The sequence below is a fragment of the Euleptes europaea genome, chromosome 18, assembly GCF_029931775.1.
Source record: "Euleptes europaea isolate rEulEur1 chromosome 18, rEulEur1.hap1, whole genome shotgun sequence".
Taxonomy (NCBI): Eukaryota; Metazoa; Chordata; class Lepidosauria; order Squamata; family Sphaerodactylidae; genus Euleptes; species Euleptes europaea.
This window is the reverse complement of record NC_079329.1, coordinates 26,559,710-26,703,043: the sequence shown is the minus strand read 5'-3', so window position 1 is coordinate 26,703,043 and position 143,334 is coordinate 26,559,710. Positions and strand designations below refer to the sequence as shown.

The 143,334-nt window shown below is 47.4% G+C and overlaps 2 protein-coding genes across 2 annotated transcripts; one reads left to right on the top strand and one right to left on the bottom strand.

Moving 5' to 3' along the window:
* Window positions 1-52,477: 52,477 nt before the first annotated feature.
* Window positions 52,478-101,214, top strand: TBX21 (T-box transcription factor 21). The gene is made up of 6 exons (XM_056863551.1): window positions 52,478-53,079; window positions 93,001-93,155; window positions 97,059-97,180; window positions 97,330-97,488; window positions 99,455-99,516; window positions 100,546-101,214. The coding sequence occupies exons 1-6, from the start codon at window positions 52,478-52,480 to the stop codon at window positions 101,210-101,212; spliced, it is 1,767 nt and encodes a 588-aa protein (XP_056719529.1). The 3' UTR covers window positions 101,213-101,214.
* Window positions 101,215-111,685: 10,471 nt separating this feature from the next.
* Window positions 111,686-142,599, bottom strand: OSBPL7 (oxysterol binding protein like 7). The gene is made up of 22 exons (XM_056863304.1): window positions 142,456-142,599; window positions 141,874-141,996; window positions 140,636-140,689; window positions 139,855-139,968; window positions 139,002-139,133; window positions 137,557-137,683; window positions 136,232-136,335; window positions 135,130-135,222; window positions 134,784-134,913; window positions 132,000-132,148; window positions 130,235-130,372; window positions 128,276-128,413; window positions 125,756-125,849; window positions 123,366-123,679; window positions 122,070-122,207; window positions 119,609-119,672; window positions 119,046-119,124; window positions 118,802-118,946; window positions 117,698-117,842; window positions 115,739-115,865; window positions 114,330-114,452; window positions 111,686-111,927 (listed from the first exon to the last, which is right to left on the bottom strand). The coding sequence occupies exons 1-22, from the start codon at window positions 142,552-142,554 to the stop codon at window positions 111,819-111,821; spliced, it is 2,739 nt and encodes a 912-aa protein (XP_056719282.1). The 5' UTR covers window positions 142,555-142,599; the 3' UTR covers window positions 111,686-111,818.
* Window positions 142,600-143,334: the final 735 nt, after the last annotated feature.

The window sequence follows — 143,334 nt, the reverse complement described above, 5'->3', positions numbered from 1 at the left end:
GCTGAATCCACCAGGTACAGAGTTGCAAGGGGAAGTCCCAAGAACCCTTTCGGAGAGGGTGACTTACCAGTATCTAAACTTGGAAATGGTGGCTCAGATCTTTCAAGTGAAGCATCTGAACTGGCCCAGTCATCCAAAACTCGTCATCCTCAGGGGGCAGGGAGTGTTCCCACTGGATCAGACAGCAGGTATTACTTGAAACCATTCAACAGTGTGGAAGGACAGGGCTTCCTTAAGGCCTGAAAGTAGAGTTGCCAACCTCCAGGTAATAGCTGGTAATCTCCTGCTATTCCAACTGATCTCCAGCTGATAGAGATCAGTTCACCTGGAGAAAATGGCCGCTTTGGCCATTGGACTCTATGGCATTGAAGTCCCTCCCTTAACCAAACCATGCCCTCCTCAGGCTCCGCCCCCAAAACCTCCACGAGGGACCTGGCAACCCTACCTGAAAGGCATCTGCCACCTCTGAGTTCCCCTGTATTGTCAGTGGACGTCCTTTGCAAACTAGGTTCGTCAAAGGGCTGGAGAGTGTTGTAAAGGCCTGGAACTATAGGTAGTTACCTATAGTAACTGGCCAGTCTCAGGAACAGTTGCAGACACTCTGGGAAGACACTCTGGGAATAAGTTTTTGTGGACTAGAGCATGCAGCAGGCCCTAATCTAGGGTTGCCAACCTCCAGGGAGTAGCTGGAGATCTCCTGCTGTTACAACTGATCTTGAGCCGATAGAGATCAGTTCACCTGGAGAAAATGGCTGCTTTGGCAACTGGACTCTATGGCATTGAGGTCCCTCCCCTCCCCAAACTGGGGCGGTAACATGGCTACTTTGCCAACGCGGAAGCTTAACAATTAACAGCAAGCGTGTAAGTAATTCATTGTATTTACTGCATTCTTTTTAAAAATGTATTCTGTCCTTGATTACTCTTTTATGCCGTTGTACTTATCTTTTCTTATGTTATAAATATAGTGGCCCCTGAGGAAGGCTGTGGTTAAGCCGAATTCTGTAGACAAATGAATTTTGCATCACCTTACCTCTTGAATGGTCGTCTAACCTCCGTGGGAGAAGGATGTTTTCCTAGTCATTGTTCTAGGATTGCATACGCTGTACTTACTGATTATTTGTATGATTTTGGACACGGTCCATGTTTGCAGTAGATACTGGGTGTATCTTTGCGTTGTTTTATGCTTTATCACCAGTTTGTGACTGTTGCAGTTTGTGACTGTTTTTCGTTTGCTAACCTCCAGGGAGTAGCTGGAGATCTCCTGCTGTTACAACTGATCTCCAGCCGATAGAGATCAGTTCACCTGGAGAAAATGGCTGCTTTGGCAACTGGACTCTATGGCATTGAGGTCCCTCCCCAAACCCTGCCCTCCTCAGGCTCCGCCCCAAAAACCTCCTGCCGGTGGCAAAGAGGGACCTGGCAACCCTACCCTAATCCATATAAGCATATGAATTCGATTTCAGACTACCACAAAGCTCTCGTGTATTTCTGTTGCCATATGGCTACCCCTCTGGAACCTAGCGGCACTTTTCAAAAGCAGCAGGCATTTGGCAGCGTTATCCTACATAGGGTTACTGTATACCCAATGATTTCAATGGGCTTGGAATGGAATCTCTCTGCTTTAGGTTGTCCTGTTAATAACCAAAATATAACAGAAGCGTTTATCTAAGTATCCTATTTTTATTGTGTCTATTTGGTAGATTTTTTTAAAAATAGATTACCAGCCACTTTGAGTTTGTTAACAAAAAGTAGTATGCAGCTTTAAATAAATAAAATTGTCAATATGTGGGTTCCCCCCCCCTTCTAAATATAGTCCATGGCTGGCAGGTTGCAGCAGCCAGATGTGTCGATATAAGCTGTTGCTGCCTCTGCTGGGCTGAACTTCGGGTGACCCTTCAGAGGCTAGAAAGGTTGCTGCTTATCACAATGAGCACAACCACAAGGGCTAGTTCTCGGCATTTAATACAGGAATTTTTTTTGAAAGCCCAGCATAACAACTTGAGACAATCTTACCAGATGTTTGTGTAATTGGAAATATATTACAAGCCTGGTCTGTTTTATATTGTCTGTATATGTATATATATCTGTAAATGTGTGCATGTTTTACATGGGTTTCAAACTGACCATTGAGGAAGGCCATATAGGCTGAAATGCGTTTGGTATGTGGTTATAGATATCAACCTTAGGAAATGCCATAGTGCTGTTTTAAAGTTTTTAAACATTTTTAATCTTGACATAGCGCTTCTAATAAATTATATTTTCATTATTTATATATATATTATTATCTCACCCAACCTTGGGTACCCGGCCTTTGTTTTCTAGGTGGGGTTTTATTCCCCTCTTTTTTCTTCTACTATCACATGAGCACAACCACAAGGTCTACCGTAGATCTCGGCGTTTAATAAAGGATTTTTTTAAAGCCAAACCCGACTCACAGATCCTATCATACATCTAAAATGCGGGCCAGGACTACATTTGGGTGCTGGAGGGAGAAAATCCAAATGGAATTCCCTCCCCCCTGAAAATAAAACCCTCATTAACATGGTTCATACAACCTACTGGGAAGTTCTTCTGCAAATGCCTCATGGAAATGAACAGGGGTTAAGCTTCTATTCAGAGGTGCCAAGCTTTTACTCGGAAGTCAGATCTGTCTGTCTTGACCCCCACAGTCCCTAATGGCACCCAACATTCTTGTCTCTTGATGAAGTGATTCATTTTATATGGGCAAATCCACATAGTTTAGGAGCCCCATGGCACATAGTGGTCAGCAGCAGTACTGCAGTCAGAAGCTCTGCTCACGACTTGAGTTCAATCCCAACAGAAGTCGGTTTCAGGTAGGCGGCTCAAGGCTGACTCACCCTTCCATCCTTCTGAGGCCAGTAAAATGAGTACCCAGCTTGCTGGGGGTAAAGCGTAGACGACTGGGGAAGGCAATGGCAAATTACCCCATAAATATAGTCTGCCTAGTAATCGTCATGATGTGACGTCACCCCATGGGGTGGGAATGACCTGGTGCTTGCACAGGGAACTACCTTTACCTTTCTACATAGCTTAGCTAAGGGCTAGGGTTGCCAGGTCCCCCTGGCTACTGGTGGTGAATGGGGGGTAGGGTTGCCAGATCCTGGTTGGGAAACTCCTGGAGATTTGACGATGGAGCCTGGGGAGGACAGGGACCTCAGTGGGGTACAATGCCATACAGTTCACCTTCCAAAGCATCCATTTTCTCATGGGGACCTGATCTCTGTAGTCTGGAGATGAGCTGTAATTCTGGGGGATCTCCAGGTCCCCACTCCTCCACATGGAGCCTGCTGGGTGACTTTGGGCCAGTCACGGTTCTCTCAGAACTCTCTCAACCCACACAGAGGCAGGCAATGGCAAACCACCTCGTAAGTCTTTTGCCTTGAAAGCCCTATAGGGTCACCATAAGTCAGCTGTGACTTGACAGCACTTTCCATCCCATTTCATCTCCTGCTAGAAAGCTTAGTCAGTCTTTGGGATCTTGCAGATGCTCAAGGATTTTCCTAACTAGGAAAGGGAAGGACAGAAACTAGCCATAGGCAGGGGAGAAAATGCAGAAGGAGGAGGAGGAGGAGGAATTGGTTTTTATATACCGACTTTCTCTACCACCTTCCCTTCCCCTCCCCACAACAGACACTCTGTGAGGTAGATGGGGCTGAGAGAGCTCTAAGAGAGCTAGACTTGCCCAAGGTCACCCAGCTAGCTTCACGTGGAGGAGCGGGGAAACAAATCCAGTTCACCAGATTAGCGTCTGCCGCTCATGTAGAGGAAAGGGGAATCAAACCCAGTTCTCCAGATCAGAGTCCACCGCTCCAAACCACCGCTCTTAACCACCACACCACGCTGAAATTAAAACCCCTTCCTTCTGACCTATTTCTAACATCTGACTGGATGAGGTTCCCTGCTCCCAACATTAGTCAGCCCCTCCCTCCCCCTTTCCCTCCCCTCCCCCTTCTCCCGAGTTGTAGTGTCAGCCCCGTGTCACTTCAGTTAAAGCACCCGGGCTGTCATTTGTCACATTGGATTTTGAGAAGCCCTTTTCTCACACGAAACAACAAAACGCTTACCCATTTTGCTCCCTTCCCCTCTTTCCCCACCAGCCGCATGGGGCTGAGGTTCTATTTCATTATGCAGGACGTGCCTGTATCAATTAATTGTATTTATTTATTAAGGGCTGCAGTATTTCCCTCCCACCCATTGCCTGGGGTCTGGTCTCTGCCCTGCATGCAAAACACAGCAGGAGGGAAGCAATTTAATTTCCCTGCCCCCTAATGAGAGATCAGCAATTGCAATGGGTGAAAAGAATGTTGGATTTGCATAAATCAGTATAAGAAGTTGTTCTGTCATGGGTCCCTTGAAGCCGCACACGTGCTCTGGCTAGATTCTTAGGAGAGAGTATTTCAACTTTTTTTAAAAAATGGCATCGGGTAAGGGAGGTGTATGTATGGGTGTGAAAGCTGGACAGTGAAGAAAGCTGATAGGAAGAAAATAGACTCCTTTGAAAGGTGGTGTTGGAGGAGAGGGTTACGGATACCGTAGACTGCCAAAAAAAAAATCAGTGGGTTATAGATCAAATCAAACCTGAACTGACCCTAGAAGCTAAAATGACTAAACTGAGGCTATCGTATTTTGGTCACATCATGAGACGACAAGAGTCACTGGAAAAGACAGTCATGGTAGGAAAAGCTGAGGGCAGCAGGAAAAGAGGAAGGCCCAACAAGAGATGGACTGACTCAATAAAGGAAGCCACAGCCCTCAGTTTGCAAGATCTGAGCCAGGATGCCAAATATAGGACATTTTGGAGGACTTTCATTCATAGGGTCGCCATGAGTCGGAAGCGTCTTGACGGCACTTAACACACACAACAAGGGAGGTGAAAAGAAAGAGTGTTTAAAAAATATAAAATGAGAGGGGAGTAGGCATATTCCAACTCCTTTTCGGAATATCAGAATCTGGGGCCACCTGGTAAAGTTCATTTGCACTATGTTCCAGGCATATTAGCAATGTAATCCTAAACTGAGTTACACCTGGGTGTAACTGCACTGTAAATTAAGTTCTTCTGTATATAACACATGGTTATCTTATCGAAGTCTAAGATCACAAGATTTAATTATGGCCACTCCCTCCCTTCTATTTTTATTCTTCACAACAATCCTGCAAGGCAGGTTAGGCCAAGAGTGACCAGCCCAAGGTCACCCTGGGAGCTTTTGTGGCAGAGTGGGGATTCAATGCCGGATCTTCCAGATCTTAATTCAGCAGCCTAACCACTACACCACACTAGATTCCTCCAAGTATGTTCTAAAGCTTAAAAGATCTTCCTCGGACATCCTCTGACATAGAGACTGTGACATCAGAGCAGCTGAACCAATGGAAGCTCAGGAGACTGGAGGCTCCAGTCTTCAAGTTAGGACCACTGTGACGTAAGCATTCAGATCTGGGAAGTAACCTTTGCAGTTAAGATCCTTTCCCTTGACAGAGAATAAGAGCAGAGATCATGATCACATGGGGTTATCAGCATGTAGGATTAATCCCATCATTCCAAAAGGCTCCCATTTCTTTTCCTTTTGAATTCAAGAAGCATTTAACTTCAGCAGACAATTTCTCTGTGAGCACAGAATGTTTTGTCATCCAAATTCAACTCTGTTGGCCTCGTAATTTCCTGCAGCTGGAGAAAAGGGCTTATGAGCTGAAACATTTATTCCTCCTTTGCACAAAGTAAGATTTAAGCCTGCCGTTTTTCATCTCCGCTTTCCTTTTGGTGGTATTTGGTAAGAAACTGCATTATGATTGCATTTTCAACTGTTGTCAAGTAGCCAACTAAGGACATACTTAGTATGGTTAGTATGGTTTGGTACTGCACTGACTTTGGCTTCTTCCTAGTCTATAGTGCATTTTGGTTTTCAATGCTGAGAATATTTATAGATAGAATTGTCTGTGGTTTTGCAAGGCCCATATGGCAGGGTAACTTGAGTGAGGTTATAGGGGTATATGGACAAGGATGAACAAGTGAACAAAAATAATATAACATGATGTCAGTTTTAAAAAATGTTTTGTTTTTTTTTGCATGATGGAAAATGTTCTTGTTAGTATGGAATAATTAAATCTGTTTCCATGATGGTGACTGAAAAGCCAGATATCAGATTGTGGAGAGGTTTAGTAAAGGTAACAATCCATGTAAAGTGGTAGCATTACAGTACTGTTTCAGACCTATCCTTAAAACATAGCCATTTAATATAGCTAGTATGGGAGAGCAATATTAGAAATGAGTGACACCAGACAGTGCCAGCTAGCAGGTTTTTCTGAGCAATAGTTTCTAACCAGGAGCAGTCTATCTGAGCAGTAAGAATTAGGAATTTCAGCAGTGGTATACACAAAGTGACCAAGTGCCAGTTCCTGGATCACTAGGGGTGCAAAACTGGATTCCTGACCTAGGGATTGAAATGTATGCATTCATTTATTTATTTGATACATTTATGCATCACTTTTTTGGCATTACAGTTAAGCCAGTTTACAATTCAAAATAACATACACAGCACTGAAAGAACAGGGGGCAGAAAGGGAAGGAGGAAACTAGCAGCCTTCCAAGAAGAAGAAGAAAAAGAGGAAGAGTTGGTTTTATATGCTGATTTTCTCTACCTTTTAAGGAGTCTCAAAGTGGCTTACAATCGCCTTCCCTTCCCCTCCCCACAACAGGCACTTTGTGAGGTAGGTGGGGCTGAGAGAGTTCTGAGAGAACTGTGACTAGCCCAAGGTCACCCAGCAGGCTTCATGCGTAGGAGTGGGGAAACTAACTCGTTTCACCAGATTAGAGTCCTCCGCTCATGTGGAGAAGTTGGGAATCAAACCTGGTTCTCCAGATTAGAGTCCACCACTCCTAACCACTATACCATCCTGGTTCTAGGAGAAAGGCATGGTACAAATGTTTTCAATAAGTAAATAAGCTCTTGGATAATTTATAAAAATGTTCTATAATGACCAGGCGGAATGGCTGTTGCAGGAGAACATTCTGGAAAGGAAAGGGCCAGGTGCCTTATGGTCCCAGGCAGGCCAAGGCTGAGGATGGGGGACGGGGCTTGCCCTCTGACACAGCTAGGCGGAATGGCTAGCTAGCATCATATCTGAATGGATTTACTTTGTGTTGGTTGGTTTCATTTGGGCTACACGCATTCACTCAAGGCTTCTTCCTCTGGCTGGTCCGAGTCTAGAGCTCATCGTGACGGAATTAGCGACGGAATAGCGACTGAACAAAAGAAGAATGGTTGCCTAACTGAAAGCGAAGCTCTGGTTGCTTTGATCAGGCAAGGCCAAAGTGTGCTTTTCATTGTGAATCATCCTTATTATTATTATTTTTTAATCTGCAGATGCAAGAAGATCCAATGGCGGCTCATCTGCTCACATGGAAAAGGTCTTCCTCCCAGATTTGGCTGAGCAATTATGTCTCAGGATTGATCCACCAGATTTCTAGATGATGTGCAATTCCCCACCACCACTGAGGAACATGCTGATTTGGGAACACAGTCCATCAGGTCAGCTGGAAACTGCTCAGCAGAGCATGTTAGGGGATGCATCTTGCAGTCACAAGCAGCAGGAATGGTGAAACCAACCACCCCTTTATCTAAGCAGTAATTCCTTCCCCTGGCCGCATTTGATGACTGTTTCTTTATTTGGTTTCTCACTCATTCCAACACTCATAGTGCATTCCTAAGGAGAGTTACTTCAGTCTAAGCCCATTCATTTCAATGGGCGTAGACTGGAGTAATTAATGCACTGTCAGAGTGGCTCATAGTTATATATTTTTAACATTCCCAAATGCTCGTAAAATTCATGATGGGTTGCCGTGTTAGTTTGTCAACAGCAGTAGAAAAGAACTAGTAGCACCTTAAAGAATAACAAAATTTCTGGCAGGGTATGAGCAGCAGGAAAAGAGGAAGACCCAACAAGAGATGGATTGACTCTATAAAAGAAGCCAAAGCCCTCAATTTGCAAGACCCCAGCAAGGCTGTTAAAGATAGGACATTTTGGAGGACGTTGAGCCATAGGGTCGCCATGAGTCGGAAGCGACTTGATGGCACTTAACACACACACATGAGCTTTCATGATACTTAAGCTGTGGCTCACGAAAGCTCATACCCTGCCAGAAATTTTGTTAGTCTTTAAGGTGATACTGGACTCTTACTCTTTTCTACTGCTTGTAAAACTGAAACTTAGCATTTCTAACTGTTAGAGCATTTCTATTTGAGATCCCCAGGGCTCTATGTTGAAGACCTTGATGTGGGAGTCCACCATCCGCACTGGCACATCCTTCCTATTATAGTTTTCAATTTGCTCCTGGCAGCTATACTCAGTAGCAAAAAACCCCCAGCACAATGGCCAAACTATATATAACCCAAATTCAAACAATTATTGTATATCAATATTTTAGAAATTTATATAACAATTGTCCACAATAGGCACCTAAGGTAAGTACAATATAAACAAGATGATGTCCAAATATTGTCCATAGAACAGTCCTAATGTGATTGATATGAATTCTTCTTCTTCTGTGTATATACTGGTGTATCAATGGCTCAAATATCACCTTCAAGGCTGATGAGTATAAAGTTGTGACGCCAAATACAGACCAACAAGGCTACAAAAAGTGTGAGTCAGGCATTCTAGATAGCTTTCCCATTTCGCCTTGCAGAACAAGGCTTAGAATCATGGAATCATAGAGTTGGAAGGGACCACCAGGGTCATCTAGTCCAACCCCCTGCACAATGCAGGAAATTCACAACTACTCACCACACCCCCCAGTGACCCCTACTCCATGCCCAGAAGATGCCCATGATGCCCTCCCTCTCATGAAATGCCTACGTTATTAAGCTTCCTCAATCCGATCCACATGTCCTCATTTGTTATCCATTACAACGTCGTAAAAATTCTTTCCAAGTAATTACTAGCCAAGTATTGTGGACAATTGTTATATAAATTTCTAAAATATTGATATACTATAATTGTTTAGATTTTGTGTTATACATAGGTTGGCCATTGTGCTGGTTTTTTTTTGTTTGTTTTTTTTGCTACTAATTTCTGTATTCAGCTATACTCCTCAATCAGAACATACCTTGGGGATGATGAGGAATTGCACAACAGCTGGAAAACTTGGTAATTTAACCCTGAGGCCATACACTGCTCAACCCAGTCTGGAAGAAATATTGTTTCCGTAGGAACGGATGGCCCGTCATTGCATTGCCTGGTGTCCATGGAATAAAAAGGGCAAACCTTCTTCGGCCTCACTTCGTCAAGACAGTTTCGGCTTCTCCATCACTACTCCTACCATCTCAAAAATTATAATAGCACAGAAATTTCCCTCTTTATCTATGAACATATGAACACATGAAGCTGCCTTATACTGAATCAGACCCTTGGTCCATCAAAGTCACTGTTGTCTACTCATACTGGCAGTGGCTCTTCAGGGTCTCAAGCTGAGGTCTTTCACATCACCTACTTGCCTAGTCCCTTCAACTGGAGATGCCGGGGATTGAACCTGGGACCTTCTGCATGCCAAGCAGATGCTCTACCACTGAGCCACAGCCCTTCCTCATCGGGAAACTGTGCCATAGCCTACAAATTTATTTAAAATAAAAATAAGATGGTGACTGTTTTGGTAGGGAGAAGGATTCTAGAGTAGCCTTTTCCCTAACATACTAGCTTTCTAAATGAAAGGGAATGGTTTAGTAGAGAGGAACGCATAGGCAGGTGAATTGGCCCCACAACCTTCATTGGCATTGCCCATTCTCAGTTTTATTACCTCAGTGAGACTTCCTGTGGGCATGTTCCTGTTTATCACAATTTTATCCTGCCTGTTTTATTAGGAATTGGAATGCTGCATATGGTATTGATTCCATTTCCTGCTGTGAACCATTCAGTGAGGTTGGTTAGTCTAAGTGGGAGGGATTGGTCTGAGACAGGTCAGGGATTTGAACCCACACCCATCAATCTATTCACTACAACATGCTGCATACTGGCATATTTTTTTACTTTCTTCTACTTTTTTGCTCACGTACTTTGCATTTTTTCAGAAACTCCTTTCTATGGCCCTTACTAGCGAACACAAACAATGCCAATTTTAAAGCATTTTGGGTGAGTGTCTTTCCAACCAATTATTTCCATTCAGATTCCTTGCGAGGACCACATGACTTGCGTCCATTTTGCTGCCTGAGCACCGACCAAAACTGAACACCAGATACATGCAGATCGCTACACAGGAAACGATAGCAGAAGGACTTGTGAGAAACGGTCACTTTCCCCCCTTGATGTATTGAACGGGAACTCTCCAAGGTGCTGACTTCTTTGCCCATGGAACCAGAGCCTTTCAGAGCACAGAAGTGCTTATGAACTGGGAATAGCCTGGATATGGGAATCCATGATATTGTTGGGATTCCCATCACCTGGGTTTTCGTTCATCTTCCATGCCTGTCTTGAGAGGGGGAGCTCTCTTTTGTGATTTAGGCTCTGAACGCGTGCTAACCGTAGCAGGCAACCTTTGTCTTCATATAATGGAAGGAGGAGGGTTAGTCTTGACCCTTGCATAGAGGAGTGAACTTTATCTCCAACTGTCAGAGGTATGTGAGCCTGTGTGGTGTGTCAATTATTGAGAGTGCTGGATTTGACTGAAGAATCCTGGCTTCCTGTCCTCGTTCACCCATGAAACTCCCTAGATGATCTTGGTCCAGTCACTTTCTCTCAGCCTAACCTTCAGGGTTGTTGTGAGGAAGAAATGGTGGCGGGAAGAGCTGTGTATGCTTCCATGAGCTCCTGGGAAGAAAAGGGGGTTAAATAATAACTACCAAGGAGTTTAACTCTAATGAGTATTTTTAAAGGGAAATACAGGGAGGTGTCAGAGATTCTGAGACTTGAACAAGAAGCCTCATGGTTTGAGGTTGGAATATAGGCGGAATGAGTTACCTCGGGCCTGTGCATGTCAGGCCCCGGTGCTCTGTTGAGGTATGGAGGGCAATAGGAATATGTACACACCAGTGTCTGTAACTGGCAAGTGATATGAAATCTGTGTATTGATCAGATATGGGCTCCGGCCTTCTACCTTTGTCTGCTCTGAAGAGTACTTCATTCAAGTTCCAACTCCTACAACTCACCCAAGGTACTCTGGTTTGGAGATATATCCCAGGCCTGACCCTAACAGGGGAAAGTCTTTTTTTAAATTGAGACAATTTTATGTATGTGTGTTCGGAAGTGACTTGACGGTACTTAACACACACACACACGCACGTATGTATGTATGTATGTATTTTATACCCCACCTTTCTTTCCAATAGTGATCCAAGGTGGCTTACATAATTCTCCTCTCCTCCATTTTATCCTCACAACAACTACCCTGTGATGTAGGTTAGGCTGAGAGTATGTGATTGGGCCAAGGTTACCCAGCAAGCTATCATAGTAGAGTGAAGTTTCAAACCTAATTCTCCCAGATCTTAGTCTGAAACTCTAACCACTACACCATACTGGCTCTCAACTGAGTCATCAGAATTGATGGAATAAAAGTACTGTAATAAAGTAAATAGATTTTAAATGTTTTTTAAAAATCTATTTACAAATGTTTTTGCACCTTACACAAACGTAGGAAAAAACATTCCCCTACAGATGGGTACCATCTCTGAAAAAAATTGGAGGCACAGCATAGCTATTTTATTTGCTAGGGCTTTTAATGGAGCGTATGCAGCAGGCATTGGGGAGTTGGGGGTTCTCTTGTACCTTGTATGTTTTAAATTTGAGGGTTTTAAGTTGTCTTGAGTCAAAAAGGAAAAGTGGGGTATAAATATTTAAGAGAGAAATAAAGAAATACCAGTGGCATTAGTGCAACTGAATCCCACAACATAATGGGACTATATAATACCAATGCATGTGTTTTTGAGCCAGAAAGCATCTATTGACCAAACAGTCTACTGGAGGAGGGAGGGATCAGGTCTAGAAAGGTTTATTTGAGGCTTAAGCACCACCAGAAAAATGGCCTCGGCTGGCGGAACTGACAAGAATGGATCTTGGAAGGCCCTCAAAATGGATTCTCTTAAGCTAAGAGCCAGAGTGTTGTAGTGGTTAAGAGCGCTGGACTCTAATCTGATGAACTGGATTGGTTTCTCCTCTCCTACACATGCAGCCTGCTGGGTGACCTTGGGCTAGTCACAGTTCTTTCCAAACTCTCTCAGCCCCACCTACCGCACAGGGAGAGGAAGGAAAGGCGATTGTAAACTGGGAGGGGCCGTGGCTAAGTGGCAGAGCATCTGCTTGGCATGCAGAAGGTCCTAGGTTCAATCCTTGGCATCTCCAGTTAAAGGGACTAGGCAAGTAGGTAACGCGAAAGACCTCTGCCTGAGACCCTGGAGAGCCGCTGTCGGTCTGAGTAGATGATATTGACTTTGATGGATCAAGGGTCTGATTCAGTATAAGGCAGTTTCATGTGTTCATGTGGTTTGAGTCTCCTTAAAAGGTAGAGAAAATTGGGGTATAAACACCAACTCTTCTTCTTCCTCTTCTTCTATCCTAGTTCCTGTTGGAACAACTTTGCAGTGGCTTACCCGACCACTGCCACTAGAGGGGACCACAGGTCAGTGCTCAATGGGGTGGGGATGATGAGGGGTAATGTGGGTGTGTAAAGTGCCCCTGAGATGGCAGCCCCAGCAAGGGGCTTTCGGGTTGAGAGATTAGGCATAAGTGACTTGCCATTGCCTTCCTCTGCAGAGTCTTCCTTGGAGATTTCAATAAACAGGGGCAAATCACTTTTTTGCTAAAGCCTTCTCAGCTACAGAGCTCGAAAGACCTTAGGCCAGTTTCTATTTTCTAATCATATTTTTCATTTACTGCTCCAATACAGTGTTCCAGCTGTCTGGATAAGTAATTTGCCTTAATTTTTTAAAAACACACAAAACAAGAACTCTGCCTTTCTCAGCCATTCAAGTGGAGTAGCTTCCTTTTCAGAATTGTCTTACAGCCTTTTCTCCACTTGAATAATATAGGCTCAGTGGGGGTGAGGTGAGCTGAGACCCCTAAATCACCGGGGAGGTGGAGGCTGTTAAGATAAAATAGGGGGGAGAGGAGAGCTATGTACTTCCTCAGAGGAATAGAGGGACAAAAAGGTAATAGATTAACACAATTTAACTTTTCTTCCCTTCCTCCAAAGGTTGCGGCTCCTTTCATTGACTGGTCTTGAAAGGCTTCATTCACTTCTCCAATGCAACATTGCATCTGCTCAAGTAACGGATTTTTTTTTTTTAAATATGAACCCTTCAAGAGGGGTAACTTTCTGTTTAGAGCTGCCCTTCAACACCTTCCCCACTTGAATATGACCCTGGTGAGGGTCAGGGGAGACAGGACCCCTACATCTTACTCTTAGCCCCAGTTCCTGCTTGGCTGGACCTGGGTTATTATTTTTTAAATTTGCATGTTACTTGGTACATTAAGAATATCTTCTACTCTCCCCTTCCTCCATTTGAAACTACTGGCTAGTTCTTTTAAAAAATGTATGATCACATCACAGGAAATGGGTAGAACACCTAAGAAAGCCCCAAACACCCCACCAAGGAACGACAGGTATTTGTCAGAGGCCCTGTATATCGGAAGGACTGTGTGTGTGCTGCTACCATAGTTACTGCTAACGCTTAAATTTTTATCAGCGAACAGGGTGCTATAGAGGACACCGGAGTGGCAGATTCCCTGCCGAGAAAGTTTAAAATAAAATGAGTGGGACAAAGGTGAGGAAAGAGGGCAGGTCTTGGAGGGAGGGATGGTTGAAACGATGGTGTGTAGGTGGAAGTGAATGAGCACACAGAGTGGAAATCTGAGGATCTGGTGGGGGGCAGAAGTTGGGAGTTTCAAATGGAATTTTGCACCAAGTCAGAATCGACGTTTGCAATTTCAGATGTGACGTTTTGAACGCGGAGAACCTTTTCCACTGTTGCTTTTGAAACGCGAGGGATTCTCTTAAACGTCTTAAGCGTTCGACGGATCTTTAGACTAATCCCATTCAACATCTGTTTGTCAAGTCCCATATCTCCACACCTCTCAAATCCCTAAATTCGGCAACATCCACAATGGGGAACATGGAAGAACATTTTCAATCAAGAAAAATTTCTCACTCTTTCTATCCGGAACCCTGCTGCTAAGATCATTCCCCTCTCTCATAATTCAGACAAGGTGACCACTCCACCTCCTTCCCATTCTCTTCTGCACCATAAAAACATAAGAAGAGTCCTGGTGGGTCCCATCAGAGGTCCAACTAGTCCAGCATCCTGTTTTACACAGTGGCCAAACAGCTGTCCTGGATGGCTAAACAAACAGGACATGGAGGCCAAGGCTTTCCCCTGATGTTGGCCTTTTATGCAGGGACGTTTCCTCACAGTCACCCCCGCTGACTGCTTCAGGGCTTCCTTTTGATTATGCATGCCTTTTCCTCCCATCAGAGGTCGCCTCGCTCTTCCCACATGTTTTGCCCATGTTTTCCAGATGCTGTTCTAGCCAGAATCTGGAAAATGTGGGCAAAACACGAGGCGGCCTCTGATCAAAAGGAAGCCCCAAAGCAGTCGGTGGGGGTGGCCATGGGAAAATGTCCCTGCATAAAAGGCCATTGCCTCCTATCAGGGTATTCAGAGGTTTACGGGCTCTGAACGTGGAGGTTCCTTGCCCCTTACCCTTCATGGACTGACATACCCCCCCCATTTCTTCCTGACCTTGTATCCCTGCTTATGACCTTATGATGCTCCAGTTCTAACAGCCTTAGCTGGCCAAAGGTCTCCTGCTTTCTTAACCAAGCATGCCTTTGCTGCCATTTATGCCTCGAATTTCCCTTTGGTGCCCCCAGCTGATGCTGCTCTTCTCTATGTTTCTTCAAATCCTATCTACCTTCCTTACTCCGTCCCGAAAGAAAACCTATAAGGACCTTGGCTCACATTACTTTGTTGTTATCTTACCTTGGTGCCTTGCTTAATAGGCCTTGGTCTGATCCAGCATGGCTTTTCTTATGTTCTTAGGCGCCGCTTCCTAATAACTCTAAACAGCCAGCATTCGGGCTGCACAAACACTGTGGATTATTAATCCACATATCAATTATCAGTGCTGTTACACTGTCTATTTTCAGTTATGTGAATGGGCTCCCTGAAACTGCCTGCTTGTCGATCTTCTCCTCTGAATTTTGATGTAGTTTGACTCAAGAAGGAGGAGTAGGAGTAGGAGTTGGTTTTTATATGCCCACCTTCTCTACCACTTAAGGAAGAATCAAACCGGTTTACAATTGCCTTCCCTTCCCCTCCCCACAACAGACACCCTGTGAGGTAGGTGGGGCTGAGAGAGCTGGGACTAGCCCAAGGTCACCCAGCTGCCCTCATGCAGAGGAGTGGGGAAACAAATCCAGTTCATCAGATTAGCCTCTGCTGCTCATGTGGAAAAGTGGGGAATCAAACCCGGTTCTCCAGATCAGAGTCCACCGCTCCAAACTACCGCTCTTAACCACTACACCATGCTGGCTCTCCTCACCCCTTAGTTATAAAAGTCTGCTGACCCCTGCTGCCCATACCAAAAGGGAGCTTCTGTCTGAAGGAGGATGCTCCGGCCTGCCATCCTGGGCTGCCTCCTCCTCACCCCTCTTGCACGAATTCTGTACACCACAATTTGTCTCAGAGGAAACCAGATTGTGTCTGAAAACAAGCTTTCCCCTTTCGAACCGCTCGTGGGGTAACTCCAATCCCTGTCCACCCGATTTAGCGCATCTCTGAGAAGCAGAGTCTGTGGGGCGGATGGCCAGAGGGAGGGAGGGCGCGCGCCTTTCATCAGAAGGATTAAGAGGCGAGGAAATTATGGGGACTGACTGCTAAGGGAAACGGGTGAACCAAACATGTGTTACGGCTTCTGACCAAAAAAAAAACAAGCAAGGGTCAATGATCTCGCCAGGGACAGATATGTGTCCCTCTCCTTCTCTGGAGTATGGATTTGGGGATTTGGGAGGAGGGGCAGGGAGATGGGAGAGTCAAAAAGATAAGAGATGGAGCGACGACGCGGAGGTGCTGGAGAAGAACAGAGGCCAGGAAGGAGGGCGGAAAGGACGCTGAGCCAAGAATTTTCAAAAGGTGGAGATGATGAAGAGAGAAAGAAAGCCCAGTTTAATTACTGTGATCAGGGTGTACACGCGCTCCGAGTCATGAGGTGCAAAGGTGGAGTTCATTAGTCGCTTCGAACGTTCATGGCTGTTAAACTGCATCTAGGGTTGCTGGCAACCTGAAGAAGAAGCATCCTTCTCTCTGTTTCTTCAAATTGTATCTTTCTTCCTTCGTTCATACTAAAAGAAAACCCATATGTACCTTCTGTAACAATTGTAATATTACTTATGCCATTAAAGGTTTTTCATTCATTCATTCAAGAAAACCCATAATGACCTTGGCTCACATTACTTTGTTGCTACCTTACCTTGGTACCTTACTTGATGGGCCTTGGTCTGATTCAGCATGGCTTTTCTCCTGTTCTTATGCACCATGAAGAAGAAGCATCCTGTCCCTTTAACAGAGGCTTAATGGGGTGTTACTTACCAGATGATGTTTACCTAGGTGCTATGAGAAGTTTCCTTTCCTTTTCCTTTTATCCCTTAGAAGCTCCTTGATCAATTGATCTTGAGCAGCATATATCTAGTGTTGGAGGGATATAAGGACTGAAACATATGAGAAGTTTCAGCTGCCTGTTTCCCCATATTAAGCCTCAGTTAAAGAGGACAGATGTTTTTTTCTCTCTCCTGGTTTTTGGCAACCCTACATAGCGCTTCAGATAGGTCTGCAATTTGGCTGCTGTTGGCAGGCAAATCCTTGCCGATGCTACCGGTCACTCACTCTTGCTTAATGGAGCAGTGGGGGAGGGGAAAGGAACAAAGGTGTTCCCCGCTCTTTATGGTCTGTACTATAGAGATTGGGGAAATTGCTAGAGAGTCACTAGATAATCACTTCTGGGTTGCCCCCCAGAAGTGCTGTTGATGCGTTGCTTTTCACAGGCCCTTCCCCCCAACTCCCACTGTTGCCATTTGCAAGCCTGGCAACCCCAGAGAGACCCAAGTTCAAATCCTCACTCAGCTATGAAGCTTTGGATAGTTGTTCCCTCTCTCTCATCCTAACCTACTTCACAGGATTGTGAGAGTAAAATCAAAGAGGGGAGACCACTGTAGGATGCCCCTGAGCTTCTCGGAGGAAGGGTGGAGTAAAGATGTTCTAAACACACAAAAACGTTTGGTGTTCAAAACACTTCACACATACTATCCTGCAATCCTTGCAATATTTAGGCTTCATACTGCCTGCTAGTGTAGAGTGTTCCTGAGCATTTGCAAAGTGTGGGGCTGTGGCTCAGTGGCAGAGCATCTGCTTGGCATGCAGAAGGTCCCAGGTTCAATCCCTGGTATCTCCAGTGGAAAGAATCAGGTAGCAGGTGACGTAAAAGACCTCTCCCTGGAGAGCTGCTGCCAGTCTGAGCAGACAGTACCGATAGCCTAATTCAGTATAAGGAAGCATCATGTGTTCATTTGGGGGAAAGGCTGTGGCTCAGTTTGTAGAGCATCTGCTTGGCATGCAGAAGGTCCCAGGTTCAATGCCCGGCATCTCCAGTTAAAGGGACTAGGCAAGTAGGTGATGTGAAAGACCTCTACCTGAGACCCTGGAGAGCCGCTGCCAGTAGACAATGCTGACTTTGATGGACCAAGGGTCTGATTCAGTATAAGACAGCTTCATGTGTTCATGTGTGCAACCCTATTAGCTGGGCACATGCACCAGAAGTGCATGCCAGCTTAATAGAATCACCTGACAGCTAACTTTAACAATAGGCCCAGAGGAATCTGAGGTTACACTCGGCTCCCCTTCAGTTTCCAGCCATGTGACTTAAATATCTTCTAAGGAACTGTTATGCAATTCTAAGCAACAGTAATCTATATTGCAGTCAAGGACAAAACACAGCCAGGCCACAGAGTGGGATCAGGAAGCAGGTGGATTTCTTGGAAGGCTTAAAGTTGAGCACCTTCTTGTTTTGTTTTTTCAAGAAACTCTCCACTGATGCTTAGAAGCCAACGTGGTTTGCAAGGTTTACCTCAGTAACCCTGAAGTAGGCCAGTATTACCCTACCTATTTTAGAGATGGGGAAGTGAGATTGATGGATTGTGACGTACTCAGAGCAAACCAAGTGAGTACAGGCCTGAAGTGGGATTGGAATTCTGTTCCAACCTCAGCAGTCGCTAACTCTACACTACCACAATTGTTTTTATGCTTTTGCGTGCATATTTTAGCTTCGGATTTAATGAGGGGTTTTTTATGGGTTTATGGTTTTTTTTATTATGTATGTTTTTAGTTTGTTAGCCATCTTGTTGGCCCTAATGAGGGCAGAAAGATGGGGTATAAATCTTGTAAAATAAATAGTATCCTTGTCCATTGTCAAAGTAACCGAATACATGCACAAATGCACTGGGGTCCACTGGGACCTTAAAAACAAGCAACATTTTATTGTAGCAGATACGTACAAATACATGCAAAGTAATCTAACAAAGGGCCTCTAGACCATGCAAGCCGATACTGGAATAAAACTGTGTTTGTAGTTTTTTTCTTTTTTTGATGCAACAGCCCAATCCTAATGGGGGGGGGGTTTCCACGGGGCTTTGCCCGCCTTTTTGCAGGCATAACTTGGCACCTGCAAAAAGGGGCGTTCCTGGGCTGAAAGGGCATAGGGAATGCCCTTTTCGATGCCAGCGCAAGCCCCTGCACTGGGAAAACACTGTTGGCGAGTCTGCACTGATGCCCGAGCATGGCGCTGCCTGCTGCGCGGCTCCCCAAAGCCAGCGTAAGTGCCCCTGTGCCGGTTTTAGGGCCACTTTAGCCGGGGCAAGTGGCAATAACGCCTGTGCAGAGGTCACGTTGTTAATATTGGGTTGCCCCGGTGTAATGTTATAACAGAGTTACTCCAGTGTAAGACCACTCTGTTTAGGAATAGGCAGCTACCCCTCTAGAATTAGTTAGGTGCACAAATTATTTCTCCCACAGGCCTTTGTGGCATCCCTGAAAATCCCACAATACATGTGAGTGTGTGTATGTTAAGTGCCATCAAGTCGCTTCCGACTTATGATGACCCTATGAATGAATGACTTCCAAAATGTTGTATCGTTAGCAGCCTTGCTCAGATCTTGCAAACGGAAGGTTGTGGCTTCCTTGTTTGAGTCCATCCATCTCATGTTGGGTATCCTCTCTTCCTGCTACCTTCAACTTTTCCTAGCATGATTGTCTTTTCCAGGACGGATTCAAAATGAAACTCGATTCACAGCGCTGCTCCCCCAGTGTGGGCCAACATCTGTGGCATTTGGTTTTGCAGAGACCATTCCTTTGGGGGCAGGGGGGTTCTGGTTTGTCCTGCACCTTTTTAAAAAAAAACTCTTTGCGAAACCAGCATGAAAAGCGGTGGGCAGCATGCGTATTTGCCTAAATGTGGAAGATCATGTGGATGCTTGATTTAGAAATCTGAAAAGCAGGGGATAAAAGGAGGAAATTCCCCCCACTCCCCCTTAGCCACCAGACATTTCCCTTTCTCCATTCCCAAAAAACCCCAGAACATTCCAATCTCCCTCCTGAGCAAGAAAGAGTCACTGAATTGGTCACACATATTTCTCATACTGTAACTTGTGAAATTAGATGAGTTCCAAGAATGACATATCCCTCTATATTCCCTGTCCAGTGTTTCAAATCCAGCTGGGGGGTGTCTTTTCTATTTGGGGCCCCCCATCTCCTATCTGCTTTCCACCCCACCTCTCATACACAGCAGAAGCAGAAACTGAGATCTTCAGGCAACATTCTCTCCAAGGCTTGTGTGTGTGTGTGTGTGTGTGTGTGTGAGGAGGAGGGAGAGAAAACTTGTTTCAAAAGACGTATCTTCACTTGGGGACCTCTGAAGTCATAATAAGGAAGAGCGTTCCTCTGAACATCTGCAGAGTGCCAGGTCACTGATTAGCTCCTACTCCCACTCATCAGGGATTAGCAAATCAAGCGTTAAAGACCTGTTTTTCAAACTGTATGCAACTGTTTATGAAAAGGTATCTGCTGATTTGCTGCAACTGATATGTTCCAAAATTATAAAGATTTCTATAAACAAGGCATATTAAGGAAGTGAGGAAAATATTAACCCGGTTAGACAGGATTGTATAACTGAATATTATTTTAATTTCTTAAAACTCTTGTCTCCCATTGCCTGAATTGCAGGACATTCATATGGCGCAGAGTGGTAAGCTGCAGTACTGCAGTCCAAGCCCTGGTCAGGGGCAGGCTGGGAGAGTTGCCAGATCCAGGATGGGAAGTGCTGGGTGATTTGGGGGTGGAGCCTGGGGAGGACAGGGACCTCAGTGGGGTACAGTGCCATACAGTTCACCCTCCAAAGCATCAATTTTCTCCAGGGGAACTGATCTCTGTAGTCAGGAGACGAGCTGTTATTCCAGAAGATCCCCAGGCTTCATCTGGAGGCCGGCATCCCTGGAGCCAAAGGGAATGTGCCTCTGGCTCAGAATCAGATTTATTAGTACAGCATATGCCAGTAAAACATTTGTATCATCTATACATGAGATAAAAGATTACATAGATTTTAAAAAGACAACACCTGGTTAAAATCCTTGACTAATATTTAAGAAACTAAAATTCACTAAATATTAAAAGAAAAATTAAAAATAATAATCTAGTTGCCATGACCCAACTTTAAGCAGCAGACTTTATATGTGACTGCTAATCAGATTTATGAATCCAGCGGAGCCATTAAAATATTCATATCAATTACAAAATAGAATTAAAAGATGCAATATCTAAAACTATGGGATATATAATTCTTAAATAGATAAATAAATGAGCTAAAAACCTCAGATTAAAATAACACTCTCCATTTTAGGTTTGATTGCCAAGCCCCTGCTTTGTCTGGCGGATCTTGTATGTTGCAGCACAGAATTTAGCTACTTGCTTCATCGTCTGGGCTGCTGACCCTTCCTGTGCCTTTGGCTCTGAGGACATGGCTTGTGTCAACATCTTGGGGCCTTATGAGCTGGCCCAGTGGACACAGAATCACGCAGCCCAGGATTTGCGGTAGGGCCCCCCTCCCCCGGGTTTGGTTTATTTAAATTATTTTATTTTCTATGTTGTAAGTTACTTTGAGTCTAGGGTTGCCAGCTCCGGGTTGGGAAATACCTGGAGATTTTGGGGGTGGAGCCTGAGGAGGGCGGGATTTGGGGAGGGGAGGGACTTCAATGCCATAGAGTCCAATTGCCAAAGCGGCCATTTTCTCCAGGGGAACTGATCTCTATTGGCTGGAGATCAGTGGTAACAGCAGGAGATCTCCTCCTGCCGCCTGGAGGTTGGCAACCCTATTGAGACCTCATTGGGGAGAAAAGCGGTGTAAAAAGAAATAAAAGCCCAAAGGAAGTCCACACTGCCTATTTGACTCAGAAAGTACAAGATGTTGGAACCACCGGTGGCTTAGCTGACGTTTAAAATGGATTCAGGCAAATTCATGAAGGTTAGGTGTGTCCACAGCTGTTAGCCAGGATAGCTAAGTGGGTCCTCCCCACGTTCAGAGGCGATGTTCTTCCGAGGCCAGACGTTGGGGAGAAACGCCAAGGGAAAGCCTTCTGCCATTTGAAACTTAAGGCCGAGGTAAGATTTAGCCCATTGCTGCTCCTCATTCAAGTCTAACCCTGGAGACAGCACATGTCTGAGAAGGGATTAACCCTTTGGAATCTCCCCCACCCCTCCTCCATTTCAGGCTGTTTTTGGATGGCATCAGCTAAACTATGCTAATGACTTTCCTTCCTGTTCCTCTCTGTTTACACTGAAAAGTATCAGGTTGTGCTGTAGTAACAGGAGCTCACTTCCTTCCAGAAGATTAAGGATCCCTCGCCTGTAGCCAGCTCTGACCGAAGATGATGACAGGAAGCTAAAACCAGTGATTAATATCCCAGGACAGGTTCTTAGAGCTTTCCTTCTCCTCCAGCCTGGGCCAATATTCGTCCAACTGCCCAACTACTGATAAAACTGTTCCCCTTTGTCAAAATTCAGCTTGTCAATTCCTCTCGGGAGCCTTTGCTTTTGAAGCAGGGAGGCCTCTCTCTCTCTCTCTCTCTGTGTGTGTGTGTGTGTGTGTTAAGTGCCATCAAGTTGCTTCCGACTCATGGCGACCCTATGAATCAAAGTCCTCCAAAATGTCCTATCTTTGAAAGCCTTGCTCAGGTCTTGCAAATTGAGGGCTGTGGCTTCCTTTATTGAGTCAATCCATCTCTTGTTGGGTCTTCCTCTTTTCCTGCTGCCCTCAACCTTTCCTAGCATGACTGTCTTTTCTAGTGACTCTTGCCTTCTCATAATGTGACCAAAATATGATAGCCTAGACTTCTAGGCCTGTCCAAAGTCCCTTTTTTGCAAAGGACTTTCTCTTATCTAAATTCAGCGGAAGATTTAAATGTCACGATTGTTGGGATTTTTACCCCTTAGAAGAGCAGAGTGCTCAAAGGCACATACATGCAGAAAAGCGTCATCCGGTTTGAGTGCTGCTATTAAACCAAGTTACACACGGAGTCTCTTTATCTTTGCAAAACTAATATGCTGCCTTTATTATAAGCAACTCCATTCTAAACAGGATGAGGTAGAGCCAGGTTTCTAATCTAGTCTAAGTAGGATGGATGGAGATACAGGATCCACGACCTGCCCTCATGTGCCAAGATAGAGAAGAGAGGTGTGGAGAGAGAAGGTGTGAAAGGGGAAGGAAGGAAGTTTTCCCTAAAAGCAGCGATCTACACATCAAAGGGAGTGCAAACAAAGCCGTAGAAAGGAGAGGCTGTTCAGCATCCTGACCTGTCTATCTCTCTGACTCTCTTGTAGTCCCCCTCTGAAGTCTGGGGTTCAGAGACAGCGCAAATCCCTTCACTTCTGACAACAATGATCTCTCTGTATCCCTGAAAATTAAAAGGACAGAAGCCTTTCCAGACAAGTCCGTAACTAGGGCAAGTCTGAGGATGCTTTTGCCACTATATCTCAAGGAATACCTCTTCCCATGTAGATTTGCGTAAAAGGTGATATGACCATTGGTCCTCCACTGATTATTTCTGTCTCAAATATGGTGTGTAGTTGTGAGTGAAGGAATCACCTTTGTAGCACTACTGGTTCTGGCACTCTACCGGGTCTGCCTCACCTTGGCTATCTCGGGGAGGGGCCGTGGCTCAGTGGTAGAGCATCTGCTTGGCCTGCAGAAGGTCCCAGGTTCAATCCCTGGTGTCTCCATTTAAAAGGGACTAAGCAAGTAGGTGATGTGAAAGACCTCAGCCTGAGACCGTGGAGAGCCGCTGCCAGTCTGAGTAGACAATACTGACTTTGATGGACCAAGGGTCTGATGCAGTGTAAGGCAGCTTCATGTGTTCATGTGTTCATGTGTGTGTTCTGTGATATGATGAAAAGAGTCCTTTTTCAAAGTGGCTTACTGCATCGTTCTCCCCTCCTCTCCCTTATCCCCACATCAACCGCCCTGTGAGGTAGGTTAGGCTGAGAGATACTGACAGGCTGAAGGTCACCCAATGAGCTTCAGTAACAGAGTGGAGATTCGAACCTCTCCCAGATCCTAATCTGACACTCTAACCACTGCATTATGCTGGCCCTCAGCTTTTGATTCCCCACTCCTCCACATGAGCGGCGGAGGCTGATCTGGGGAATCGGGTTGGTTTCCTCACTCCTTCACATGAAGCCAGCTGGGTGACCTTGGGCTAGTCACAGATCTCTTCGAGCGCTCTCAGCCCCACCTGCCTCACAGGGTGTCTGTTGTGGGGAGGGGAAGGGAAGGTGATTGTAAGCCGGTTTGAGTCTTCCTTAAGTGGTAGAGAAAGTTGGCATATAAAAACCAACTCGTCTTCGTCTTCTTTTTCTTTGTTGGTTATGTTGTTAAACAGCAATGACAGGTGTTTTAAAGCAATAAATATGGGGATGGGCTGTGGCTCAGTGGTAAAGCATCTGCTTGGCACTCAGAACGTCCCAGGTTCAATCCCCAGCAACTCCCATTAAAGGGACTAGGCATGTAGGCGATGTGAAAGACCTCTACCTGAGACCCTGGAAAGCCGCTGCCGGTCTGAGTAGACAATACTGACTTTGATGGACCAAGGGTCTGATTCAGTATAAGGCCGCTTCATGTGTTCACTCCAGTAATTATGTGTGTATATGTCCCTTCTCTATGCACTTTTCAGCCTGTATACAAGTTCAGTGGCATTTTAAAACGTGTTGATTTTCATGGCAAGGAGGGCTGGACTTCATGATATTCTGGACTTCCCCCAGCTGTATGTTTCTGGGATGCTAAAGATTCCATTTTGGAGCTCTGGTGAAAGGGAGCAGTATTTAATTTCCAAACAGCGAGATGCTGGGTGCTCACACCTGTCCGAAAGCTTCAACCTCTCAGCACAGGAAGACTTTTGTGTCTACTAGTAGCCAAAGGATGACAGACGGTTACACAGTGTTAATATACAATATTATGCTCAGAGGTCCTCTGTTTACTCAAAATGCTTTCCTAGAACAAGCCCAGGATTCAATTTTTTAAAAACAACAACCTTGAAAAGTACCAAATTCTCTTACACATCTGGGAAATTGCTTACCTTTTCGTCTCTTGGCTTGGGTTTCCAGCTCAGGTTATAATTACTCTGCAAAGTCTGGTGAACTGGTCGAACAGGTCAAGGGCCCTTTAAGGACAAGAGACGCTTGTAAACAAGAAATGTTGAATGTTAGCACTGGGAACGGTCCCTGATCCAGGCCATACCTAAGACAGTCACTTGGGACCGTGCCTCTTCAGTGAATGGGGCTGCTAGCTGCCTCTCCCAAAAAGGTAACTCAAGGGTGCTTTTGAAACTGGGGGCAGAGCCCATCAGCTGTTTAAAAACTGCATGTCAGAATCCCAGCTGGTATTCACGGGAAAGGCGGTTTTTCAAAAGAAGATAAAAAAGACACTTGGAATGGATGCCATAGCATGGATGCCAATCCATGCCCTAGGATTGCCAACCTCCAGGTGGTGAAGGAGAAAAAAAGACACCTCTGTACTATTATCAGGAGGATGAGAAAACCAGTACAGGAGCAATGCTGATAACAATGCCAATATATTACAGCTACATATACACTTTACAGTATGTGGTAATGAAACCACATACATGTGGTTACACATACATTCAGTACAACAGTGGATGGGCAAAAATTCCACAAAAATTCCACAATGCTGCACGATGAACAGTGAGGACTTGAGTCCTTACCAGGAGTGGAAGGAACTCAGCATGTGAGGACTTGAGTCCTTACCAGGAGTGGCAGGAACTCAGCATCTTACCCCTCTGGGGAAGCATTATGCACTTTATTCTGGAAAAGGTTATTCTTTGAAACCTGGTATCATGGATGATGATATATGATTGCATGCATTGCATCTTTTGAAGGACTGATGAAGAACTGAGCCTTTGTGCTCCGAAACGATCGTATTCTCCTTGACTGTTCATCTTGCAGCATCTGTTTTGAGAAAAGATCAAGATAGTTATTTCAAAGGACTTACTTGATACTTACCTGATAGAATTTATCTTTCAAATTAATTGTGGAATTTTTGCACATCCACTGTTGTACTGAATGTATGTGTGGTTGGTGGTTTCATTACCACATACTGTAAAGTGTATATGTAGCTATAATATATTGGCATTGTTATCAGCATTGCTCCTGTACTGGTTTTCTCAACCTCCAGGTGGTAGCTGGAGATCTCCTGGAATTACAGCTGATCTCCAGGAGACAGAAATCGGTTTGCCTGGGCTTTTTATGCAGGGACGTTTCCCCACCGTCACCCCTGCCGACTGTTTCGGGGCTTCCATCAGAGATCGCCTTGCTCTCCCTCTGCATTTTGCCCGTGTTTTCCAGGTGCTATTTTAGCCAGAATCTGGAAAATGCAAGGTAAACGTGCAGGGAGAGCGAGGCGATCTCTGATGGGCGGGAAAGGCATGCATAATCAAAAGGAAGCCTTGAAGCAGTTGGCAGGGGTGACAGCGGGAAACGTCCCTGCATAAAAGACCCTGGAGAAAATGGCCACTTTGGGAGGTAGGCTCTATGGCAGTGATGGCGAACCTTTTAGAGACCAAGTGCCCAAACTGCAACCCCAAACCCACTTATTTATCGCAAAGTGCCAACACAGCTAGAAGTCCACATGGAGTTGCCAGGTCCCTCTTTGCCACCTGCGGGAGGTTTTTGGGGCGGAGCCTGAGGATGGTGGGGTTTGGCGAGGGACTTCAATGCCATAGAGTCCAATTGCCAAAGCGGCCATTTTCTCCAGGTGAACTGAAATAGCAGATCTCTTGCTACTACCTGGAGGTTGGCAACTCTGCATGGGTGGCCGAGCGGGGGAAGGAAAGCAGCTGGAGCATAGCCCCCACCCCTTCTGTTTGGCTCTTTTTCCAATTGTTCATACGAATTAAAAAAGACTGTTATGCGGGGGGGCTGATGGTGGGGACAGCCCTCTGCACGCGCTCAGAGGCACCTTCGGTTGCATGAACGCGCAGAGTGGAAACCCGAGCTAAGCAAAGGGCTTGGCTCCAGCACAAACGCCAGGCGGGCCCCTGTTCAGCCCTCATCGCCAACCCCCTGCGCTGCAGTCACCAACCAGCCCACCGCAGACGGCTGCCCAGGTATCCCACTCCCGTTCCAGCCCCGTCCCAGCTCCGCCTCTTCCAGTTCTCGGCAGAAGGCTCATTGTTGTCTTCACTTCCAGAGCGCGCAGACGGCGACTGCGGAGAAGGCACTGGGAAGGAGCCCGGTGCTTCCCGGAGGAGCCGGGAAGGCACCACTGGTCCCCAGCCTCCTCAGCCGGGGGAATGAACTCAGGCAAACTCTGTGCTGGGGCGACGGCTTGCGTGCCCACAGAGAAGGTTCTGAGTGCCACCTCTGGCACCCGTGCCATAGGTTCGCCACCACTGCTCTATGGCATTATAGCCCATTCATTTCCCTCCCATCCCCAAACACTGCCCTCCTCAGGCTCCACCCCCAAAATCTTCAGGTATTTCCCAATGCGGAGCTGGCAACCCTACTGTGCCCTCAGTATCAGGTTATCATTCAAACAGTATTTTTCTTGTTTGACCAGTAAAAGTGTGTGTTGATGGTGAGCCCGTGTTGCTGGGTGACCTTGGGCTTGTCACAGCTCTTTCAGCCCCACGTACCTCACAGGGTGTTTGTTGTGGGGAGGGGAAGGGAAGGTGACTGTAAGCCAGTTTGATTCTGCCTTAAGTGGTAGAGAAAGTCGGCATATAAACACCAATTCTTCTTCTTCATCCATGGGGCTTGTGTGTGCGTATGTGTGTGGCCTTGGTAGCCTTTTTGTCCCATAGGAGCCTTATCTTTGAACGTGTTGGGGTGAAATGATATTTGGCAAGTCTTTCCAACAAGCGAGCAGGGAGGCCCTGGAAAAGCCTCCCGCTTTCTCAAGAGTGGTCCTTCCTGATGGGATGTGACAGGCTGCATCGCAGGCAGCAGAACGGCCAATATCTTGGGGGCAAGCATCTCGCAGGAAGGGGCATTCACACACAGACAAAGAGACGCACGGTGAGGCTGAGTCGAGATGGCAGGCCTGGAATGAAACAGTTTGTCATTTCCTTAATCTTCTAATTAATAGGAGAGCCTTCTGTGGGGGGGGGGGTCGTGTGTGTGTGTGTGTGTGTCTTTGCATGTGCGCAGCTGAGGCGGAGAGGGAGGTGTGTGCCCAAGTGTGTTGTGTTAAGTTTGCTTTCAGGAGAACAGCTGCCTTGCTCAGGGATATTTTGCGCTGCATGTACAATGACTCTTTGCAGGCAGAAATGCAAGTCCACGGGGGACCGCAGCACGGAAAGCGACTTGAACATGATACCGCCGAGCAGATGGGAGTGGATTTGGGGGAGGGGAGGAAACAGTTCCTGCTGGTCTCCCGACACGCCGTATTGCATGCATGCACGCACACTGGCAACTCAAGGAAACTCGAGAGCTTCCTCTCTTCGTTCCATGTTTAAAGTGCTCTACAGAGTTGAGAACATAAGAAAGGCCCCGCTGGATCAGACCAAGGCCCATCTAGTCCAGCAGTCTGTTCACACAGTGGCCAACCAGGTGCCTCTAGGAAGCCCACAAACTGCAGCAGCACCATCCTGCCTGTGTTCCACAGCACCTAAGATAATAGACATGCTCTTCTGATACTGGAGAGATTAGGAATGCATCATGACTAGTATCCATTTTGTCTAGTAGCCATGAATAGCCCTCTCCTCCATGAACATGTCCACTCCCCTCTTAAAGCCTTCCAAGTTAGCAGCCATCACCACATCCTGGGGCAGGGAGTTCCTCAGTTTCACTATGGTCATGTTAGTAGAGCACAGTAGCTCCATGTGAAACAAATTCTTGAGCCAAGGCTGGAGAAATCAAAACCAACCAGGTTTAACTACCATTAGACCAACACAACCCTGGTTAGTTCCTTTTCATTTCAATGGGATTGGGAAGAAGAACTTTCCAGTGGTTTGCTCCCTTGACCTCTGAGTCTTCAGGGGAATGGAGTTCAGTAGCTTTATTGCTGCCACTCTGGATGCCTCTTGCTCATAAAAGTGCATGCTATAGTAAATCTATTAGTATTTAAGGTACCACTAGACTGTTTTTCCTCCCTGCCCCCCTGGTCAAGTCATAGTTGACTTATGGTGACCCCGTAGGGTTTTCAAGCTAAGAGACATTGGAGGTGGTTTGCCATTGCCTGCCTCCGCATCATGACCCTCCCATCCAAATACTAGACAGGGTCAGGGCTGAGAGTGCGTGACTGGCCCAAGGTCACCCAGCAAGTTTCCATGGCAAAGTGGGGATTCAAACCTGGATTTCCCAGATCCTAGACTGAGTCCAACACCTTAACCACTACACCATGCTGGCATTCATGTTTCCTAATTAGGACTGAATTTTTCCTTAGGTAGAGTGAAAACAAATTTGAATGACTGGATTATTTCAAATTAAAAACCCAAACTATTTTGCAAAAAAAAAAAAAAAAAAAAAAAAAAGTAGACTTAACAAGTTGGGGACCCACAAAGACTTGTGGGAGATGTCTGATTTTCCTCTTCCCCACTATTTCCTCTTGCCCTTCCCTGAAAGCCCCCATAGCCTCTCTCCTTTTCCTACTTCCTTTACCCCTTCTCACTCAACAGCCAATCTACCTTTATGTTCTCCCTGTCTACCTTTGTGCTGTCCCCTGGAGAGCCAGTATGGTGTAGTGGTTAAGAGTGGTGGTTTGGAGCAGTGGGCTCTGATCTGGAGAACCGGGTTTGATTCCCCACTCCTCCACATGAGTGGCAGATGCTAATCTGCTGGACCGGGTTGGTTTTACCACTCCTACATATGAAGCCAGCTGGGTGACCTTGGGCTAGTCTCAGGTCTCTTAGAGCTCTCTCAGTCCCACCTACCCCACAGGGTGTCAGTTGTGGGGAGGGGAAGATGACTGTAAGCCAGTTTGATTCTTCCTTAAATGGTAGAGAAAGTTGGCATATAAAGCCCAACTCTTCTTCTACCTCTCCTCCTTCCTCCTCTTCAGCTTTCTCTACCAACAAACCTACCTCTTATCTGCCCCTTATCTTCAGCTATATTTATTACTTACTTCTATCATCTATTCCCTGCCTTTTCTCCAATGGGAACCCAGTGCAGCTTATATCATTCTCCTCTCCTCAATTTTACCCTCACCACAATCCTGTGAGGTAGGTTAGGATGAGACTATAATGTGACTGGCCCCAGGTCACCCAGTGAGTCCCATGGTAGAGTAGGGATTTGAACCTGGGTCTCCCATATCATAGTCTGAAATTCAAACCCCTATACCACACTGGCTTTCGTGGTGGTTGCTGCTGGGCTGAGTCTTCTTTCAAAGGATCAAACAGCCCTGGAAAAGGCCCTGCCCCTTCTCCCTGACTTTTACTGACTTTACTGTTGCAGTTGTCTAGCAACAGTGACTGAGAGTATTTGTTTCTTAAAGCTGTAGGCACTACTTCTATTATTTGCGGGGGGCGGTGTCACCCATGTTTCTTTGTTTTTTGAAGATTTCCAATTTTTCTGCAAACCTGGGGTTTGTAGAAAGATCTGAACCGTCTGTTCATGGCTCCAGTCTCCAGATTTAAGCATCCACAGATTTGGCCATGATAAAAATTAGATATATTGCTTATAGGAATTTTTTTTTTGTTATTTTTTCTCATCATGGGTGATATTGGAAGCAAAGCAAAGAGTAAAAACGTTCCTCAACAAGACTTGAATGCTTTCAAAAAGATTCTGTTATGTTTCCACTGGTGCAGTTTTTTTTCAATAGAAAGGTTATTAACAATTTGAGCCATAGTTTTATTAAAAGTTTCCAAAGAGATCTTTCAAAAAGAAGACCTAGATATTTTTAAAAATAAAATATCCAGACTCTGAAATGCGGAATTTGTATGAGATATTTTTTTCCACCTCTGTTCACTGATTGGATGTGGTCTGTCTATCAAAGTGCATTCTAGGCTGGCCTGAGAGATTACGGTGGCGGGGTAGATGGCTGGGGAAAGAATTAACAAGCATATCTCATGTTACTTTTCAGCCATGGGTATCACTATTACTAAAAGTCTACACCCTGTATGAAATCCCAAAGGCAGGGAGCTCAGTCCTAAACCCTGAAGCTCCCTTTTGGCATCGGCAGCAGGGGTCAGGAGACTTTTTTGACTAATGGGTGAGGAGAGCCAGCATGGTGTAGTGGTTAAGAGTGGTGGTTTGAAGCTGTGGACTCTGATCTGGAGAACCAGGTTTGATTCTCCACTCCTCCACATGAGCGGCGGAGGCTAATTTGGTGAACTGGATTGGTTTCCCTGCTCCTACACATGAAGCCAGCTGGGTGACCTTGGGCTGGTCACAGCTGTCTCAGCCCCACCTACCTCACAGGGTGTCTGTTGTGGGGAGGGGAAGGTAAGGTGATTGTAGACCAGTTTGATTCTTCCTTAAGTAATAGAGAAAGTTGGATAAAAACCAACTCTTCTTCTTCTTCAGCTGGAGAGAGAGAGTGCCTGCCTCAGGGTCACTCAGTGATCTGCCATGACAGAGTAGGGATTCGAACTCAAGTTCCAGGTTTTACTCTGACACTCTAACCGCTACATCACGGTGGCTGGGTGAAACATTGGCTGTGTGAGCCTGTTGATGAATTGGCTATATCTAAACAGGTTTGAATTGCAAGCATCATGAGGACTAGAAACTTAGCCTGCTGGATTTTTGCAGGGTAATCTTTACCACCTGCTGATCTTAAACTGACAGTGGTGCGTGCAATTACTCAGCAGCTATTTCGGGATGGGCAGAGCTGGTTTTTTCCCAAGGGGGTTGCCAGCTGTTGCTCTACATGGCTTTTGCCAGTGAGTGATTTCTGTTTTCCTCCCCTGAACGCTTAGAAATGAAAGCAAGGTTAGGTGAAATTTGATGCAAATATACTCCCGTGTGGGTGTTCTTCTCCTTTGCCCTTTCTATCCTTGGACTCAATTTAGTCATCATTTTATTTGATTTTTTTCCAAATATATATATATATATGAAACATGGTGCTTAATTAAGAAAAAGAGAAAAAATACTTCCACATCTTCCCCCACTTTCTCTAGTTCACTTAAGCTTAGTTTCATATCTTTGCAGTCAATACAAAATGAGGTTATACAAATTGTACCAGCTTATTCCTTTTTTGAACAGAATAGCACATACAGAACTTGTCCCCCTTAATCTCATCCTCAGATCTTGCAATTATTGTAAACTTCATCCCTTTCCCAAATCGCTGCTCTTTCTTGAAAAACTCGAGATTTTCTAACAGTAATCATTAGCATTTTTATAGAGTAGGGGCCACCAATAGGGTTGCCAACTCTAGGCTGGGAAATACCTGGAGATTTTGGGGGCAGAGCCTGAGCAGGGCAGGGTTGGGGGAGGGGAGGGACTTCAATGCCATAGAGTCCAATTGCCAAAGCAGCCATTTTCTGCAGGGGAATGGATCTCTGTCGGCTGGAGATCAGTTGTAATAGCAGGCGATCTCCAGCTAGTACCTGGAGGTTTATGCCAAACATTTCTTATTCAATCTCACTTAACATTCCTACAATGTGACACTCTCTACATGAAACTAAACAGCAATTACATGAAACTAAACCATGTGTATGTTCCACCAGTAAGATAGAAAGAAGCTTTAGAAAAATAAGGAGTAGAACTCCGGCTTCAAAATGAAGAGATCCATGTTTCTCTTCTGAGGAAGAGTTTCTTCGAAACAAGAATAACAAACTGGCAGCCTGTAAAGCAGGGGTGGGGAACGCCGGCCAGGGGGGCCGTTTAAGGCCCGCGAAATCATTTGGTCTGGCCCTTCGTGGGTCCTGGCAGATCTCTAGCTCAGAAGGATCTAAGACTGGTGATCCACCCCCTCCCGCCGACAGGAATAGCCTCTATTCAAGGCAGATGTGAGTTTGTTTTGCCGAGAAAAGGAACATTTCCCCCCCTTGCAGAAGAGTTGTTAGCTATGGAGCTGCTAGGACCGCCCAAGAAACTAATTTTTAAGTTGATAATTTATGTATGGCCCGTGAATGATGTTATAAATATCCAAATGGCCCTTGGCGGAAAAAAGGTTCTCTACCCCTGTTGTAAAGAAACAAGAAAAAGAAAAGGTAAATACTATACATGGAATTACTGCAAATAATATACGCTGACTTTGGACACTCATCTTGAGAGAATACATGGACATTACCTACAATATACAGGGGTGCTTCTTCCGATGCATAGTGATCTGTAATGGTTGTATGTGTTGTATGTATACTTTGTATCAGGTTATATAGGTCAGTTTCTTTGTAATGTTGGTTTAGTTTCGTGTAGAGAGTGTCACATTGTAGGAATGTTAAGTGAGATTGAATAAGAAATATTTGGCGTAAGCAATATCGGGTTGTTCATTTTATTTGGTTGCAAGCTCCTTAACAACTGAGGTTCTATTTTTGTAGTACCCGGAGGTTGGCAACCCTAGCCACCAACCTTTTCTTTAATGACAGCTACTTCTGAGTAATGAAAAATATCCCGTTCCTCCCCCCCGCCCCCAAATCTTCCAGCATGTTATCAAGTTATCTTCTTTCGTCGAAACAGAAAATGGACTAGAAGAACACTAGAAATGAAGCTATGCAGCACAGGGGGAAATGCCAGGAAAATCCCCCTACTCCTTAAACGGTGCCCCCTGCAGGGAGGGAGGTGAGCTGTAAAATTGTCTTCTGATTTGCAAACTATTTGAGCAAGGAAGGAAACCATGTTTTGTTGTTGAGCCAGCGTGGTGTAGTGGTTAAGAGAAGTGGTTTGGAGCGGCGTACTCTAACCTGGAGAACCGGGTTTGATTCCCACTCCTCCACATGAGTGGCGGACACTAATCTGGTAAACCAGGTTGGTTTTCCCGCTCCTGCACATGAAGCCAACTGGGTGACCTTGAGCTAGTCGCACTCTCTCAGCCCCACCTACCTCACAGGGTATCTGTTGTGGGGAGGGGAAGGGAAGGTGATGGTAAACGGGGGCAGGAAGAGGGAGCACAGTAGGACATTTTGCCCCAGGGTTCCCCAAAGCTTTGAGCCTGCCCTGGCCACTTCTCCTTGACGGAGGAACAGAACCACCCAGCCCCATTTCCCTTGGTGTGTGTAAACATACACAGAATGGACCACGACACCATGCTCCGGCTGAAGAGGAGTATGTGTCTGTGCGCGCGCAGTTCTGCTACGAAACGAGGCACTGTCAGGTTTCATTTCTTTCTGTCCTGGCAAAGAGGCTCGGTTATGCAAGGTGTTCATTGTATTTATTTTTATTTTACTTTACAGGGGAGATAGGAAAGAAAGAAAGAAAGAAAGAAAGAAAGAAAGAAAGAAAGAAAGAAAGAAAGAAAGAAAGAAAGAAAGAGAGAGAAAGAAAGAGAGAGAAAGAAAGAAAGAAAGAAAGAAAGAAAGAAAGAAAGAAAGAAAGAAAGAAAGAAAGAAAGAAAGAAAAAGAAAGAAAGAAAAGCAGAGAATGAATTAACACTTTTTCCTATCAGGGTTCTTCATGGTATGACACTGCCCCCCCCCCCTTTAATGAGTTCTCGCGAACAAATTCTTCCCGGCTTAGGAGGGAAAACAAGAATGATGGAAGCAACATTCCCTTCTGACATTAGGCAGAAAGCGAGAGAGACACCTTAGCAAACGTTTTGAGTTCCACGGCACCCTTCTGAAGACTTTGGCGCCGAAAAGAGAATGTGCCATGTTTTGTGAGGAAGTCCGAAGAGCCCCAATTCCGTGCTCACGTGGAATTGGGGGAAGCTTGTTGAGGAAGGCTGCTTTGCTTTTCACAGTGATAGGGGTTCCACTCTAAGGGAGTGCGCCTTGGCAGCTCTACTCAGAAGTAATTCGCATTTTATTCACATGAACACGTGAAGCTGCCTTATACTGAATCAGACCCTTGATCCATCCTAGCCAGCATTGTCTACTCAGACCAGCAGCGGCTCTCCAGGGTCTCAGGCAGGGGTCTATCACATCACCTACCTGCCTAGTCCCTTTAACTCAGTGGTTCCCAACCTTTTTTTGACCAGGGACCACTAGGACTTTTTTGTTCGGTGCAGGGACCCCAAGGTTCAAAATAAAAATTCTGAGAATTTGAAAATAAACTTTAATCATAACTGTTAGTTAAACATTAAACTTAGAATAATATTTGAATATATATTTTTATAATAGAGAACTTTTAATTGAAAATATTAATTTATTATGGGTTTATGACTTTGTTTTGCGGACCTTAATTTAGTTCTCGCGGACCCCCGGGGGTCCACGGACCCCTGGTTGGGAACCAGTGCTTTAACTGGAGATGCCAGGGATTGAACCTGGGACTTTCTCCCGGGACAATGTTCCTCAGATTGCAGCCTAGGACACCTGTGCTTTCCAATCATTCCTTTTTTGCAAACCACAATTAAAACTATGGCTCTGCATGGAACTTTGCATCATGTCATGTTTCCCATAAAAAAATCTGGGAATGCTCAACACAGGCCAGTTTGTACTATATATTTACATGGAACTTTAACAGGAAAAGGAGAACCTTTGCTCAAAGTGCCCCTTTTCGTTTTTTGTTCTTCTGGTTTACAGCCGCTCCCATGGTGGTTGTCCTTTCCTGAATCAAGTCTTAATTATCAGTCCTCCTTCCACAGACATGGGATGTAGCTGCTCCTTTATGCTTTTCTTTTGTTGCAGAAATGCTTGTTCGTTAATTCTTTAAGAGCTCATAATTTCATAATTATACAATTACAATAATAATAACGAAGGGGGGAAAATAAAGAACAATCAGAGAGACACTGTCCTTCAGTGTTACTCCTCTGAAGATGCCTGCCACAGCTGCTGGCGAAACGTCAGGAAAGAAAATACCAAGACCACGGTCACACAGCCCGGATAACCTACAAGAACCAAAGAACAATCACTTTGGCAGCAAAGAGAAAACCAGTTATTAAAGCCCACCCCTGCTATCAGGAGTAAGAGATTATCATTAAGAATCAACTGAGGAGAGTTGCAGAAGTAACTAATAAAGCAAAGAAGAAAATGTGACTGTAGAGGCAAAGTTTGAAGGGAGGATAAGAAACCTTTAAAGAGAGGATGGGAAACCTTAGAAGCATTTTACACTCCACAACAGACAGCCTGGCTATGCAGTTGTATTTCAAACTTTTAAAAAAATCACCACAAATCAGGTCTGGAAAAGATGGAAAGAGAATAGGGAAAACATTTGAATGCAATGGCTTTGCAAGGTCTCATCCTCTGGATTCTCCATAAAAACCAAAGGACTGAAACATGTCTGTTGCAGGATAAACAGTAATCCATGCCCAATAGGTGCTTCCGTGGCTACCTTCTATCAGGAATTTACAACAGCTATTGGTGTGAGAGCTGGGGAAAGAATGGCATGAACACATGAAGCTGCCTTCTACTGAATCAGACCCTTGGTCCATCAAAGTCAGTATTGTCTACTCAGACCGGCAGCAGCTCTCCAGGGTCTCAGGCAGAGGGTCTTTCACATCACCTACTTGCCTGGACTCTTTAACTGGAGATGCCGGGGATTGAACCTGGGACCTTCTGCATGCTATTGCTATGCAGATGCTCTACCAGTGAGCCACAGCCCCTCCGTACACAATATTGACCTTTGGAGATGGGGCTGTGCTGTCCCCATAACAAAAGCACTAGGCGCAATCCGGGAAGACTTTCACCTGTACAAGCTGCACCGAAATGAATGGAAGGTGCGCAAGGGTAATGATTTTTACCCACCATCTTGAAATAAGACATCCAGATTCCCTAAAACCAAGAAACAACGACTGTACATTTACGAAAATATAGTTCAGAGAGACTCCCTCCTATGGTTGCCAACCTCCAGGTGATGGTTGGAGACCTCCTGGGATTACAGCTGATCTTCATGCAACAGAGATCAGTTCATCTAGAGAAAATGGCCACTTTGGAAGGTGAACTCCATGGCATTATACCCCACTGAAGTGCCTCCCCTCCCCGAACTCTTCAAGCTCCATCCCCCAAATCTCCAGGTATTTCCCAGCCTGGAGCTGACAGCCGTGCTTCCTCCCATTCTTGCTGTTGGTTTAGTGATGCAGATCAGAGATGTTCCTTTGGTATAGAGAAAGAGAGTTTGTACCTGCAGCTAACTTCTATCAGTTGCTTAAACAAGAGGCCATCTTTTGGGGCACACAGTAATCCTCTGGGCAGGATGGAAAGGCAGCACATACTTAGACATACAAGTCAGAGTCTTGTGGCACCTGAAAGACTAACAAGTTTTTAAAAAATAGCATAAACTTTTGTGGTTTATCAAAAAATGCAAGTTTTCAAACATTTCCTAAATGACTCCAGGCATTGGTTACTTTAAAATGGAGAGGGGGCGGGTTCAACATGGTCTTCTGTTCTAAAATTGGTTGCATTATCCCAGGAATGGCTGCTCTAACTACTCACAAGTGAGACAAAGGCGTTTTTCACATGCTCAGGGGCTTCTTGTTCTTTTACCAGTTAACAATTCCTGACGTATTTTTTTTAAAAAAGGCCTGTATCTAGACAAGAGTAATTTGTGATACCTTAGAGCCAGGGTGGTGTAGTGGTTAGAGTGTTGGTCTAGAATCTTGGGAGAACCACATTCGAATTTGCATTCACAACCTCACAGGGCTGTTGTTAGGATAAAATGGAGGAGGGGAGAAGGATGTTGTAAGCTGCTTTGAGTCCTTAATGGGGAGAAAAGTGGGATTATATAAGAGTTATCTTGCTTGTTTCCAGATTGAGTGATACTGGAGGAACGTACAGGAGTCAGTGATTTAATGCTGGAGACAGACAGGGCATTTATGCACGGAAGGTTTTGCCTTGAACTTGCCTCGCTATAGATGGCACATTTACCCCATCCGAATTCTCAAAACTCTACATGGGGGCTTATTTTTGAGTTTGAAGAATCTGGATGGGGAAAATGTGCATCTAGAGAACAGCAAATCCAAGGCAAAACCTCCCGTGCATAAATGGCCTAAAGCTGAAAGTGGTTTGGAAGAGGCGTGATTGTGTAGTGTCTCTGGCCAAGTGGTTTTGCAGGGTTTTGTAATGCTTTACAGTCCTAGAAAATGTCTTTGACCAGAGATGATGGTGGTGGAGGGAGGGAGGGAGGAAGACAGGCAGGAAGGCAGGAAGGCAGGAAGGCAGAAAGGCAGGAAGGCAGGAAGGCAGGAAGGCAGGAAGGCAGGAAGGCAGGAAGGCAGGAAGAAAGAAAGAAAGAAAGAAAGAAAGAAAGAAAGAAAGAAAGAAAGAAAGAAAGAAAGAAAGAAAGAAAGAAAGAAAGAAAGCCTGAGGAGGAGAGTGATATTTTTTTTTAACCACAGAGACATTTTCATGCCACGTTCTGTTGTCTTAAACAGGACTGCCTGTCTTCAGCTGTTTTTCAGTTCAGGTTTGCTTCCCCCCCTTCTGTCTTCTCCCTCCCCCCTCTCCTGTGTGTGTGTGTTAAGTGCCGTCAAGTCACTTCCGACTCATGAATGAAAGTCCTCCAAAATGTCCTGTCTTTGACAGCCTTGCTCAGATCCTGCAAATTGAAGGCCATGGCTTCCTTTATTGAGTCAATTCATCTCTTGTTGGGTCTTCCTCTTTTCCTGCTGCCCTCAACTTTTCCTAGCATGACTGTCTTTTCCAGTGACTGTTCTCTTCTCATGACCAAAATACGATAGCCTCAGTTTAGTCATTTTAGCTTCTAGGGTCAGTTCAGGCTTGATTTGATCTATAACCCACTGATTTGTTTTTTTGGCAGTCCACGGTATCCGTAACACTCTCCTCCAACACCACATTTCAAAGGAGTCTATTTTCTTCCTATCAGCTTTCTTCACTGTCCAACCCAACATTTGTTTTCTTGGTTTGGGAGATCTCCCCCCCACCCCCTACCCCGTTCGCCCCTTTCCAAAGCCTGAAAGCTTACAGGGCAAAGCAGGGCTTCCAGGAAGCCGGAAAGGAGGATTTTAGCATACAGGAGGGGGAACCGGAGAAGCAACACCTCCGAACAATGAAAGCTGTGAATTGGCTGGAATGGCCCCTAAGCGCCGTCTGACGGGACAATACACAACCCTGCGGAGGAGACCAGCCTACCCCTCGAGTCAGCTGGTGGGGGGCATCCTTCAGCTGGCAGCGGGACCCGGACAGACCCTTCCCAAAGCTGCCCTGGGAGTCCTTTGCAGCACAAGTCAACATGTGCCTCGTGGTGCTCCGAATTCTCTATTGACGCCCTTGGTTCATTTATAGTGCGCTTCGCTTGCTGAGACGCCAGGCTTATAACAAAATTTTAAAACCACGCCTTGCAAGCATCGCGGTCAGGCTAAGGCCATTTATGCATGGGAGGTTTTGCCTCTCTCTAGATGCACATTTCCCCCATCTGAATTCTCAGAACACTGCATGGGGGCTTATTTTTGAGTGTTGAGAATTTGGATGGGGAAAATCTGCATCTAGAGAGTGGCGAATCCAAGACAAAAAACCTCCTGGGCATAAATGGCCTAAGACACAATAAACAATGCGAGAAAACTGGGACGGCAGCATCGGGAAGGAATGCAATGCAAGCAGGAGGATGCATGCAATAAACAATGCAAATCTTTGCACGCAGCAAATAAGGCAGCAGCTAACAAAAATATGACCAGAGATCTGCATATTTAAGAAAGACGGTTTATTTTGTAATAGGAGTGTGCAAGAAACTTCGATTTGCCAGCATTCATGTGGGGCCTAAGGCTAGGCTCTGGGTTGGGAAATAGCTGGAGATTTTGGGGATGGGGCATGAGGGGGGCGGGGCTCGGGGAGGGGAGGCACTTCAATGACATAGAGAAAATGGCCTCTTGGGCAATTGAACTCTGTCTCCTCTGATCTCTGTCTCCTGGAGAACAGTTGTGACAGCAGGAGATCTCCAGCCACCACCTGAAGGTTGGTAACCCTACCTATTAGGGTTGCCAGGTCCCTCTTCGCTACCAGCAGGATGTTTGGGGGGCAGAGCCTGAGGAGGGTGGGGTTTGGGGAGGGGAGGGACTTCAGTACCACAGAGTCCAATTGCCAAAGTGGCCATTTTCTCCAGGTGAATTGATCTCTATCAGCTGGAGATCAGTTGTAATAGCAGGAGATCAGTTGTAATAGCAGCTAGTACCTGAGGTTGGCAACCCTACTACCTAAAGCCTTTTATGCAGTGACGTTTCCCCGCGCTCACCCCCCCCCCCGACTGCTTCAGGGCTTCCTTTTGATTATGCATGCCTTATCCGCCCATCAGAGGTCACCTCCCCCTCCCCGCGCAGTTTGCCCATGTTTTCCAGATGCTGTTCTAGCCAGAATCTGAAAAATGTGGGCAAAATGTGCGGGGAGAGCGAGGCGACCTCTGATGGGTGGAAAAGGCATGCATAATCAAAAGGAAGCCCCGAGGCAGTTGGGGGGGGGGTGACCGCGGGGAAACGTCCCTGTATAAAAGGCTATATTACGATCCCCCTAAATTACAACTGATGTCCAGATGATAGATCCCAGTTCTCAAGGAAGAAATTGCAATTTTGAAGAGCAGACTTTATGGTATGCTGTAAAGTCCAGAAGAAAAAGAAATCTTAGAGTGATGTATAAATGTTCATTGTAACTTTTGTGCAACCACCGAAGTTTACTGGAAAGCAGAACAGAATGAGGTGTGATGCTTCTTGTAGGGAATGGGACAGAATTGGGGTTGCCAACCTCCAAGTGGAAGTAGATAAAGAACAACAGAATAGCCAAACAACAAGTAGTATGCAAGGGTGAGCGTTGTTGTAAATATATCAATAAAGTGCAGCAAGGTGCAAACACATGTAACAAGACAAAGCTTGTATACAAAATACAATTATATACGAAATACAAAAGTACAAAAATACAAAATGTCCAAGAAATATAATCCTTTTAGTTCACAGTGTGAACCTGATGAAGGTGCCTGCAAGGCTATCCACTTTGTTTGCTGTGTAGCATGCATTCTTGGACATAAAGAGCTGCTGTAGAGTTCCCTTGACCTGTATTTCATATATAATTGTATTTTGTATACAAGCTTTGTCTTGTTACATGTGTTTGTACCTTGCTGCACTTTATTGCTATATTTACAACAACGCTCACCCTTGCATACTACTTGTTGTTTGGCTATTCTGTTGTTCTTTATCTACTACCCAACAAGAGATGGATTGACTCAATAAAGGAAGCCATAGCCTTCAATTTGCAAGATCAGAGCAAGGCTGTCAAAGATAGGACATTTTGGAGGACTTTCATTCATAGTGTCGCCATGAGTTGGAAGCGACTTGATGGCACTTAACACACACACACACACACATAACAACAGGCTAACTATATTTTGATTCAACCTCCAAGTGGAGCCTGGAGATCCCCTGGAATTACAACTGATAGCCCGACTACAGAGATTAGTTCCCCTGCAGAAAATGAGTGCTTTGGAAGGTGGACTGTATGGCATTATATCCTGCTGAGGTCTACCACCCCTCCCCAGATCCCACCCTCACTAGGCTCCACCTCCAAATCTCCAGGGATTTCCCAGCCTGGCATTGGTAAACCTAATTAGAAACTGCCCCTTGTGGTGGGAGACCCCCTTTGTTTAGATCCATTTCTGCCACAATCTCATTTCAAGGACTGTGAAAGAACCAGTTTGAGAGCAAAAGGGTTGAGGGTCTGTCCCAGCAAGTAGATCTGAACCCAGCTCATGCCTGCTGCTTTCCTCAGTGGTGCCTCCCCGCTCCCCACCAAACCCAACTCCTCAACTTCCAGTTAAGCTCCAATCGGGTAGTGGAGTTCAGTTAGGGAAAGGAGCACCTGAATGGGACATATTAAGAATATAAGAACATAAGAAAAGCCATGCTGGATCAGACCAAGGCCCATCAAGTCCAGCCGTCTGTTCACACAGTGGCCAACCAGTTGCCTCTAGGAAGCCCACAAACAAGACCACTGCAGCAGCATTACCCTGCCTGTGCTCCACAGCACCTAGTATAATAGGCATGCTCCTCTGATACTGGAGAGAATAGTTATGCATCATTTTGACAATAGCCATAGACAGCCCGATCCTCCATGAACATGTCCACTCCCCTCTTAAAGCCTTATAAGTTGGCAGCCATCACTACATCCTGGGGCAGGGAGTTCCTCAATGTAACTATGTGTTGTGTGAAAAAATACTTCCTTTTGTTTTGAATTTCTCACCAGCTTCAGCAGATGACCCCGCATCCTAGTATTATGGGAGAGGGAGAAGCAGTGAGCAAAACAGAGGGTTCAGTGCTCTACCATTTGCACTGAAAGTTGGACCACCAACGTTCCCCTCCACTGCAGCCCAGTATCCGTATGGAAGGGCTGTCAAGTCGTAGCCGACTTATGGCAGGCAACCCCAGCAAAAGGCTTTCAAGGCAAGTGATTAAGCAGAGGTGGTTTGCCATTGCCTTCTTCTGCAGAGCCTTCCTTGGTGGTCTCCCATCCAAGGAATGACCCTGCTTAGCTTCCGAGATGTGACGACGAGATCAGGCTGCACTTTCCCTCCTGCAGCCCTGTTTGCTTCCCAATATTTTACTGTCGCTTCCCCCCACATACATTTTATATCCTCCAGCATTTCACAGATAAGACATTTATTTAAAAGGTGTTAGTTTAGCAGCTGCAGTGGCCAAAATGGCAGCTGTCCTCCGCATGGCGCCTTCGTGTCCACACACAAGCATTTATGTGAATGTGCGCTAGAGATAAGAGGCATTCACCACCACCGCAACCCCACTCTTCTGGAGACTTTGTGGAGGGAGAGAAACCACAAAGCATAGCTTAGCTGCTCTAAGCCACTTTGTTAGTTCACTCAAACACAGTTTGAATGAGGCGTCTCCGTAAAGCAGGCAGGCATCGTGAAAGAGGGTGCAAACAGGGCCGATCGAAGCGTGTCATACTTGATGCTAAAATGCTGTGGTGTGCAGAAACAAATAATTCCCAGTTTGGAACTGTAGGAACAGATATCTGCAATAGCAATGGGCTAGGATTGTGAGCTCTTTGGAGATGTCTTTGGTAAGCCGATAAATAACGTGTAGAAAAATTTCTATGATAGAACTTCTTGTACATATTGCTATATGTCACATGTTTTTGTGTTGGGTTTAGCACCTGTTGGAGAGGAGTCGAACAGAACTGATGAAATCAAGAGACGAAAAGGAGCATAATTTCTAGAAATCTGTTTTCAGCGTTGAATTCCTCAATTTGGCAGTCTTGTTGGGAGTGCTTGGCAAACAACATTGTGGATGGACGCTTACCTTTTATCTTTGGATATCCGATGTTTATGAACATTTACTTTGTATATTTACTGGCAATTTGTTGTACAATCCTATGGAACTTGGCTGTGTATGTATATAGAACTATATGTCATTATATATTTACATTTACAGCAGAATTTGGCTGCCTATGTTGATTTCATTGCAGAAACAAGTAATGCCCAGCCATTTCACACAAGTGCAGAAGCAGCGTTTCCTAGCTGGGCCTGCAAAGACTTCCATGGATTCTCCAGCACCCTTTATCCTTTCACCTTCCAGCCTCAAAGAATTTCTCTCTTTTCCTGCTTCCTTGGAATCTCTAGAGGGTTGTCGTCTGCTATGTTCATGATGCCATAGTACCACCAGTAAAATTTTGTCCCTTCCCCAGGCAACTTCTGGTATAGTGGATAAAGTGTCGGACTAGGATCTGGGAGACCCAGGTTTGAATCCCTATTTTGCCATGAAGCCTGCTAGGTGACCTCAGGCCAGTTTGATTCCCCATTCCTCCACATGAGTGGCAGACTCTAGTGAACTGGATTTGATTCCCATTCCTCCACATGAAGCCAGCTGGGTGATGCTGGGCTAGTCACAGTTCTCTCCGAACTCTCTCAGCCCCACCTACCTCACAAGGTGTCTGTTGTGGGGAGAAGAAGGGAAGGAGATTGTAAACTGGTTTAATTCTTCCTTAAGTGGTAGAGAAAGTTGGCATATAAAAACCAACTCTTCTCTTCTAAACATAGTAACATTTTGTTTGTTTGTTTGTTTGTTTATTTTTTAATTTATACCCCACTCTATCCCAGCCAAGGCTGGGCTCAGAGCGGCTTACATCATGAAATACAATAAGTATTACATTAACATACAATAATATAATTTGCAATTAAAACCATAATTCCGTGAATCCATAAACTCTAAAATCTGAATGGTGCCCAATTCTTTGACATACAGGTCAGCAGCCAGCCCGGAGGGGAACCGTCGGGATCCCCGAATCAGATCAAACCAGATAAGGTAGTGGTAGGGGAAGGGAGGCCAGCTACAATGGAAGCCGTTGCTGCACTCAACCATAGGCCTGGCTGCTCTAAATATGTACAAAAAAGGTAAAGGTAAAGATCCCCTGTGCAAGCACCGGGTCATTCTTGACCCATGGGGTGACGTCACATCCCAACGTTTACTAGGCAGACTTTGTTTCTGGGGTGGTTTGCCAGTGCCTTCCCCAGTCATCTTCCCTTTACCCCCAGCAAGCTGGGTACTCATTTCACCGACCTCGGAAGGATGGAAGGCTGAGTCAACCTTGAGCCGGCTATCTGAAACCAACTTCCGTTGGGATCGAACTCAGGTTGTGAGCAGAGCTTGGACTGCAGTACTGCAGCTTACCACTCTGCGCCACGGGGCTCTTAAAATATATACAAACCAACATAAAAATAAATACATAACATTGGTATGTTTGTGATCAAGCAAATATAGTTTTTCAAGCTAACTTACTGCTAGAGCCAAATCAAAAAGCAAAGTGAACACTTAATCCCCCCACCCCCCGGACTGGAACGGTACCTGAACCTTATTTAAAAGTTGCAGCTGAGCCTATATTAGAACACAATTGTAAAATGAATTCAGGATATCTGTTCAAAAGGAGGGTTTGCTTTTAAAGGCAACTCATAACCCAGAGTATGCTCCATGGCCCCACACAGAATGAATTATGAGTGAACACAACTCGTGTTTTTTAAAGTGCAGGTTTCTCTTAAGTGATTGGGAAGCATTAGTAAGACACATCTTTCTGTTTTCAGAGTTCAGGATGCAATCCTCGATAATCTGTATCAAGTTGCAACAGTAAAAACTAAAAGTGTGGTACAAACTTGCTGATGGATGTTACTTTTATGTAATGCATACGCCATAGTACGTATGGGTCATTGCTGCAGATGTGGAAAAGACCCATTTCAATTCATTTATATATACATATAAAACCTTTAAATGGCACCTCTTCAGAGGCCTGCAAAGGTGGCTTTCAACACAAAAGACAGAATTGTAAAACATAAAATCCTTAAAATCAACCATCATTAAAAGCCAGCAAATAAAATCCAGAATTGTAAAAGCCGAGAAGAATAAAAGCAACAACAGGTTCCGCTCCTGAACCAGAAATGAACTGATTGCTGCTTATTGTTAACTCACTAGTTAACTGTTTGAACCTGAACAACTTCCATTACAGCTGAAAATGTTCATTGTTTGACTCCCCATCTAGAACTAGAACAAATGTCACATAAATTTAAAAATCTGGCAAGAGTTTCCGATTTCAAATGGATTGAATCTTATACTGCCAGTGCAAAATGACGTTCAGGGATGCTTAATCAAAAGTTTGCTAAGGATGGAGAACAGGTCCTATGAGGAAAGGCTGAGGGAGCTGGGTATGTTTAGCCTGGAGAGGAGACGACTCAGAGGTGCTATGATAACCACCTTCAAGTACTTGAAGGGCTGTCATAGAGAGGATGGTGCAGAGTGTTTTTCTGTTTCCCCAGAGGGTCGGACCAGAACCAACAGGTTGAAATTAAATCAAAAGAGTTTCCTGCTAAACATTAGGAAGAACTTCCTGACAGCGGTTTCTCCGTGGAACAGACTTCCTTGGGAGGTGGTCTCTTCTTCTTTGGAGGTTTTTAAGCAGAGGCTAGAATGCCATCTGTCAGCAATACTGATTCTGTTAACTTAGGCAGATCATGAGAGGGAGAGCAGGAAGGTTTGCATCAGTGTTTGGCTCTCGTGGCCCTTTCTTACATGATGCCCAAGGTAATGCTGATTGCCACTTGGGGGTCAGGTAGCAATTTTCCTCCAGGCCAGAGTGGTCAGGGATCCTGGGGGGTGTTTTTTTTTTTTTTTGCCATCTTCTGGGCATGGAATAGGGTCACTGGGGGTGTGGGGGGGAGGTAGTTGTGAATTTCCTGCATTGTACAGGGGGTTGGACTAGACCACACTGGTGGTCCCTTCCAACTCTATGATTCTATGATGTCTAGGCCTTGCCAAGGTCAAGGCACTCCTGACTGTTGGGGTTCCCCCCTCAAAATATTCCTTAACCCCAGCTTCCATACTTTGTGGCTGCTCGGAAAAGACTCAGATAGATTGAATCTGAATACTTTCAGGCAAATTCAAGTTAGGAGAACTGAGAATCTCGCTTTTCTCTCCTCCCTTCCCCAGCAATTGTTTCAGCCCTATTTCCTGCTTCACTTTGAAAATCCAAGAGCACTAGAGACATATATATCTACCGCCTCACCCATGGGCTGATTTTTTAAAAAAGAAAAATGTATCTCCTTCAAAATAAAGCACTGAACTCTTTAAAAGAGGCCTGTCAAGGAGTTTTAAGCTCAGCGTTTCAAACCTGGGTGGCGGTTACGAAACCTGATTGGAGAAGAGCGTGGTTTCGAGCTGCTCAAAAATATAGGGTCAAGAGTACAGGATAGGAGCGCCCCTCTCCCGAACAGACTTTAATGCTTGATTCTACTTATTATTCAATCTTCTCTTGATCGAGGGTGGTCAACAGAGATGGACCTGGATTTACACATTTTCATTATGATAAAAGCCTTGGATGGGCAAATCTTTGATGAGAGATGGAAGGAAGTTATGCAGACACTTCCTTAAGTAAAGGTAAATGTAGTCCCCTGTGCAAGCACCGGGTCATAGAATCATAAAGGTTGGAAGGGACCATCAGGGTCATCTAGTTCAACACCCTGCACAATGCAGGAAATTCACAACTATCTCACCCCACACCCCCAGTGAACATGCCCAGAAGATGGCCAAGATGCTCTCCCTCTCATGATCTAATTATGGTAATAGAATTAGCATTGCTGACAGATGACCATCTAACCTCTTCTTAAAAACCTCCAGGGAAAGAGAGCTTACAAACTCCTGAGGAAGCCACTGAGGAACCACTCTTTTAGAAAATTCTTCCTAATGTCTAGACGGAAACTCTTTTGATTTAATTTCAACCCATTGGTTCTGGTCCGATCTTCTGGGGCAACAGAAAACAACTCGGCACCATCCTCTATATGACAGCCCTTCAAGTACTTGAAGTAGGTTATCATATCCCCTCTCAGTCTTCTCCTCTTCAGGCTAAACATACCCAGCTCCTTCAACCTTTCCTCATAGGACTTGGTCTCCAGACCCCTCACCATCTTTGTTGCCCTCCTCTGGACATGTTCCAGCTTGTTTACATCTTTCTTAAATTGCGGTGCTCGAAACTGAACACAGTACTCCAGGTGAGGTCATTCCTGACCCAAGGGGTGACGTCACATCCCAAGGTTTACTAGGCAGACTACGTTTATGGGGTGGTTTGCCATGGCCTTACCCAGTCCTTCCTTACATGGATGTTAAATTTCTGTCCTATGCACCTATCACCCTCTGGGTCGCCCATGGAACCTTGTCTATAAAGTTGCACCTGAGTTGTGGGATCTGTGACAGATGATGTTATTCTGCACCACAGACAGCTTGGGCTAGAAACCATTTTTTGGCTCCTTACCTTTTTAAAATTCGTGCCTGATTTAAAATTGAATAAACTGGATAACGCATGAGTGGTCTGATGAAGATCTACTCGAAACGGAGTCTGGCTGGCAATCTGTCTTTGCCATGTGTGTTAACTCCTTTTTGATGTATTATATATTAATACATTGATATCTCTCCAGGATCAGAGGAGCATGCCAAATATATTAGCTGCTGTGGAACACAGGCAGGATGGTGCTGCTGCAGTCGTCTTGTTTGGGGGCTTCCTAGAGGCACCTGGTTGGCCACTGTGTGAACAGACTGCTGGACTTGATGGGCCTTGGTCTGATCCAGCAGGGCTTTTCTTATGTTCTTATGTTCTTATTGCCTAAATTTCTGTGTGTTTACATACTCATTACTGGTATACTGAATATTGTTTACAATTGAATGGTTGTCACATTTTTCCCTATTGTGATTTCAGGTGGTGTTTTCAATGTGTAGTTTATGTATTTATTTATTTGCCATCAAGTCGCAACTGAAATGGTGATACCATAGTGTTTTCAAGGCAAGAGATGTTCAGAAGTACTTTGCCATTGCCTGCGTCTGCATCGTGACCCTAGTATTCCTTGGTGGTCTCCCATCCAAATACAGACCAGGGCTGACCCTGCTTCGCTTCCAAGATCTGATGAGATCAAGCTACCCTGGGCTATCCAGGTCAGTGCATATTTTACAATAAACCCCCATTTTTAATATACCTTCTTCCACTTGTGTACTTTGTTTTTGTGTACCCAACAGGGACCTAAAACAGCTTACAGCATGGTGTAGTGCAGTGGTGGCGAACCTATGGTACACGTGCCAGAGGTGGCACTCAGAGCCCTCTCTGTGGGCAAGTGAGCCGTCGCCCCAGCACAGAGTTTGCCTGAGTTCGTTCCCCCAGCTGAGGAGGCTGGGGTGCAGCGGTGCCTTCCCGGCTCCTCCAGGAAGCGCCGGGCTCCTTCCCAGTGCCTTCTCCGCAGTTGCCGGCTGCGCGCTCCGGAAGTGAAGAGAATGACAAGCCTTCTGCCGAGGACTGGAAGAGGCGGAGCCGGGATGGGGCTGGACCAGGAGTGGGACGCTTGGGCGGCCGTCTGCAGCGGGCTGGTTGGTGACTGCAGCACAGGGGGTTGGCTGTGAGGGCCGAACGGGGGCCCGCCTGGCGTTTGTGCTGGAGCCAAGCCCTTCGCTTAGCTCGGGTTTCCACTCTGCTCGTTCATGCAACCGAAGATGCCTCTGAGCGAGTGCAGAGGGCTGTCCCCACCATCAGCCCCCCCCGCATAACAGTCTTTTAAAATTCGTATGAAGATAACAGTTGGAAAAAGAACCAAACTGAAGAGGTGGGGGCTATGCTCCAGCTGCTTTCCTTCCCCCACTTGGCCGCCCATGCAGGGTTGCCAACCTCCAGGTAGTAGCAGGAGATCTGCTATTTCAGTTCACCTGGAGAAAATGGCAGCATTGGCAATTGGACTCTATGGCATTGAAGTCCCTCCCCAAACCCCACCATCCTCAGGCTCCGCCCCAAAAAAATCCCGCAGGTGGCAAAGAGGGACCTGGCAACCCCTAGCCCCATGTGGACTTCTAGCTGTGTTGGCACTTTGCGATAAATAAGTGGGTTTTGGGTTGCAGTTTGGGCACTCGGTCTCTAAAAGGTTCGCCATCACTGGTGTAGTGGCTAGGAGCAGTAGACTCTAATCTGGAGAACCAGGTTTGATTCCCTACTCCTCCGAATGAGCGGCGAACTCTAATATGGTGAACCAACTTTAATCTGGCCAACCCAAATCACCTAGACTTTCAGCATTTGAGGCCAGGCAGCAGTGCTTCGAAGTGGGACCCTCTTCAAAACTTACACTCTTTTGGGACCCACTTGCAAAGTGACTCCATTATACCTATCCCCCACTTTTTGGCCATCAAGTCACAGCTGACTTATGGCGACCCCATAGGGTTTTCAAGGCAAGAGACATTCAGAGGTGGTTTGCCATTGCCTGCCTCCATGTCATGCCCCTGGTATTCCTTGGAGGTCTCCCATCCAAAAACTTGCCAGGGTCGTGGCTGAGAGTGTGTGACTGGTCCCAGGTCACCCAGCAAGTTTCCATGGCACAAGTGGGGATTTGAGCCTGCGTTTCCCAGATGCTAGTACTACACACCTTAACAACTACATAACACTGGCTCTCTGTACCCCGACTCCAACATAAAACACAAGAATCACACATCAGTGAGTCCTAAATGAGTTTATAGTTTTATTTTTCACCCTTAGTATTTATACATATATCACCTTACTGAGCAACAAGCTTCACTTCAGGGCTATTTCCCACATGAGGCAAAGGCAAACCCACATCTGTCAGAGTCTCCTTCCTTTCCCAGTCCACCTCTTCCTCCTCCTCCTCCCTCCTAGCCTCATGACCCACCTCTATGAGAATCTCAACCCTCTTCTGAGTCCTGATCGACAATCTGAGAACCAAAACACTAGGGCAATACAAGAAGCCTGGGATGCCTACAAAAGCAGGCCCTGCGAAGAAGCATGTGCTTTTGCCATGCAGGCTGGGCCTTCTCGTGTTACTCCAGCAGTGCAGGAAGGAGTAGCACTGGTTCTTACCCTGCCAGCATAATATAAGAATCCAGTCTGGGCCTCTCAGCTGTCTCTGGAAGCAACCCAGATAACATGTTTCAAAGCCCAGGACTTAAAAGTTCATGGTATGGAAACAGGGTGGGATAGAGCTAGCCTGGTGTAGTAGTCAGAACATCGAGGATCTGATAGACCCAGGTTTGAATGCACAGTTTTGCCACAGCAGAACACTGGATGACCTTGGGCTAGTCTCTCACCCTAACCGACATCACAGGGTTGTTGTTGTAAAGATAAAAATGGAGGAGAGGAGAATGAAGAAGAGTTGGTTTTATATCCTGATTTTCTCTACCTTTAAGGAGTCTCAAACTGGCTTTCAATTGCCTTCCTCTCCCCACAACAGACATCTTGTGAGGTAGGTGGGGCTGAGAGAGTTCAGTGACTAGTCCAAGGTCACCCAGCAGGCTTCATGCGTAGGAGTGGGGAAACCAACCCGGTTCATCACCAGATTAGCTTCCGTCGCTCATGTGGAGGAGTGGGGAATCAAACTCGATTCTCCAAATTAGAGTCCACTGCTTCAAACCGCCGCTCTTAACCACTACACCATGCTGGAGGAATGGGAAGTGGGTGGGGTCCTGGACAATCCTTTGTCTGGAGAATCTGGAACTGTGCTATTTGTTCAGCAGAGCCCCCTCTGAAGTGGTAATTTGGGTGGTACCCCTACGGATTGGGGCTCGTGTGATTGGAAAAGGAAGTATTTCTTCACACACTGCATAGATGCATTGTGGAACTCCCTGCCCCAGGATGTGGTGATGGCTGCCAGCTTGGAAGGCTTTAAGAGGGGAGTGGACATGTTTGTGGAGGAGAGGGCTTTTCATGGCTACTAGTCAAAATGAATAGTAGTCATGATGCATACCTATTCTGTCCAGGATCAGAGGAGCAGGCCTATTATATCAGGCACTGTGGAACACAGACAGGATAATGCTGCTGCAGTGGTCTTGTTTGTGGGCTTCCTACAGGCACCTGGTTGGCCACTCAGTGAACAGACTGCTGGACTTGCTGGACCTTGCTCTGATCCAGCATGGCCTTTCTTATGTTCTTATGTTGTTTGGTATGAAAACATTCTTTCTCTGCACATAGAAAACAAGCATGTCAGAAACATGGTTCCAATTTAGTCACGCTGACATGCTAGTTTTCTACACAAAGGTTTTTTTTTAAAGATGCAAGACCCTGCCCTCCATTTGGAGTGGTACAGCTTACTGAGAATCAGTCTTCTATAGTGATAAACTCTGAGGAAGCCTGTTAAGACTTAACAAAAGTGTGGCATATGCTTTTATGGGGTGTTTACACAAGAACACATGAAGCTGCCTTATACTGAATCAGACCCTTGGTCCATCCAAGTCAGTACTGTCCACTCAGACCGGCAGTGGCTCTCCAGGATCTCAGGCAGAGGTCTTTCATATCACCTGCTTGCCTAGTCCCTTTAACTCTGTGGTTCCCAACCAGGGGTCCGGGGACCCCTAGGGGTCCGCGAGAACTAAATTAAGGTCCGCGAAACAAAGTTATAAACCCATAATAAATTAATATTTTCAATTAAAAGTTTTCTATTATAAAAAAACGTATTCAAATATCATTCTAAGTTTAATGTTTAACTAACAGTTATGATTAAAGTTTATTTTCAAATTCTCGGAATTTTTATTTTGAACCTTGGGGTCCCTGCACCGAACAAAAAAGTCCCAGTGGTCCCTGGTCAAAAAAAGGTTGGGAACCACTACTGGAGATGCCGGGGATTGAACCTGGGACCTTCTGCATGCACAGCAGTTGCTCTATCACTGAGCCACGCGTCTCCCATAATAGCTGGAAGGATGATCTCCAAAGTCCCACTGGTATCTATCTCCCTCTTTGGCTTGTTTTAAGCTTTTAATTTAAAAAAAAAATAGTCATTTGGGGGGATGGGGTTTAGTTTTGCAAAACTTTCCTGTCTTAATTCGATTGCAGGGGTGGCTGGGGGGGGGGAGAGAAGGGGGGAAGGCCCCAGCCAAGGAGGCGTGTCTTGCAAACTCTTCCAGCCAGTGGCAGAGAAGCCGACACGGGAGCTGGAGCGCAGTTCTTTTAACTGGCGGCAGGTCGCGAGAGCCGCTGTCGGAGGCGGCGAGGATGGGCCGGTGGGGCTAGTAGCGAAGGAGATGGTGGCGGATGACCCAAAGCCGGCCCATCCTTCTGGCCAGCGCGGCTCTTTCCCCCACCCGGACCCTCCCGCGTCAAGCCCAGCCCCCAAACCTCTGTCCCGGCGTTTGGAGCAGGGGAGGAGGGCGAAAGGGAGGCTGTGAACGCACAGTGAAACTGACCAAGGCCGGAACGGTGAAACTGACTCGGGAGAGTGAAATTGACTAAGGCCGCCGGGGCGAGGGGAGGAAATTGACCAGCCTTTTGCTGGCAGCTGAGCCGGCCGGCCGGCTGGGGGCGGCGTCTCCTCTTCCAGCCCGCATGAGCCTCTGAGGACGGTGCGCGCGTGTCTGCGCGTCCCCACGATCTTTTTCTTTGCTGCCGACTCCCTCCCCTCCCCTCCGGACACCTCGCCTCCCCCCCCCCCGGCCTTCTTCAATGGGCGCTTTGGACTCCCTGGCCGGAGGAGCCGCCAACCCCACCACCGCCCTCACCATGCTGAACGGGGCGGAGAGCCAAAGTTTCGCCAAGGAGCCCCCCGACCTGCCGGGCGCGCCCCCCAAGGACGCCGGCGAGCTGAAGCTGCCCGCCCCCCCGGAGCGCTTCTACTACCCCGAAGCCCACCTGCAGGACGGGCGCTGCGGCCTGGGGCTGGCCTACGGCGGGCAGATCGTCCCGGGCGGCTTCGGGGGGCCCGAGCCGCCGCCGTCGGGCAGGTTCCTGGGGCCGGCCGGGAACAGCTGCTCCTCCTACCGGCCCCAGCCGCCGCCGCCCGGGCCGGCCCCTGCTCCGGCCGACCCCTGCTACCCGCTGTCGGCCGGCGAGATCTACCCCGGCCCGGGGGAGCTGTACCCCGGCGGCGCGCACGGAGGCGAGGGCTGCTTCCCGGCGGCGGTCCAGCACGTGTTCCCGCGGGCCCCCCTCTACCCGGTGCCCGGCTACCAGGTGTCGGGCAAGATCCAGGTGGTCCTCAACAACTACCCCCTCTGGGCCAAGTTTCACAAGCACCAGACGGAGATGATCATCACCAAGCAGGGCAGGTGAGGCGGGCCGGGGGCGCGCGGGGAGGGAAGGGGCTGCGGCGCAGTGGGCAGAGCCTTGGCTTGGCGTGCAGGAGGTCCCAGGTTCAATCCCCGGCATCTCCACTTAAAGGGACCGGGGGATGTGAAAGACCTCCGCCTGAGACCCTGGAGAGCCGCTGCCGGTCGGAGTAGACAATACTGACTTTGATGGGCCGAGGGTCTGGTTCAGTATAAGGCAGCTTCATGTGTTTAAGGGGAGGGGCTGTGGCTCAGTGGTAGAGCATCTGCTTGGCATGCAGGAGGTCCCAGGTTCAATCCCGGCATCTCTCACTCGTTAAAGGGACTAGGCAAGTACGTGATGTGAAAGTCCTCTCTGCCTGAGACCCTGGAGAGCCGCTGCCGGTCTGAGTAGTCAATACTGACTTTGATGGACCGAGGGTCTGGTTCAGTAGAAAGCAGCTTCGTGTGTTCATGGGGTGGCTGCGGGCGAGGACAGGGGACGAAGAACCTGGGGGATCGCAGCCCCCCCGGGGGCGGTCGGGATCCAGGTTAAAAAGGGGGAAGGGGGGGGAACTTGCCCAGGAGCCTTTAGGAGGGAAGTGTCCCCCTTTGGAACAGGACTTTGCGCTCTGGGATGGGAAGAGGGTCTTGGCATTTAAGGAGGGAAGGGCTGGGGTTATTGCCGGGGTGGGGGCTGCCTAAGGCGCGCGGGTGGGGGGGATGTGCTTAAGTGGAGATGACCAAGGAGGTTGTGGACGAGGGAAGAGCCCGTCTCCTGCCGGTGAAAGGACGGGGATTTTGCGATCTTGGCCAGGGCGCACGGTCCAGTGCGCTTTTGGCGAAGGCGGCTTGGCGAAGGCGGGCGCGTCTGGGCTGGTCGGTGGCTGGCAGGATGGGCTCCTTCACCTGCCCCTCGAATCGCACTGGTTCCTTCCCTCTGCCAGGCCTCTGTCACATGGCCTGTTCGCTTTCATAGAATCACAGAGTTGGAAGGGACCACCAGGGCCATCTAGTCCAACTCCCTGCACAATGCAGGAATAGGCCCAGATGAGGGGTGGGGGGGCGGTGAGCAACTCCCTGGAGTGTGCCAAGTGCCCTTGTGCAAATGCTCAGAGGGCCTTATTGGTCCTTTCCCCCCTGGTGGGCTTCTGGAGGGAAGCCTGGGCTCCATGCAAAGTTCCCGTAAACTAAAAAAGGCAACCAGGTTTCATTCAGGCCTACGGCTTCTGGGAACCGCAGGGCACCGTTAGCCTGTCCTGTGGCAGATTCTGTGCAACACTGAAGACATCGATGCTGGCAAGAGAAATCCCTGAGCTTCCGAGGCCTGTTCACACTCTTGAGGCCGCAGTCCTAAGCACACTTACTCAGGAGAAAGTTCCACTGAAGTTGATGGCATTTACTTTGGAGTAGACATGCTTAGGATTGTGCTGCGTGAGGCCTGGGGACACTTAAGAGGCCTCAAGATCGTGACCTGGAAAACTTTTTGTCTCCTCCCCTTTCAGTGTCCAGCCTGATGAAGAGTTCTGTGGAACTTGCAGGCTTGCCCGCTGTGCTGGGTTGTCTGTCATTGATCTTAATAAAAGGTATTGGGTGGCTTGGACTTTTCAGGTGTTGCTCATCCGCGAGTGTGCGAAGAATCGACCACGCTCCAGTCCTAGCTAAGAGCAAAACAAACAAAATGCTCCATCGCCAGTGTTGTTAGAATCTGTGGTCCCTCTGGGTGGGCTTGGCTTGCAGTTGTATACATATTTTGGAGGGGGTGCCCCCCAAGTCACTCACATTGACTTGCTACAACTGAAACTGAATAGGCCCGACAGTACAACTGCAGTATAGAAATCTTGGTAGGGTTTTTTGTTTTTTAATAACTGACCTAAAAGATATCCGAAAGGAAGAGAGCAGGATCTCACCCAATAAGAATGTAGAAAGCGAGTTCAGTTCTGTCCTCCATTACTTCTGTTGTGGTGATAATTCCAGATGGGTGTTAGCTGTGGTAGTCTGTAGCAGCAAAACAAAACGAGAGTCCAGTAACAATTTACAGTGCAATCCTATGTAGAGTTACTCTAGTCTAAGCCCATTTAAATGAATGGGCTTAGACTTGAGTAACCCTCCTTAGGATCGCACTGTTAGAGACTAGTGACATGGATTCCTACCTGAGCTTTCAGGAGCCACAGCACATTTCGTCTGATGTATGCGGGGCAGAACTGCTATGGCTGTGCTCTTTATACATCCGACGAAGTGAGCTCTGGCTCATGCTAGGAGAAATGTTGTTAGACTCGAAGGTGCCATGGGATCCCTCTTTTCTTGGGTGGTAAATATGTCTGTCCCAAGTAGTTGTTGAAGCAGCTTTTCTATACACCTGCCCCAGGCCTGTTGATTGCATACAAAAGCTACTTTGATCAGAATGAGTGGGGTTTTGCTGTTGAACTTTTCTCAAATAACGTGTCTCCTCTGCTTTCCGTCTTTCTAACAGAAGGCTGCTAGTTTTAATGAGTTTAACTAGTAGGTCAATCAACCGATGCTTTAGTTGAACACGTGTGTGTTAAGTGCCCTCAAGTCACTTCCGACTCATAGCGACCCTATGAATCAATGTCCTTCGAAACGTCCTATCTTCAACAGCCTCACTCAGGTCTTGCAAACTGAGGGCCATGGCTGCCTTTATAGAGTCAGTCCATCTCTTGCTGGGTCTTCCTCTTCTCCTGCTGCCCTCAACTTTTCCTAGCATGATTGTCATTTCCAGGGACTCCTGTCTTCTCATAATGGATGCTTTAGTTAGCTGCTGCCAACTGGTTAGGCTTCAGCTGCCCCCCCCTCCTTTTCTGGCCCCAGCCACACCAGAGAAGCTTTGGCTGATTAAAAAAAAAAAACCCTTTCAATTGGTAAAGTTGGTTTTTAATAACTGAGACCAGCTTGTTTATTTTTGGAGGCTGCTTTTGGATTCAGGCATGTTCCTGCTCAGAGAGAATGTATCAGAGAGGGGGGCTGCTTCCAAAAAGGAGCAGATACTTTAAAATGTCCTTCAGTTACAACCGCTTACTTATTGAATCGTCTTGCCCTTATTTAAACTTTATTATTTATCTGGGAAGTTTCTGTGCCGCCTCTCCGGAGTCCTGTTCCTCAGTCTGAAACGGGCATCTTTAGCGTAGTTTTGGTGACACAGAAGTTTATTGATCGCAGGTAAATAAATTGGTGAAGAGGCAGAGGATTGTTCAGCTGAAAGCTTTTCATTGGTTAGCTGCCCAGGCCGAGAGCAGTCACAAGTTGCCCGCTGAAGACTCCAGAGATGCTCTTAGCACCATTTGTGAAAGTGTCCAATACATAAGAAAGGCCCTGCTGGATCAGACTAAGGTCCATCAAGTCCAGCCGTCTGTTCACACAGTGGCCAACCAGGTGCCTCTAGGAAACCACAAACAAGATGACAGCAGCAGCATTGCCCTGCCTGTGTTCGACAGCACCTAAGGCAACAGACATGCTCCTCTGATCCTGGAGAGAATAGGTATGCATCGTGACTAGTAGTATCCATTTTTACTAGCAGCCATGAATAACCCTCTCCTCCATGAATATGTCCACTCCCCTCTTAAACCAGAAATGGCCAGCTTCTGTGTTCTCAAGGCCTGCCCTCTACAGAATGGTCTGGGCACCAGGGTGCTAGAAGGGTTGTTGGCCGCTCAAACTGTTTCTTAGTAACAGAGCCGTCAGGCCCACAGCAGTGCCAGCAAAAATATTTATCTGTTGTGTCCAAAATCTTAAACAATGAAAACAGGATTTTTCTAGAACTGCAAACTTATTTACTGATTTGATTTGCAGGTCACCCTTTCCTGGCTGAGGCTAAGCTCAGAGCGGCTAACATCACTCTAAAAACATATCACTTTACAATTTACATATCACTACATAAGACCATAAAAAGTCCCGGCGCCTTAACATATACTCGTGCTGTACAAAAATATTACATCCTTACACAGACAATATAACAATACAATAACACAACAGCACAAGAAGCTGTTGTTTAATACTACACCTGGATTGAAATGTAGCAAGACAATATGCACCCCTGTGGCACACTGGTTACCCCCTCCCTTTCCTATGCCCTATTGGGACAGGGTAGTGGTTAGAGCACCTGGCTTTGGGAGATCCAGGTTAAAGTCCCCACTATGAAGTTCAGCTTTTCACTATCTTGCAGCTTAACCCCACCTTGCAGGAGTGTTGTGAGGATAAAACGGAGGAGGGTTTCCTTGGAGGAAGGGTGGGATAAACATAGGGGAGCTACTACATACCTGAGCCCACAAAAGACACTCTGTCGACAGTGCCATCCTAAACAGAGGGGAGTGGACAGATTCATGGAGGGAAGGGGTATTCATGGCTACTAGTTAAAATGGATACTAGTCATCATGCATACCCATTCTCTCCAGGATCAGAGGAGCATGCCTATTTTCTTAGGTGCGGTGGAACACAGGCAGGATGGTGCTGCTGCAGTGGTCCTGTTAGTGGGCTTCCTAGAGGCACCTGGTTGGCCACTGTGTGAACAGACTGCTGGACTTGATGGGCCTTGGTCTGATCCAGCAGGGCTTTTCTTATGTTCTTAGCTAAGCCCATTGACTTCAACAGATTTAAAAGGGTGTGACTCCAGTGAGGATAGCTCTGTGCATGTAGGTTAGGACACTTATTTGATGTATCTTTGATTATTTATTTTTTAGTTATTTTTGCATCCTTCCAAGGCTGTTGTTGTGAGAGCCAGCGTGGTGTAGTGGTTAAGAACAGTGGGACTCTAATCTGGAGAACCGGGTTCGGTTTCCCCACTCCTCCCCATGAAGCCTGCTGGGTGACCTAGGGCCAGTCCCAGTTCTCTCCGAGCTCTCTCATCGCACACAGAGGCAGGCTGTGGCAAACCACCTCTGAACGTCACTGGCCTTGAACACCCTACGGGGTTGCCATAGGTTGGCTGGGACCTGAAGGCACTTTCCACCACCAAGGTTGTTGTGGCTTGCAGCCGTTTCAGGAAGAACAGAAAGGGGCACAGAGGGCTGGTTGGGAGTGGGGGGCGCAGTTCGCCCAGGGTCTGCATCAGCCTAATCCCAGTTTGCTGCTCCATTTGCATTTTCACACTTGGTGGTGGTGGTGGTGGGGGAGCAGCAGAGAAACCTCTGCTGCGGTGTGTGTATTGCCTATGGGTGTTGTCAACACAGGACCGAAAGCGGAAGAGAGCCATTTTAAAACCTGAAGGTGTGAGGAGGGTTTGCAGTCCTGTAGACATTTTCTGGGCAAGGAAATGCAAAAGGCCCCTTGAATTTCACCTTTGGGCTTTTCAGAATACGGAATGAGTTATTTTTCAACTAAGAGGAAGAGCTGGTTTTTATATGCTGACTTTCTCTACCACTGAAGGTAGAATCAAACCGGCATACAATCACCTTCCCTTCCCCTCACCACAACAGACACCCTGTGAGGTAGGTGGGGCTGAGAGAGCTCTTAATAGAGCTGTGACTTGCCCAAGATCACCCAGCTGGCTTCGTGTGTGTGTGTGTGTGTAGTGCCGTCAAGTCGCAGTCGACTTATGGCGACCCCTTTTTGGGGTTTTCATGGCAAGAGACTATCAGAGGTGGTTTGCCAGTGCCTTCCTCCGCTCAGCAACCCTGATATTCCTTGGTGGTCTCCCATCTAAATACTAACCAGGGCTGACCCTGCTTAGCTTCTGAGATCTGATGAGATCAGGCTAGCCTGGGCCATCCAGGTCAGGGCGGCTTCATGTGTAGGAGTGGGGAAACAAATCCAGTTCACCAGATTAGCCTCCACTGCTCATGTGGAGGAGTGGGGAATCGAACCTGGTTTTCCAGATCAGAGCCCACCGCTCCAAACCATCGCTCTTAACCACTACACCACACTGGCTAACCTGGTAGGGTGTATGTTTTCAAATGATACGAGTATGAATATGGATTGCTGTTCTCTCTCGTATGCGCATTCGCATGCCCCGCTTTGATTTGTGCCATTTTGCTCCTGGCATATGTTTCCAATATGAAGGCTTCATCTGTGAAATAAGAACAGGTTAAAGAGCCCCTGACTATGCTCTGAGGGTATTTGACTCCCCTCTGAGTAACTGCAGACCGGTCCCCTCTCCCCAACATAACCCTGATGGAGAAGCCCTTCTAAAGTAGAGTGTGACTTTTTCCAAACAGGCATCTCTTTTTCTAAAAATTAAGCATGGTGCACAGATGCACAATTTCTCACCATGCACTTGCCTACCTACTGTTCACATTTGCACAGATCTCCTCCAGGCTGTTCACTGCCAGGTCAGTGTTATCTCCTTTAATAATCGCTACCTCCTCTTCTCTGTTTCTTCCCCCAACTCCTCTTTCATTTCTGCTCAAGTGGCTGTGGAATTGGTAAGATGATGAAGCGTTTTTTTTTTTTTTTTAGCCTAGCTGGAAATCCCCAGGCTCTTCACTCGAGAGTGCTGGGGAAGGGGGAACCTTTCGTCTCAGCCAGCCATAAGAAAACGAGCAGCCCCCTGCCATAATCTTGCCAGGATTTTCAGAAGGGGAGATTTGCAGAGTTCTTCTCCCCCTTCCTCGTTCAAAGTTTTGGAGGTGTTCTTTGCAGTCAGCCACAAAGACGGAAATGAATGGGATAGATGCCAAGGTTCACAGACGGGCGAGGTCCCTGGGTGAAGGACATGGGTCACAACCGCACAGGTTATGGCAGACACCAAATTCCTGACTGCCTCTTCCATCACTGTGAGGAGGAACAGGTCTTTTAAAGTCACGGTTTCAGCAAAGAGACTGTTCCACTTTGGCTGTGGTCACACAGATTATATCTGTCAAAGAGCTCCAGCCAGCCTCTACCAACTGGGCTGCTTTGGTTAGGTATCAGGGTGGTCAAAAGTTTCCCAAAAAGCAAAACATTAAATTCCGGGCTTCCACCCCAAGTTCAATGAGTAGCTGCCACCAACTCTGGACCAAATGTTAAGCCTCCAGGCAAGGGTCCAGAGTAACCCCTGCCAAGCTTCAAATTCAGTGTGACACTTTTCCTGCCAGGCTGAGACCTAGCCAGGACTGTTCACACTTCCCAAAACTGTCTTAGGCTTTTGGGAGGTGGTTTCACACTCACACACACACAAGGCACTTAGATTTAGACTTGGAATCCCAGAGTCACAGCCAATTTAAAAGGCTAATGATTTATTTTATACGATTTATGCAGGTTACAGGAGAGAAAAGTCATGACGTTTTAAGCAAAAAAATAACAAAATGATTTAGCATAGCTAACTCATACAATATTTCAGTTTCTAATATTCAAGAGATTTGGCAAGGCTTCTCAAAAGCAATGTTCCAATAGTTGCCAGTTTCAAGAGTTCTTTCAGCATACAAGAGTTTCAAAAGGTTGTCCAAAGGTTTCTCCAAAAGGTCAGCTTGACCAGAGTTTCCCCCTCAAGGGCCAAAATCAAATGGGTTCTGATGCCGCCAGCACAGCTCTCCTGCTGTACCCCAAAGCGTACAGGATTTGCTCAGGTCTGGTCTGTCCTTATATTCGTTTTCTCAATGGCATGAGCTCATAGAGGCCAGTTGAGAAAACGAAAGTGATTAGCTGTTAATTAATCGCTTGGTCAGAATGCTGACTCACTAATTGAGGCATTCAGGTGGTGAAGCCTGCAGAACTCCCTGCACCTGAATGTCGTCACAAACATTACGATCGTGGCTGACCGATTAGTTACTGTGACAACGCACGGCCTTGCATTCCCAAAAGGGGAGAGGAGGCTTTAACGAGTAGCAGCTGGATGCCTATCTTATTCCTTCCCCAGAAGCAGGTTTCAAAATGGAACTATTTTACTGTTCTAACATCCCAATAGCACAAAACTCATAGGCCTCCAGGCCTGAACCAAGGAAATAATGAAACCCAAGAAATTGAGGGACCTCAACTTCTTGACAATATCCGTTTCTGTCTTCCTCTTCCTTACCCCAAGGAGTTCAGTTGGCATACATAGTTTGTCTGCAGCACAACCCTGTGAGGTAGATTAGGCTGACGGGCCCCAGGTCACTCAATGAGCTTCATGGCAGAGTAGGGATTTGAACCCAGGTCTTCCAGAGCCAGAGCGGTGCAGTGGTTAAGAGCGGTGGTTTGGAGTAGTGGAGTCTGATCTGGAGAACCGGGTTTGATTCCCCACTCCTCCACGTGAGCGGCAGAGGCTAATCTGGTGAACTGGGTTGGTTTCCCCACTCCTACACATGAAGTCAGCTGGGTGGCCTTGGGCTAGTCACAGCTCTTAGAGCTCTCTCAGCCGCACCTACCTCACCATGTGTCTGTTGTAGGGAGGGGAAGGGAAAGGTGATTGTATGCCGGTTTGAGTCTCCCTTGAGTGGCAGAGAAAGTCGGCATATAAAAACCTTCTTCTTCCAGATCCTTGCCTGATATTCGGGCCACTACATCAAACTGCTTCTCATACTTAACTGTATTTTATTTACCACTACATTGAACTGTCTCTCTTATTTTATTTTGTTTACTTTATTTATACCTTGCCTTTTCCCATAAAGCAACTTATGTATGAAGTCTGAGGGGCATGTGTCTGCATCTCATTCATTCCATGTGTGGCTGTGGGTGTGTAAAGTTCCATCAAGTCATAGTTGACTTATGGTGACCTCTGGTGGGGTTTTCAAGGCAAGAGACTAACAGAGGTGGTTTGCCATTGCCTTCCTTAGGGTTATCAGGTCTCTCTTCGCCATCGACGGGAGGTTTTTGGCAGGAGCCTGAGGAGGGCGGGGTTTGGGGAGGGGAAGGACTTCAATGCCATAGAGTCCAATTGCCAAAGTGGCCATTTTCTCCAGGTGAACTGATCTCTATCGGCTGGAGATCAGTTGTAATAGCAGGAGATCTCCAGATAGTACCTGGAGGTTGGCGACCCTAGCCTTCTTCTGCATAACAACCCTGGTATTCCTTGGTGGTCGCCCATCCAAGTACTAGCCAGGACCAACCCTGCTTAGCTTCCAAGATCAGAGGGGATTGGGCTAGCCTGGCCAATCCAGGTCAGGGCTAGGTACTCTCTTTTAAAATACCGAAAAAGGCAGGCAAGAAGCATTTCTGTTGGGTGTTTTAAGACGGAGGCAACAAAGTTTGCATCCTTGACAGGAAATGGCTGGTGTTTCAGCGCCTCCTTGAGTACAAAATCTAAAGATTTTATTCACCATCATAATTGTTTATGAATTGCTGCATTACAACACAGAGATTCTGAAAGTTCAAGGCACTTCACAAACATTACCTTGCTGTACTCTGGAAAACAACCCTGCAAGGCAGGTCAGTATTACAGGTGGGGGGTGGCTGAAGCAGATCAAGCCTGGTTTGCTTAAGACTGCCGAGTGCAGCAGTCCCCAGTGTAGTGCCCTTGGGAGCCTGGGTGCCCGCCAACACCTTTTTTTGGCACCAAGTGTTTCTAGGAAATGGGTGGGGCCATGTACGGCTTTTGCCCAGCAAGGCTTCTTTTTGGCTCCACCTCCTGCGGCCGCCATTTTGTGGCAGCCATTTTGTTGCTGAACCCACCATGCCATGTCAGAATCCAAATGTTCCCACAGGCTCAAAAAGAGTGGGGACCCCTTGCCTAGTGTGTTCCTGATTTGTAACTCGCAGCCCAATCTTAAGCAGTGTTAGACCTTTCTAAGCCCATTGACTTCAAAGCAAAGCACTTAGAAATGTGTACACATCAACACATGAAGCTGCCTTGTACTGAATTAGACCCTCAGTCCATTAAAGTCAGTATTGTCTACTCAAACCGGCAGCGGCTCTCTAGAATCTCAGTCAGAGGTCTTTCACATCACCTACTTGCCTAGTCCTTTTAACTGGAGATGCTGGGGATAGAACCTGGGACCTTCTGCATGCCAAGCAGATGCTCTACTCCTGAGCTTCAGCCCCTAACTTTGCTTAGGATTGCATTCTCTGTCTCTTTGTATACCACACTTTCTGAGCATACATTAGGGTTGCCAGCCTCCAGGTGGTGGCATGAGATCTCCCACTATTACAACTGATCTCCAGGCGACAGAGATCAGCTCCTCTGGGGAAAATGGCTGCTTTGGCAATTGGACTTTATGGCATTGAAGTCCCTCCCCTCTCCAATTCCCGCCTTACTCAGATTCCACCCCCAAAACCTCCAGGTATTTCCCAAGCTGGAGCTGGCAACCCTAACATACATCAATGCATGTGGCACTTTACACTCCCTGCCCAATGTACTTACAATCTTTGGGCCAAACTACATATTACACACTCCTTGTGTCCCCAGTGAGTCTGCTCGTCCTCTCAACCAGGTGTGTGGTGGGAGTTGTATGCCCTGAACTTAATTCCAAGACGCACGTGCCCAAGTTGGATCAGGACCATGTCATGTAGGGAGAGCAGGCTGATTCGCTGACTCCTTCTCTTGCTCCTGAAATCTGACCGTTGGTGACAAAGTCCAGTTGGGGAGAGCTCCGAGCCCTGTATCTTACCAACTGCAATGTGTAGTTCAGGCCTAAGACCCAACACTGTCAAGGCTTTAACCATCAAATCCAGGTTTATCTAAGAGAATGACTATTGAGAATAATTATTGGGGCTTAGTTGATCAGTTGATAAACCTTTTTTGATCAACTATTTAGTTATACCCCAATTTTCTCCTTAACAGGGGCCCAGAGCAGCTTGCACAATAATTGTCTCCTCCATTCCGTCCTCACAACGTCATGAGCGAGTGACCAGCTCACGGCCACCCAGCAAGATTCCCTGGTAGAGTGGGGATTCGAATCTGAGTCTGAAGCCCAGATCCTTGTCCCACCTTACCAAAACACCACGCTGGCTCCCAGTGAATCAGGAAGCCTATTAAATTCCATTCAAATGTTTTAATGCAGAGTCTGTCAGTGGGTGATGTCTTTGAAGAGGCACGCCTCTTTGTCTATCACACAACAGGGAATGCCACTCTGAAGATGGCGCCAGCCGCAAAAAGCGCATACGTCATCTAAAACCGAACTAGGCTTTCTCTTTAATCAGAAATTTTCCCCTGCCAAAGGCGTTCAGATTGGATCAAATGTTTAGAAATTCACACAACGAATCGCTTTCTTGAATTGGGCGGCAGCTCAACATTCACAAAAATCACACAGCAGTGCACCTCTACTTGGGGGTGGGGTGGGGAGAGCCACAAGAATAATTCTGAAACTTTTTCATTTCTGATTTATGGTTTCCTCCAGCTAATTTTTTTTTTAGTAGGAAATTTGAAGAAGTGAAACTTTCTGGTAAAACGATTCCATGGTTAAGACACGGTATGCTTTGCTGAGCTGTTTCCATTCATGGGTCATTTCCATGACGTCATTTTGCATTCCTCTGCTGACTCATTCTTGAGTTCCACACCCCTAAATATGGAAGCAGTACCTATATTCCTAGGAGCCCCGTGGCGCAGAATGGTAAGCTGCAGTACTGCAGTCCAAGCTCTGCTCACGACCTGAGGTCGATCCCGACGGAAGTCGGTTTCAGGTAGCCGGCTCAAGGTTGACTCAGCCTTCCATCCTTCCGAGGTTGGTCAACTGAGTACCCAGCTTGCTGGGGGTAAAGGGAAGATGACTGGGGAAGGCACTGGCAAACCACCCCATAAACAAAGTCTGCCTAGCAAACGTCGGGATGTGACTTCATCCCACGGGTCAGGAATGACCCGGTGCTTGCACAGGGGACCTTAACCTTTTGACCTATATTCCTTCCGGACAGTGGGGCTATCCAGGAAGAGCTGTACCACTTAGTTCTGCTTGAATGTATACGCCGACCTTGAAATGTCTGCGACAATCTAGTGCCAGGATCTTTCTGCAAACTGAAAACCTCAATTTTTTAAAATCCAGCTGTCGAAACTGAAAATGTATTGCCCAGGCCATTGGCAAGTTTTTCCGGGAATTATGCGAGAACATGGTTATTTATTATTTAATTCATTTATACCCTACCTTTCTCCACAATGGGAACCCAAAGCAGCTTACATCCTTCTCCTCTCCTCTATTTTATCCTGTGAGGCAGGTTAGGCTGAAAGAGTGTGACTGGCCTAGGTCATCCAGTGAGGTTCCATGACATGAGTGGGGATTTGAACCTGGGTCTTCCAGATACTAGTCAGATACAAATGCTGTAACTACTCCATCGCTCTCGGAAGGAACAAAAGCAATCCTAGAATGCTTGTCTGTCCCTGATTCCCAGATCTGATTTGAAGAGGATAAAAAAGTCCACCAGACACTATTTCTTGCAAGCTTATAAATGTGCAAACCCAGTAAAGTAAAATCTAACAGTATATCTGTTCATAAGATATTCAAAAGAATCAAATCTTAGTTATTTTGAATATCTTACAAACAGATCTACTGTTAGATTTTACTTTTTTAATCAATGTTAATTTCTTGAATGTTTGCTTTGCTGGTCAATGACCGTAATAAATTGAATTGAATTGCAAACACAGTCTGAAATTGAATAGCGGTCGTTTGTGGGGCCGGGGGAGGTGGACAGGTTTTAAAAATGGGGCAAGGCATCATAGATCAGTGTGAAATAGTAGATGTCCGTTGAACAAATAGACTCATCCAGTCGATTCAGTGTTATTAGTAGTTTTTAAATTAATACCATTTTTGAGAAGTGCCAGATGTCTTTCAGTCCTCCCAGAACTTTCGCGTTCTTTTGGACAGCATGCTAGGCATTGTGGTTTTGTTTCTTAGCAAGGATCTAACTGGATGAGAGAGGAGCAGATTCAGTGTGTGTGTGTGTGCTGGCGGGGGTGGGGTGGGGAGTAGATTTTGTGCAAAAACCAGAGAGGCTGGAGGGGAATGTGGGACCCTTTCCCAACACAAATGCACCCGCTGGCCTGCTTGAAATTGCCTCTCCCTTGCTGTTTTTCCTCTCAGCTGGGGTCTGAGATCAGGTTGCCAACAGGCCTAGAGAAAAATGTCCTTCCCTTTTTAATAGAGGCTTGATGGGATGTGATTTACCAGCTCACGTTCTTTATCTCCGTGCTATGAAAAGCGTCAAGTGCCTGTTGCCACATATTATGCCTCTCTGAAAAGGGCAGTTCGTTATTCTCCAGATCTGTTGGCAACAGGAATGCCAGCCTCCAAGCGGGACCTGGGGATCCCCCAGTATTACAGCTCATCTCCAGACTACAGAGATCAGCTCCCCTGGAGAAAATGGACACTTCGGAGGGTGGACTGTGTAGCATTGTTCCCCACTGAGGTCCCTGTCCTCCCCAGGCTCCATCCCAAAATTTCCAGGAGCTTCCCAACCCGGATCTGGCAAGCCGAACCCCTTCATTGAATAGCTGCGTGTACATTTTACGCCATTTTTCTGACCCCTTGGAGTGGTGTTGTACTGCCAATGTTCTCTTTTCGGCGGCTGAAAGATACCGGGAGTCTTGGCTTCCTTCGCACCAGGGCCCCTTCGAGGCACCTGACTCCAAATTAGGTTTGTGCCAATGTCTCCTTACATCTGCCTTGCCCCTTCCCGGACTTCATTTCGAAACCAATGTCTGCAAAGCATCCTTGTGTGGTCTCTGCTGTCTTTCTCCACCCATCTGAGCGGATCAGTCAACAACAAAATAGTTTCCCCAGAAGATACGCCTGTGTGCACTTACTTGAGAGTAAGCCCCATTGATCTCAGTGGAGCTTACTTCTGAGTAAGTGTGCATGGGCTTGGGTTGCCCAATGTTGATCTCTTTCTCTCTTCTGTTTCATTTTTTTTTCCACGCTGTTTTGCATTCTTACTCTCTGTTTTGGTCTTTTAAACTTTTTGGTCCTCGTGTCTCTCTTTCGCTCGGCGTTTCTTTCAGTTTCTTCAAGGCGAGATGCTGAAGCGGAGCAGACAGTTTTTAACAAAAGTTAGAGAAATTCACGGGGAATGTTTAGTTACTGAGTCCCTTTTCATCCCATCCTTTGCCCAAGGAGATCAAGGTGGTTTCTCCTGTCCTCCATTTTATCTTCATAACAGCCCTGCGAGGCAGGTTAAGCTGAAAGACAGTGACTGGCCGAAAGTTACCCAGTAAGTATGACACGGAGGTATTTCAATCCGGATCTCCCCAGTCCAACACTCTAACCACTACACCAGGGGACCCCTACCTTTTTGAGCCTGCGGGCACCTTTGGAAGGTTGGCACAAGATGGTGGGAGAAACCACAAAATGTCAGGGAGTGAGGTTATGCATGACTCTAATAGTAACTCTTCAACATATCCAGCGGAAGCTCTATTTAAAAGGGTGCCTTTTTAAATGAACATATTGTTTTAAAATATTTTCTTGCACACACAGTTTCTCTTCAGAGAGGCAGCGTGGTATAGTGGTTTGGAGCGGTGGACTCTGATCTGGAGAACTGGGTGTGATTCCCCACTCCTCCACCAGATTAGCCTCCATAGCTCATGTGAACTGGATTTGTTTCCCCACTCCTACACACGAAGCCAGCTGGGTGAGCTTGGGCTAGTCACAGCTCTCTCAGCCCCACCCACCTCACAGGGGAGGGGAAGGGAAGGTGATTGTTAGCCGGTTTGAGTCTCCCTTAAGTGGTAGAGAAAGTCGGCATATAAAAACCAACTCTTCTTCGTGCTGTGGTACCGGCTGCTGCCAAAGCAATTAAAAAAACCAAAAACCTGCACAGCAAATCATTATCTCCAGTGGCCAATCAGAAGCCCTGCTGGACAAAAGACCCACCTAGCTCCACTCACTTTCTAAAAACACTCGGTGGGCGCCAGGAAAGGTGTCGGCAGGCACCGTGGCGCCCACCGTGTTGGGGACCCCTGCACTACATCACGGCACTCTGGAAAACCACCCTGGAAAGAACCCTCAGCATCTATTAGCCATGATAGCTGGATGGAGCATCCATTGCTCGAGGCAGTATATCCCAGAGTATCAGACCCTGGGGAACAAACAGGGAATAACTGTATCTACCATACCATTTTGTTGCGCTTCCCCAAGAAATCTGACTGGCCACTGTAGCTAGGGTCGCAATTTTGGTATGTCTCAAAAGGACAATTCCCTTCTCGTGCTCTTTCTTCTGCTCCTTTCTTACACTTTTACTTCCTCTTTTAAAATCCAGGCACTTCATAGATTCCTAGAACCTGTTCTCAGGTACAAAAGGCACAGATTATACCCAAGTTTGCCATTGATAGATAATTGGCGGTTTCTGTCTGCCAGATACACATGAAATGGCTTTGTGTGTTTTGCTTTCTCTCCTCTTTCTGTCTTTTGTTTCTTTCTTGCGGTGTTTAGAAAGTGGCCTCCTGGTTTCTCTCTCTCTCTTTCCCTCTGATCCTCCCCTGCTCTCCTTTCTCTCAAGGCCCAGACAGAAATTGTCACTTTGATGCTGTAACTGAGCTGCCCCAAATGTGTCGAAAGTCTAAACGCATTAAAGCCGCTTCGTTTCCTGCGCACCCTTCAAGGGCTGCAATCAGAGGAAAGAAACCCCCAATCCCTCCGCCACGCTCAGGGTGATTTGGTGACACCCACCAGGGAAAGCGGGGGTGGGGTGGAGGTGGGGTGGTGGTGGAGAGGACCAAATGCAGAGAATTTTATTCCAGTGCAGGAGGAACCGACACATTCTCCATACCGTGGTCTAAAAGGATGCCCTGGTTATGCTGCTCTGCTGTTTGTTCCGACTTTTCAGACCTCAAGGACTGGGCTGAATTTCCCTGTGTGTGTGTGTGTTAAGTGCCGTCAAGTGGCTTCCGACTCATGGCGACCCTATGAATCAGTGTCCTCCAAAATGTCCTGTCTTTGACAGCCTTGCTCAGATCTTGCAAACTGAGGGCTGTGGCTTCCTTTATAGAGTCCATCCATCTCTTGTGGGGTCTTCCTCTTTTCCTGCTGCCGTCAACTTTTCCTAGCATGACTGTCTTTTCCAGTGACTCTGGTCTTCTCATAATGTCACCAAAGTACGATAGCCTCCGTTCAGTCATTTTAGCTTCTAGGGTCAGTTCAGGCTTGATTTGATCTATAACCGTTCAGTCATTTTAGCTTCTAGGGTCAGTTCAGGCTTGATTTGATCTATAACCCACTTTGGTTTTTTGGCAGTCCACGGTATCCGTAACGCTCTCCTCTAACACCACATTTCAAAGGAATTTCCTTGTGGGGAGTTCATTTCTGACAGGTGGAAGCAGGGGTTCTTTCCATGTTGGTGGCTTGCTCTGTGTAGTTCCTTTTACAATCGCTCCTGTCGCTTAGCGGGTGGGCAAAGCATTCCTCCAACCATTGTCTCTGTGAAGTGTGCTATCTTGGTATTAATGTATTTCTCAGCTAAATTATTTTGGTTTTTAGCTCTCTTTTCCCAGGAGCTAACAGCCATGTTAAGGGTGGGGAGTTGGGTTGCCAGGTCCCTCTTCACCACCGGCGGGAGGTTTTTGGGGCACTGCCTGAGGAGGGAGGGGTTTGGGGAGGGGAGGGACTTCAGTGCCATAGAGTCCAATTGCCAAAGTGGCCATTTCCTCCAGGTGAACTGATCTCTATCGGCTGGAGATCAGTTGTTATAGGAGGAGATCTCCAGCTAGTACCTGGAGGTTGGCAACCCTACTATTAGTTGGAAGGATGCTGGAAATGACATTTTTGGGTGAATATCTTTTAACATAGTTTCAGAGGGTAGCCATGTTGGTCTGTACTAAAACAGATCTGAGGCCAGTAGCACCTTCATAGAATCACAGAGTTGGAAGGGACCACCAGGGTCATCTAGTCCAACCCCCTGCACAATGCAGGAATTTCACAACTACCTCCCCCCCACACACCCAGCAACGCCTACTCCATGCCCAGAAGATGGCCAAGATGCCCTCCCTCTCATGAACTGCCTAAGGTCACAGAATCAGCATTGCTGACAGATGGTCATCTAGCCTCTGCTTAAAAACCTCCAGGGAAGGAGCACTTACCACCTCTCAAAGAAGCCTGTTCCACTGAGAAACCGCTCTAACTGTTAGAAAATTCTTCCTAATGTCTAGATGGAAACTCTTTTGATTTAATTTTAACCTGCTGGTTCTGGTCCAACCTTCTGGGGCAACAGAAAACAACTTGGCACCCTCCTCTATATGACAGCAATTCAAGTACTTGAAGATGACCGCCCCCTCCCCGCATTCAAAGAATTGAGGGGAGGGGCGCATTTTGTCTGCGGGCGCGAAAAGAGAGCCAGTCCTCTTGCATCTTTGCCTGACGTGGGGAAGAGGGCGGGCCTGGGGGAAAGGGCTTAAGAGCGCCGGGGTGGAAATTTCCTCGGTTATCTTGTCCCCTCTCAGTCTTCTCCTCTTCAGACTTTGACTCTCGAAAGCTTACAACTCCGAAAGCTTACACTCTGAAACTCTTTGTTAGAACATAAAGAACACAAGAAAGGCCCTGCTGGATCAGGCCAAGGCCCATCAAGTCCAGCAGTCTGTTCACACAGTGGCCAACCAGGTGCCTCTAGGAAGCCCACAAACTAGACAGCTGCAGCAGCATTGTCCTGCTTGTATTCCAAAGCACCTAATATAATAGGCATGCTCCTCTGATACTAGAGAGAATAGGTATGCAGCATGACTAGTATCCATTTTGTCTAGTAGCCATGAATAGCCTTCTCCTCCATGAATATGTCCACTCCCCTCTTAAAGCCTTCCAAGTTGGCAGCCATCACCACATCCTGGGGCAGGGAGTTCCACAATTCTTCTTGTTGGTCTTTAAGGTGCTACTGGAGTCAAATCTAACTATGAATAGAAATCCTGTTTCTAGCATTAGCATAATGGATTTCAACTGTGTTCCAGAGAACTCCAGCGTTCCTCTGATGCCTATTGAGGTTCCTGCTTAAGATGATCTGTGATGAAGTCCACCATGAACTTCGAGTCTGGTTTTAAAACCACAATTACAATACATTGTTCCTTGACATCGCTGGAGGATTATATGTCTTGGTCCCCTCCACCTTCTTCCACATCAGCTGGAAAATTTATTTATGAGTCACGTTTCTATTAAAAATATTTGAAATGACAGAGCTGACATAACCTATAAGCTACGACAGGGCCCTGAAACCTGTGGCTCTAGAGCCAAAAGAGGCTGGGCACAGAACCAAATATGACTCTTTAGAAAAGAAAATGAAATCTTGACCTTAAGGTGTATTGGAGGGGCGGGTGGGAATGCTAGGATAGCCAAGGTGTGAAAGGAATGACAGATAAAGATTATTATGGATCTGAAGGGCTTCTAAGAGATGCTTTACAGTTGCCAGGGATCCAAGTGGAAACCATGTGCAGATTTCTGCCAGTGCACTAAAACAACTGGACAGTTTGCTCCTGTGTATATGTATTATTCTGAGGCCTCACGTGCCCCATTTCCTCACAAAGGACTCACAGCCACCAGCGTTTGGGCAGCAGGAACTTTATGGGTTATTCATAGGGTTGCCAACCTCCAGGTTCTAGCTGGAGATCTGCTTTTACAACTGATCTCCAGCCAATAGAGATCAGTTCCCCTGGAGAAAATGGCAACTGGACTCTATGGCACTGAAGTCCCTCCCCAAACCCCACCCTCCTCAGGCTCTGCCCCAAAAACCTCCAGCCGGTTGCGAAGAGAGACCTGGCAACCCTAGTTAGTCATCAAAGTGTCCGGCATCAGTAATGTTCAGTCACGTTATTTCAGTTCTGCCAATGGGCTTTCTTATACTGGTTCTCTGTTAATCTCTTGCTCTGGATTTTGAGCTACGAGAATTCCCAGCAAAACAAACACACAACAGCAGAAAGAGATTTCCAGTCCAGCCCACACCAGTCAGAGATCCTTCCTGGGTAAAGAGTTTGCTCTGGTGGCAAAATGAAGAAATCGATAAGACGCTTCGGTATGTGTTGAGGCCTCAGGTTCCACAAAGTGGGTGCCATGTCTGAGGTATACTGCTTCTAAATATGGAGGTTCCATTTTTTACAGTAGCTGATCAGTGCTGATAAATTCATCCTCTGTTAATTTTTCTGACTTGTGTCAAAACACCACCTTAATGAATTAAGCACTATGAAATTGCAACCGACTTATGGCAACCCTCAAGTGCTTTTCAAGGCAAGAAATGAGTAGAGGCGGCCTGCCATTGTCTTCCTCTGCAGAGTCGTCTTTGATGGTCTCCCATTCAAGTTCTGACCATGACCGACCCTGCTTAGCTTGAGCTGGTCTAGTCTGGGGTATTCAGGCCCTTAGCACCACCTGAGCTTTTCTAAAAAGCCATCTCTAGAATACCTATGATGCATGATCAGCGTATGGGGAGAACAAGATTGCTTCTGTTGGTTATGTGTACATAGGGTTGCCAGGTCCCTCTTCACCACTGGTGGGAGGTTTTTTTTTTAGGGTGGGGCCTGAGGATGGTGTGGTTTGGGGAGGGGAGGGACTTCAATGCCATAGAGTCCAATGGCCAAAGCGGCCATTTTCTCCAAGTGAGCTGAACTTTCCAAATTATCATTAGCAACAAGTATATACCAAGAAGATTGCATCATTCTGTTGCACAGGGACTGCATCAAACATAACAAATATATACACTATATACAATACATAAGTCACTGTTTATGTACTTCACTTTTGTATGTCATTGTTTATTAAGCACAATACAAGTACTTTGATACCTTTGTACATTTATCTCCAGTACCTGGAGGTTGGCAACCCTATGTGTACATTCATGATCATCTCTACTGTACCTTATGTGCATACAGCCTGTATTACAGAGAACGTGTGTGTGTGTGTGTGTGTGGGGGGGGAACATGGTTCCTCAATCACAAATAAAGAACCCAAATGTATACATTGTGTTCATGCTGAAACTCTTGCAGAATGCACATAGGGTGTGATGTGATCCGGCTTCCCCCTTCTCATGTGCATTAACCGTGCACGAGGGTTATGCCAACCATCACATCTTGTGGCAACGACATTTGATTTGCAAAATTTATTGAGAGAGCCGCTGTGGCTTTGTGCACCTGCCTCGGTTGCAGAATACGTCTTGGCAGCAGCTTTGTGGTGAAATCAGCGCAAAAGGCTTCTTCTTTGAGGGAACGTGGGGGAGGCAAGCTGATTTCAAACCGGTTCACAGCCCGGGCCGATACCAGCAAGGCAAGTCTGGTGCCGTAGCCGATGGATCCAGATGCAAATGAGATGCAAATGAAGCGTAATGGCAGATATGCAAATCACCCGCAACCCTCTGGCCCGTGATATGTTTCTGAGGTGGGCCTGGGAGAGTGGCACCAATTGCCCACCCAAGGCCTGCCACCATATAGCCCCCTCATCCCGCAAATGCCTCCCCCTCCCTCCCTTGTGCCTGCCACTTCCCCGAGCCTCAGATTATGTCTCTTCCAAACAAATCTTGGCTGCGTCTTTCTCACACCCACGGGGAGTGTTTATATCTGTTAATTTTTCTCCACTGAACCTTCCTTTCTCAAAGGGGCTGTTGGCTCTTTGTCCCTCCAGGGAACCTGTCAAAGCGCATGTTCTTTAACCGGCCTCGTTCAAATATGGATAAAAATTTCAGACCTTAGGAGGGAAGGGGGAGGGGGGAAGGGTCCAGGATTTTTCATGTGGCTTTTCCTCTTTAAGGACAGTGGCCAAATCTTCTTCATTGACAGGACTTTGTGAAAGGGAGGAAATCTTCCTTCCTTCCTTCCTTCCTTCCTTCCTTCCTTCCTTCCTTCCTTCCTTCCTTCCTTCCTTCCTTCCTTCCTTCCTCTCTCTCTCTCTCTCTCTCTCTCTCTCTCTCTCTCTCTCTCTCTCTCTCTCTTTCTTTCTCTTTCTTTCTTTCTTTCTTTCTTTCTTTCTTTCTTTCTTTCTTTCTTTCTTTCTTTCTTTTCTTTCTTTCTTTCTTTCTCTCCCTCCCTCCCTCCCTCCCTCCCTCCCTCTCTCTTCCTCCCTCCCTCCCTCTTTCTTTCTTTCTTTCTTTCTTTCTTTCTTTCTTTCTTTCTTTCTTTCTTTCTTTCTTTCTTTCTTCTCTCTTTCTCTCTTTCTCTCTTCTCTCTCTTTCTCTCTTTCTCTCTTTCTCTCTTTCTCTCTTTCTCCCTTCCTTCCTTCTTGGATGCCCTGACTTGAAAATATAGGAGCATGTGTTTGGTTGAAGCAAGGTCCAGGACTAGATAGATTTTCTCTCTCTGAGGTGGTCAGATCTGTCCGTCTGATCTATACCACTGCAGGCTGTACATTTGAGCTCCTATGATTCGGTGCCCCTCTGTACAAAAACAAGAAAACTAGTAGCCCCAGAGAAAGAGCCTAGACCACCATTTTCCCTGATATGCTTGTTTTCTATGCAGGGATTTTGTTTTCATTGCCGCTCCCACCTGTAATCCAAAGTGACCAGGGCAGACTTCTCAGAGACCCAATAGACAGAAAAGCTGGAAAGACAAACAACAGTGTCTTGCTAACTTCTACAGAATAATTAGGGGAGCTCTAACCTGGCTTGGGATGCCAGCAGCAGAAGAAAGGATTTAACCCTTTCCTCTAGATTCAAATAAAGTAGCACCTGAGAGACCAGCATGGCTCCCCTCTGAAACCCTTTCCTCTCTTGCTGTTTTCCCAACCTCAGCTGATCCCTGGGGATCTGCTATTTGCTGCATAGAGGAAAAACATAGGTGCTACATGGGCGGCAACTGAGATTTAGAAAAGAGTGCGTGGAAGGTGTTAATTCCCTTGGGCCTTTCACACCACTCTTTGGTTTATGGTCCTAGTCTATAGTTCCGCATTTCCCTATAGCTAGTTTGACCAAAGATTGCATGAAAATGAAGTATGGTATTTTTTCTTTACATCTTCTGTTTTTGCTCATGAACATTTATGTGCGTTTGGTCAACTTGTGCGATAAATTGGCTCATATTTATTTGACTGAACAACAGCCCTGATTTTCTTTTCAGACTTCTGGGCGCTGCATGACGCCATGGCCCCTTGCATAGATTTTCAAAAACAGTTTGACAACCATTATCCGATCCAGTGGGTGCAATCCATACACAAAGCCAAGGTTGGGTGTAGATCTGCTATCGTGAGTGATCAAATCCCTGCTCCATGGAAGAGAGGAGCAGACAAATCGCAGCCATCCATGGGTTATCCAGTCTGGCACAACCTGTAGGTATCACAGCCAGCTGCCTTGGGTATCAGAAGGAAAAGTTGCTGAGCTACTCCGGAAAGCACTCAAGTGGTGGAGCATGCTTCTGTCCACATCTCCTAATTGTGGTACAATAGAATGACCTGCCTAGGGTTGCCAGGTTCCCCCTCTCCTCCAGCGGGAGATTTTTGGGGCAGGGATCACACTAGGGTTGCCAGGTCCCTCTTCACCACCAGTGGGAGGTTTTTGGGGTGGAGCCTAAGGAGGGCGGGGTTTGAGGAGGGGAGGGACTTCAATGCCATGGGGTCCAATTGCCAAAGCTGCTCTTTTCTTCAGGTGAACTGATCTCTATCAGCTGGAGGTCAGTTGTAATAGCAGGAGATCTCCAGCTACTACCTGGAGGTTGGCAACCCTAGATCACATGTGTGCGGCTGCACGCTATGCAACCCTGTCGCTTCCGGTTTACTTCCGGAAGTGCCGCAGCACAACAGGACGATTTACCACTCAACCCCCCATTTGAGTGGTAAATTGTCTTGTCCTGCTGCAACACTTCTTTAAGGAAACCGGAAGCAACGGGATCACGTTGCTCGCGGCCGCGCAGTTTTTGCTGTCAGCCGGCTGATGGATTGGCGGGCAATTGCCCACCATTCCAAGCCACTTGGCAACCCTAGTCCCGCCCACCACAAATTTCTCAACTGCAGCTCCTTCTTGGGGCCAGCCTCAACAAGACAATTTTTAATTGGTTGGGTTTGGGTCCCTGATCCTGATTTTCAGCCTGTCAGCCCCACGGCATGCTGACAGGACCTCATTTCCCAAATGTGGAGTGCCTCAATTCAAATCGGGGCACAATGTGCTTGGGATTTCCCATCAGTGTGTTGTGTGGCCAGGAGAACTCTGACACATCGCATCAAATAGTACAGACATTCAGTCTGGCCCTTTGTCAGATCGCTTATGAATAGGGTTGTTAGCTCCAGGTTGGGAAATACCTGGAGATTTTGAGGGCGGAGCCTGATGAGATTGGGGTTTGGAGAGGGGAGGGACTTCAATTCCATAGAGTCCAATGACCAAAGCGGCCATTTTCTCCAGGTTAACTGATCTCTATCGGCTGGAGATCAGTCGTAATAGCAGGAGATCTCCAGCCACCACCTGGAGGTTGGAAATCAGCACAGGAGCGAATGAATATTACAAAGTGCAAATATTTATATAAATCGCTACAACATATAACAGAGTCACAACTATACACTTATTGAAACAGGTTGTTAGCTCCAGGTTGGGAAATACCTGGAGGTTTTTTGGGTGGAGCTTGAGGAGGGCGAGGTTTGGGGAGGGAAGGGACTTCAATGCCATAGAGTCCAATTGCCCAAGCGGCCATTTTCTCCAGGTGAACTGATCTCTATCAGCTGGAGATCAGTGGTATTGAATATTAGCAGGAGATCTCCAGGTAGTACCTGGTGATTGGCAACCCTAGTGGGGTTAGTATACAACTCTTCCTAACCACACTACATAGTGATCACATAAGCAACGGATATGCTGTCTAGGGGAGGAGACAGACTGTCTACCCATGTCTGGATCTCTAGGTTGTATGAGAGATCACCCTCTTCCTCCTGAGACTTGCCCAAATATCTTTCCTATCTGACACCAAGGCATTATTATTCAAGTCAGTTTTTGGTGATGAGGGATAGGGAAGATTAATAGTTAACTTATCTTTGATAAGTGCTGCTGCGCAGGAAAAAAAAAGTTCAGTCTTGTATAACTTGTCCTAGCTATTAGCAATCTAAACTGGTATCTGATTTGGGAGTAGGGTTGCCAACCTCCAGGTACCAACTGGAGAGCGCCTGCTATTACAATTGATCTCCAGCAGATAGAGATCAGTTCACCTGGAGAAAATGGCCGCTTGGGCAATTGGACTCTATGGCATTGAAGTCCCTCCCCAAACCCCGCCCTCCTCAGGCTCCACCCAAAAAACCTCCCACCAGTGGCAGAGGGGGACCTGGTAACCCTATTTGGGGAATGAGATAGGATAAATCAGGGAATCTTAATAAGCCCATTTTCCAAATGGAGGAACTAACAAAATAAGGTTGAGTTACTACTAAGCGACTAGGGTTGCCAACCTCCAACTGGCACCTGGAGACCTCTTACTATTCCAATTGATCTCCAGATGGCCACGATCAGTTCCCCTGGAGAAAACAGCTGCTTTGGAGGGTGGACTCTAGGGCACTATACGCTGCTGAGGTCCCTCCCCTCCCGCAAACACCTGCCCCTCCCCAGGTGCTACCCTCAAAACCTCCAGGTATTTACCAGCCCAGAGTTGGCAACTCTAAGCGACCAAATCCTAACCCATCAGAGGTTGGCTTAGCAGTCAGTCAAAAAAACCCCACAACTCCCCCATCCCCCAAGTAGTCCCAAACAAGTGTAGCAATTGGATTTTTCTTTCCTGTTAAATCAATCTCATACATGTGATGTGACTGTAGATCCAGAATTGAACAGATGAAGTTGCCTTATACTGAATCAGACCCTTGGTCCATCAAAGTCAGTATTGTCTACTCTGACCGGCAGCAGCTCTCCAGGGTCTCAGGCTGAGGTCTTTCACATCACCTACTTGCCTGGTCCCTTTAACTGGAGATGCCAGGGACTGAACCTGGGGCCTTCTGCATGCCAAGCAGATGCTCTTCAAACTGAGCCACAGCCCTCCTCCCCAGTCTTAGTTCAGCCAACAAAATGCGCGGTGCAGTCCTAAGCAGAATCACACCCTTCTGCTTAGATTGCACTGGTGGTGCCTCAACCTCAGTTTCCCCTCTGTAAAACTGTAAAATGGGGGCACAGAGGGACACCACTTCATAGCTTTAAAAAAAATACAGGGTTAAAGAAGCATACGGTGTGTTCTGCCGTGCAATTCACTAATGGCTATGGTATCCACACAGTTCTGTGTTTGCAACAGGGTGGCAGATGGAACGGCGGGGGTACCTAGGCGTGCCTTGAGCTGTCTCCCCTGCCTCTGTGCCGAGCGGTTCCTGTGGTCCGTGTCACGTTCCCCCGGCAGCAAGTTGGTTCAGGAAGTCAGCAGCCCACCACACCGTGTGTTTAGTTCTGTGTTGTTTTCCCACTCTGTACTAGTGGGGGGGGGGGGAGGTGGGTTGCAGCCCCCCCTCTTCTGAAAAGCTAGTCTGTGCAAATGTGAACCCCCCCAACCTCCATCTTGCCATGGATCAATCAGTGGGTTGTGGTGTGGGCCAGGAAACAAGATGAGGCAGGCTTTTCAGACAGGGAGCAGCAGAACCACAGGGAGAAAGCGCAGGGGGTTTCTGTCTTCAGAAAGTCGATTTGCTCTTCTTCCTTTTTTTCTTTCTTTCAAAGCGGCGTCTGTTTCAAACTTTTCAACATCTGATAGGAGAAAACAAGTCTGCTTTTCCACATTATCAGTTTTAAGTCCAACAGGTTTCCCCCACCACCTCAAGTGCCATCAAGAAAAAGAGGGGGCTGTCTCAAATTCTCAGGCAAGTAACTTACAGTTATAAGCACTGCAACTAGGGTTGCCAACCTCCAGGTACTAGCTGGAGATCTCCTGCTATTACAACGGATCTCCAGCCAATAGAGATCAGTCCCCCTGGAGAAAATGGCCGCTTTGGCCATTGGACTCTATGGCATTGATTTGAAGTCCCTTCCCTCCGCAAACCCTGCCCTCCTCTCAGGCTCTGCCCCAAAAACCTCCTGCTGGTGGCGAAGAGGGATCTGGCAACTCTCTGCACTGCAGCAATTTTAAAAAGCTATTCTGTGTATAATCTTTTTTTTTGGATGATCATTTTACATCTTCCTTTGGGTAAATGCAATGCTAGGGTTGGGAATATTGGGGAGGGGCAGAGATTTTGGGGAAATGACATCATGCAGTGCTATGATGTCACTAGCTGAAAGTGATATCACGTCATCGCCCCCCCCCCCCCGAGTTTTGCTTCCACCACTCTGCTGAGTGAGGCTGGGGGTCAGAACAGTGGGGACGGGAAATTGTCTTTCTGTTACGTCTTTCTCATGTTTTATTTTCTAATCCACCTCAAGCAGTTTCTCTGCATAGAAAATTTTGAAGTAAATACCTTTAAAAATATATTTCAGGGTATAAAAAAATTCCCCATAATCTAAGGTTATGTCCCTGTTCCACAGGTTCAATAGAGGATCTCCCACATATTTTGTTTAATTGCCCATTTTAAGACTCCATTCATTTTAAATTAATCCAGCATATCCCAAATGTATTAGATACAGTTGAGGGCCGAGTTAGATTTTAATGGCAGATGTTAATTCTAAGATCACGCTTAGTGTGGCTTTTTTTTTTTTTAATCATGTTAGCGTCTAAGTTAAGGAAGAATTTATTGGAAATTCGGCTCTGAAGTTGCCACAGAAAGAATATTTTAGGGGAACTATAACATTAAAATCAGCAACAATATGTATATACGCAACTGTCTGTAAAAATTTTAAAAATTTATCCATGTAATTCTGGGTGTTGTGGGTTATATATTTTGTATGGTTTTAATCTGAACATTGTTAAGGTCTGTGACTAAAACATTAATAAAAATTGATTGCTATTTCAGGGGTTTTTAATGGCCATAAATCGAGCCTGAGAAAACATGGGAGGACAGTGGGGAAAGCAATGGAGTGTAACACATTGGATTCTCTATTAAAACCCATAAACAAAGGATGGCAATTCAAGACAAAAGCAACAGCAGAAACATATTGGGTCAATGAATTCAACAGTTCTGGGACCACAAGCAAGCATCTGTGGTCTTCTTCATAATGTTTTCATAGAAGCAATCAGTTACGTAACTTTAATTAAAGTCTCTCATTAAAGTTTTTTGTTGTCTCGAATGACTTATGATTCCCTGTCACAGGGATCGGCAGCCTTTGATATAATTAAAGAGCCAAACTACATTATAATTCAAATCGAGAGGTCAACAAAGTGCAGGTATAAGAAAAGCCCATTGGCAGAATTGAAGTAGTATAGCTTAACTTTCCCGATAACTATCACATTGATCAATAAGCCATACAGTTTCCTCTGCCCAAACGCAGGTGGTGGCGGCAAATTCTTTATTAGGAAGTGACAGAAACAGGATCTCACAATAAGTCATAACTGTGCCCAAGATAGGGTTGCCAACCTCCAGGTTCTAGCTGGAGATCTCCTGCTATTACAACTGCTCTCCAGCCGATAGAGATCAGATAACCTGAAGAAAGTGGTCGCTTTGGCAACTGGACTCAATGGCATTGACGTCCCTCCCCTCCCCAAACCCTGCCCTTCCCAGGCTCCGTCCTAAAAAAAACCTCCTGTCGGTGGTGAAGAGGGACCTGGCAACCCTAGCCCAAGAGCATTCTGTACATGCGTTGTAGCACACTGGCATAAATCTGCACATGGCCTGAACTTGGATTCCTGGCAAACGTTCACTTCTAATGTTTCCCTTTCTGTAAAGCATCTCTGAGAAGCCCGTTCAGTCCTGTGAAAACATTTTTCTGTCAGTCCCTTCACTTCTTGGTTATTCTAGAATATTCTAGCCCCTGCCCCTCCAATACACCTCAACTTAAAGATTTCATTTTCTTTTTTTAAAGTGTCACATTTGGTTCCATGCTGTGCCAAATCTGGCTCTAGTAGGGTTGCCAGCCTCCAGGTGGGGGGGAAAAACCCAGCACAACTCAATATATTCAACAATTCATTAACAACGGGCTAACAGTGAAAAACAACCACAAGGTGTACAAATATATACAATTATTTACAATTGATTATCACAAGCCTAATAGCAAAGTCCAAAAGTCTATCCGAGGCAAATTTTCTTCTAATCCAAATGTGGTCGACAATGTCAAAAATTAGTTGGCACGAAGTCTGATCCAAAGAAGGAGGAAACGCTATTCCGGATACTCTGTAGCGCTTTCACCAAAGCATAGCTTCATCAGCCTCCCGATGTGTTAGAAGCATTCAATTAGGGAGGTTTATGGTCTTTTCAGGTCTTTTTAAAAATAAATTTCAATCAGTAATTGCTTCAATAGTATTTTAACTTTTGCAAATTCTTTAGTATTTTTAACATAAATTAACATAAAGTATTTTTTTGGCTCCCAAAAAAATGGGCTGCTGTTCCTCCCTTCCCTCAAGCCCACTTTCCCAGGTAGGGTTGCCAATCTCCAGGTGGGAGCTGGAGATCCCCTGCTATTGCAACTGATCTCTAGGGGATAGAAATCAGTTCCCCTGGATAAAATGGCTGCTATGGCATTGAAGTCCTTCCCTTCTCCAAACCCTGCCCTCCTCAGACTCCACCCCCAAACTCTCCAGGTATTTCCCAACCTGGAGCAGGCAAAGCTACTCCCAGGTTCCACCCTCAAATCTCCAGGTATATCAGAACTTGCAGCTGGCAACCCTACTCTAGAGCCACAGGTTGTAGATCCCTAGCCTAGCCCAATGTATTTTAGGCTCCCTGCTATGTTCCTGGTTATGGGCAGAAACGTGACAAGGTAGAAGAACCCTAACACCCCTTATTTTAGAGATTCAGCCCAGCACCCACACAGAATGAGCCCAATCACAGATGCAGGCCGGGGGTGGATAAGTAGATCCTTCATACCCATAGTTCGCTTGATTTCCCAAAGACTACAGCAAAGGGGACTCAATCTTTTCCACTCATCACAGTGCCCTGAATGTGTATGGTGCTTTTCAGAGCCAAAACAAACCCAGCCCCTGCATGTCCCTGGATGTTAGCTGATGGGTTTCCTCAAAGGAAATGCACTCTGCGCGTGCACAGAAATACCCCTCTCGTTTAGTTCGGGCGATCTCTCAAACAGCCTCGTACTCCATAACTTTCAGGTATCTTTCGAGTTGGATTGAGGGGGTGGGCTGTGTGTGTGTGTGTTGCGACAGCTCTTGAATGAACTGATAAGGGGTGAATGAGGAACAGATGTGGGGAGGGATGAACACCCCCCCTTCTTTCTCTCTCCATCCCAGCTGGCTCTGGAATGCTGCCTCTGGATGGGCTGTTTCCTCTTGGGATTTAAATTTAACATTTAATGGGATTAAAATATTGACCTAGTCTTTCCTGGGGAGCTGGCCATTGGAGAATGGATTACTTCTTTTTGCATAGAGATCTTCCCAACAGGGGAGGGAGGGGGTCGTCTGCCTTGGAAGAAAGTTGAACCTCTGGAGGGAAGGAGGCGGAAGATAGCCATCCGATAAATTGTAATGTTTTCTGCTTCCTTTTACAAATAGGCAACCCGAGCAGAAGTAATGCAATGCCATACTGATGTGTAGCGATGGCAAAATGTGGGTAGCTGGGTAGATGGTTCTTAGTAGGCAAACCTCTGTTGGGGGATGTATTGATTTACTTCATTTATAGCCCACCTTTCTCCCTCAGCCTCAAGGCGGATTACCGAAACACAGAAAAAAATTCAGGCCGCATAAGATACCCGATAAACAATGCAATTTGGACTAGGATTGCAGAAATCAGGAAACAATGCCAGTAGAAAAATAAGGCATGACCTCCCACAAACCTTGTAGGGAGTGGATTGTAAAGGTACAAGCCAGTGTGGCGAAAGCAGGCTGAAACATGCAGGCTGAAGCAGGCTGAAGCATTGCAATAGACGACAGTCATGTTCCCTTATAAAAGTGCCCTTATGACCAATTTGTGCTCCCCCTATACAAATGCCGTCCTGAATATTTATGTTTTGCATATTCTGCCGACGAAAGAAGGAGGGGACCCTCCTGATCTCTTCAGGCTGGCCATTCCACAAGGTGGGGACCACCACAGTAAATGCTTGCGTACGGGGCAGTTTCCAATCTTACCCATTTACAGGGTGGCACCCTCAGAAGGCTTTGCGGAGTAAAGCGGTCGTGGCAGAGCACGATGGGAGAGGTAGGGTTGCCAACTTCCAGGTGGCTCAACAAAACCACAGCGCTAAGGGCTATACCGGAAGCAGGTATTGCCTTGATTTTGGCTTTGATTCTCTTCTTGGTTTCTTGCCAGACCCCACGTTGTTATATGACTGGTTGATTTTGCGTTTCAGCTGATAGGACATTGTAAGTCCACAGCTGGAGAGTGTTTGAGAATGGTCTAAACAGTTCCTTATTGTTGAATTTAATAAGAAGGTTGCCCAGTGTTTGTTAGGGGCAAATGAGAATGTTGATATCTATTAGGTAATGATCACAACGTGGAATGTATTGGAGACAACCGTGCTGGTTTTGAGACCTTTCATGACTAGGGTTGCCAACCTCCAGGTAGTAGCTGGAGATCTCCTGATTACAACTGATCTCCAGCCGATAGAGATAGGTTCACCTGGAGAAAATGGCCGCTTTGGCAATTGGACTCTATGGCATTGAAGTCCCTCCCCTCCCCAAACCCCACCCTTCTCAGGCTCCGCCCCAAAAACCTCCCACTGGTAGCGAAGAGGGACCTGGCAAACCTATTCATGACTCACTGTAGTAACTGGTAAGCTAGCTTAGTTAGATATAGGAATGCACAATAGTTATAAAATGTGTGTGTAAAGTGCCGTCAAGTCGCAGCCAACTTATGGCGACCCCTTTTTGGGGTTTTCATGGCAAGGGACTAACAGAGGTGGTTTGCCAGTGCCTTCCTCTGCACAGCAACCCTGGTCTTCCTTGGTGGTCTCCCATCCAAATACTAACCTGGGCTGACCCTGCTTAGCTTCTGAGATCTGACAAGATCAGGCTAGCCTGGGCCATCCATGTTTATATACATGCTACGATTTTGTTGGACTTTAATGTACAGTACTGATTATTTTGATTTTTGTGTATAACTTCCAGGTGGTGGCTGGAGATCTCCTGCTATTACAACTGATCTCCAGGCGACAGAGATCAGTTCCCCTGGATAAAATGGTCACTTTGGAAGGCAGACTCTATGCTTTATACCCCTTTGAAGTCCCTCCCCTTCCCAAACCCCATCCTCCTCAGGCTCCACCTACAAAATCTGCAGGTATTTCCCAACCTAGAGCTGGCAACCCTAGGGAGAGGCAGTCCTGGGGTATACGGGGTAGGAACATAGAAACCCATTCTCACAGAATGAGCCCCAGCATGGTATAGTGATTGTAGTGTTGAGACCCAGGTTCAAATCCCTGCTCTGCCATGGAAGAGTGCTGAATGACCTTCGGCCAGTCACATGCTCTCGGCCTAACCTACCTCACAGGGTTGTTGAGAGGATAAAATGGAGGAGAACAGTGTCAGAAAGGCAGAAATGAAGTAAAGCATAATAATTTTTTAAAACTTCATTGGGCAAAAGGTGTTCAGTGCAACCTGAAAGCTCACACCCTCTGGCGCTAGGGTTGCCAGGTTCCTCTTTGCCACCGGCAGGAGGTTTTGGGGGCGGAGCCTGGGCAGGGCGGATTTTGGGGAGGGGAGGGACTTCAATGTCATAGAGTCCAATTGCCAAAGCGGCCATTTTCTCCAGGTGAACTGATCTCTATCAGCTGGAGATCAGTTGTAACAGCGGGAGATCTCCAGCTAGTACCTGAAGGTTGGCAACCCTATTTGGCACTGGACTGCTTTTCTGAAAGTTGCAAGTAGGTCCAATCCTGCCTGTCCCCCATCCCCACCTTGTCTGCCATGATATGATTCTCAATGTCATTTTCGGTCCAACAGTGTGATCCTTTGCAGTTATTCTTGTCTAAACCCATTGATTATATTCTACCTTTCTAGTGAAAATGACTCTCGTAAACAAATAATTCACTAATAAGAATGGAATCGTTGTGTTTGCTCATCTCAGTTTTTCGGAATACCACCACCATGTGGTTTGCCTGCCTATACCTATTTTTTGACAATTCCTCACCTCTCTGGAGCCTTCTATCTAGCTCGATTAAACGCTAACCCTTCAATGGTTATGCAAGGCAGAATTTTGAATTTACCATTCTCGGAAAGGACTTGTCCGTGCTCTTCTGGCTCCATTGACTCATCAGCTCATATGCTCTTGGAATGAGGACCTTAGAGCATGATATCTCTCTCCTCTCTCCAGCGTGGTGTAGTGGTTAAGAGCGGTGGTTTGGAGCGGTGGAGTCTGGAGTTTGATTCCCCGTTCCTCCACCTGAGCGGTGGAGGCTAATCTGGTGAACTGGATTTGTTTCCCCACTCCGCCGCATGACCTTGGGCAAGTCACAGCTCTCTCAGCCTCACCCACCTCACAGGGTGTCTGTTGTGTGGAGGGGAAGGGAAGGTGCTTGTAAGCCAGTTTGAGTCTGCCTGAAGTGGTATAGAAAGTTGGCATATAAAAACCAACTCTTCTTCTTCTACTACTACTTCTCTTTTGATACATAAATTCAGTGCCTCTGTATCTGATATAATGCCTTTTTAATTAAGTGATGGGGATCTAGGGCTGCCAGCCTCCAGGTGGTAGCTGCAGATCTCCCGCTATTACAACTGATCTCCAGCCGACAGAGATCAGTTCACCTGGAGAAAATGGCAGCTTGGGCAATTGGACTCCATGGCATTGAAGTCCCCGCCCTCCTTAGGCTCCGCCCCAAAAACCTCCTGCCGGTGGCAAAGAGGGACATGGCAACCCTATGGGGATCCCAAGGATACATTGGCAGTGGCAAAATTGATCTCAGTCCTTATATCCCCCAAACATTCGATTCAAAACTATGCTGCTCAAGATGAATGGATCAAGGAGCTTCTAAGGCAGGGGTGGGGAACGTCAGGCCCGGGGGCCGTTTAAGGCCCGCAAAGTCATTTGGTCTGGCCCTTCGTGGGTCCTGGCAGATCTCTAGCTCAGAAGGATCTAAGTCTGGTGATCCTCCCGCTCCCGCAGACAGGAATAGCCTCTATTCAAGGCGGACATGAGGGTGTTTTGCTGAGAAAAGGAACCTTCTTTCCCCCTTGCAGAAGAGTCGTTAGCTATGGAGCTGCTAGGATTGCCCAAGAAACTATGTTAACCCTTTCCCATCTGGGCCGTGGAAAAACGCAGTCCCTCTGTACTACAAGAGGGCTGAGGGCAGAAGTGGCGACAATGGAGGGGTTAAAGGGGGCAGAGCCAGAATGCGTGGGGGGGGGGTTTTCTTAGCCAGTGAATCCCCATTTCACCCCTAATTTTTAAGTTGATAATTTTGTATGGCCCGTGAATGATGTTATAAATATCCAAATGGCCCTTGGTGGAAAAAAGGTTCCCCACCCCTGTTCTAAGGGATAAAGGAAAGGAATAAGAATGGAAGAGTGATATACAATGTAGAATTTGTGTTGTGGGAAGCCCCAGCTGAAACCTACCCCATAAAAATCAGGCATGAAACATGAGGGATACTGAACAAGTTACGGTATGGTCCTTCAGCCTCAACTCCGGTGTCAGTTTCTTATAAGGCTAAACGGCAGTGGTAAAAATGTTCTGTATGCATTTTTTGTAAAAGCAGTGTAAGAATAAAGGCAATTGATCAGTTTATATGGTTGAAATCCTCTTTCTAGCTTTGGCTGAGAAATTAAGGGAGATGCAGCCTAGGAGGGGGGAGCTTAGCACCACTGGGGGTCCAATGAACCTAAGGCTATAATCCTGTGTGGGACTAAATCAGTGGGATTTACTTCTGGGTAAACAAGCATTAGCATCACGGTTTTCAGTGTGACTTTACGTTTTTAAAACTGGCGGTTTCGACTCTCGTTCTAGACAGGGTTGCCAGCAGGCCTGGAGAAAAAGCTGTCCCTTGAATCGAGGCCTAATGTGTGGAAATGGGCAGGTGAATGGCATGCCGGCAGATGGCATTGCCCAATAAATGACATCCCACTAAGCCTCTAGTAAAAGAACAGGGCATCTTTTTTCTCCAGCCCTGCCGACAACCCCATTTGCAGATTTTCACATGCAGCCCGCTCCGCGTGAAGGTGGCTGCGTGTATGAGAGCGGACGTCAAATGTCATCGGGTTCGATCCAGCAAACGTTATCGGGTTGGATCCAGCCCGCTTTTGGACTCCGTCTCAGCCAGTTTGCTTTGCTGTGGCGCTATCCCATGCTATTTCCATCAGGCAATGTTATTAGGGTTGTCAACCTCCAGGTGCTAGTCAGATAGGGTTGCCACCCTCTGGATACTAGCTGAAGCCCCTGCTATTACAACTGATCTCCAGCCGACAGAGATCAGTTCACCTGGAGAAAATGGCCACTTTGATGATTAGACTCTAGAGCACTGGTTCCCAACCGGGGGTCCGCGGACCCCCAGGGGTCCACGAGAACTAAATTAAGGTCCGCGAAACAAAGTTATAAACCCATAATAAATTAATATTTTCAATTAAAAGTTCTCTATTATAAAAATATATTCAAATATTATTCTAAGTTTAATGTTTAACTAACAGTTATGATTAAAGTTTATTTTCAAATTCTCGGAATTTTTATTTTGAACCTTGGGGTCCCTGCACCGAACAAAAAAGTCCTAGTCACCCTGGTAAAAAAAAGGTTGGGAACCACTGCTCTAGAGCATTGAATTCCCTCCCCTCCCCAAACCGCCTCCTCAGGCTCTGCCCCCAAAGCCTCCCGCCGGTGGCGAAGAGGCAACCCTAATTCACTCCCACCAGGTAGGTGGAAAATTCCCCTCAGAGTATGACATCCATTTACCATAGTCCAATCTATTTGAGTCCATATGTGGGTGGGTGGGGGGCTATTAATCTAGTTATTAATTTTTTCCCCAACTCATTCTCAGTGTTAGTCAATGGTATGCTAAAATGTGTCCATATACTTAAAAATAATTTGGTGCATCCTTTTTCTGGTTTTGCGGGTTCTTGTGGTATCAGTAGTCGCAAGGGTGTTTTGGTTTAGCATTAGGAGCTGATTCACACATGCCATTTTCAACCCACAGTGCTACAGCATTTGATATATATATATGACTGAAATTTTCTAATTGTTTGTATTACATGCATATATTATCTTTGTATTTCTAGCATTTTCGAAATTTTTTGATTTCCCCCCTAAGATTAGCTGTGGGGGTGAAGGAAGCCTGTGGCTGCCCTAGACAATTTTATCATCCCAGCTGAGTAGGCTTGCCAACCTCCAGGTACTAGCTGGAGATCTCCCGCTATTACAACTGATCTCCAGCCGATAGAGATCAGTTCACCTGGAGAAAATGGCCGCCTTGGCAATTGGACTCTATGGCACTGAAGTCGCTCTTCTCCCCAAACCCCGTCCTCTTCAGGCTCCGCCCCCAAAACCTCCTGTCGGTGGCAAAAAGGGATCTGGCATCCCTACAGCTGAGGGAAATTCTGGAAGAGTAAAAGTCATTCCTCACTTAAATTTAAACAAAATCATTTTCTGTTACTGATTTTCAGATTTCCTGGTTATGGAGGATGTTGAATTTAGGTGGCATTTTAAAATATCTATATGTAAAGAATTTGTCACAATAATCATTTGTTGCCTTTACGTTCATTAAGAAGACTTTTTTAAGCATCTAAGTTTCCAAATGTGATATTTCCTATTAAGATGGTACTGTTTGTCTGAACCTCCAAATTTGTATAAAAGATCTTTTCACCAGGATACACTGATTAAGGTGTGAGTCACCCCATTTTGGATTCAAAGCAGGGGCCCTTTCCATACCTGATACAGCAGAGCTCCTTCTATGCAGAAGCAATTGCCTTGTTGCTGCTACAGACAATGTAGCATCCACACAACAGCTTTCTCCCCACTTTTCTCACATCAGCCCCCCCTGGCCACCATTCCCCCGCTCATACACAAAGTCTACACATTTTGCCCTATAACTCTGCAATGAAAAGGGAAAAGATCAACTTTTTCTCCCCTAAACAAAAATGAAAGCTGGGAACCAGGGCACTGTTGCCATCGAGTGTTATAATGCTTGGGAGATCTAGCAATTCCTGATTTTTACAAAGCCTCCAAAAAGCCCTTTGGTGCGTGGTAGGGGAAGTGGCCGCAAGGGAAAGGGTGGTTGATGTTGGGAAGAGCTGCAAAAACGAGCACCTTCCCATCTGTATGGCATCCAAAGGCACTTTCGTGCTTCCAAAATGTTCACGGAAAAATCAGGGGGACATGTGGAAGTGGACGGCACTGATGATATTGTCTGGATGCTCTTGAAAACAGAGCTGCTGCAAGGAAAACAGGCAGAGCAAAACACCCATGTGGAAACAGCCCTGGAGGAAACCTTGTTCTCTTACGCAGACTGCAGTTGCTGTGTTGGCAGGGCCACAGAGAGGAAACCCAAGGCAAAACAAAGTCCTCAAGGGCCCTCTGTGTAGGGATGCCAGCCTCCAGGTGGGACCTAGGGATCCCCCGGAATTACAGCTCTTCTCCACACTACAAAAGTCAGTTCCCCTGGAGAAAATGAATGCTTTGGAGGGTGAACTCTTATGGCATTATACCCCACTGAGGTCCCTGTCCTCCCCAGATTCCTACCTCAAATCTCCAGGACTTTCCCAACTTAGATATGGCAACCCAACCCCCCAACCCCCGCCAGGGGGGACCTGGCAACCCTTCCTCTGTGGCAACTCGCTGCGGAACATGAAACACTGCCGTAAGAATGAATTCTGTGGCTTAGAATATAGCATTTAACAGTGATATTCTTTAGTAACCATGAATGCCAGTTCTAGTAGTCAAGCAAATGGGCTTCCTCTTTGACTCCATAAACCATTGCTCTGAAGGTCCTAAGTGTCGTCTGCTTCAACTACTGAAGAACTTTGTGCTATTGAAAATATTTTGTCCAATTATTATTGTAAGGTGAATTTAACCTGAAAGAGATACACTCTTTTAGTTATTTATTTGTCTGTTCCTTACCTTTATTGTATTGAAGATACTGGATGTATTTGGTGTATCCTGTTTGTTTTGTAGTAAACTATCTTAAGTAAGTATATATTGTGAGCCCTCGTGCTGCTATTCTTACTAGATTTGCTATCATCAGCATAGGTGTTACTATTTCTCCAGAACCTCCAGGTACTAGCTGGAGGTCTCCTGCTATTACAACTGATCTCCAGCTGATAGAGATCAGAAAAGGTCTGCTATGGCAATTGGACTCTATGGCATTAAAGTCCCTCCACTCCCCAAACCCCGCCCTCCTCAGGCTCTGCCCCAAAAATCTCCCGCCGGCGGCAAAGAGGAACCTGGCGATCCTATTTCATGCACTTACATTATTAACTGCAACGTGGCCGGCACATGAGGCCCTCCGGGCGGTCTGCTACTAGGATTGCCAACTCTGTGTTGGGAAATTCCTGGAGATATGGAGGTGGAGCCTAGGGAGGGCAGTGTTCGGGGAGGAGAGGGATCTTAGTGGGGTATAATTAGGGTTGCCCGTTCACCCCTCCCGATCGGCGGGAGGTATTACGGGCAGGGCTGGGGTGGCTGCATGTGCGCGCACGAGATGCCGACACTTCCGGTTTTGCTTCCAGAAGCGCCGCATTCCTGAAGGCCCCCCCCCAGTGTATTTTCATATTACCTAAAGTTAGTGGACGAACAGAGACCCAGCATGGTGCAGTGGTTAAGAGCAGCGGACGCTAATCTGGAGAACCGGGTTCGAATCTAGGGAACCGGGAGATTTTGGAGGCTGAGCCTGAGGAGGGTGAGGTTCAAAGAGGGGAGGGACTTCAATGCCCTAGAGCCCAATTGCCAAAGAGGCCATTTTCTCCAGGTGAGCTGATCTCTATCGGCTGGAGATCAGTTGTAATAGCAGGAGATCTCCAGCTAGTACCTGGAGGTTGGCACCCCTAACATGAAAGGCTGTTTCGATTCCAGTAAGGCTTGCACAGGTGGTGGTTTGTGTGCCCCATTGTCATTAGGGTCCTTAGGTGGGCAGCTGCCCTTCCTATGTTCCACTGTAGGCCCCCAAAAGTCTTTAGCAAAGCCTGGCAAGAAACTTCTCAAGCTGTCCGCTTTCCCCCCCCCATCCTTCCTGTCTTTCTCTCCCCCCCTTCTCGCTTTCTCTGAAAATAGCAGCGGTGTCTATTTCTGAACCGGAAATTGTGGAGGGAGAAGTCCGGGGGGGGGGGAGCAAGAGGGAAGTGTTGGGGGAGAGAATTTGGTAAGGTCACCGCGGGTAAGGAAGAAACGGAGCTGTTTCACCACCTGTTGCCGTCGGTTGAGTGGATTTTTAAGAACCAAAGGTTGCGGCACCGTGCAGTTCCGCTTGGTGCTGCCCCACTGGAATCGGAGGGTGGGGGAGGCGGGGAATGGCCTGGAAATATATTGACCACTGGAAAATAGACTGTGGAACTGTGATGAACGGAGAAATTGATGAATGAAGTCAACCAAGCGATGTGCAGCTCGGTCTCTCTCCCCACAGGAAGAGACGGGAACCAAAAGAGGGAAAGGCTTCCTCCCATCTCAGAATGGGGAAGGAGGCTGGATTCCCACACTGTAGCAAACTTTCTTCCTCCAAAGGGAGACAGAGAGGAAAAACCCATCCTAGGAGAGTCACCAGCGGGATCGGGAGAGGGGAGGGGCTGTGGCTCAGTTTGTAGAGCATCTCCTTGGCATGCAGAAAGTCCCAGGTTCAATTCCCAGTATCTCTGGTTAAAGGGACTAGGCAAGTAGGTGATGGGAAAGACCGCTGCCTGAGACCCTGGAGAGCCGCTGCTCGTCTGAGTACACAATACTGACTTTGATGGACCAAGGGTCTGATTCGGTATAAGGCCGCTTCATGTGTTCATGTGAGATCCAACTGCTTTAAGCTTTGATCTTAGGGTTGCCAGGCAGTGGCGGACCTACACTTTTGGGGCCCTGAAGCTTGAACTGTTATGGGGCCCCCTTCGCAACCAGCAACAATAGGGCAACGCCCAACAAGGTCCAAAGGGCCTTGCTGCCCTTGCAAGGACCTCGAGGACCAAATGGTGGAGAACAGGGTGGTGGGGTGGAGTCCTTGAAAATGGGCCATACAGTGACGAAATAAAACTACAGAACTATTAAGCCGTGCGCCGACAAAGAATTTGAGGATCCAGCCGCCCAAATGTAAGCTGTGAATAGATTCTGGCTAGCTCAGCGAGCCCTGACAGCTGGGGGTTCAGGCGCTGCAAGCCCCCAAGAAAATTTTGAAATTTGACCTATTCCAGGGACATTTTCAGGCCACATGAAATGGGTATTAGAGCATATTCTAAAGTCAGTATTAAGTACTTCAACCCATTGGCTTATGATTCTATTGCTAAAAAACTCAAATCAATTTTGTTGAGAAATTAACTTATTAAAAAAAGTTGCTTCAGGGGGCCCCTCCGGGATTAGGGGCCCTGAAGCTTAAGCTTCATTAGTTTCACAGTAGATCCCCCTCTGTTGCCAGGTCCTTCTTCTCCACTGTCAGAAGGTTTTTGGGGCGGAGCCTGAGGAGGGTGGGGTTTAGGGTGGGGGGACTTCAATGCCATAAAGTCCAATTGCCAAAGCAGCCCTTTTCTCCAGGTGAACTGATCTCTATCGGCTGGAGATCAGTTATAATAGCAGGAGATCTCCAGCTGGTACCTGGAGGTTGGCAACGCTATTTGATCCACAAAGTAAAGATACCAGCCTCCAGGTTGGGGCTGGGGATCCCTCAAAATTACAAGTCATCTCCAGACTACAGAGATCAGTTCCCCTGGACAAAATGGAGGCTTTGGAGGGTTGCCAACCTCCAGGTAGTAGCTGGAGGTCTCCTGCTATTACAAGTGATCTCCAGCCGATAGAGATCAGTTCCCCTGGAGAAAACGGCCGCTTCGGCAATTGGACTCTATGGCATTGAAGTCCCTTCCCTCTCCAAACCCCGCCCTCTTCAGGCTCCACCACAAAAACCTCCCACTGATGGCGAAGAGGGGCCTGGCAACTGTACGTTGGCTCCATCCCCAAAATCTCCAGGAATTTCCCAGCCTTGATCAGGCACGCTTGTGAGAAACATCACAGAGTTGGTTAAGGGATTCCAAAGTTCCTACAGCAGCTCCCATTTGACGCTGCTCTGCTTACGGTAGCACCAACCCAAAGCCAGGCGACAGCTGTCCGAGGGAATGAACGGTTGTGTGAGGGTCTTTTTACAAAAAAATCCGAGCTTGCAGCGTGACAGGCCTTCTTTGTGTTTCTCTCCCCCCCAACCTCGTGCCTGCACAATCCCTAGGAGGATGTTCCCATTTCTCAGCTTCAACATCTCTGGGCTGGATCCCGTGGCCCATTACAGCATCTGTGTGGACATTGTCTTAGTGGATCAGCACCACTGGCGGTACCAAGGCGGGAAATGGGTTCAGTGCGGCAAGGCGGAAGGAAACATGCCAGGTACGGTGGAGAAATCGTCTGTTCCCTCTTTCGACAGACTCCCAAGGGGTGGCCGTGTTAGTCTGCGGTAGCGACGTGAAACAGAAATAACCAAGCGGCAGCTTCGAGACTTATGAGGTTTACTGCTGCGGAAGCTTTCATGAATCAGACCTTGCTCCTTTGGAAACAGTATGAATAGGGTTGCCAACCTCCAGGTGGTGACTGGAGATCTCCCGCTATTACAATTAATCTCCAGGCGATAGAGGTCAGTTCACCTGGAGAAAATGGCTGCTTTGGCAATTGGACTCTATGGCATTGAAGTCCCTCCCCTCTCCAAACCCCAGCCTCCTCAGGCTCCACCCCACAAAATCTCCAGGTAATGCACAACCCGGAGCTGGCAACCCTACCTACAACTGACAATCTAGCAATTGCCCACCTCTTGCTTTGTCCTGCAACCAACTGAATGGAGTTTGATCTCTAATGTTGCCAACCTCCAGGTGGTCAGCCAAACAAGTTAACCTGCTGTCTAGTGAGATGCAACAAATAACAGCACATTTTTTCTACTGCTGTTATTTGTTGCCACCTCCAGGTTGTGGCTGGAGATCTCCTGCTATTACAACTGATCTCCAGCCAATAGAGATCAGTTCACTAGGAGAAAATGGCCGCTTTGGCAATTGGAGTCTATGGCCTTGAAGTCCCTCCACTTCCCAAACCCCGCCCTCCCCAGGTACACCCCCAAAATCTTCAGGTATTTTCCATCCCGGAGTTGGCAACCCTAAATATGAAGTAGTTAATTACTTTAGAGAGACTTTTAGAGCCAAAGTTGCAGAAAAGGCAGCAGGGGGGTGCTTGTAAGAGTCTCGGTTAAAAAAAAAATTATCCGCTTTATGTGAAGAAGTGAGACCAGACTCACAACTAAACTTGGTGAGTCTTTGAGATGCCACTTCTGTTTGATGCCACTTTTCTGGTTTGGATTCACGTGGGCATTTTGGCAGGCACTAGGGTTGCCAGATCCCTCTTCACCACCAGCGGGAGGTTTTTGGGGCGGAGCCTGATGAGGGCGGGGTTTGGGGAGGGGAGGGACTTCAATGCCATAGAGTCCAATTGCCCAAGCGGCCATTTTCTCCAGGTGAACTGATCTCTATCGGCTGCAGATCAGTTGTAAAAGCAGGAGATCTCCTGCTTCTACCTGGAGCTTGGCAACCCTAGTATCCACAGAATGATATTTTCCCACCTCCCCTCTTCCACAGCAGCTTAAAATGCCCCACCCGTCCGGTTCCTGGGGGAGAGGGGATTTTGGGCCCTACTGACTCCCTGGCTGAGGAGAGGTTTGTGCTTTCCGGCTCATGCTGTTACACCTGGCCTACTTTATACAGCAGTTGTAAGGATTACAGAGATAATGAGTTAAAATTTAGAGGAAGTGCTGTAAAAAAGACTGAGGTGATTGTGTGGCGAGGGAATGGGATTCTGCACATGCTCCGAGGCATTCTTGCATTTAGCATCCCTACAGAAAAAATCTGAATGTGGAAGGTTTTGCTGATTCAAGCAGGTACTGGGTTACTCAAGATTCCCCCCCACTGCTTAAAGCGTTGAGTTCATTCTGAGGGAATCTGGGAGCATTCAGCAGAGTTTAAAACACATTTGGGGAGGAATCATGCTAAAGCACTTTCCTTTCCTGGTTAGGATTTGCTTGGAGAGGGGGAAATAATTTGATATGCTTCTAATTCAAACACCCTATTATTTTCCTAAATTCAGAAAGGGATTTATTTATTGAAGTGCTTGCAGTTCTTCATTTTTATGTTCTCCAGGCAGCTTGCAATATCAGAATAAAACATTAATAAAATTGTCTCACCAGTCTCTAAATCTAATTGAGAAGATGTGAATTTACCCTGAATTCACATCCATCTGTCTTTATCACACCGACAAAATTTAACCCTGTTTCCAAGAGCTATGGCTCCCTCTGGTGGTGAAGAAGAAAATTTGCAGGGCATTGCCTTTAAGACGCTGTTAGCAAAACCTTGCTGGAAGTCCCATTTCAACTTCTCCTTATTGCTTTTTCAGTCCATAATGGGAATTGCTATCTCCCCCTTCTGGGATATGAAAGTGAGCAAGCAGAGACTAGGAAGTCAACCAGCATGGCCTTCCTGGAAACGGAACTGCAGCCCAGGACACGAGGGAGGCAGCGAGGCATGGGGTGTGGGAGTAGGGTTGCCAACTCCAGGTGGTGGCTGCAGATCTCCCGCTATTACAGCTGATCTCCAGGTGACAGAGATCAGTTCCCCTGGAAAAAATGGCCGCTTTGGCAATTGGACTCTATGGCATTGAAGTCCCTCTAGGGATGCCAGGTCCCTCTTTGCCACTGGTTTTGGGGGCAGAGCCTGAGGAGGGCAGGGGTGGGGGAGTGGAGGGACTTCAATGCCATAGAGTCCAATTGCCAAAGCGGCCATTTTCTCCAGGGGAACTGATCTCTATCGGCTGGAAATCAGTTGTAATAGCAGGAGATCTCCAGCTAGTACCTGGAGGTTTAACTAAGAAGGGAAAGAACCTATGCTGAAATAGTGGCAACTATATAGAGAAACAGCACGTGGCTCAATGTATTCACAATTATTCACAAGTAAGAGCATGTTACATCACACACAAGAATATTTCAAAATCAATATATTCACAACAAAATTCAAAACTGAAATAAAACATGTTACATCACACACAAGAAAAACCACCAAACTGAAATATAGCCTCGCAGGGCTTAAGACAACGCCAATAAGGGCAAGTTCAATGCAGGCAGTCAGCTTAACAAAATATAAAGCCTTTCAGGCTGTAACTGAACGTAAATGCAAAGAGCCAAAAGGCTATAAATTACAATCACGGAGAGTAGCAAGGAGTAGCAAGAACAACAACAATATATTATCCAAACATCGGGTCCATCACAAGGACGCCTTTGGAAGTCTTCTTCAACTTGCCGACCCAATTAATCCATGGAGCAAGGTGGTCATGAATGCAAAAATTCACATTTTAATATGGATCCCCCGATGTAACACTAGGTGTTATAGATTTAAAATGAAGTTGATCTTGGTGGAGAAAATCACCACCTATGCTCAGCTTGCATTCAGTTACAGCCTGAAAGGCTTTATATTTTGTTACCTGGAGGTTGGCAACCCTAAGTTTCTTCCCTCTCCAAACCCCCGCCCTCCTCAGGCTCCTCCCCCAAAATCTGCAGGTATTTCCCAACTGGAGCTGGCAACCCTATGTATGAGGCATGTAGGCAGATGAACAGGAAGTTTTGTAAGCTATAGTAACGTTGCCAACCTCCAGGTGGGGGCTGGAGATCTCCTGGGATTACAACTGGTGCCCAGGTTACAAAGATCAGTTCCCCTGGAGAAAATGGCTGCTCTGGAGGTAAGAGTTGCCATGCGCCCCTTAACAACTGGCGGGAATGGGGGTAGGGAGTTGAACTTACTGGCAGCAAACTAAAGCTTATGCCTCTTTCGCTGGCGATACATCACTTCTGGCGTGCACTAGGAGTGATATCACCACGCCGCCTGTGACGTGGGGACGCTCTGGTATTTGGGCAAAAACTCTGGTAGATGCTGTTTTTACCATAGAGTTTTGCCCAAATACCAGAGCATCGACACATCACCAACAACATGACGACGTCACTTCCGTTAAAAACTAAAAACAACAGTTCAGCCTTGCTATCCCGGCTCCAAAACAAGGAAATCTTGAAACTGTAGTTCCCTGAAGGGATCTAACAAAGAATTCCCAGCCTCCCAGCCTGACAATTCCTGTCATTGGCGTAGGGCTTCAAACCAGTTTCTGTGTAGACTTGACCTCCGATTCCATGATCCAACGTTAGACCCCGAAGTTCTTTGCTGTGGACTTGGGCAGTTTGAGAGACGCCGAACTGAACTGCTGTCTTTCCGGCAGGGAATCGGACATACATCCACCCTGATTCTCCGAATACTGGCGCCCACTGGATGCGGCAAGAGATCTCCTTTGGCAAGCTGAAGCTCACCAATAACAAAGGAGCGTCAAATAACGTCTCGCAGGTAAATCGTGGCTCTTTGTCAGCTGGCGTTATTTTTAGTGCCCCGTGCGACAGCGCTGCACAGACCGGGAGGCACGGTGTGACGCTGGGGATGGTGGGGCGCAACTCTTGGGTCACCTGTACATGAATCCTGTCCCGTTTGTCCAGCAGATGATCGTGTTACAGTCCTTGCACAAGTATCAACCGCGGCTACATGTCACGGAGGCCAAGGAGGGCGAGGTGGACGAGGTGCCCTCTTCTCTCTGCACCCAGACCTTCGTGTTTCCCGAGACTCAGTTCATTGCTGTGACGGCGTACCAGAACGCCGATGTGAGTTTGCAATGGGGTGGAGTTAGGGAGCTTTGCGGGGGCATGGCTGGAAGTGCATGACACCTGCACGCACCCCGTGAGACACACGCGTGCACCCTGCATGATGCACTGACAGGAAGTGATGCAGATGCTCTAGCAATCTCTGCCAAAACTCTATGGTTTTAATAGAGTTTCGGCGGAGATTGCTAGAGCGACCACATCATCTCCATGTAAACCCCGGAAGCAACGTCGGTGCGCCGCGTGGGTCATGTGCGCGTGCGTTGTGCGCCTCCCCTTCTACCTAGCTCTTTTTTGCCCGCCACCCCTCAGCTGGTCGGTGGGCAACCCAGTGGTTTGGCAGGCTTTTGCCCACCCCCACCAGGCAAGCCTAGGTGAAGTCCATGCCAGATCTCATGTCAGAGCTTTTAAGTTTGGGGTCATGGAGGAAAGCCCTGACCTGGATAGCCCCAGGCTAGTCTGATCTCGTCAGATCTCAGAAACTAAGCATGGTCAGCCCTGGGGAGTGTTTGGATGGGAGACCTCCAAGGAATACCAGTGGAGGCAGGCAATAGCAAGCCACCTCTCAACGTCTCTTGCCTTGAAAACCCTACGGGGCCACCCAGGTTTCCTGGAGGAGGACAATGTCTGCTTTATTCAGCAGGTGTTGCACCTCCGGAAGGATCCTCTTTAGAAGCCCATCCCGCCCCATTCCAAGAGAGGATGTGCAGATTATGAGGTTTGAGTCAGTCTTGATTAATTTTTATCAGGAGCACTATCAGGTAGTGAAACATTACCTTTTGGAGTTGGTCTGCACTGGTTTACTTCAACTACTTTTGGCTCTAAAGGGACAAGAGAACATGAAGCTGCAGGACTAACTCTTTAAGAGGAGTTTGGACTTGGGCGTCTAGGAGTATAGAACCAGTTGTACCATCTGGCCTTGTGATGGATAGCAACCAGTTCTTGTCGGAGGAACTTGAACCTTTGGATTAAGTGATTTTGCTCCATTTCTGGAAGTGGTGAAAAGAAGGAGAAAAGGTCTGCCTCCACCTTGCTCAATACCAGATCTTCCCCTGTTTCTGGAGGTGATATCTCTTTGGGATGCTTGGTGGCTGTTGGGATTTTCTCAGTCTTTCTAGAGATCTCCGCAGCTACACAAGGGTTGGCCATCATACACAAATCAATTAGCATCTCCTCCTCTCTCCTCTCAGTAGAGGTTGAAACCCCTATGGGGTCGCTGTAAGTCAGCTGTGACTTGACCGCACACAAAATATGGAGGAAAGGAGGTCTGGCTCCCCATAGGTGTGTTCGGAGATGGCTAGGTAGACTTCAGCTTCTTCATCATATTTAAGGGAGGGGCTGTGGCTCAGTTTGTAGAGCATCTGCTTGGCATGCAGAAGGTCCCAGGTTCAATCCGTGGCATCTTCAGTTGAAAGGGACTAGGCAAGTAGGTGATGCGAAAGACCTCTACCTGAGACCCTGGAGAGCCGCTGCCGGTCTGAGTGGACAATACTGATTTTGATGTATAATGCACTTAGACATTAGACATCACTTGCATGCAACATCTGCAATCTGGATCCACGTACAGACTCCCCCCCCCCCTCCACGGGTCTATATTCAAAATCCACAGTGGCACTTGAACCATGAAGCTGCCTCATTTTGAGTCAGACCCTCGGTTGATCAAGGTCAGGATTCTCTACTCTGACCGGCAGTGGCTTTCCTAGGTGTCAGGTAGAGAGGTCTTTCAAATCATCTACAACCTGATCCTTTTAACTGGAGATGCCCAGGATTGAACCTGGGACCTTCTGCATGCCAAGTAGAGCCATGGTCCCTTAGGTGGTGGGAGAAAAACAGAGAGAGGAACAGAGACTTTGGAATGTAAAGCATGAGTGTGGTGAGATTTGGAAGTGTAGAGTGGTGTGAGATATATATGTTTTGGTACCAATCTTTACCAGCATTCCATCACTTTCTCCATCCTCCCTCCCTCTAGATTACCCAGCTGAAGATCGACCACAATCCTTTTGCCAAGGGCTTCCGAGATAACTTTGATTCGTAAGTCTCTCTGCCACTTATCTTCTCTCCTAATTGTCTAAGAGTTTAGTAGATGATGGATCATCTTCCCAGGTCCACTGTCCCTTTAAATTTTCCTCCTTCCCTCTGCTGGTTTAAAGCATCTCTCCTACCTCTTAGCCTAATTATTATTTCCCATTCACTGGGGAGCCTGAATTAATCCTTAATCTGTCCTTGTTCCAAGCATCAGAAGAGGAAGCTTTAATCATTACTTTTCATTTTTGTTTTCTTTTATAATAACTGTATGATTATCATAATAAAAAATAAACAATAATTTTGCTGAAAAGAGAAAAGCAGACACAGTGGCAGGAAGTATCTTATATGGATTGGGGCTGTTGCGCTGGGTAAGGGAGTTTACTAGGATTGCCAACTCTGGGTTGAGAAATTCCTGGAGATTTGGGGGTGGAGCCTGGGAAAGGGCAGGGTTTTGGGAGGGCTGGGACCTCTGTGGATTATAATGGCATAGAGTCCATTAGAGATGACCTTGCTGCCAGCACTCACAAATCCCGGGACTTCCTATCCCTCTATTAACCCGATTCTTCCCTCTCCCCTGAGCTCAGCCGGGGGGAAATCCCCATGCATAAGGCAAAGTGCGGGATAGCAAGCATGGTTTCTATCTCAGAAAGCATACAGCCAATTACAAAGCAGCGCGTAAAGAGGCAGGGATTCAAATGCTTCCTGCTTCCTCGGAGAGAGGAAGAAGAAAGGCCTTCTAAAAACGAGGTTTAGATTTCGCCCCTCCCCCTTTCAGATTGCTCCTTTTTGGGGGTTTTCTTCTTAAAAATGTTTTTTTATTTGGCAATTGGGTTTTTTTGGGGGGGGATTTTCTCTCACAGTAAGCACTACAAAGTAAGCCAGTTACAAAGCAGCATTGAAGGGGGTGGGGACTTGCTTTGAGCTTGGAAACTGCTGGTGCATAGATTCCCATCAGGAAAGCGTGGGTCCGGCAAGCAACGAACCTCAGGTAAAACTCCCATACATAAATGACCCCCCCTCTCTCTCTTTCTCTAGGATGTACAACGCAGCTGAGGGAGACCGCACAACCCCCTCTCCCCCCAGCTCCGGCAGCTGTCAGCAGCTTCTGGCGGGCAGCCACTTCCAGCCCTTCTTACACGATCAGTTCCCGCTACCCCAGAGCCGCTTCTACAATAGGGAGCGTGGCCCACTCCCCCTGCAACCCAAGGATACCCACCACTGGTATTTTGCCTCCCAGCAGCCACCAACAGCCCCTCTAGAATACGGCGCCTATGATGGTGACTACAGAGGGAACAAATTTATGCCCTACAGCGTGAAGCCATTTGCCCTGCAGGCGTCACCGCACTCTTCTCTGCCCTACTACCAGGAGCACCCTTTCGGCCCCCCAGCAGCTTGGAGCTCCCCGTCCCAGTATCATCACCCCAAGCCCACACCAGGAGCGTTGAGCTGGTTCCGGCCCATGAGAGATTTGCAACCGGTGCCCTCCGGCGACGAAAAAGGGAAGGACAGCGAAGGCTGGGCCGAACCGGGTTCGGTGAAATCAGCCGATTCCTCGGACTCCGGGTTGTACGAAGCTGAGTGTAAGCGTCGCCGGATGTCTCCCTACATCTCCAGTGCTGAAAGTTCACCCCCCATCCGCAACGGAGACCTCTATGACAAAGAAGCCGGCGATGCCGGTTATTGTGGCTTCTACGGGAACTGAGGGGGAGCACGGACGCTTGAGGATAAGGAGGGGCTTTGGGACATCCCCTCATGTCATATCAGTGGTTCCGAGCAAAAAAGGGGATACCTTCTTGCTTTTGGGAAGGTCTGCACCATCATGGGCACTGCTTGGGCACAGCGTTGCGTACTTTCGAGTCAAATCACCCCCTCATACCGCAACATCCAGGTGCTAGTTGTCTTGTGTTGAGTATGACCTTACACTGACATTTCTGAATAGAGATATGCAAGCCCACGCTGAATGGTGTGTGCGGAACAGGGCTCTTGGCTCCCCTTATATGTTTGTCCATAAGGGCATTTGGTCAGACGTACAGCAATACGAGCGCACCCACTCGCATAGAAATGTACTAACGTCACACCCCTGTTAGGCGTCTTCACATCTCTGGTCCCGCCTTCGGTTAGCTTCATGGCTAAGCAAGAATGGTAGAGCTGAAACAAAATTTCTCACAGATGCGAAATCTGAAACTTCCACACTTTGCAGAGTTGACTTCTTACATTCATCTGACGTTTTGAAGGCCGTAATGTATCCCCTTATCAAATTAATTCACCCTGAATCAGATAAGGAGATCTTTTGCGGAGAGGGTTTTTATAGGAGAGTTGATAAATTCATCGAGGATAGTTCTACGAATGGCTATGAGCCATGCTGGGAAAATACAACCTCCATGTCCAAGTTCCATGTGCGGGTGGGGGAGGGGCTTGCCGTGGCTGTGGGCTTCCCAGAAGGTAGTGGCTGTCCACTGCAGGGAAAAAAGAAAGCAGGACTATATATGTCTTTGGTCTGATTCAGCAGTACTCTTGTATATACAGGGAAACAAGTGTCCACAAGCATACCACTCATTGGATTGGGGGCTGCAACCATAAACAAATTGCAGATCCTCCTACTTATCTGAGCAAGAGTGCATCTACGCTGCTTTCCATCAGATGTGCATTTAGTTCAATGCGCATTCCCCAGCCTCATTCCTGCAGCACGAGACATGGACACCTATGGTTGCATGCCGCTAGGGCTGGATGAGGGTCAATATCTTTACATTCTTGATTCCCAACCACCCAACCCCCTTCAAATGTAACAGCGTACTTACTTGGGATTATGGAAAGCCATTCCCATTAGCAATCTCTATTTGCGAAAGATCTTCCCCTCAATGAATTTCACCTCTGAGGTTTGCTATCACACTTGAGGCATCCAGGTCCAGAGGTGAAGATTGTGCAGACAGATTGGGGGTCTTGGATTTAAATCAGATGTGCATTTGAATAATTTTGGAGCAACTAGTCATGCTTAAATATAATTTTTATATGCAACTAAGGTTAGATCAGGACCAGAAAAAAACACCCATGTTTGTTTGAACGAGATGTTGTATCCCTACTCCCTTGCGGACAGTCTTTTGGCTCATGCATAGAGGATGCACCAGATATTGCAAATATCCTGTGATACGGCTGGGACCAGCAGAAAATTTCCACTGAAGGAAGGGGGCATCATTCCCCACTAGGACTACTAGGTCTGGGTTGGGAAATACCTGGAGATTTTTGGGGCAGAGCCTGAGGAAGGCAGGGTTTGGGGAGAGGAGGGACTTCAATGCCATAGAGTCCAATTGCCAAAGCGGCCATATCCTCCAGGTGAACTGATCTCTGTTGGCTGGAGATCAGTTGTAATAGCAGGAGATCTCTAGCTAGTACCTGGAGGTTGGCAACCCTATTCCCCACCCATTTCCCCCTCCTCTTGCAAACCCCTAACTCTCCCTCATGCGTTTCCCAGGTGGAGGTCCCCTGACCTTCCATGTGCTCCATTTGGGGGCTTTTTGGGATGCAGGGGGAGAGGGGAAGTCATGCTGTGTTGATGGAATGCCCTTGGTCAGTGGAGTTTTTCAATGAGATCCAAGCCCCCCACCCACCCACCCATGTGCCTGAGGCAAGACAAAAGCCTTTGACTTATCCAGGGGGTCCTAGCTCGCCTGTTGCTCAGGCCAGCCACCAAATTGCCCTTTGAAAACGCTTTGCCAGCGTGGCACAGAGGTTAAGAACAGCGGGCTCTAATCTGGAGAACCGTGTTCTCCACGTTTCCACACAAATCCTGCTGGGTGACCGTGGGCTAGTCACAGTTCTCTCCAAACTCTCTCGGCCCCTCCTGCCTCACGAGGTGCCTGTGGTGGGGAGGAGTTCAGGTGTTTGCAAGCTGCTTTGAGACTTCTTAAAGGTAGAGAAAAGCTGGGTATAAAATCCAACTCTTCTTCCTCTAAAGAAATCCGTTTTAAGGTGCCAAATGAATTGTGTGAACAGGCCTGACATGCAAACAAAGATACAAATATGGGGCCTCTTTCAAAGTTGCCTGGAGCACTGTGGCCGTGACCGAAGTGTGGCAGTCACACTGGAGTCACGAGAGCACCTGGGAAGGTCCCACCGAGTCCCACCCTGCAGCTCCTTCCCAAACCTGTGTCATTCTTTCTGGGACTCAAAGCGACACACTGGCTGGGGAAGAAACAGCAGCATGGCCTTCTCTCCGATGGCCCCAGATTTGATGTATCAGAGTGCCACAGGACAGGAACGACCGCTGTTGGAGCAGCTGTCATACCACTAAAAGTAACCACGGTATAGGCTCTATGCAAGACCTTATTGTGCAGATACCTCCCGAATGGTTTGCTTCTTGGAGTGGTGGACTCTGATCTGGAGAACTGGGTTTTATTCCCTGCTCCTCCAGATGAGCGGCTGAGGCTCATCTGGTGAACTGGATTTGTTTCCACACTCCTACACGTGAAGCCAGCTGGGTGACCTTGGGCTAGTCACAGTTCTCTTTGAGCTCTCAGGGAAGGGAAGGTGATCGTAAGCCGGTTTGAGTCTCCCTTAAGTGGTAGAGAAAGTCGGCATATAAAAACCAACCTCCTTCTTCTTTTGCACCAAACAGTAGCTGAGAATCCTATGCCACAGCCGGGGCTCTAAGCTATGCAGAAACAGGGTTTCTGGCATCCAAGTTAACTGCGGCGTCCAACTTAACTGCTGCACAGGGGGGAGATCAAGAGGGATGAAGCGATTCCTTAATGCGTTCAGGACTGCAGGAGTTCATCCCAGTCCACAGTCCAACCCCGAGGAGGCAAATGCTTCAGCATTAGCCAATATTGTAACCACAGGAGCACATGCCCCCCCTGACTTCACCGGGAGACTTTTCAACTTGAGGGCAACAGCACCCAAAAGTGCACCCCCCCGCCCAAGAGGGGCTCCTGCACATACCCCGCGGGGACGAACGGGAGGGTGCAAAAAGGGTAGCGTGCTCTTGCACAACTCTGGTCCCTTGCAGTTGGTTGTGTGCGCATGGATTGTGCCTGGAAATCTGCATCCCAATAATGAGCTTTATTGAAATGAGTGTGTGTGTATGGGGGAGGGAGAGAGAAATAGGTTGTATTTTTTTAAATTTCAAGCTCTGCCTTTATGAGCCCGTGCTCTCCTCCCTTTTGCAAAGCCCTGATCCTGGTTAGACTTGATGGGCCTTTGGGGATGTGACGTTAGTTATCATGCTAGACAATCAAAAGGGGCGTCGGATCCTGAACAGGGCTCTTTGTATCTCAGCAAGCCCTTCCGAGCCTTGGGGTGGGGGGTGGGGGGCTGTTGTCGGTAGGAGTCAGATTGCGCACTCCATAACTGTTTACACTCTTAAAATGTAGGCGTAAAGACCCAAAGGTCATTGTGGTGTTTTTTTGGATTCTTTTTTTTATTATTTTAATTTTTTTTCAGGACAGTCGCCATCTCAAGAGATCCAAATATTTATTGACAGCAGCGTACAGGTTTCCTCCCCTTGTGGGTTTTTGTTTTGGCTTCAGAATTTCTTTAAATAAACTGTAAAGCTGTGGGTGTCCGGGTGTGTGAAAACGTGAACTTTTGAATAGGGGTGTTGAGTTTTTTAAAAAAGGAAACAGTCTTAAGGCCACCCGCCTACTTACCTAGGGTTGGGTCCAGCCCAACTTTTTTGCTGGTGTAAAAAGGAAGGAGGTCCTTTTGACCGCCTAAAAAGACAATGATGGGGACTAGCCAGCGTGGTGTAGTGGTCAAGAGCAGTGGTTTGGAGTGGTAGACTAATCTGGAGAATTGGGTTTGATTCCCCACTCCTCCACATGAGCGGCGGACTCTAATCTGGAGAACCGGGTTGGTTTCCCCATTCCACATGAAGCCGGCTGGGTGACCTTGGGCTAGTCACCGCTCTCTTAGAGCTCTCTCAGCCCCACCTACCTCACAGGGTGTCTGTTGTGGAGAAGGAAAGGTGATTGTAAGCCGGTTTGATTCTTCCTTAAGTGGTAGAGGAAAGTCGGCATATAAAAACCAATTCCTCCTCCTCCTCTTCTATGGGACCCACATGTAAAAAAAAAAAAAGCTATATGGGATGAGGGCTGTAGTATGGAGGGAAATTGGGTGGAAGGGCTGGCTGGAGCCAACACTGAGGGATAATGCCTTTCTTACACACCTGCGAGAGGAGCCAATTGGCATCTAATGTCCTTATGTGGTGGTGCTGGGGTTTGAAGTAATGGGGCTTTTGCCCAGCAATGATTGACCGTTGGAGATTGGATGGGCTGTGCAGATTTTTAAAGACATTGCTCGGGCAGCAGCTACCACCAAAGCACAAGGATCTTCACTGTGTGACTGAAGGTAAGTTACGGCAGCCGTTTTGTGGCTATGCCCAATATGACCCCTAGTGAGGTCACAGAATCATAGAGGCGAAAGGGACCACCAGGGTCAAAAAGGTTGGGGACCCCTTAGTTACAGCACTCTAGGGTTGCCAGCTCTGGCTTGGGAAATGCCTGGAGATTTTTAGGACGGAGCCTGAGGACGGCGGGGTTTGGGGAGGGGAGGGACTTCAATGCCATTGGGTCCAATGGCCAAAGCGGCCATTTTCCCTAGGGGAACTGATCCCTATCGGCTGGAGATCAGTTGTAATAGTGGGGGATCTCCCAACTGCTACCTGGAGGTTAGCAACCCTATTCAAAAGCCAGCTGCGACCCTCTCTCTCACTCCAATAGCAACAGGAGCAGAACCCCTCATGCTACCCTGAACTATTCTGGTGTAGCTGAGCACTCCCCTCTCTCTAGATATCTGGCCCACTTTGCTTTTATGGGGCACATATCCTCACTTTCTCCTCCCACGCCAAGTTCCCCTTAGATTGGGAGCCCCCCTTCTCAAAAGCCCTACCAACCAACTCATAGTTTTTTAAAGCATAAAACGGCAGCATCCACACGCAATTGGCTATTGCACAATAGCAACCATTCCCAACTGAGATTTTTAGGACGGAGCCTGAGGAGGGCGGGGTTGGGGAGGGGAAAGACTTCAATGCCATAGAGTCCAATTGCCCAAGCGGCCATTTTTTCCAGGCGAACTGATCTCTATCGGCTGGAGATCAGTTGTAATAGCAGGAGATCTCCAGCTAGTACCTGGAGGTTTACTGATATAAGGTAGTTGAAATCCAAAGAAAAACCTCTTAGTACACAGCCACTGAACACTGAATATGTTCAGTTTTAACAATATATTTGTTTGCTCTAGCAATACTATATAACCATCAACATATACAGAAAAACTTGATAGTTACAATTCTGTATAAATATGGAACTTGTTTAGCAATAATTGTATTGTGAACTATTGCTAAACAAGTTCCATATTTATACAGAATTGTAACTTATCAAGTTTTTCTGTATCTGTTATACAGTATACTGTATGATGGTTATACAGTATTGCTAGAGCAAACAAATATATTGTTTAAACTATACATATTCAGTGTTCAGTGGCTGTGTACTGAGAAGTTTTTCTTTGGATTTCAAGTACCTGGAGGTTGGCAACTCTACACCATGATAAGCCCGCTGTGCTCTCTTAGCAAGTAATAGGTCACCGAATCAGCCCGGCACACCTCCACAATAAATCAACTCTGGGACAACTTGTTCAGGATTACTGAGATGGCATACGCCTCCACGCTTAACACTCCAGAAAGTACTACGTGGAAGCTAAATATTCTTGTTTGGGTAAGAAATGGGGTGGGGAGCTGTCTGTTGAGAAAAGGCCGGCGGAAAGGATGAACAAAACGGCCACCACACGGTGGAATTTTCCGAAATCTTTTTTTATTCTTGGACACGCCGTGGTATGTTCAAGCCACAACACGAGGACAGAACCGAGGCCGATTGACGCGGACACAAAAGACAGGAGTGCAGCGACTCGCCGTGGGACCCGCCGTGCGAGGAGAACGCCAGCAGGCTGACCAGCTCTTGCGGGATGGACAAAACACTCAAGACGGCTCAACGCAGAAAGAAGGATGGACAGACGGGAAGACAGAACGTCTCCTGGGCGGGCGGGCTGGGGAGATGATTTTTTGAAAGAGGCTGATTGGGAAAAGCACATCATTGGGAAAGGATTCACAATTCCCCCTTCTCAAGCAGCTAGAATCATAGCCTCTTCGGTAAGAAATACCGAGCTGAACCCTGCAAGCTGAGAGCGCCTCTCTGTCCCTTCGCCAACGGGGAAGCTGCCCCAATTACAACATCCTTAGCCCTCCCCTACTACAGTAGATCAGCCATCCAAAATCAACTTGACATAGGCCGGTAAACAAAATGTCCCAAATAATTTCCCCCCCTGTGAGGAAGGAAACCAAAGCACTTTTTGTAAACGGTGTCCGCAAAACCCAGGCTCCCTGCCGCCTTCAACTCCACGTAAATGTTAGGCTGTAAACCAGAAAACTCGGAGAAAGGTGTTCGGCCACCCAAAGGTGAAAGGTAGCACAGTGTTTTATATTTTCAAACCAGTTGTGATACCAGCACGTTCTGCCTGAATCTCACTCTCTTCCTAAAGACAGGTGGAAAAGAACAAGGGTTGCCAGATCCCACCCCCCTGGACACTGGCAGGGGACAGGTTGCCAGATCCAAGCTGGGAAACTCCTGGAGATTTGGGGATGGAGCCTGGCGAGAGCGGGGACCTCAGTCGGGTACAATGCTATACGGCCCACCCTCCAAAGCATCCGTTTTCTGCAGGGGAACTAATCTCTGTAGTCTGGAGATTAACTGTAATTTCAGGGGATCTTTAAATTGTACCCAGAGGTTGGCATCCCTAAAAGGAACCCATGCATCCAGACGGGAGAAGAAGACAAAAGGGTTGGGAGCCACCGGGTAGCCCTGTGCTCCTTTTCTCCTCTTGCTGTTGCAAAGAGACAGGCAGGAAAATAGTAAATAGGGTTGCCAGGTCCCCCTTCGCCACTGGTGGGAGGAGGCTGAGGAGGGCGGGGTTTGGGGAGGGGAGGGACTTCAATGCCATAGAGTCCAGGAATACCTAATTCGGGGGGGGGGGAGATTGTCAAGCACCTGGCAGGCTACACTAAATGATGGGTGGCCATCTTTGGCTCTTTTGGCCAGGCTATGCAGGCCTGTTCAAAACTAGGGTTGCTAGCTCTGGGTTGGGAAATGCCTGGAGATTTTTGGGGCGGAGCCTGAGAAGGGCAGGGTTTGGGGAGGGACTTCAATGCCATAGAGTCCAATTGCCAAAGTGGCCATTTTCTCCAGGGGAACTGATCCCTGTTGGCTGGAGATTAGTTGTAATAGTGGGGGATCTCCAACTACTACCTGGAGGTTAGCAACCTTATTCAAAAGCCAGCTGCGACCCTCTCTCTCACTTCAATAGCAACAGGAGCAAAACACCACTGGTGTAGCTGAGCACTCCCCTCTCTCCAGATATCTGGCCCACTTTGCTTTTATGGGGCAGATATTCTCACTTTCTCTCTCCTCCCATGCCAAATTCCCCTTAGATTGGGAGCCCCCCTTCTCAAAAGCCCTACCAACCAACTCATAGTTTTTTAAAGCATAAAATGACAGCATCCACATGCAATTGGGTATTGAACTATAGTAACCATTCCCAGCTGTATTACCCCAGTGTGAACAAGCCAGCCCAGTTCCTGTAGTGCCACAACCGCACAATATTCAACCATGTGCGGATGTAACCACTACACCCAGTATGGTGCCATTTTTGCCCAACGGCTTCCACGCTCATCTTCGTTAAGACAGCCCTGCCCTTTGTCATAAACTGCACATAGATGAACCTTGAAGCTTGCTTGGCATTTGACGAGCATACTAATCAGCAAATTGAACACTGTTTCAGCGTTCGGTCATGCCCCGCCTCCCCTCTTTGGTTTTTTTTAAGTCCAGGATGAACGGTCACTGGGATGTTTGTTCATTGCCTTATTTGTTCAAACGTAAAACCCAGAATTTTTAAAAAGGAGAAAAGATGCTTTGTGAAAGCGCGCAGGGAAGGAGCAAGGGATTTAGTGTCCTTGCTCATGGGTCAACCAATCAGTGCTCTCCATGACCAGCTTCTGAAGGACGGGGGAAAAGATGTTTCCCCTTCCTCCCAATGAGGTCAAACCTGAAGGGAAGGTTGTGCATCTATGCAAAATGCCGTTAAGTGTGATATCCCCCGCAGGCTTACTGCTCAAGGTACATTGGTACACAGCCTCACAGACTCTTGTCTGCTTCCACACAGATTCGTCGCTACTGCAAACACAGAGGCATACGCATGGGAGTCAAAACTTCCACATGTTGAGAGAGTATGTCAATGTGGTTCTGGCCAAACAGACACACTTCAACATTCCTTGTTCAGCTGTGACTTGCTCAACGCGGCTAGAGACAGATGGATAAATCCTTTTTATTTATTTTTTATTTTGGTCTCAGTGTGGCGTTATTCAGGGCCAAATTGGCCATATGAACAGTATCACTAAAGTAAGTAAAGCTTCCCCATGTGGGAGTTTTCTGTGCCCTTCCTTTGACGTTTCCCTCCCCAATGGGCTCAGCAGTGACTCCACATTGGCGCTTGGGGGGTATAGTGGTCGTGGCTGCTGTAGTGACTTGCCCTATTTCTTGTCCTTTTCTTCATGCAAACGTTGTAGCGCTATAACGCCATTATTAAAATTAGATATAGGTAAGCGGCAACAGATTGTTATAGCACTATAACACTACAGCCATTCCTGATTTTATAAACAAAAAGCAACAAGCCCTCAAAACATCCGCCAGCGGTGTGGCAGGAAAAAATGTGGGGGAAACGGCTGCAGCGAGAGGACGTGTGTGTGTGTATGTGTGTGTGAAGTGCCTTCAAGTCGCAGCCGACTTATGGCGACCCCTTTTGGGGTTTTCATGGCAAGAGACTAACAGAGGTGGTTTGCCAGTGCCTTCCTCTGCCCAGCAACCCTGGTCTTCCTTGGTGGTCTCCCATCCAAATACTAACCAGGGCTGACCCTGCTTAGCTTCTGAGATCTGTCAAGATCAGGCTAGCCTGGGCCATCCAGGTCAGGGCAGCGAGAGGATGACAGCAGGGAAAATAGTGCCAATGTGGGAGGGTGCCTCTGCAGGGCAGGAAAAGGCGTGCTTGGACCGTGTACTTTCCAAAAAGATCCAAGTAAGGAAGGTTTGGGAAAGAGCATATTGAGGACAGAGAACACCTGGAAACTGGGTAATTATAGCATGTCATTGGGTAGAAGCTCAAAACAAAAGGCTCCAATTTGGAAGTGAATGCAGAGGAAAAAACCTAAGTGTGGAAGCAGCAACCGAAAGATCCCTGGCACGGGCTGAAAGTATAAATTACTTTCAAACCTACTCGCCTGCACAGAATTGTGGGAAATGCTGGCGCTTTTTTTTTGTTTTTGCTTTTTTATTGCTTCAATTGCTGAACAAAAATGGTGGGCAGCAGAGCAGACGTTCCCAGACCACAGAGAGGGGGAAGAGGGGTTATCAGACAAGACAGAAACACAGAGACTTTCTCCTGGCTCAATGGTGTTGGCCCCGACAACAGGCCAGTTCAGGGCACCCTGCTTCCTTAAGGTGCTCTGCTGAACAGAAGTGCTGGCTTTGTTGAGATGGAGGTACCAAGCAGGTACCGGTACCTCTGGGGAGGGGGAGGAAGCATCGCTTCAACTGGGGCCCAGTGGCTACAGCCCCCTCAGGAGAGAAAAGGAAGGAGCTCTCCCCTTCAGAGGACACCACCCCCACCTCTATTAGGGCAAGCCTTTCCCATTCTGAGAGTCCAACACCGATGAAAGGAAAAGAAACCAAGGCAGAGATGGGGGCAGAAGCCTCCCCAGAAGAATGCAGCCAGGTAGGACCCAAACATTTCTAGTGTCCAGACTCTTCTGTGCGAACAACCGCCCAGGCGACCCTGCGCTTGGTTCTGTGCCGGAGGATGCGCTTGCCGCTGTCTTCTCTGAGCCAAAAGGCGGGATCCGAGACTGGAGCCTCTCTTCTTTTCCCGTTTCACAGTGCTCAACCTGTCCTGTCTTGACGCAGGCTGCGTTAAAGTGCTTCCGGTCAGTGACTGCAGCACTCCAGGGTTTTGTTAGTGTCTGCCTTGCCAGCAGGCAGCAGTGCGAAAAACGTGAGATGGCCCGTGGACACCTTCTCAAGGGTGAGAGATGCTTTGGGAGCGCCCAGAGGAACTTCTAAGCGTGTCCGTCCCCTATCCTTCTTGTGGTGCTGGTATACCAGAATCCCATGCCCTGATCACCTTTTGTGCTTATCCGGCGGGGGACCTCTTATTGTCTGTTCCCCCGTCTTGGGGGATAGGAGTGGAAAAGGCACGGCCGCTCCTGGAGATGCCAGCAGTCACCACAGGACTGCACTGTCCATATTGCTGAAGCCTGGCTCCGCCCTCAGCTTCCAGTAAGTGCCATTGCTTACCCAGTATTCTTTGTTGTTGGCGTCCATCTGCCGCCTGAAAGGAAGGAAGGAAATATATTAGGAGCCAGAAGGAACATCTTGGAAAGCGAAACATCTCCAGCTGAAGCATGTTGAAGAAGAAGAGTTTGTTTTTATATGCCGACTTTCTCTACCACTTAAGGGAGAATCAAACCGGCTCACAATCACCTTCCCTTCCCCTCCCCGCAACAGACACCCTGTGACTAGCCCAAGGTCACCCAGCTGGCTTCATGTGGAGGAATGGGGAAACAAATCCGGTTCACCAGATTAGCCTCCGCCGCTCATGTGGAGGAGCGGGGAATCAAACCTGGTTCTCCAGATCAGAGTCCACCGCTCCAAACCACCGCTCTTAACCACTACACCACGTTGGCTCTATAATGTTCTGCGCCTGTCCCTTTTACCAAGCTCCTCAGGGCTCGCCTACAACACTCTAAAAGGAGGTGGCAGAATCTTGAGGTGGCAGAATAGGCTCTACCACTTCAGCTGAGAGAAGTCACCTGTAGGTGAAGGAAGTCACATTATGAATGCTTCTCCATGTATACACTCCTGCAAATAATAATACTTTTTAGTGTAGTCTATGGCTTCGCACCAGGGGTCCCCAACAAGGCATCCGTGGGCAACCCGGCAGCCACCGACTTTTCCTGGTGCTGCCCACCAAGTGTTTTTAGGAAGTGGGCAGGATTTGGTGGGGCTTTTGCCCAGTAGGGCTTCTGATTGGTTGTGCAGATTTATTTAAAAATCATTACTTTGGTGGCCGCTGCCACCACAGCACAAGGATCTGTACAACATGACTGAAGGCAAGCTGCGTCGAAGCAAGAAAATACTTTTAAATAGCACGCTTGTTTTAAAAGGCATCCTGCTAAGCAGAGCTTCAACCTGAAATGTTGAAGAGTAACTTTTAGGGTCACACATAACTTTACTCCCTCACATTTTGGGGGGTTGGCTCTGCCAAGGAAAGACACTAAAAATAATTTCCAAAGCTGCTGAATTCTTTATTGTACAATCGCAAGAGACGACAAAAGCAGAATTGTGTGTGTGTGTGTGTGTGTGGGTTACCTCTCCCAAGTACATTTATAGCATCCCAGATAAGCATGCGCAACTAGAACTTAAACATGGGATTTTCCAGTGAAACTGACTTTTTAGTATCTTTTCTTTTTTCAAGGTCACTTGTTCCTGCAGTCACAGGACATCCCACCTAGCCTATGACCATCATTCTAATATGTCTCCACCTTGGTACATTTTCACTTTCACAGCTCCTGTGACAGTCATGTTTTGATTGGCTCCATCTCCTGCAGCGACCATTTTGTGACTGCGCCCACCTGTAGGCTGGAGGGGTCTCTTTCATTCTACCACCTCAGCGCTCTGCCAGCGTGGTGTAGTGGTTAAGAGCGGTGGCTTGGAATGGTGGACTCTGATCTGGAGACTGGGTTCAATTCCCCACTCCTCCACATGAGCGGCGGAGGCTAATCTGGTGAACCGGGTTGGTTTCCCCACTCCTACACATGAAGCCAGCTGGGTGACCTTGGGCTAGTCACACACTCTCAGCCCCACCTATCTCACAGGGTGTCTGTTGTGGGGAGAGGGAGGGAAGGTGATTTTAAGCCAGTTTGAGTCTCCCTTAAATGGTAGAGGAAGTCGGCATATAAAAACCAACTCTTCTTCTCTTCTTCTTCTTCTGACCATCTCATTCTTATGCATATGTAGATCATGAATTTCGCCTGCTTTACTCATGGCCAGAAACTGAGAGGCACACTGCAGATGGTGGATTTCAGTTCAGAATATCCCTTGCTATTAAACACGCGCACGCACACACACAAACTGCCAACAGAAAACTAGCACAGAGTGGAGAACACTTGTACCCTCCTCTGTTTCCTTGCTGTGCTAATTTTCTGCTTGCAAGGAGTTTCCAAAACTCCATCTGCAGTCTGATATACTACAGTCCTATTGACTACCTCAGCATTTTGCCACTTCAGTCCTTTGTATGCATAAACCAGTTTCCCACCAAGGAGTTCCAACTATAAGTAGGGTTTCCAGGCACTGGCTGGCAGGAGGGCTGTGGTATTACATCACTTCCAGTTAAAAAACACACACCAGGAAGTGACATAGGTAGCTCTAGGAATTGCCAGAAACTATGGTAAAACCACAGAGTTTCCGGCTAACCCTAGAGCGATCCTTTGTCACTTTTCTTTTATCAGAAGTGATGCGATGCCACAGCCAACATTTTTTTAAAAAAAATTCCCACCACCACCACTCAGAGCGATGGCAGGCAGTGGGGGGGAGAAGGGGAACCCAGCCCCAACCAGCGGCCAGGCAGCCCTGACCGTAAGCAACCCAATTATGACATTGGCTACTCCCTAATGCATCAGCTGGGCCCAGATACATGAAGGAACCTGATTCAGAACAGCGTGCAAAAGCCACCTGAAGAAGCGAGCCTGATGAAGAATGTTGTTATCCTCCATCACCCGACGCCGGTCACGCTGCAGCTGTTCGATCCGACGTTTCTGGGATTCTGCGGCCTGCACATTTCCCTCCTCTAGATACCTGGAGAGGGGCAGATAGGTCAAAATACAATTAGAGAGTTTCCCATCCTTAGCACAATTCCATTCACACCGGGCTTCAATGGCAGCCGTGTTTCAGAACCAGAATCTTCTGGAAAGTTTATGAATCTCTTCCTTTTTAAAATGCTTTTACATCTTTGGTTCCTGGATTTTTCACCTTTGCATTGCAAACATTCAGTTGGATTAGGATCACCAGCCTTGCTCCATGTAGTGGTGGGAGCATTTGGGGGCAGAGACTGGCAAAATGGCACCACGGGACACTGCAACGTCACTTCCAGCTACGAACCTGGAAATGACACCATGAGGTTATGCGACACTCTAGGATTTCCCCCGATTTCTGTGGTAAAAAACAAAGTGCATCACTTCCATGTTCCTGCCAGCACTGATCTCCTCCCACTGCTATATGAAGCAGGGGCCAGAGCTCTGGGACAGCACCCCTCGGTTGAATCCAACCAGGTTAATAGTAGTAGTAGTAGTAGTAGTAGTACACATGAACACATGAAGCTGCCTTAAACTGAATCAGACTCTTGGTCCATCAAATACTGTCTACTCGGACCAGCAGTGGCTCTCTAGGGTCTCAGGTCTTTCACATCACCTACTAGCCTAGTCTCTTTAACTGGAGATGCTGGGGATTGAACCTGGGACCTTCTGCATGCCAAGCAGATGCTCTACCACTGAGCCACAGCCCCTAGTAGTAGTAGTAGTAGAAGAAATAGAAGTAGCAGAAGAAAAAGAAGAGTTTATTTTATATGCTGACTCTCTACCACTTAAGGAAGAATCAAACTGGCTTACAATCGCCTTCCCTTCCCCTCCCCACAACAGACACCTGTAAGGTAGGTGAGGCTGAGAAAGCTCTAAGAGCTGTGACTAGCCCAAGGTCACCCAGCTGGCTTCATGTGTAGGAGTGAGGAAACAAATCCAGTTCACCAGATTAGCCTTCTTCACTCATGTGTAGGAGTGGGGAATCAAACCGGGTCTCCAGATCAGAGTCCACGGCTCCTAACCACTACACCACGCTGGCTCAGTTCCCCTTATCACTGGCCCCCTTCCCACATGGCCTTTAATCTATACCGGTCCTATCATCCACAGCACAGCATTACTTGGGATCCAAGGGGACCCTTCCTCTCTTTATTTACCATCGGAAAAACTGGGTGGATCTCATCCGTCATAATTCCGGGGCAGAAAATTGCATTGGCGGGAAGGAGAGATACAAATCACTCAAATTAAGTTAATTAAAACAATAACAGGAAAAGATGCTTCAATGCTCACCGTTGGTCGGGCCTCAGCCTGGTGTCTGTGGATGGCAAGAGGCGTTTGAGCTCCGGCGTTAACTCATTGAGCTCCAAGGCAAACTGAGTGAACCCGTAATTCTTCTCGTAGTCCCGCGGCATAGGGCCTGGGGAAGAAGAAAGAGGCAGGCGGGAAGACATACAGATCTCCAAGCAGGTACCATTATTGCATCCCACTAATCCTGTCAAAAGCCCCGTGGCGAAGAGTGGTAAGCTGCAGTACTGCAGTCCAAGCTCTGCTCACGACCTGAGTTCGATCCCAACGGAAGTTGGTTTCAGGTAGCCGGCTCAAGGTCGACTCAGCCTTCCATCCTTCCGAGGTTGATAAAATGAGGACCCAGCTTGCTGGGGGTAAAGGGAAGATGACTGGGGAAGGCACTGGCAAACCACCCCGTAAACAAAGTCTGCCTAGAAAATGTCGGGATGTGACATCATTTCATGGGTCAGGAATGACCCGGTGCTTGCACAGGGGACCTTTACCTTTTTAATCCTGTCAACCCAGCAATACTAGGGGTGGCGGGGAAGGGTCTTGAACACATGAAGCTGCCTTATACTGAATCAGACCCTTGGTCCATCAAAGTCAGTACTGTCTACGCAGACCGGCAGCAGCTCTCCAGGGTCTCAGGCAGGGGTCTTTCACATCACCTACTTACCTGGTCCTTTTAACTGGAGATGCCGGGGATTGAACCTGGGCCTTCTGCATGCCAATCAGATGCTCTATCACTGAGCCTGCATTTCTTGGGATAAGGACTGAACATCCAGTTCAAGGCTTACCCAAAGAAGAAGAAGAGTTGGTTTTTATATACCGACTCTCTACCACTTAAGGAAGAATCAAACCAGCTTACAATCACCTTCCCTTCCCCTCCCCACAACAGACACCCTGTGAGGTAGGTGGGGCTGAGAGAGCTCTAAGAGAACTGTGACTAGCCCAAGGATCACCCAGTTAGCCTTATGTGTAGGAGTGGGGAATCAAACCCAATTCACCAGATTAGCCCCCACTGCTCATGTGGAGGAGTGGGGAATCAAACCCGGTTCTCCAGATTAGAGTCCACCGCTCCAAATCACCACTGTTAACTACTACACCTCACAGCCCTTTTCTGTATTAGTTCACCCAACTAAGATTCTGCAAGTCTTGCTACCAAGAGTTGGTCTGTTTACCCCACTTTGCTGTTTACCCCACTTTGGCTGATATTCTTGCACAGCGCCAATTCAAAAAGGACTTGGTGAATTGACATCTCTCTTTGCCACCCTCAATGATGTAAAAAAATCTGTCATCTGAGGTACCTGCCTCATGGTTTGGGTGACCGCTTGGGGTCCAACCCACCCTGAATCCCTCCAGCTTCCAAGCTGTGGGAGCGGGGGCTCAACAAGCTCTTTCAACATTCAGCAAGGACAGCTAGAATTTTGATCTTCGGCTTTACCCTACCTCACAGGGTTGTTGTTGCAAGGACAAAACAAACTGGAGGAGAAAGATGTTGTAAGCTGCTTTGGGGCTCCATTGGGGAGAAAAGCAAGGTATAAATAACCAAAATAAATCAAATGAAACAAAAAATAAATCAATAAAATAACACTACCCAAAAGCAAAGTTGAACACATGAACGCACATGAAGCTGCCTTATACTGAATCAGACCCCTGGTCCATCAAAGTCAGTATTGTCTACTCAGACCGGCAGCGGCTCTCCAGGGTCTCAGACAGAGAGGTCTTTCACTTCACCTACTTGCCTAGTCCCTTTAACTGGCGATGCCGGGGATTAAACCTGAGACCTTCTGCATGCCAAGCGGATGCTTTACCACTGAGCCACAGCCCCTTTTATTAATCCTAACTGAGATCACAGATCTGTCAGGTTTTAGCAAGCATCCAGCCTTCAGGGCAAGACATCCTCGGTTCCCTAGAGGAGGATTTCCCATCACCCACTCTTCAACGCAGCTGATTTCTTACTAGGTCTCCAGATGCACTTGCCGATGGGGGCCACACCGCAATACAAGCCATCGTGCCACTTTCCGAAGAGCCGGTGGATGACCTTGCCGCTGTGGCTGAGAATGGCACCCTGCACTTCATTCACCCCGGAACCCCAGTACCGTGCCTGCCAGAGGGAAATGGGGGGTTAGGAAGGGTTGCCAACCTCCAGGTACTAGCTGGAGATCTCCTGCTATTACAACTGCTATCCAGCCAATAGAGATCAGTTCCCCTGGAGAAAATGGCCGCTTTGGCCATTCGACTCTATGGCATTGAAGCCCCTCCCCTCCCCAAACCCCACCCTCCTCAGGCTCCGCCCCAAAAATCTCCAGGTATTTCCCAACCTGGAGCTGGCAACCCTAGGGTTAGGGCAGGGAGCATGACTGTGTACAATCTGCTGGGGACAAAGGGTAGGACAGAGGAAAATGTGGCTGGAGGGGGGTAGGTGGATGGGAAGGGAAGGGAGTTGTTGCTCTCTAAAAAGAAAATAAAAAAGGCTGAGGTTCAATACTCCCTGGAAGGTACAACCCCCCCCCCCCCCCGAGCTAGAAACCTTGATCTCTACTATCAGATATATAAAAGTTAGCTATGGTCATTCGAGGGTAAGGGAAAGGCACTTGGGACATGCTCAGAAACCCATTCATCCTCCCAGAAGGGAAGGAAAGGAAGGCAGAAAGACAGCCAGGACTATCAGAAAGAGTTTGGGGGTTTGGTGTTAGTGCTGCAGGAACTGGGGGCTTTTGAGGATGGTTAGAAATCACAAAGGACAAAGAACCGACTGCAAAAGGCAGAGGATTACAGGAGAAGAGGATGGCTAAGAACGATGGAAAGAGAAAACAGGAGTTGAGCCCGGGCAGGGACGAGGGTCGAGGAAATCAAGGGGAGACGCTCCAAGCACCACAAAGAAATGTCAAAACATTATCAAGTTGGGAAAGTTAGGATCGAGGGAGTCTTGGGACACCAGAAGATGGTTAAAGAGATGGGAAGTTGAGGGGCCAGAGAGTGAAGTCGGAGTAAAGGACGGGGGAATCAAGGCGCCAAAGAGGTGGGGCAAAACCCAAAGGGAAGAGTAAGGCCCGTGCTCACTTTGCAGAAGGTGATCTTGCAATGGTAGGTGCTGTCTCGCGTGTTTCGGATCAGCACCTCGCCGTAATGCTCAATCCAGCGCTGGCCGCTGAGGATATTGTGGATGCAGGAGGTCACCTTGTTCCATTCATAGTGGTCCCCGAACCTTCCGCCAGCAGGAGGAAAAGAAGAGAGATCTAATGTTTGGGGATGCAGGAGGAGTCGGCGCGGAAGCGAGGGCAAAGGGCAGGGCTGGGCATCTCACCTAGGAAGCAGGACATTCACTGTACCCACAGGGATTATCTCGAGGGATTTGCCCCAGAATTTGTTTTTCCATTTCATGTCTGGGGGAAAACAACAACAGACAAACACACAAAGAACACAAAGAGGCAAGTCACATCACTATGTCTCTGGGATGTAAACTGAACTTCAGAGTGGGGTGAAGGGAGCATTGGCCAGTATCCAGGCAGCTGTTACTCTCTAAAAAGAAAATAAAAAAAGGCTGAGGTTCAATACCTCCTGGAAGGTACACCCCCCTGAGCTAGAAACCTTGACCTCTACTATCAGATACATAAGGGCTAGCTATGATTATTCAGGAGCAAGGGAAAAGCACTTGGGACATGCTCAGACACCCAGTCATCCTCCCAGATTCCCCTCATGTTCAAGAATTGTGCCCAGACTTTGAAAATAACTCCTGGGAGTGATCTTGGGCAAGCGATCTGGAGAGACGCGGGCTCGAGAAGAAACGCACAGACACCCTTCTCCCTCCGAGAGATCGCGGCTCTCCTGCCCTCCCCTCACATTGTTGCTTTTACCTGGAGACCTCACCTTGCCAGAAAACGAAGTTATCGGATTCAGCGTGGCAGGCAGAGACGGGCGGATGGTGGCATACCTGCAATTATGGGGGACGATGGGACAGGAGGAAGATGATAAGCAACCAGTACCTTCAGATTAATTAGTACGGACGAGATGCTGTAAGTGGGAGCTGTATAATTTTAACATATTTTATATTTTATGCTGGCCTTTGGCTGTAATAAAATTTGGCTGTAAGATAAGCAGCCAGCCTTGTGAGAACGGCATGCTTCAAATGTCTGTGTCCCACCAATTTCCATTTACTCTTTATTTGCCCTCCTTTCCCCCCCACTTCTTCTGGGGCTTTTATTATCTTTTTTAAGAAAAACGCTGCAGACGCAACCTTCCAGTCTGTCTGTCTGGGGAACCTGATGTGGGACTGTGGATCTCTTGCCCTGCAAGAGCGTCTTTGTATCTCAGCTGTGCTTTAACATAAACATTTTTTTAAAAAACAGCCAGTGGTTACAATCCTCTTACCAAGCTCTCTCTCTTTGTCCCCATACCAGCAGAGATGAGCTGGGCGGTGACCAGAGGCAGGGCTTTGCCAGTGGCGGCACCTTGCCTGTGGAACCCCCCTCCCCACCCCATGAGGCTTGCCTGGTGCCTACCCTCCTCTTTTTTAGGTACAAGGCCTAAACATTTCTTTTTACCCAGGCTTTTAACTGAAGGGTTTCTCCTACCTTAAACGTTTCAGGCATTTTTTAAATTATCTGCTTCAAGTAGAAGAAGCGTTGGCTTTTATATGCCGACTTTCTTTACCACTTAAGGAAAAATCAAACCGGCTTACAATCACCTTCCTCTCCCCTCCTTACAACAGACACCCAATGAGGTAGGTGGGGCTGAGAGTGCTGAGAGAACTGTGACTAGCCCAAGGTCACCCAGCTGGAGTCATGTGTAGGGGTGGGGAAACCAACCTGGTTCACCAGAATAGCATCCGCCACTCATGTGGAGGACTGGGGAATCAAACCTGGTTCTTCAGATTAGAGGCCACTGCTCCAAACCACCGCTCTTAACCACAACACCACGCTGGCTCTAGTAGGGTTGCCAGGTTCCCCTTGGCCACTGGAGGGGGATGAGGGGTAGGGTTTCCAGATCTAGGCTGGGAAACTCCTGGAGATTTGGGGATGGAGCCTGGGGAGGACAGAGACCTCAGTGGGGTACAATGCCATAGAGTTCACCGTCCAAAGCATCCATTTTCTCCAGGGGACCTGATCTCTGCAGTCCGGAGATGAGCTGTAATTCTGGGGGATCCGCAGGTCCCACGTGTAGGCAGGCATCCCTAGCTTCTAGCCCGAGGACTGGTTTGCAAGGATCGTATTGGGCTGCTCAAGGTTTTATGCTGCTTTTAGGCTGCAGCTAGGTTTTTAATCGTTTGTTAATTTTAATGATTTCTGTGAATGTATTACACAAGCTGCCCTGAGCAGGTCTCTGGAGAGGGGGCAACTATATTTTCTAAACTCATCTGGACATAAAGCAAATATAAGCCTCCAGCAGCCTCTCTGCCAAAGGGACCCAGCCCTAGTAAGCGGCGCTTCTCTCCATGACAGAGGCCGTCTTCCAAAACACAAAGGATCTGGAGACCAAGTCCTATGAGGAAAGGTTGAAGGCGCTGGGTACGTTTAGCCTGAAGAGGAGAAGACTGAGAGGGGATATGATAACCATCTTCAAGTACTTGTAAAAGAAAAGGTAAAGGTCCCCTGTGCAAGCACCGGGTCATTCCTGACCCATGGGGTGACATCATATCCTGACGTTTACTAGGCAGACTTTGTTTACGGGGTGGTTTGCCAGTGCCTTCCCCAGTCATCTTCCCTTTACCCCCAGCAAGCTGGGTACTCATTTCACCGACCTCGGAAGGATGGAAGGCTGAGTCAACCTTGAGCCGGCTACCTGAAATTAACTTCTGTTGGAATCGAACTCAGGTGGTGAGCCGAGCTTGGACTGCAGTACTGCAGCTGACCACTCTGCGCCACGGGGCTCCTTCAAGTACTTGAGGGGCTGTCATATAGAGGATGGTGCCGAGTTGTTTTCTGTTGCCCAAGAAGGTCGGACCAGAACCAACGGGTTGAAATTAAATCAAAAGAGTTTCTGTCTAGACATTAGGAAGAATTTTCTAACAGAGCAGTTCCTCAGTGGAACAGGCTTCCTCGGGAGGTTGTAAGCTCTCCTTCCCTGGAGGTTTTTAAGAAGAGGTTAGATGGCCATCTGTCAGCAATGCTGATTCTGTGACCTTAGGCAGATGATGAGAGGGCGGGCATCTTGGCCATCTTCTGGTCACTGTGTGTGTGTGCAGGGGAGGCAGTTGTGAACTTCCTGCATTGTGCAGGGGGTTGGACTAGATGACCCTGGTGGTCCCTTCCAACTCTATGATTCTATGCCACACAGCTCAGCAGGATTGCATCTTTCTCTGTCCAGCCTGCCCCCGCTGCCAATTCGTTACCTGCTCACTTATGAAACGAAAGCCCCTGTCCGGCCGTACACACTCGTACGTCTCCCCCAGCAAAGGGTTGAACGGCTTGCTGCCAGCGCGGAAGTAGGTGGAGGAGTAAGCCGAGACTGCAAAGGCGGCCATGCAGAGCTGTGAGAAAGAACCAAGAGATGATTCGTCAGGGGGAGTAGTAGGAAAAGGAGGGGAAGGTGCTCTTCTCTATCTAAAGAGAAGCCTCAACTAACAACGTTTGTTCTAGCTTAAGCTTTCGTCAGAGCTCACTTCATTGGATACACTGGAGTATGTGTACATCCACACAAGTGAAACACAGTCACAAGCATACACTCCAGTGCATCTGATGAAGTGAATGATGACTGATGAGCGATCATGGTGGGATACAATTTGCTAGTCTTTACGGTGCCACTGGACTTCAGTTTTATTTTATTGCAATGGACTACCTAGTGTTTGTGCACAAGGAAGAAGAAGAGTTGGTTTTTACATGCTGACTTGCTCTACCTTTTAAGGAGAATCAAGCCGGCTTACAATCTCCTTCCCCTAGGTGGGGCTGAGAGAGTTAGAAGAGAACTGTGCCTAGCCCAAGGTCACCCAACTAACTTCATGTGGAGGAGTGGGGAATCAAACCCGGTTTGCCAGATTAGAGTCTGCCGCTCCTAACCACTATACCACGCTGGCTCATACACTCAGCCAGTATTGGAGATGTCAGGCCAGGCCATGATATGAAATTTCATGACTCAATTAATGATCAAAGTGTGCGGGCTGCTGTCACTAACAGCAATTAGTGGAAAGGTTCCTGCACATGCTCAGAGGCATCCTCTCAGTTCTCATGCCATTACCAGATTGAAGAACTCACATTTCATACAGAGTTAAATGAGGCTTCATGCATACAGGGAGAAAACAGGGAAGCCACAAAGACACCCACACTGCCTGGGTGTAGGGCAGAAGAGCATGGAAGTGAAGTACAGCGGTAAGAGCGCTGGACTCGGGACTGGGGAGACCCTGGTTCAAATCCTTGCTCCACCATGAAGCCCGTTAGGTATCCTTGAGCCAGTCACTCTCTCAGCCTAGCCTGCCCTGCGGGATTGTTGTGAGAATAAAACAGAGGAATCACAGGAAATCACTAAAGGAAAGGTAGGATAAAAATGTGACAGACAGATTAAGAGTCCATGGGAAAAGGCCTCTTCTATCGGTCAAGCAAAGGTGCAAACATGGAAGACATTCTTGCCTGCCCACCGCATCTCCCCTTCCAAGACAGGAAAGTGGTAAGGGGGTAAAGGATAAGGCAGATACCAGTCTTTCACAGGGGTCTGGGCTTCGGCTGGCCGCATCCAGCAGGGAGCAGTACTCCAGTTCCTCGCAAAGACGTTGCAGCATATTGAGGGGCTCGTTCAGCTGAACCGGCATGGACACCTTGGAGAGGTCTTTGCCAATGTTGTTGCGGAGAATATTCCACAGGCTGACGTCGCTGGTGTGGACGTGGGAAGCCGGGAGGCAGTTCCGCCGCGGGATCCCGGGACCCGGCCCGGGGAGGTACAAATGGAGAGACGCTGGCAGTCCTAGGCTCCCCTCGGAGGAGTCCTCAAAACAATGTACTGCACTCAGGCCTGTTGAGGAGAACTATAATTAAGCCTTAACTCCGGGTTGGGCCCTACTCAGCACGAGCAGAACACTTCATTAATTCATCGCAGTTCCACTCATGTTCCCCTGCTATACAGGGGGAACCATATCGTTGGTGTAGAGCTCACACTTCATGAACCTGTTGAAGAAATAATCCTTACAATGCAAAAAAATAACACCCCCCCCAAAAAAAAAACCCCTCAAGGCTAGGATTGCCATTTCTGGGTTAGGAAATATCTGGAGATTTGGGGATGGGGCCTCAGGAGGGTGGGGTTTGGGGAGGGGAGGGACTTCAGTGGGGTATAATGTCACAGAGTCCACCTTCCAAAGGGGCCATTTTCTCCAGGTGAATGGATCTCTGTCGCTTGGAGGTCTATTGTAATAGTGGGAGATCTCCAGCTACCACCTGGAGGTTGGCAACCCTACCTAAGGCAGATAGCAGCGCTGCCAACCTCCAGGTGGTTGTGGGGAATTAAATCTCCAGACATGTTCACAATTGTAGCCTCAACATAGATGTTGTAAATGTCCGGTTCTTACCGCCGCTTCTCCCGAGGATTTAGAGACAAAGCACGTATACTTGTTAAACCGGAGTGCGGCTTTCCAGACCAATGATCCATCAAGTGATGTATAGATGGAAAAATAAATAAATGCGAGATAGGATGGGATCCAAACAAGCCTATTTCAAAGTTGATTTTTCTTCAGTCGCATTAAACTATTAAACTATTATTACCGTGAATAAGTCAGTAGACGTTTATGCTTCCAGTTTAAATCGGTTCCGCAAACTTGTGGTATCTGAATAATATCTTGGAGGTGCGAATTCGCAGCTTTCCATTTCAGGCTGAAGAGCTCAGTCACAACTATACAGGATAGCAATCTCACCATTGTATATTGCTCCAGTTATAACAAGTTATAAGTGGATAAGTGGAACGCATCTGTAATCGGGCACCGCGTATGTAACTTTATGGATGTGAATTATGCACTTATGTTGTACTTGTGGTTTATAGTTAGATAGGTATTTAGATAATGTGTATGCTTACTCTTTTGCTATAGTAAAAATATTTAGTTGTACATTGTACCTATTGTGACATGTATATTGTAGTTTAGCAGGATTGTGCATTTACTGGTAGGAGCTGTCTCTTTAATTTAACCGCCAGGTGGTGGCTGGAGATCTCCCGCTATTACAACTGATCTACAGGCAAAAGAGATCAGTTCCCCTGGAGAAAATGGCTGTTTTGGCAATTGGACTCTATGGCATTGAAGTGCCTCCTCTCGCCAACCCCCCCTCAGGCTCCACCCCAAAAATATCCAGGTATTTCCTAACCCAGAGCACGGACCTGACTGATGAAGATTTATATGAAAAGGGATTTATGTACTGGACTCCCTTTTTGCATACCAGTGGTGAGGATTTATGACACTGTCAGTTCAGGAGTAAGATCACTCCTTCTTTATGTTGGAGTAGTTCGGAGATACTGTTATTTTTTGGTACTTAAAGGTAAAGGTCCCCTGTGCAAGCACCGGGTCATTCCTGACCCAAGGGGTGACGTCACATCCCGACGTTTCCTAGGCAGACTTTGTTTACTGGGTGGTTTGCCAGTGCCTTCCCCAGTCATCTTCCCTTTACCCCCAGCAAGGTGGGTACTCATTTTACCAACCTCGGAAGGATAGAAGGCTGAGTCAACCTTGAGCAGGCCACCTGAAACCGACTTCCGTCGGGATCAAACTCAGGTCTTGAGCAGAGCTTTTGAGTGCAGCACTGCAGCTTACCACTCTCCGCCACGGGGCTCCTTTTGGTACTTACCTTGATGTTATATCGCTGGGATTTGCAGATTGTGCATATAAGTGTTGTTATCTGTGCACACATGTATCATGATAGTTTCTTGTTGCAGTAGTACTATGGCCACCGTGCTTTTGTTCTTTGTTTGCTAATCTCCCTGCGCACCACCTGGAGGTTGGCAACCCTCCCTGCAGCCTCCAGCGTCCAACCCACCCACCCCCAGTCACACCTCAACTCTGTAGCTCCTCTCCCCACCAGGCAACACCCACCCATCTCCCAGATCAAGTACCTTTCGAACAGCGGGCAGACATCCCCGCCATGTCGTCCACCTCTTCTAAGAGACTGTTGGTCACCTCGCTGAGGCAGGACTCGTCGTCTGTAGCCTGGAGGAGCAACAGAGATTACACAAGCCAAAGGGAATGGCATGGTTTCCCAGGAGGAAGAACATCAGGAGAGAAAAAGAAGAGGTGGCCGTGTCAGTGGGAAGGGGATTTTAGGGCCAGACAAGGGTCCAGGGACCGGACAAAGTCATTAAATCGAGGGTATCTTTTCAGCGGGGACGACATGTGAGGAGAATCAACATGGGAGCCAGCAAGTCATGATGGTGAAGAAGAAGAAGAGTTGGTTTTTAAATGCCAACTTTCTCTACCACTTAAGGCAGAATCAAACCAGCTTACCATCACCTTTCCCTTCCCTTCCCCTCCCCTCAACAGACACCCTGGGAGGTAGGTAGGGCTGAGAGAGCTGTAACTAGCCCAAGGTCACCCAGCTGGCTTTGTGTGTAGGAGTGGGGAAACAAATCCAGTTCACCAGATTAGCCTCTGCCACTCATGTGTAGGAGCGGGGAATCTAACCCGGTTCTCCAGATCAGAGTCTACCACTCCAAACCATTGCTCTTAACCACTACACCATGCTGGAATCCTGTTCCACAAAAAGCCCCCAGGGATGCTCAGAAAGTGTGACTGGGGAGGGATAGACCCCAGCTTGATTGAGAACAAGAGTACAAGAGTACAAAAATTGTCGGCGTAACTCTCGTTCCCAGTCCTGATCAAGATCTGAAAGAAGATGGGGTGTCAGTCAGGGAGCCCTTGAGTATCCGAGCCTCCCAAATTATGGGAAAGCTCAAATTACGACTTCAAAACCACCCTTGTGAATATTAAGGAAGACGACTGGACTCACAAAAGTCTGAAGCTTAGTGGCCAACGGAGGCCACTTCTGCATGAGCTAAACATGGAGAAACGGAGAACCAAAGAAAGATGGAGGTATCCTAAGGATCTCCGAGGCTACACTACGAAGATCTTGGTTTAAAAAAGGAGAAGTCAACATAAGAGGAGAAGGCCTACACTGGAAAGAACAGTCCCTTCATATTCTGAGATTCCACCAGGACACACAGGAAGTACATCATGCCCCAGAGAATTAAGGATTCAGGTCATTAACAATCCATCTGCAAGTGTTGACTTATGACAAATGAGAAGAAAGGACCTAGGTTAAGAAGAAAAAGAAGAGTTGGTTTTTATATGCCTATTTTCTCTGCCACTTAAGGAGAATCAAATCGGCTTACAATCTCCTTCCCTTCCTCACCCCACAATAGACACCTTGTGAGGTAGGTGAGGATGAGAGAGCTTGAAGAGAACTGTGACTAGCCCAAGGTCACCCAGCTGGCTTCATGTGTAGAAGAGGGGAAACCAACCCGGTTCACCAGATTAGAGTCCACCACTCACGTGGAGTGGGGAATCAAACCCAGTTCTTCAGAATGGAGTGCACCACTCCTGACCTCAACACCACACTGGCTACACCATATATGGAGAATGTGCATTCTGCTAAGTTTGCACCTTCTGGTTATAATTGTAAGCAAAAAGAGGGAGACTGTGGGAAATGAAAATCTGTGAGGGTGTATATGGGAAGTGGGGAGGGGGACAGAGGCCGTTGGGGAAGGGGGGGGAGAACAACTTCTAAGCAGGGGGGAGTGGCTGGGCTGCTAGCTAATTCACAAAGGAGGAGAGAGAAAAGAGAAAAAAAATGAAGGAAGTAATAAAAAGAAGTAGTGATGCAATTATAATTACTAAAAAATCATTTTTACCCTGACATGGAAAACTTTTAATTGATGGATTAATATGTATGAATTACCATTCCCTTAACTCCTAGGCAATGCACAAACTGAGCAACACCCATGAACTGCAGTGCATTAAGGTGGTTTTCTCAAGGCATCAGTAAGGAGAGCTAGGAATATTTAGAACAAACAGGAAGTGCTTGGCAAAACACATTTCCCAGCCTTCAGTTTTCATAGAATCATAGAGTTGGAAGGGACCACCAGGGTCATCTAGTCCAACCCCCTGCACAATGCAGGAAATTCACAACTACCTCCCCCACCACACCTCCAGTGACCCCCTATTCCATGCCCAGAAGATGGCCAAGGTGCCCTCCCTCTCATCATCTGCCTAAGGTCATAGAATCAGCATTGCTGACAGATGGCCATCTAACCTCTGCTTAAAAACCTCCAGGGAAGGAGAGCTTACCACCTTCCGAGGAAGCCTGTTCCACCGAGGAACCGCTCTGTTAGAAAATTCTTCCTAATGTCTAGACGGAAACTCCTTTGATTTAATTTCAACCCAAATTTCAAAACTGATATCCTGCAGAAATGACACAGATCTACACCATCCGTTACAGTCTCCACCCGCCTGCTAGAGATGTGACCCACAGCAGAGAGAGGGTCGCCCCAGAGAATGGAGACGCATGTTAGATGCACGGATAAGGAAAGTCCCTAAACTCTCCTCAAAAACATAGCCCCTCTGCAAACACGCCCACTAACCTCATTCTCAGATGAGCTGGCAGACAGGAAAACTTCGCAGGCATCGAAGAACTCTGTGTGCGAGTCCGAGAGGGAGACAATACTGCGGTTGGACAGCTGGTGCTGCTGCTCTTGGCCCTTCCCCAACACAGTATTTGGCTGCAGGGTGAAGAAAGCACACCTTGGCATGAGATCAGCACACTGCAGAAGGCTGTTCTTGCAGACAGAAATGCAAATGCTTCAGCAATGCAGTCCTCATGATTTCCCTTCAAAGTGCTTTGGAGTTAGTTAGGAAACACTAAGGCATGCTGAAGTTCATAGAATCATAGAATCACAGAGTTGGAAGGGACCACCAGGTCATCTAGTCCAATCCTCTGCACAATGCAGGAAATCCACAACTACTTTCCCCCCCACACACACCCAGTGACCCCTACTCCATGCCCAGAAAACAGCCAAGATGCTGATCTCCTGATCTGCCTAAGGTTATAGAATCAGCATTGCCGACAGATGGCCATCTAGCCTCTTCTTAAAAACCTCCAGGGAAGGAGCGCTTACCACCTCTCAAAGAAGCCTGTTCCACTGAGGAACCGCTCTAACTTTAGAAAATTCTTCCTAATGTCTAGACGGAAACTCTTTTGATTTAATTTCAACCCGTTGGTTCTGGTCCGACCTTCTGGGGCAACAGAAAACAACTCGGCACCCTCCTCTTTAGGACAGCCCTTCAACTTCTTGAAGATGGTTATCATATCCCCTCTCAGTCTTCTCCTCTCCAGGCTAAACATACCCAGCTCCTTCAACCTTTCCTCATAGGGCTTGGTCTCCAGGCCCCCTCACCATCTTTGTTGTCCTCCTCTGGACACGTTCCAGCTTGTCTGCATCTTTCTTAAATCATCAAACAACTATTTCCTTAACTGACGGAAGGTTGTTTTTGCTTGACTAGTCCAGTACTCAGAGGTATGCCACCTCTGAACATCTCTCTAGTACATTTGCACCCCACCCTTTCCTTTGAGCTCAAGGGATCAATACCTAGTCCCTGCCCCCCTCCATGTTGTCCTCACAATAACCCTGTGAGGCTGAGAGGGGTACAACTGGCCCCAAATCACACAGGGAGCTTCATGGCTGAGTTGGGATTTGAGCTTGGATTTCTCAGATCCTCGTCCATCACTTTAACCATCACACCACACTCGTTCTCAGGAAGGTTCCCCTTTGGTTATCTTATTGACAAACCTATGCCCTTGTGAACCTGGGACCGTCTGCATGCTAAACGGAGGCTCTTCTGCTGAGCCAGCGTGGTGTAGTGGTTAAAAGCAGCGGAAGCTAATCTGGAGAACCGGGTTTGATTCCCCGCTCCTCCGCATGAAGCCAGCTGGGTGACCTTGGGCTAGTCACAGTTCTGTCTGAACTCTCTCAGTCCCACCTACCTCACAAGGGCCAAAAACACATGGTCTCTTAACCCACTTTATTCCTTGTTTCAACCAGGATCAAATTTACCCTGGCTGGGGGAAAACTGTACGCCTTACCTTGAAAAGCAGGGAAGAAACTGTGTGCAAATCCATCCATGTAAACAGAAAGTGCGGGAGACATGCACCGTTCCTGTTTGGCTTGCAACACCTCCGCCCCCGGTGATTGGTCATTTCCCGGGGCAGGGAAGGACCTCATTTGTCAATTTGAAACGAGGTAATGCGTACAGTTTTCCCCCCAGCCCGGGTAAATTTGATCCTGGCTGAAACAGGGAATAAAGTGGGTTAAGGGACCATGCGTTTTTGGCCAATGTGTCTGTTGTGGGGAGAGGAAGGGAAGGAGATTGTAAACCGGTTTGATTCTCCTTAAAAGGTAGAGAAAATCAGCCTATAAAAACCAACTCTTCTTCTCCCGCAAGGTTACACACTGTATAAACTGCGATCTAAACTAGTGGCCAGAACCACATTCAGGCAAAACAGGTTCACCGCCTTTCATACTGTCCCTTCAGAGCAGAATCACCTCCAAGGTCCAGTCTCTTCTGATGCTGACCTCATCAGGGTTGAAGGAGGCGAAGGAGTCTAGGGTGGTGTCCGAAGAGATGGACAGGGAATGGAAACGGCGCAGACGTTCCGGGTTGTCAAATGTTTGCAGAGAAGCCTGGAAGGATCAAGAGGTATGTCTGTGAGGGAACAAGGGGGTGTGGCGCTTCAAAAACCAAGTAATGCTGAAGTCCTACAATGAGAGGTAGGGAGGTTCCAGCCACCAGGAAGGCACATTCGTTGACTGGAAAGATTCCAGGTGGGTAGTTGGTAGCACATGTAATATATGCCACTCAAGGAAAGCCAGCATGGTGTAGTGGTTAAGAGCAGTGGTTTGGAGTGGTGAACTGATTCCCCACTCCTCCACATGAGCGGCAGACGCTAATCTGGTGAACTGGATTTGTTTCTCCACTCCTACACACAAAGCCTGCTGGGTGACCTTGCGCTAGTCCCAGCTCTGTTAGAGCTCTCTCAGCCCCACCTACCTCACAGGGTGTCTGTTCTGGGGAGGGGAAGGGAAGGTGATTGTCAGCCGGTTTGAGTCTCCCTTAAGTAGTAGAGAAAGTTGGCATATAAAAATCAACTCTTCTTCATCAATGTAATAAATATCATCATGTGCCAGCAGTTTTTCTGCTCTCTACGTTGGACAGATTACTCCTTATACAAAATAATAAATTGTTTCGGTGCCCACCACGCCATGTCAGAATTCCAAATGTGCCCGCAGGCTCAAAAAAGTTGGGAACCCCTGGGCTAAGGGCTGAACACTTCTTGCCCCTGATGAACTGAGCTCGGACTCAGGAAAACATCCGCAGGAACAAATGTTGTTAGTCTTTTAAAGTGTAGCTCCACTTTGACTGGAGAACATTCTAACCAGGATGTGTGTATATGATGGTGGCACTGACATCGAGCAGAGGGAGGGCATTCTGCACACACTCAAAGGAACTCTAATCTTCCTTACTATTTCTGACATTCCAAGGCTCAAGCCCTGGCATTGTGTTGGGGGGCGGGGGGCGGGTGTTCATAAGAACATAAGAAAAGCCCTGCTGGATCAGACCAAGGCCCATCAAGTCCAGCAGTCTTTTCACACAGTGGCCTACCAGGTGCCTCTATGAAGCCCCCAAGCAAGACAACTAAAACAGCATTATCCTGCCTGTGTACCACAGCACCTAATATATTCGGCATTCTCCTCTGATCCTGGAGAGAATAGGTATGCATCATGGCTAGTATCCATTTTAACTAGTAGCCATGAATTCCCCTATCCTTTATCAAAATGTCCACTCGCCTTAAAGCCTTCCAAGTTGGCAGCCATCGCCACATCCTGGGGCAGGGAGTTCCACAATTTAACTATGTGTTGTGTGAAAAAATACTTCCTTTTATCAGTTTTGAATCTCTCACCCTCCAGCTTCAGCAGATGACCCCGCGTTCTAGTATTATGAGAGAGGGAGGAAAGCTTCTCCCTGTCCACTCTCTCCAAACCATGCATAATTTTATAGACCTCTATCATGTCTCCCCTCAGCCGCCTTCTTTCCAAGCTAAACAGCCCTAAGCGTTTTAACCGCTCCTCATAGGGCAGTTGCTCTAGTTCCCTAATCACTTTGGTTGCTCTTTTCTGCACCTTCTCAAGCTCTGCAATATCCCTTTTTAGGTGTGGTGACCAGAACTGAACACAGTATTCCAAGTTCTCTGCTAAACTCTTGAACCAGGGAATAAGTTGGCAAGCCCGCCTGGGGACAGCAAGGCCTTACCCCGGCTCCTGCGATGCCAACGCCGTTCCCCCGGCCCCCCTGTGCAGAGGCGGCAGTGGAATGCTGCAGGGCCAGCGACCTCTGCAACTCCTGGAGGCGGTCCCGCTCCGCAGCCAGCACAGCCAACACACTGCTGAGGGACCCATGAACTAGGGAGGGAGAAAGAGACAGATGTGCACAAACGTTAGTGGAATTCAGCATGAGGCTGAGAATCGGTAGCTTCCTTTTCACAAAGGCCAAGTTTCTAGTCCAGGGGTGTCAAACTCATTTGTTACGGGGGGCTGGATAGGACATGAAGACACAAACGTATAAAGCTGCCTTATACTGAACCCGACCCTCGGTCCATCAAAGTCAGTATTGTCTGCTCAGACTGGCAGCAGCTCTCCAGGGTCTCAGGCAGAGGTCTTTCACATCACCTACTTGCCCAGTCCCTTTAACAGGAGATGCTGGGGATTGAACCTGGGAGCTTCTGCATGCCAAGCAGATGCTCTACCACTGAGCCATAGTCACTTGGTCGAGTCGGGCCGGGCCATGCCTCGCCAGCTTAGATCGAGAGTGGGTGGTGGTGGGAGGTGGCTGCCTCAGCTGGCAAGCCCACAGCAGGCTCGCCAGGCCAGATCGGGACTGGAGGGTGGCTAGGGTTGCCAACCTTCAGGTGGTGGAAAAAACAGACACCACTGTACTGTAACTATGCAGTTAGAAAATTAGTACAGGAGCAACACAAAACTTATTCAAGGTGCAAAAATATTCTATTAGCAAGCTACCAAATCTCAATAAGTCACAATGTACAATCAGTGCAAAAAATCCTATCAAATCTCAGTATGTCACAATATAATGTACAATCAGTGCAAAAAATCCTGTGTAAACAGGGTCATAACAAAGTCCAAATATGGTTTCTTCATAGATGTCATGCTGGTACATATCATGAAAGAGATGAACAGGGGGATACAGCCGTTTCAAAATTCTTCTGTATAATTCTTCCTCAGTCCCCAAAAGTATCAATCTTATTCCAGCTTCAATAATACATGACTGCACTTAGATATCCAGGATAGTCATCATAAGAACATAAGAAAGGCCCTGCTGGATCAGACCAAGGCCCATCAAGTCCAGCAGTCTGTTCACATAGTGGCCAACCAGGTGCCTCTGGGAAGCCACAAACAAGACTGCAGCAGCACCATCCTGCCTGTGTTCCACCGCACCCAAAATAATAGGCATGCTCCTCTGATACTAGAGAGAATAGGTATGCAGCATGACTAGTATCCATTCTAACTAATAGCCATGAATACCCCTTTCCTCCATGAATATGTCCACTCCCCTGTTAAAGCCCTCCAAGCTGGCAGCCATCACCACATCGTGGGGCAGGGAGTTCCACAATTTAACTATGCGTTGTGTGAAAAAATACTTCCTTTTATCTGTTTTGAATCTCTCACCCTCCAGCTTTAGCCGATGACCCCGTGTTCTAGTATTATGGGAGAGGGAGAAAAACCTCTCCCTGTCCACTCTCTCCAAACCATGCATAATTTTATAGAACCTCTATCATGTCTCCCCTTAGCTGCCTTCTTTCCAAGCTAAACAGCCCTAAGCATCTTAACCGCTCCCCATAGGACAGTTGCTCTAGTCCCCTAATCATTTGGGTTGCTCTTTTCTGCACCTTCTCAAGCTCTGTAATATCCTTTTCAGGTGTGGTGACCAGAACTACACAGTATTCCAAGTGTGGTCTCACCATAGGTTTGTACAAGGGCAGTATGATATCAGCAGTTTTATTCTCTATTCCTCGTCTAATTATGGCCAGCATGGAATTTGCCTTTTTTACAGCAGCCGCACACTGGGTTGACATCTTCATTGAGCTATCCACTACCTCCCCAAGATCCCTTTCTTGGTCTGTCGCTGACAGCACAGATCCCATCAGTGTATATGTGAAGTTGGGATTTTTTGCCCCAACATGCATCACTTTACACTTACTCACATTGAATCTCATTTGCCATTTTAATGCCCATTCTTCCAATATGTAGAGATCCTTCTGGAGCTCTTCACAGTCCCATAGGGATACAGAGAGTGTAGCAGAACAAGTCATGCCTGTTTATACCAGTTCCAGTGCAAAAAGAGGGCCTGTATGCAAATGAGCATTGATTATAACTTTTGGCATTATCTTCAAAGCGGCTGTTAAGTAGTAAACTGCGGCTAGCGTAACAGCCTTATCATGACCAGACAGCAGACAGATTAAGCGGCAGTCGTGAGAACATACAGGAAGGTGTGAAAACAATGGAGTAATCAAAGAAGATCTTATAGAAGAACATAAACCACAATTGAATTAAAAATGGATAAGGGTTTCTGTCTTTGCCTTTCCACATGGGCACACTCTCTGTCTGATTGAGGTTTTCAAAAATCTGCCGGTTACCGTAATTCGTTGAGGGGTAAGGCATTATGTCTGGCCAAGAAGAAGAGACTTCGAAAAGTTGGAACGGTTAAGAATTCAAGATAATCTGGGAGCACTGGAAAAGATGGGGTGCTTTGTCCCCAGGAGGGTGAGCGTTTCCTTCTGGCATCACCACATAGTTCAAGATGGTCCCTTCGTTCTATGTCCGTGGGTATCTTATTCATTACTAAAGGGAGGTCTGAGGGAAAACTTGGATAGGAAATCTGTAAATTTGAGTCTTTCGTCTACTATCTTTGTGCCTGTTTATACATATACACACAAGCAAAATGGCTGTCACAGTTAAAACACACTCTAAGTCTTTGAGTATCACAACTGTAATAGCTAATGAATGCTTGCTACTAGTTCACCTTTCTGAGCTAATATCCAGAAACTCCTCTGAAGCTGGCTGTATTCTGGAGGGAGGCTGAAGAGGGCTTGGTTCGGACATGATTCCAAATATCTCGAGAGGTTCGGCACCGAGCCGTGCAGGCGGCCCACCTGTTGGAAACAAAAAACCGGAGGTCAGATGGAGCAGCTCCTCACCCCACCCTCCCTCCATACCCTGCTGTAGCTCGCAAATCCTCTCTATGCTTTGCTGCTGGAAAGTTCTTGGCTCTCAACAACAGCATTAAAAAACACACAAAAGATGTCCCGCTTCAAGTAGGAAATGCTTCCCTTCCTTCCCTTAATGTCACCTGTCCCAAATCAGCTCACCCGGCCTATGGTGTCATCCTTTGCAAAACTCTGAGTGCACCAGATCCGGGTGGATCTCTTCCCCTTCCGGGTTCTCTCAGTGCCTGTCGAGCTCTACAAAAGAAGAGTTGGTTTTTTTATACCCTGATTTTCTCTACCAAAAGGAGTCTCAAACCGGCTTACGATCACCTTACCTTCCTCTCCCCACAACAGACACCTAGGGAGGTAAGTGGGCTGAAAGAGTTCAGAGAGAACTGTGACTAGCCCAAGGTCACCCAGCAGGCTGCATGTGGAGGAGTGGGGATACCAATCCGGTTTACCAGATTAGAGTCCACCTCTCTTAACCACTACACCAAGAATCTCCTATTACCCACCCTGACGGCATGCATGGCCTTGCAAGAAAAAGAGGCCACGCCAAAGCTGGAAATTATATTTTAATGAATTCTGTAAGCCCTATGCGTTTCGCACAAGCTTCTTCAGGGGGATCTTGTGAGGGTCTCTGAAGTGGAGAAAAATCCCCCTGAAGAAGCTTGTGCAATACAAGTAGGGGTTACAGAATTTATTAAAATACAATTCCCTTGCACCATGCATGGCCTCACACCTTCTCAGAAAAGCTCTGATTCGGCAAGCATTGCAGCAGATGTAAACATGCATGCAATGGCCCAGATCATACCATGGGCACAAAAGCTGCTATGTTATTGTTGGAGTACCACGCATATGTTGATAATTCCTGATAACTGAGTCAAACCACTGGTCCATCCTGCCCTTCCTCCAAGGAGAACAGGGAGAGTACATCATTTCTCCCCTCCTCTATTTTATCCTCACACAACCCTGCGAGGTAGTTCATGCTGAAAGAGAGTGACCGGACCTAAAGTCACTCAGCAAGTTTCCATGGCAGAGTAGAGACTTGAACCTGTGTCTGCCTTACCCTAATTTGAATGGCAGCCTTTCGCAGGCAGATAAAAATCAATCCTTTGCTAGAGATGCCAGGGATTGAACCTGGCACCTTCTGTGTGCAAAGGATGTGCTCTGCCAGGCAGGCCGAAACAATGACAACACACAGAAAATGTAAACATCCAGGATCTTTGCAGAGTAGAAATGCCGCTGCTGCTCCCGAGCATACCTGGCTGTGGGAGATGAGGGGGGCAGAAGGAATGCGGTGGAGAGACTCCAAGTTCTGCAGCATCTGGTTGAGCTCTTGAAGCTTTCCCTGACAGTCAGAGAGTTCTGGGGAAGAGGAAGGCACCATTATCAAGAGAGGCAGGGAGGGACTCTGAACCCAAAAGGAACCTGTAAGCCCCCTTGGCAGAATGACCATCAGCAACCCCTCCAGCCACAAAGCACGACAGGAAATTTAAAGGTGGGACTTCCTGTGTGCCACTGAAAAGAATGTCAAGCCTCTGGGTATTCTGGCTTTGAAAGAGCGCACCAATCTTTACTCATGAACTATAAGAATGATGCGAGGCTTACAGAAGGAAGCATAGCTTGGGAGAAACATCAACCAAACTCCCATATGGATAGAAGAAGAAGAAGGAGGAGGAGGAGGTTGGTTTTTATATGCCGACTTTCTCTACCACTTAAGGGAGACTCAAACTGGCTTACAATCCATTCCCCTCCCCAAAACAGACACCCTGTGAGGTAGGTGAGGCTGAGAAAGCTGTGACTTGCCCAAGGTCACCCATCTGGCTTCGTGTGTAGGAGTGGGGAAACAAATCCAGTTCACCAGATTAGTCTCCGCCACTCATGTGAAGGAGTGGGGAATCAAACCTGGTTCTCCAGATCAGACTCCACTGCTCCAAACCACCGCTCTTAACCACTACACCAGGCTCAACCCACAGGCCAGAAGGCAGAGGACAGGAACAGAACCCACCCTGCATCGGAACCCACAGGTAGCCAGGTACACGGTACAAAAGGCATAGAACTAAGGCAGCAAGGCAAAGAATCACAGGCCACTCTTATATCCATTGAGACTCCCTTTCCTCTTGCCCTTTGTCCTGTTCCAGTTTTCTACCTCTTCTGTTTTTATTCTGCAGGTCCTCTATGGAGCTCAGGATCATGATTCTCCCACCCACCCCATTTTATCCTCACAACAATCCTGTGAGGTAGGCTAAGCTGAGAGAGAATGACTGGCCCAAGTCATCCCGAGAGCTGGGTCTCCACCTCGCTTTGTTTCTAAACGGATGTGACATGGCCAACTGACCCCCTATGCTCTTCTCTTGGATAATGACTCTCCCAAAAAGGGGAGTAAGATCCTTCATGCTGACCACTGAAAGACTGTCCCATCACTTGATAAAGAAATGGGAGAAAATCAAGGGAAAGTGGTGGAAGATGCAGAAACTAGAAAGCAATGGAGATCTAGAAAGTGCCCAGGAAGAAGGCCTAAAAGGTTTGGTAGACAGAGACAGGGACATCGTTCCAAACAAGCAATACAGAAACTCCCCTCCTTACCTGCTGAGCACCTGTCCAGACTTTTGCTGTCACTCAGCCAGGAATTCACCTTGTCTCGGTGACAGGTGAGTGAAGACAAGGCCGGGGCACTTTCTGACATCTGAACCCGATGCCGCGGGCCACAGGCCTGCGAGAGGAAGGCAGGAAAGCGTCAGAAGAATGGAAGTGAGGAGCAAAGGGTTCTGGCAATTCCCGCCAACCTCACAGGCCACGCTTATCGATTTCCATCTCTGATTCATACCTGGCACAAAGGGGAAAGGAAGTGGAACGGGGCAAAGGTTTCTAGTTCTACTAAAAAACCACCAGAGTCTACTGGTATCGGAGAGAGGAACAAGATTTTATTTCAGCAACAGCTTTTGCGGACTAGAGGCAAAGAACCATCAAGCCCCCCCAAATTTACAGCAGAATAAATTCTCGTTCATCTCTAAGGTGCCACAAGACTCCTTGTTTTTCTGAGACAAGAGCCCATACAGCTACCCCTCCGTAAATCTTTTTGGTGAAATTTAAGTAGGTACCATTAGCCAAGACTTTATCATATTTACTCTAAAAATGTCCCACAAACCATGTGAGGCAAGGAGTGCTCTTATGGAGAACACGAACACATCTGTCTCAAATGAAGAAGAAGAGTTGGTTTCTCTGCCACTTAAGGAAGAATCAAACCGGCTTACAATCACCTTCCCTTCCTTTCCCCACACCAGACACCCTGTGAGGTAGGTGAGGCTGAGAGAGCTCTAAGAGAACTGTGACTAGCCCAAGGTCACCCAGATGGTTTCATGTGGAGGAGTGGGGAAACCAACCTAGTTCTCCAGATTAGAGTCCACCACTCATGTGGAGGAATCAAACCCAGTTCTCCAAATTAGAGTCCATCGCTCCAAACTACTGCTCTTAACCACTACACCACGCTGTGCAGTGCAGAGGCCTATGAACAAGGTGCTAAGATAATCTCAGCAGACCAGTTGAATCCTGCACTGTGGAAATAAGTCTTCTCTCCCCATCTATGACAAGGCACTTCGAAGGGCCATTTCTGGTAGCATCCTTAGTCTCAAGTTTCACATTTCTCCCATTTTCAACATTTTTTTCTCGCAAATTTTACTGCCGGCCTTGCTTTATCAAGCAGAAGAATTGTGGGGGGGAGAGATAGATAAGCTTTAACCCCTTCCTCCCCTGCTGTTTTCTCACCAGAAAATGCCACCCCCACCCCACACACACACTGGAGGGAAAATGTGGCCCAACATAAGCTTTTTTCAGCTGTGGTAAAAGCAGCATAAGGGCAGTTTTCTAGAGAGAAAATGGCAGAAGAGGAAAGGGTTAAGGTGTGCACATGCATGCACATGCACACACACGGTTCTCCTTTTCGATAAAACACCCCCAAGGGTTGTATTTGCAACCCCCCACCCCCCATAAGGTATAGATGAACCTCTAAGAATTTCCCCCCTACAAATCACCTGTGTAGAATAGGGACCTTTTCCGCGGTGGCCTCCAGTTAGGAACTGCTGCTGGTTCGCATCCATCTTCTCTACCTGGCGGTGTGAGCACAGCTTGGCCACCCAATTATTGAAGAGCTCCTGGGATTTTATCTATAGGGGATTGGATGCAGAGGAAGCAGCAAAGCATTAGGAACACAAACAGAAAAGGGAAGATATCCAAACATGTAGACATTTCCACTGGTGCTTAGGATCCTGAAATAGTTTTTGGTTTTTGCCTGTGCAGTATAGTTTCCCAGGCACTGGAAATAGATTTCTAGAACATCCTGGGAGAATTTATAACATTCTGCCCGATCCTTTGCCCAGATTAGATAGAGTACTGCAGTGCACTCTACACGGGGCTGCCCTTGAAGACTGCCCAGAAGCTACAGTTGATACAGAATGTCATGGCCAGAGTTGGTCATAGGGACCACATCACTGGAGTGGGTCATAGGGACCATATCACTCCAGTCTTATTCCATCTAAACTGGCTTCCAATTTGCTTCAGGGCTCAATTCAAGGTGATGGTATAGACCCTTAAAGCTCTGTAAAGCCTGGGACCAACATACCTTAAGAGTAGCCTTCTCCCATACAAACCTATCCACTCACACAGATCATCTTCAAGTTCACAGCCAAGCCACACCAAAGCACCAGAGTGGAATCGAACTCAGGTTTTCCAGCGCTTTACCCACAGGCCCCTTTTCCTTCCCTCCAGGACCTTCTCCCTGCCCCAATTTACACCCCTCCCCAATTTACACCCAAGTTTCCGACACTACCTCCAAACGTAATTGCCAGTCCTGCTCGCCAGGACAAGGTGTCTGTGTTGCACCGTTACCTTGAGATGATAAATGTTCTCCTCCGTGTCCAGGTCCACACGCTGGGCTTTCTTGTTGACCGACATGACCGACAGGCGGACGTTGATGGAGCCGTGCAGTTTTCCCTTCAAGACCTGGGAGGAGCAGGGCACGGGCGGAACTAAACGCAGTGGCTCTCTCTTTGGACCCACCCTTTTTAACGAAAGGCCTCACTCTTGTCCCACCATAGAATCATAGAGTTGTAAGGGACCACCAGGGTCATCTAGTCCAACCCCCTGCACAATGCAGGAAATTCACAACTACCTCCCCCCACACACCCCAGTGCCCCCTACTCCATGTCCAGAAGATGGCCAAGGTGCCCTCTCTCTCATCATCTGCCTAAGGTAATAGAATCAGCATTGCTGACAGATGGCCATCTAGCCTCTTCTTAAAAACCTCCAGGGAAGGAGCGCTTACCACCTCCCGAGGAAGCCTGTCCCACTGAGGAACTGCTTTGTTAGAAAATTCTTCCTAATGTCTCTAGACGGAAACTCTTTTGATTTAATTTCAACCTGTTGGTTCTGGTCCAACCTTCTGGGGCAAGAGAAAACAACTTGGCACCCTCCTCTCTATGACAGCCCTTCAAGTACTTGAAGATGGTTATCATATCCCCCCTCAGTCTTCTCCTCTTTAGGCTAAACATACCCAGCTCCTTCAACCTTTCCTCATAGGACTTGGTCTCCCAGCTCCCTGAACCCACGTAAACCCTTCTGCATTGTAACTGGGGCATCCCAGACGTCTCCGCTACCATCTTCTACTCACATCCTGCCGGGTGGTGGCATACTTCAGGATTCCATCTTCCAAAACAAAGTAGCGCTATGAGAGAAACAGACAAAAACATAACAAATATTCCCACTGACCCCAAAATAACCAGCCAGCCGGACCAGATTCAACCAACTAGGATATCATTCGCTCAAAGATCCTGAAGGAACTGGTTTATTTACATACTTATTCCCACCTTTCTCGCCAACGGGGACCCAAAGAGGCTCACAACATGGTTTCTCCCTCCTCCACTTTATCCAGAGTACAGAATTCAGTTACTTGTTCCCAGTGCTGTTTATTGGGTGGTGCATTTATCGATTTAGATATTTATACCCCAGGTTTTCTCCCCAGTGGGGACCCAAAGTGGCTTACAACGTCATTCTCTTCTCCTCCAATTGTATCCGCACAGCAACAACCCTGTGAGGTAGGCTAGGCTGAGAGTGGGTGACTGGCCCAGGCATCAGAGAAGAGGATTCGAACCTGGGTCTCCCAGGCCGTAGCCCAACACTCTAACCCCTACACTGGATGCTATGTGGAATTGACAGTGTCCCTGGGACTATTTTGTCTTCCATCAAACCACCTGTCACTGACTAGTTAAATAGGGAGCTCACAGGGAGTTGGGAGAGGGTGGGCCCAGGCAAATATCCAAAAGTACGGTAGCATCAGGACAGAACTGAAGCGAAACTTTCCCAGGATTCTGCTCTTCCCAACCTTCTCACCAGCGTGCCAGCGTGGTGTAGTGGTTAACAGCGGTGGTTTGGAGCGGTGGACTCTGGTCAGGGGAACCAGGTTTGATTCCCCACTCCTCCACATGAGCAGCGGAGGCTAATCTGGTGAACTGGGTTTGCTTCCCCACTCTGCCACATGAAGCCAGCTGGGTGACACACATGATCACATACATGAACACATGAAGCTGCCTTATACTGAATCAGACCGTTGGTCCATCAAAGTCAGTACCGTCTTCTCAGACCAGCAGCAGCTCTCCAGGGTCTCAGGCAGAGAGGTCTTTCACATCACCTGCTTGCCTAGTCCCTTTAACTGGAGATGCCAGGGATTGAACCTGGGACCTTCTGCATGCCAAGCAGATGATCTACCTCTGAGCCACAGCTGTCTCAGCCCCACCTACCTCACAGGGTGTCTGTTGTGGGGAGGGGAAGGCGACTGTAAGCCGGTTTGATTCTTCCATAAGTGGTAGAGAAAGTCGGAATATAAAAACCAACTCTTCTTCATCTTCTCACCTTGTGCCAACCCTTCAAGGGCCATTTTCTCTTCTTTAACAGGTAGCCCTCCTGCCTCTCTGGCTCCTGGGTGGCACTGCTTTGGATCTGCAGCTCATCCACCACCTGCCAGCTTTCCGAACCCTGAAAAACCAAAACGAGAAAAAGGAAAGTAAGAGCCTCACAATGAGAAAACTCCTTTTGCCATGGCCCGAAACAACGTGCCCACTGGTTAAATTTTAGACAAGGTGGAGCCAGAGCTCAAGATTGCCTAAGCCACACCCTCTGACCTGGAAGCCCCTCCCACCCAATCCCAGCCATTTGCGGAGACTAGTCACATGGTTACTCAATGCTGAGGGTGGGGAAGGGGTAGGGTTGCTAGCCTCCAGGTGGGGGCTGAAGATCTCCTGCTATTACAACTAATCTCCAGGCGATACAAATCAGTTCACCTGGAGAAAATGGCTACTTTGGAAGGTGGACTCTTTGGCATTATATCCCATTGAAGTCCCTCCCTTCCCCAAACCCCACCCGCCTCAGGCTCCACCCCCAAAATCTCCTGGTATTTCCCAACCCGGAGATGGCAACCCTAGGAAGAAGTCACACCTGTTGAGTGATGCTCTGTTTGGAAGACACAGTGCTGTTGGAGCGGGATGGGGGAAGAGCCCTTTTGGGAGAAGAGGGATCTTTCTCATGGCTGCCCATCCTTGGGAGAGGCTGTTCCTTGTGGCAAGGTCCCCTCCGGATGCCCAGAAAGTGTCAGAGAGAGGAACCTTTGGCTCAAGACCTTGCCTTCATCGCCAGAACATCATGTCTGGAGAGCCTGCTGGGAGGAAGAAGAAGAAGAGTTGTTTTTTTTATGCCGACTTTCTCTGCCACTTAAGGAAGAAGCAAATCGGCTTACAATCATTTTTCCTCCCCCCCCCCCCGCCCCGCAACAGACACCCTGTGAAGTAGGTAGGGCTGAGAGAGTTCAGAGAACTGTGACCGGCCCAAGGTCACCCAGCTGGCTTCATGTGTAGGAGTGGGGAAACCAACCCGGTTCTCCAGATTAGCCTCTGCCACTCATGTGTAGGAGCAGGGAATCAAACCCGGTACTCCAGATCAGAGCCCACCGCTCCAAACCACCGCTCTTAACCACTACACCGTGCAGGCCAAGTTGGAGGACTGACAGCCCAACGCCTTCACCACATTAGTATGAGAAAGTCTCCTGCAATAAGGGCTTTCCACTGAGGAACAGTTTAAAAAGTTTGGTAGAGCCTGGTGAACTATCATGTTACCAAGAGAGCTAGCATAGTGTAGAGGTTAGCATGCTGAACTATTATCTGTAAGGCCCAGGTTCGAATCCCCACTCTGCCAGGAAGCTCGCTGGGTGACTTTGGGCCAGTCACATTCTCTCAGCCCAACATACATCACAGGGTTGTTGTTATGAGGAAAAATTGGAAGAGGAGAGAATGATGTTGTAAGCGGCATTGGGTCCCCCAT

What these genes read in the sequence shown, in the direction of transcription:
- TBX21 (XM_056863551.1), top strand. Translation starts at nt 52,478, where the DNA reads ATGGGCGCTTTGGACTCCCTGGCCGGAGGAGCCGCCAACCCCACCACC. An exon ending in ATCATCACCAAGCAGGGCAG is followed by an intron (nt 53,080 to 93,000) that starts GTGAGGCGGGCC and finishes CACAATCCCTAG; the next exon opens with GAGGATGTTCCCATTTCTCA. An exon ending in CGTCAAATAACGTCTCGCAG is followed by an intron (nt 97,181 to 97,329) that starts GTAAATCGTGGC and finishes TTTGTCCAGCAG; the next exon opens with ATGATCGTGTTACAGTCCTT.
- OSBPL7 (XM_056863304.1), bottom strand. Translation starts at nt 142,554, where the DNA reads ATGGGCAGCCATGAGAAAGATCCCTCTTCTCCCAAAAGGGCTCTTCCC. An exon ending in TTGGCATCGCAGGAGCCGGG is followed by an intron (nt 130,373 to 131,999) that starts GTAAGGCCTTGC and finishes TGATCCTTCCAG; the next exon opens with GCTTCTCTGCAAACATTTGA. An exon ending in TAACTTCGTTTTCTGGCAAG is followed by an intron (nt 119,125 to 119,608) that starts GTGAGGTCTCCA and finishes GTTTTCCCCCAG; the next exon opens with ACATGAAATGGAAAAACAAA.